At 49.2% G+C, this 121,857-nt stretch overlaps 4 protein-coding genes across 15 annotated transcripts; 1 reads left to right on the top strand and 3 right to left on the bottom strand.

Moving 5' to 3' along the window:
- The first annotated feature begins 8,601 nt into the window (after window positions 1-8,601).
- TUBB4B (tubulin beta 4B class IVb) lies at window positions 8,602-10,786 on the top strand. Its single transcript, XM_076355163.1, has 4 exons — window positions 8,602-8,711; window positions 8,803-8,911; window positions 8,989-9,099; window positions 9,574-10,786. The coding sequence occupies exons 1-4, from the start codon at window positions 8,655-8,657 to the stop codon at window positions 10,632-10,634; spliced, it is 1,338 nt and encodes a 445-aa protein (XP_076211278.1). The 5' UTR covers window positions 8,602-8,654; the 3' UTR covers window positions 10,635-10,786.
- On the bottom strand, window positions 10,774-25,811 carry CIMIP2A (ciliary microtubule inner protein 2A). Its single transcript, XM_076355162.1, has 7 exons — window positions 25,756-25,811; window positions 21,989-22,182; window positions 18,061-18,374; window positions 17,002-17,119; window positions 15,727-15,821; window positions 13,477-13,594; window positions 10,774-10,862 (listed from the first exon to the last, which is right to left on the bottom strand). The coding sequence occupies exons 1-7, from the start codon at window positions 25,809-25,811 to the stop codon at window positions 10,774-10,776; spliced, it is 984 nt and encodes a 327-aa protein (XP_076211277.1).
- Window positions 25,812-27,469: 1,658 nt separating this feature from the next.
- LOC143168591 (discoidin domain-containing receptor 2-like) lies at window positions 27,470-91,243 on the bottom strand. 8 transcript variants are annotated; one of them, XM_076355168.1, is made up of 18 exons: window positions 91,181-91,220; window positions 90,482-90,559; window positions 62,132-62,269; window positions 57,664-57,766; window positions 55,167-55,395; window positions 50,435-50,582; window positions 50,117-50,222; window positions 47,201-47,387; window positions 43,768-44,014; window positions 42,629-42,721; window positions 41,945-42,102; window positions 41,509-41,704; window positions 40,035-40,279; window positions 37,303-37,424; window positions 36,723-36,920; window positions 33,166-33,400; window positions 31,236-31,385; window positions 27,470-29,991 (listed from the first exon to the last, which is right to left on the bottom strand). In XM_076355168.1, exons 3-18 carry the CDS (start codon window positions 62,193-62,195, stop codon window positions 29,851-29,853), a joined length of 2,622 nt encoding a protein of 873 aa, XP_076211283.1. In that variant the 5' UTR covers window positions 62,196-62,269; window positions 90,482-90,559; window positions 91,181-91,220; the 3' UTR covers window positions 27,470-29,850. The 8 variants fall into 8 exon arrangements, with proteins under 8 accessions (XP_076211283.1, XP_076211281.1, XP_076211279.1 ...); XM_076355166.1 differs by having other exon boundaries at window positions 90,489-90,559; XM_076355169.1 differs by lacking the exon at window positions 90,482-90,559 and adding an exon at window positions 30,343-30,380 and having other exon boundaries at window positions 29,864-29,991; window positions 91,181-91,243.
- Window positions 91,244-110,063: 18,820 nt separating this feature from the next.
- Window positions 110,064-117,066, bottom strand: TOR4A (torsin family 4 member A). Of its 5 annotated transcripts, none has more exons than XM_076355552.1 (3): window positions 116,941-117,066; window positions 115,828-116,005; window positions 110,064-112,930 (listed from the first exon to the last, which is right to left on the bottom strand). In XM_076355552.1, exon 3 carries the CDS (start codon window positions 112,889-112,891, stop codon window positions 111,323-111,325), a length of 1,569 nt encoding a protein of 522 aa, XP_076211667.1. In that variant the 5' UTR covers window positions 112,892-112,930; window positions 115,828-116,005; window positions 116,941-117,066; the 3' UTR covers window positions 110,064-111,322. The 5 variants fall into 5 exon arrangements, with proteins under 5 accessions (XP_076211667.1, XP_076211668.1, XP_076211665.1 ...); XM_076355553.1 differs by having other exon boundaries at window positions 110,064-112,926; XM_076355550.1 differs by lacking the exon at window positions 115,828-116,005.
- Between the last annotated feature and the right edge of the window lie 4,791 nt (window positions 117,067-121,857).

Here is a 121,857-nt window from a genome sequence, read left to right as displayed (position 1 = left end):
ATTCCTCCCGCATCTGGAAATACAATCATTAAACAGAGCTCTGGCTCTGTGACCTGTCAGCACATAGGAGAACTGGGGGATTCCTGCCTGAGATTTGCAACCTGCCCAAGAAGAATCCTACCACTGTCAGTAATGGAAATAAGCCAGTAAGATGCCAGGAACCCCCAGGACTCCAGGTGTTCTGGCCTGCTCAGTTGTTACACCTTCTTGATTTTGAATACTAGATCACAGGGTCCAAGAGAAAAGGACACTGGCTGGAACGTCCCCAAGCTCTTGTTTAGAAGCTTTGGGACTTCCATGCAGATAATAAGTGAGCAATTAGGCAAGAAGCCCAGCATGTCCTCCTGACACTTTCCTTTTGCCTCGCACATGCCACTGAGCTGTACTGAGTGACGGCATGTACAGATGGCCTAATTTGCCCCATTAAATCGATGACACTTGAGCCACCATTTGACATTGAGCCACTGCTCTGTGATGCGAAGACAACCCACAACCTCTTGATTTAGAGCAGATCCTAAACTCTTGAGCTAAAAGCTGCTGTTCTCATCAAAGGCACAGTGAGACATTTCGATGGCTGAAGTTCCCCTCTGGTCCACACACTGCAGGCGGCAGCTCCGCTCCCTCCTTTCCCATCACTCCTTCCAAATACTGCCACTGCTGTCTTCTCCTGCAGGCAGGTCGTGGGGGCAGGCAGGGGCATAGAATCATAGAATCATTGAGGTTGGAAAAGACCTCTAAGATCATCGAGTCCAACCATCGACCCAACACCACCACCCACTAAACCATGTCCCTAAGTGCCTCATCTACTCGTCTTTTAAATACCTCCAGGGATGGGGACTCCACCACTTCCCTGGGCAGCCTGGTCCAATGTTTAACCACTCTTTCAGTAAAGAAATTTTTCGTTACGTCCAATCTAAACCTCCCCTGGCGCAACTTGAGGCCATTTCCTCTCGTCCTATCACTTGTTACTTGGGAGAAGAGACCGACACCCCCCTCGCTACAACCTCCTTTCAGGTAGTTGTAGAGAGCGATAAGCAGGCATATTCGTTCTCATATAATGACTGTGCTGCCCTTCCCAAGCTGCAGCCCCCAGCAGCTAGGGTTACCAGGAAGACTGGGCTTGGAATGGGCAGCATTGACAGCGTGTCTCTTTCTATCTGGCAGAAAAAAACCCCACTTATAGATGTATTTACTAGACGATGAGCTAGATTGGTATTTTAAAAGCCCTGAAGTGTGTTTTTAGTCATAAAAAAGGCAAAAAATAACAAAATTTGGAACCTATGAGAAGAATGGAAACTAATAGAAGTAACACATTCCTTTCTCCCAGCTCTCTAAGAAGCAGCTCCTTCATGTCAGCACTATGTAAGTTTGCAGAATTAATCCCCAGATTACCTGGACAGCAGAAATCTACTTAAAAGGAGATTCTAGATTAACTCGCTTACTTTGAAACGAAGATGCTTGCAGCCCTTTGGTTACAATGCGATTGTGGAAATGATTAACAATGAGGATTTTCTAACTGTCCATAAATTCTTTATGTTTGTGCATAGCTCCCTCGCTTCTAACTCAGGCTGAACCATGGGACAGCTCTTCTGGCAGATAATGTCGACTCACATGTAATTGCAGTTCTGCTGCTGTCAGCAAGTATCAGTAAGAAGGAAATCAAAAGTATCAGATATAAAAATTGACACCAGAAAGCACTTCCTCTATTTTAGCTCCAGAAACACAATAGGTTAGCTGACCTGCTACTGGCTAGAGTGGCCTAAATTGCATTTCAGCATGTTTGTAGGAGTATATTAGCTCCTGTCTTTCTTCCAGTTTATACCATTTCCAAAGCATCATGGATTTCCAACCAGTACATGCCAGCTGGGTTGTACCAATGAATTCCCATGAATTGAGAGAAATAACAGTTTATTGCCTGCAGTCCAGTTCTGCAGTACAAAGTTCACCACCACAGGACCAGAGTTGTATCTTTCTTCCCGTTCTGATGCACCCAGGCTCCCTGCAGTTGTAGGAGAGAGACCTAAGCTGAGTCCTAACCTCCCTCTCTCAGTACCTGGCTGTACCTGAGGCAGCGCTGTAGATAAGTGCTGCTTTTTGAGATACAGGTATTTCACAGGACGCTTGTGGATTAAGTAGTTCACCGGGATGTCACAGAGCTGGACTTTCTACCAGGTGCTGTCACAGACTTCCTAGCTTATCTTGGCAAGTCGTGAGAAGGTCATGCATGCTTCAAGGACTTTGCAAAACTGGTCATAACGGCTGAGCTCCAGCTTCCCGTTAGTAATGCAGTGATTGTAACTCCTCCTCTCCTTGAGATACTGCCCTGCCTGTGAAGATACCCAGTTCAGTGGTTAAGGGAAGGTCTCCAGAACAGCAAGTGGAGAAACAACGTACAGCACCAGGCACTGCAGTACTTGCACTCACTTCAGTTCTTCGGGGCTGTTATAATAAACAATAGTGAAATAACTCGAAATCCACGACCACTGCTGGAGCAAATCCAGCAGAACATGAGAGGAATGCCTTTTAGGATAGCTGGGTTTAGAGATCGATCAATACATTTTTATTTTGTTCTTATACCATGCCTATGAGCATGTATCTGAATATCTTCCAGAGAAGTAGGAAGCCATATGATGTTTATATCCTACCTCATGGACTGTCACTCCTACTTCAAGAGCTAATTCAGAACACGCTGAAGTAGATGGAAATGCTATCAGAAGAACAAGCCTGAAAGAATATTGGGATCAGTAAAACCCCAATTTTTGCCACAGCTCTCTTAATATAAAAGTCCTTTCATAATTCCATCAAACCCAGGCAAGTCAAAGTGTTTTGATGTTTTGCAAGTGCAAACATCACTGTGTACTCGTAGAGACCAGGCAGAAGAGGTGTCTTTGACCTGGTCTCCACCATACCCTTGATATGAGATATTCAGAGCCTTCTTGCAGTAGGGTGCTTTTAGATCCCCTGTTCAAGTCAGATAAACACGGAACGTAAGCTGTTGCTCCCCTGAGTGTGTAATGACAGGGATTAGTCACAAGAGGGAGGCTGGCAGAACAGCACCTTAAGCCTTAGGAAATCTCCAACACAACTAGTAGCAGATCCCACCACCAATCAAATAAATTAGCAAGCAGGCTTGTCTGGAAACTTGTCAAGGAGACTCCTGATGTTGACAAAGATGAAAGACACACTACAGTATGGAAGCTCTGTATGTGTGGGATGTGAAAGCAGCGCTGATCGGTGATTTAAGAAGCCGTGGCATTAGTGGAAGAAGGCCTCTATGCAGGGAGATGGGCACTAGCATGGAGTATGGATGAAGGCTTTTTTGGAAACAAGAGGGAGAACGAATAATCCCTAATAGGAAGAGGACTGCACTGGGAATGAAGAAGAGGAGGTTTGAGAGAGACAGAGGAATGATAAAAATCAACTTTTGTGTGAAGGAAAGCTTATTTTAGTTCACAGCAGGGGGTGTCACCATATGCACACCTCATGATCGAATTAGTCACCGCTTCTTGGTGGAAATTCTACAGAGAAACAGATCTCCCGGGTGAAAGAAGGCGATACCTATAGGGCTTATCGCTGGACAATGTTCAGCAGTGGAGCTGTGGAACCGAATGAGGGAGACTTTACGGGAACAGTGTTCAAAGTTCACTGTTTTTAAACATGAAGGAGATGTAAACTGCCAATGCTGAACCTTACATCCAGTAAAAGCTGGTTTAGCATTACCTTCTGTTTCATGGTAATCACTGACAATGTTTAAGACTCTCTTGAGTGCAAGCTTTGAAGTGACAGGCTCACGGCCGCCTTCTGAACTGAGGAGCTCAGTGGAAACTATCAAACCAAATGGAAGGAGCTCTTCTTCCACACAGCTTGTGGTTACACTGCGGGACTCATCATGACAGGAGGTTGTTTATGCCAAAAGTTTACATGGCTGCAAAAGGTGATTAGATAAATTCATAATCCATTACTTGCTTGTGGCTAAAGAATTGCCTGAACCACCTGCCACATCCGTATATGTTTGCCCTGTTCTTCTTTGGCAACTGCTGCTGATCATTAGAGACAAGATACTGTGGCCTGGATGGACCTGTGGCTGGATCCCATTCAGCTGTTCCTATTGCTCTCAAGCAGGAACCCCACAACTGCATATCCCACTCGCCAGTCTCTGGAAGCAGCCCCTCACCTTCAATAACTTCAATCTCTCAGGAGCAATAATTTCTAGAAAACAAAGTATTGTTTATCCTTAGAAGTAACAATCAGAAAGGCTAGAATGACAAAGGTCTGCACATACCCATGTCATACTTCAGTGTTACCATAAACCTGGAACGACCCCAACACCGAAAGCTTTTCAGTTCTGGAGGCAGGCTTCCACCCACATTCGTTCTGCAGTATCCCTTTCTTGAACTCAGGGCTTCAGAATTTTACCTATATAAACAGAATTAGTTCTGTGATTTCTGTTTGGGCTCCTGCCAGCCCCAACATCATCCCAGGCCCAGGTACTAGGCTCAGTTTAGACTAGGATGCTCTTTCAGAGACACAGACCTGCTATCTTGCTGGTTAAGCATCGAGAGAAGAATTACAGCTGTCGTCTGCCTGCCTGCCAAGGGAAGGGATCGTCTCTATATACTCCATAGCACACAAAGAACCCTGGTTCAGAAAAAGGGGAATGCAATACTCAAAAGTTAAAGAAAGTATCTCCCCCACTCTGCTCAAACCAATTGTATTCACAGCAAAATCTGGTTCCATGCCAAAAGCAGTACAGATAGTTAAAAAAACCACCCAAAACCAATTGAAAAAAAAAGTTAAAAAATAACTAATATATAGTTCAACAAAACAGAAATGCAATTTCCAACTTAATTTTAACTTCACTACCATGTCTTTCTTTGGACTACACCCAGGGCCTTCAGCCTCGTAATAATGGCCCCTAATGTTTTCTAGTATCCCTGTTACAGCCATTAATTGATACAGCAAATTTGCAGATGGGAAATTTAGAAGCACCTAAATGAGGTGAAACCTCCTTGCTTGTCACTTGCAGCAGGGTTTGAGGAGGGCTTGCAAAGAAATCAAATACCAGATAAAACAGATGTCTTCAATGAAAACATGATGCAGGAGCCACATACCTCCCCACCTTGGTCGAGCTGTTCTCTTCTCTGCTATCCCAATTGCTTTCCAACTGCCCCGGCTCCCCTGCCCTGGGAATCCGCAGCAGCATCTCTGTGCAGGCTGTCCACTAAACCAACGACAATTAAAAACACACGTAAGCATTTTGCTCAGGCAGGACCATGGAATGTGCAATTTTTTTCTCCCAGAATTTGCCCAATCGTCAGTGTTTTGTACAGATTGTTTGCCTTTGAAGGAATGCTTCGTGTGAGACAAGGTTCTGGCAGAAACCTGCCTCATTATTTGCCAGCTCACCTTCTGGTACGCGCTAATTAGGTTGCTGGGCTGCCACAGCATTAGAAGTTGCAGGGCTAAGATGGTCGGCAGCTCTAGCAGCTCTCCACAGAGATTCCTTGCAGCTTGGCTGTGTTCTTCCTCACAGAAAGCTTAGAAATACTGGCATTTTACTTTAATTTAAAAAATGCAAAAATATTTAAAATATAATTGTCATTTCCTGTGGATCTGCATATAGCGAAGAACAGAAGTTCTGGCTGACTGGGATAGATTAGCAAAAATAAATGTTGCATGAATAATTTGAAATGCCTCCTAACCCATCGATCTTCAGGTAGCTGAATCTCCCAGGGAAACCTCTGGAGGCTCAATCACAGGAGCAAAGCTTTAGCTACCCCATAGGGTACTACCCCCTGCTCTGCTGGGTGCGATCCTGCGTTTTGGAGATAGACATCAGAAGTCTTAACTGAGCAGAGTATTTCCACTTTTTTTCTGCCACTGGGAACGCTGGGGGTGGCAACCATTTCTCACTCTACACCTTACAGAACAGCTTCCCAAACATTAAAGGCAGTGCAGGCTGAAGCACAAGCTGTGAGAAGCACCGGCTACAATGGCTCATGATTTCTAACAAAGTAAAGAAATAGATCTTTGTCACGGATGCGCAGTCCTTCGCTTTCTGGCCCTGGCTGAAAAAAAAAACCCTGTATCTGCATTAAATACAGCAGCGCTTGTACCAGCAAACCTCCTACTAGCCCTGCAGTGGCTCCCCCTGCTCCATTTTAGGGATAGTTTTCTAGGGCTTCACAAGCGCAGAAGCTTGCTAATGCTGTTCTGAGTACGCCTCGATGAGAATTTATGCTGAATGTACTTTCCTAGACAGCAGAACACAGGCAAGGCATTCTACATTCTCTCTTGTTAATCAGAAAGAAGACAGTATTCATTTTTTTACGTTACTCTGAAGAGATGGCATCACATCCTGGAAGAAAAGCTGTCTTTACTGATTATTACAGCCTTGTATGAAATCTTGACCAAGGCTGATCTGAATTCATCCCGGCTGCCTTTGATACGTAAATGATCCTGAGATTTTGGATTTGGTCACCTCAAACACCTTTACAGAGAACAGAAAGATGTTGTCAGAGAGCTATTCAGAGCTGGAGTGGGCCGAGCCATCCCTTTCCACTGACTCTGGTGTGAACGCAGGCCAGAGTTAGCTATTCAAATCAATGTCTATAATTAGGTGGGATAAATCCGGACCCTAATGCCTCTGCATTACTCAGCTATCTCAAAGTAAACTGCATAAACCTCCTGCATCCTGGCTTCGAATGTGGAGGATGAGCCGTATGTGTGTCTTCCTAGTCGTGTCTGGGCACCTCTGGGGCTGATAAAGGTCTTTCCCAGGGCCTCCTGGAGCGGGATCCTCTCAGGTCACTCCTGATGCTCTGGGGGTCTTCCCAGGGTCTCTGGGGCTGCTCCGAGTGCTCCTGGGCTCCTTCCAGCATCTCTGGGGGAATATGTTGTTTATGTGCCAGAAATATCAATCACCATAACCTTTGTATTAAGCCAACTACCAGAGGCTATTCAATATCCAGCAAAAGTCTTCACAGTGCTACTCTTCTCCTGCCCGCCTCCTCACCTGACCCAGTCACAGAAGCAACTGGATTATTGTTATCCAAGCATAGATCATGGTATGTATACAAGCCATAATGTACCTCTGTCTCATATGAATGCCTGAATGACAAGAGTGCTGGCCCAATGTGCCCTGTTTGCGTAGAAAGAATTGAGGTCATCTGCTTCTTTTGCCTCAGTCCACCCCCACATCAAGGCAGCAGTTTGAGACTAGCTGGGTTTGGAGAACTCAATTACAAGCCTCTTTCAAGTTTTAGCTACAGTATGAAACAAGAAGAGATGCTAGGACTTGTAGACCTTGCTGGCATCCTAATGAATATGTATAATCATAAAAAGGCTCTGCTAAAACAATCAACGTACACACAGTGGAAGCTGTGACCAATAGATGAACTGTCTGTGCAAGAATGTGCTAACAAAGTTGTATGGTAGAAGGTGAAGAGTACGGCAGAGTTAGAGACAGAGAAAAGGTACTTGAGAGAGACATGTACCTAGTCTAGGATGCTTGGCTGCCTCACGACAGGGCTGCAACATGAACATCCAGCCCAGGACAGAGGCATCACCTAGTACAGTGCTGCTCTGCTCACCCTAGGAAAGAGTCGGTGAGCCAGCCGCCCACCTCGAGGCCCGTGAGAGGATGCCACCTCACACAGGCTCCCTCCCAGGCGGACACCGCCTCACGCGAGGGCTTCCCGCAAAAGAGCTGCCGCTAAACGGCTCTCCCCGGCCGCCAGCCCCCCAGAGCCCCCGCAGGCTCCCCGCGGCCCGAAGCAGAGGGCGGGCCGCCCCCCGCCGCTCGCTGCTGCCGCAGGCCGTGCCCTGGCCTAACCCCTTCCGCCGCGGAGCGCGGTTGCCATAACAACGGCCGCCCGGCCCCGCTGCCTCAGGCGGCTGCGCGCCAGAAAGTGCTAGAAAGGCGCCGCAGCCCGCGCCTGCGCAGACGGGCTCCCTGCCCCCACGGCGCCGCTGCAGCGCCCCGGGGCCAACGGAGGGCGGGGGAAGGGGGTGGCGGCGGGGCCGGACGAGGGAGGCCCTCCCGGGGGAGCGGAGGCGAGAGGCCGGGGTTGCCCGGGACCGGCGGGGGGAACGGCCGGGCTAGGTTTCCCCGGAAACCGCCCTCCCCCTCTCCCGCAGTAAGGAGGAGCTGCCGCCTACGCTGCGCAAAGTGCGCACACGGCTTCGGGAATAGGCGGCTGCGCGAGCCACCGCCCAGGGCCTGCTGCGGAGTCATTGCGACGGTTACTAGGACACTTTGTTTTCATCCAATCAAATGACGTTAGCTCATCCCTGAGGCCGACAGCCAATCATGCTCGACATCAATCATTCAATTAAGCCAATCGGGAGTGTCCTGAGCGAGTAGGGCGGGCATTCGTGGACCCCGGTTGCCTAAGAGTAAAAATCAACAGACAGACGGGCGGAGCAAGTAGGAGCCACTGATTTGAATGACAGCTTTCCGACCAACCAGATTTCCTCGTTTGTAGAGCCTCGTTATGAGTAGCCAGTAGCTGCTGTGAATGGCCGCCTGGGCGGGGAAAAGAAGGCTGCGCGCGCATTCCGCTGCTATATAAAGCTTGGCGGTTGCCTCACGCAGTCAGAGTCGGTTGGGGGAAGAGTGGCGTTGGCTGAGAGCGAGCTGTGCCGCCGCCATCATGAGGGAGATCGTGCACCTGCAGGCCGGGCAATGCGGAAACCAGATCGGGGCCAAGGTGCGGGCAGGGGGCGGCGGGGGCGGAGATGGGAGGGGTGGGGGCCCGGCCGCCCCGGCCCGGCCGCCCCTGACGCGATTCTCTCCGGCAGTTCTGGGAGGTGATCAGCGACGAACATGGCATCGACCCAACCGGGACCTACCACGGAGACAGCGACCTGCAGCTGGAGCGCATTAACGTCTACTACAACGAGGCCACAGGTAGGGCCCGGCGCCCCGCCCGCCCCCTCCCCGGGCCGCCCCCGGCGCCGCAGTCACGGCTTCTCCCTGTTTTGCAGGTGGCAAGTACGTGCCCCGCGCCGTGCTGGTGGACCTGGAGCCCGGCACCATGGACTCGGTGCGCTCCGGGCCCTTCGGCCAGATATTCAGGCCAGACAACTTCGTGTTCGGTGAGTGCGCTGGGAGCGGGGGAGGGACCTGTCGTGTAACCGGCTCGGGGTGGGGTGGGCAGGGCAGGGACGCTGCACTGCGGGCTTCACCGCCGCACATGCTCCTGAGGCGAGCGTGGCCCCGGGAGGGGGGTTAATCCTGGCGCTTCATGACGGGCATGAAATACCGGGGATCTGCATGATGGCAGCTGCTGGGAGAGCGGGTCTGAGAAGGCTCAAGAGGTCGTTGCTCTTCCGAGTCTCATTACCTCCTCCATAACATCAGGAGAAATTAAATGGCTGCCGTATCATTGATAGGGAATGTTTTCTGTGTATCTGCCAAGCCAGTTCAGAGGTGCTTGTGTGAAACCACAGCTCTACGCTCGATAAAATGAAAGCTTTTGTTGGGGTTTCTCTGTAGGTTGATGCTCCTAAGCTTTGCTTGCAAGCAGTAAGCAGTGACCGTAATTTAATACGAAAATGGCTCTCTTCCAGGTCAGAGCGGAGCAGGAAACAACTGGGCAAAGGGCCATTATACGGAAGGTGCTGAATTAGTTGATTCCGTGTTAGATGTTGTAAGAAAGGAGGCAGAAAGCTGTGATTGTCTCCAGGGCTTTCAGCTTACTCACTCTCTCGGTGGTGGTACAGGCTCTGGCATGGGTACCCTCCTCATCAGCAAAATTCGTGAAGAGTACCCAGACCGAATTATGAATACTTTCAGTGTTGTACCCTCCCCTAAAGTATCAGATACTGTAGTAGAGCCCTACAATGCCACACTCTCGGTGCACCAGCTTGTGGAGAACACAGATGAAACATACTGTATTGATAATGAAGCCCTCTACGACATATGCTTCAGAACACTGAAGTTAACTACTCCAACATACGGTGATCTGAACCATTTAGTGTCGGCAACCATGAGTGGTGTTACCACCTGCCTGCGATTCCCAGGCCAGCTTAATGCTGACCTGCGGAAGCTGGCAGTGAACATGGTTCCCTTCCCCCGTTTGCACTTTTTCATGCCTGGTTTTGCCCCGCTCACGAGCCGTGGGAGCCAGCAGTATCGTGCTTTAACTGTGCCAGAGCTAACGCAGCAGATGTTTGATGCAAAGAATATGATGGCTGCGTGTGACCCACGTCACGGGCGCTATCTGACCGTAGCTGCTGTTTTTAGAGGCCGTATGTCAATGAAAGAGGTTGATGAGCAAATGCTGAACGTTCAGAACAAAAATAGCAGCTATTTTGTTGAATGGATTCCTAATAACGTTAAGACGGCGGTCTGTGACATTCCACCTCGTGGCCTGAAAATGTCTGCCACCTTCATTGGTAACAGCACAGCCATCCAGGAGCTGTTCAAACGCATTTCTGAGCAGTTCACTGCTATGTTCCGCCGAAAGGCTTTCCTGCACTGGTACACTGGCGAGGGCATGGACGAGATGGAGTTCACAGAGGCTGAGAGCAACATGAACGACCTGGTGTCTGAGTATCAGCAGTACCAGGATGCTACAGCTGAGGAGGAGGGGGAGTTTGAGGAGGAGGCTGAGGAAGAGGCAGAGTAAAAGCTATGCAGATGAACACCTGTAAATTTTGTTTAAAGCTGTATGAACTCTTTCATTCAAAATGTCTCTGTCTGTGTTGTGTTCCTCTTCCTGTCTCAAAGTCACTTCAAATGCTGTACAGGCACCATTAAAGCATTTTTCACAGTGCACAAGCTCGTCTCCTTTGTTCCTTTTGGTAAGCTTTTCGGGTGCTGTTTCCAAAAGTAAGCGCGTAGGTGTGTCGGAGGTCTGGAAAAGAAAAATAATGGACTTGGCATGAGCCCTGCCACCTTCCCTGCGGCAACCACGCTTCTCTCCCTGCCTTCTAACAAGGTGATCGCCTGTTGCTTGTGCCACTGGATGTGGGGGCAGCCCTACTTGCTCCTGGTGGTGTGGGAATTGAAGAAATTCTCTGGTATTCCTTTATAATCAAGCGTGCTGGCGGAGGGGGATACGCTTCACACGGAGGATGGAATTCAGCTCCAAGCTGCGTCTAAATTTAGGTACCTGCATGTGGACTCCTGTTACAGGCTTCGCTCTCGGCGGGAGCTGAGCAGCTCTCCTGACCGTAACGGAAGCGTAGGTTCAAATGTAGGTGTCCGTAAGCTACCGCTTACCCCGGCTGCCTGGACAAGAAAATGGTGCCGGCAAGCTGCCTCTGATGGGTACAGGTGGGTGTTTCTGGCAGAAGAGCTGGCCTCACCCTGGCTGATCCACTGCAGCTACTCAGCAGGTAGCCGTGGCCTGTCACAAGAGCGTTGGGGACAGCTGTGACAAGCTGTGTCGCGCCTGCTGCTGAGGACAAATGACACTGAGGAGCTCCCATGTGTGCAGCCTTGCTGGAGTCACTTTTTTTTAAAATCAGTATGTAGAGGTTTTAAAACCAAATCAATCGGGTGTTACTGCAGCCGCTGTTTTTGAAGCGAGCTGATGAACACCTGATACCAAATTACAGTTGTCTCATGAAAACCCTCTATTAGCAAAGCAAATTTTTACGGTGGAAACAGTTAATATGTTCAGTGTTACCTAAAGTGACAAACACATCACCCTGAAAAGCTGGACAGGACGCAGCAGGCTGCTTTCCTGCTGAAGAGATTCTGTTCGGTGTTCTTAACGGTAACTGATTTTGTGTTAAGTTCTAAGTTAACTCTCCTTCTGGAGTTGAACTGCTTGGAGTAGTTAAAATTGCAGTGACTGTGGTGGCTCTTGGGGCAGTGGAAATCAGTCTGTCTATGGGAACAGGTGGCTGGTTTCAAACCGACACAGGAGAATACTTCTGTAGGTGAAAAGATGGCAACAGATTTTTAAAGCGTGGAGTAATGCTTTAAGCAGTTGATTTTTGTCCTTGATTTTAGGGTGGGTTTTTTTCTTCCTCTTCATTACGCTGAAGCTGGTGTGTTCCCTGGCCTGCCAGTTACCGAGGGCAGGACAGTGTTGTCCCCCCAGCACCCTTTCGGGCAGAGCTACCTTAGTCGCCCTCCCCTGAAGAGCTCCGGCTGCTCTCCCCCTGCTTTCTGCAGGCTGGTGGAGAGAGAACAAAACACACGGGTAAGTATTAACACCGGAGTCCAGCTCACCCTTAGGCTCCTAACAGCTTTTCTCCAGGGGGCTTTAGCTCGCAGGCTACAGCTCTGTGGAGTGTGACCACAGCCCTCCCCGGGCCATCCAGCACAGAGGAAACGGGCACCCGGAACAGTCAGGGCTTTGCCCTGAGACACCCCAGAGCTGCTGCGCCAAGGAAGGGGACGGGTGAGTGTTGATGCACCGGGGACGGCAACTGCTGCGCTTGCCATCCGCCCCGGAGCAGGAGTGTGGTGACAGAGGCCAAAACGGACATACTTCTCTTCATCTTTGATCAGAAGGCCTGTCCAGCCTCACCCTTCTCCATCGGTGGGTAAGATGCTTCCATCCTTTCCCTTAGAGCGTCCCTCAAGCTCCTGATGACTGGCCGTGTGTTAAACTTCGCTTTTTCCGCATGGCTTTCCCATGCCCTGATACAAGTCTTGCTACAGCCACATTCACTGCCTCAACATTCTCCTCTCTGGGCTCAACCTTGATATCAGCTACAGTCCAACCCTGCCAGGATAGTTGTTTTCCCACTCTTGCTTTCATTCTACCACATTTTGTGTCTTCTACCATTTTCCTCCTCTGCACTGTATTAAGTACAAGCTACGAGTTTGGTTCTTTCTAGCTTGTCTCCGTGCTTTCCCATCCCACGTTACTGAGCTGTGGGCTCTTGACTTTGCTGTGGCCAAAGATAGCAATATTAGTTGCTGATTTGTTGAAATTTTAGCCTGCTTACCTTAATGCTTTCAGGTGCATGGGCAGACCTGCCCCTTAACGTACACAAAAGTACTTTCTTCAGACCTCTCCTTTCAGGCAACACCAATAACTGACAAGGCTCAGGCAGGCAGTACGGGGTAGCCACCACCTGTCTTGATGGCTAATACCATTTCACTGCTTTTTTTGGTGCTTTCTCACCCTCTTTGTATCGTCTACCTTTTGCTTTTTATCAGACTTTAAGCTTTTTAGAACAGAACCGCGTTCCTGACGAAGAAATTGTAACACACCCGCGTAACAGGTGGGGTGTTACTGAGCCGCCTCTGCTTCAGCAGGGGGTTGGTGGCTGGAAACCAGAGGAACGTTCTGCACAAGTCCAGGCTGGCAGCGAGGATGATGGGCTCTCCTGCAGAGCGGCAGGGCACGGCACAGCTCCAGCACCTTGGCACAGACTGGGAAAAAAATCTACTACCCGGGTGGAACATTTCAATATTGTTCACTACTACGACACTACAGCTAATAACAGCGCTACTTAATGGCAGTATTAATGACTTTTTCATTTTCACTCAGCTGATAAACTTACCTGGTACGAAGCCCATGTAGGAAGGTATCAGTCCAGCACTGGTGTAAATTCTGTTGTTAGGCCAGTATGTTTGGGGAAATCTCTTGCCAAAGCTGCAAGCCGGGTTTCTCTGCAAAAACTGGAAAACAAACAAAAAAAACCACCCCAACAACACAGTACAGTTCATTTTAAACCATATAGTTGTTACCCAAGCCGTGTGCTTTGACTCCATATTAGAGAAAATATTTAAGCCAATGTACAGCAATGTACATCTTCCCCTTTTTCCGCTTCCTAAGTTTTTCTCCTGGCAGGTGTTGGCAGCAGCCCTCGACAGCGCTGCCTCTGCTTGCTCGGACCCCCGGGTGCACAGAGCAGCTCCTGGCCTAGGCGTAGTCATCCGGATCTCCACAGACTGGGCTGCATTCATCACCTTTGGGCATCATCCGCAAGTCCCAAACACCTTGTGCTCACGCTCCAGTATCTGCTGGAGTTGGGTGTATGTGCCTCGTCTGCTCCTGTGCTATGACTCTGCACATCTGTGTTTTGGTTTGACCCCTTCAACTGGTTTTGTTTTTCCATGAGTCCCACCGACTGTGATTAGCCAGTAATTCCCAAGCTAGGAGGAACAGGAAGGCTTAGGGAGTCTTAACTGAGGGGAGAATGTAAATCATCTCCTGGATTTGTCCCTGCCCTCCGAGGTCAGACCCAGATAAGGGGCTGTGCTGGAGGATGGATATTGCAGCTCTGCACGTCTCTGCAGCAGCAAAACCCCTAAAGGTGTCACTAACGCTGTGCCGCCCTCCTCAGCGTGCACCCTGCTCGGTGGTGAAGGGACCTGGTTCACTGAGCCGAGCAAACCGTGGGGCCGTCGAACCATTTTGTGACTGATGATGGAGCGACTGCTGCAATTCCTCAAGTGCAGCACTGAAGCGAGAGGATTGCATTATTTTGCCTGATGCGGACAGTAAGCAATGATCCATGGCACATCCCAGTATGTAACCTAGGGCAACAGAGATTTAGGGCAGAAGATTAGTGGCTTGAAGTCAGAAGCCATCTTAGATAGAAATGCGGTATGATTTTTTTTTTTTTTTTAAGCGTGCTTGTATTCCTTCAGTGCCTGATGTGCTGCAGCTAACCTCTGCGAGCCTGGATTCTGCTGAATCCTGCAACGGGGAAACACCTCCCTCGCTGATTTACTACATGGCAGACGTTTCTTAAGAAACCAGGGGCAGAAAAGCTTTGCAAACAGCATGTTTAGTTTTTATAATGCCTGGGTTTTGTTCTGTTTGCTTCATTTCAACTCCTGTTGACAGCAGAAGGAAAGGATAAGGAAGCCAGCATACAGAAATACATTTCAGCCAAAGCATGAGGCTGCCGTGAGCACTGTCAGCCCTGCTGCTCTCCCCGCTGAGTCATTTCTTCCCAGCAGAGTTTCTCTGAGCTGGGGATCCTCAATCTTGGGACTTTTTTCTACATCAGACCCATACGCTCTGGGTCGAAGGCACTGCAGCAAATCCCGGTGACCAGAAAAGGCTGGAAATGTTGTAACCTGCTTTTAATGAGCTGTGTCACTGAGCTGATCAGCCCTCACCGGCGCTGGACCAGCAAGAAGGCTGCATCCCAGGGATCTCACTCCGTCCTGGTAGCAGGAAGAAATGTGTAGCTTTGAATGCAAACTATTAACTGCTGTGGGAGGGATCTCATTTTCCTGTACAGGAGGATTACATGGCATTATATGGGAGATCTTACAGCAAGGGGACAAAACAGTTTTTCAGTAGGGATATTTCTGCACCCTTCCCAAAAGGAGGAGAAAGAAGATCTAGATCCCTTTAAGACAAATTATGTTAGTAAAGGAAAAAGCCTTACAACCAATTAAAAGGGAGAAATATCCATCCAAGCAGCCCAGGAAGCCATCCAGCACTGCCATCCAGGTAGAGAAGATACATTGCGTAAGGGAAGCGCAGATAGATAGTTGCATCCTGTGTTTCTGCACTCAGAGCAACATTTTTAATAGCCATCCTTGACCTAACCCTCAATAGATTTGCTTAATCCTTTTATGAACTCATTTATCCTCCCTTAATGTCCCAAGGAAACAAGTTACAGAATTTAATTGCTCATGATTTTTTCAACATTACCTAATGGCATTTTGTTTTGCTTGTACTTATAACCCCGGTTCTAATACTGCTACTGTAAATGAAACCACTTTTGGTGTTGCAGATGAATCAACACCAACATTATACTGTTGAAATAAGATTTGTGCGTATAATCTACCTGATGTCGGTCAAATTCGTTCATTGCTTCCTTCACACCCTGGATGTAGTTCACGCCATTAACCCAGGTGAGGCAGGGGATGAATCCAGCGTACCCTTCGGATGAAGACAAGAGAGAACATTTTTGGCTTGAGAATATACATATCGTATAAGGATCAACCAGTCTCGAAGTGGAAGAGGCTGGGATAAATATAAAACCTTGGCAGAGTATGGGAAGGAAAAATTCATCTATTTAAATTGTAAAATTAACGCTTATGTGTGAAGTATCTTTTCTGAAAGAGTCTTTTTTATGATTCCCAAGGAAAACTCAATGGGCTGAACTGATCTTTGTTGGTATCCATGAGGTATGGAAGAAACATTTCATTTTCTAATAGTCTTTTCTTTACACCAACAGCTCTGTCACGTTCTCTCCCAGTTTAATACACATTCAGAGGCTAACAACCGGGTGTCCAACCTTTCTTCCTCATTTGCCCTGCCCATCCAACAAATTTTCACCAATTATAAGACAGAAACTATATAAAGTCTAAAACTACATAAAGCATAGAGAGGTACAACCTAAAAGCAGCCAGAACTCCCTCTTTCCAAAGGAATGCTTTGGAGAGAGAGAAAGCCTAAAACATCGATGCTCTTTCACTTCAGCTGAAACCTGTTGACACGCAATCCCTGCATTTGCTGTGGTCCACTGCAGAGCGAAGTATCCTCCCGCTGGTGTCATACCATTCAGTGAGGAGTTCAGTGCATCGGCCTTCGTAATTCTCCTGCTTGCAGAGGAACGCTCTTCCAGAGCAAGTGGAGAAGTTACAGAGCATAACTCCTTGTAAGAGAGAGTTTTATACATTTATGATGGTGCAATACACCACTGTGTGTTGATTTGATGATTCAGAAAAGTGACTTATTTCTAGGGGAGAAATAACTACCTCAACGGTAACAGATAACTCATCAAGCTGCTGGAGTTGGTGCAGAGCCCATGACCCATCTCTCCTTGCTTTCTAGAGCACTTTCTAGCCTGGCCCTGCAGCTGGGGGGAACTGAGGTAGCTCCTGCATCCCTTCCACCTGCCCGTGGGCACGCGTCCCTCAGTGTGAGATCCACGGCAGTGACAGCATCCCAAAGGAACACCCTTGCATGGAGAGGAGCCAGGGCATTTTCCTTCCCAAAGTGTTCAAATGAGCTGGAGCGACTGGCCAGTACCTCTGAGGTTTCCCGATGGGGGAGAAGGGTGACACGATTTCTTCTGAGGTGGACTTGTGTTGCACATAACCTCCCTCTCTCTTACCTGGAATGACTTTCTGTTGGATCGCGTTTGGTATGTCCAGTTTTGGTAAACGATTATCTTGCTCCACATCCACTGTTTCAGCCACTCCTGGCAGTGTCACTCCTTCAATTTTTACAGGCTCAAAATAAAAGCAGAAATAAAATAAACACCAGTAAAACCTGCTTCTTCCTTTGCTTAAGTCACTGCCAGAACCTGTGAATGGCAACTGCCATTTCCATTTCTTCCCAGTTTTACACTAAGAGCTACTCCAAGAATTTCTGGTAAAGTCAAGTTACTAGACAAGCTCTCTGTACGCAGAGGTTTTGCAAAATCCCCAGGGAGAACAAGGGGAGCTTTGGGCACTGAGCTCCTCTGTAAATCTGTTTCTCAGAGCAAGGAGCAGGAATGCCCCTTCTTGGGATTTATATCCAAGCCAGCTTTTGACTCGATACGTCAAATCTCTAATCTCTGCCTTCAGAGGATTTGCAGAGCCCTGGCTGGCTGTGACGTGACAAATGCTGTCTCTGGCTCCGGAAGAAATATTTGCTCTATAGGCAAATCCTGGTGCTTGTGTTTAAACGAGGGATAATGATGGTGGGAAATTCAGGTGGGAGCAGTTAAGGGGTCAGAAAGCTGGCAGTAAGCAAAGGTGCCAGGAGCGCTCTCTTTTCGGGAGGAGGAGGAGGAGGAGGACGAGGACGAGGACGAGGAGGAGGCGGGCAGCAGCAGGCCTCCCAGTTCACCCAAAGGAAACAAGCCTGGCTGCACAGCACAGCGTAACGCAAGATGTAAGGACTGGGATTTGAAGCTAAAACTCAACCAAATGAGAAGCTAAGCCTTTTTGATTAGGAACAATTTCCTGAAGACGTGGTGGATTTGCTACTGCTAGAAACGTTCGTGTATTTGATATTTCTCTACATGACATGCTAAACTTTCCATCCTTGCCATCCACACCCATATGAAATTCCCTCTTCACACCCCTGGACCAAGGAGATCCCTTCCATGCCCACCAGTCCCCAAACCCCATCCCTCTGCAGCAGCATCCCTTACCACACGTCTTTTCCACCCAAGACCGCTTACTGGTTTGCTTCCTGCCAAGGTACCGCCGAGCCAGCCGGGTCCGCACCTCCTTCCCTGTCCACAGGCCGGGGTTAGCTCGGGCAATCGCCACTCTCGCCCCTCAGACGCGGAACAGCATGAAATCCTCTGTGGGTACCCCTGAGGCAGTCGCGTCCTCGGGACGTACTCGCCGGGGAGGTGCTGGGGCAGGGGGTCCACGTGCATCATCATCAGCTCTTCCTCTGCCGGCTCTGGCCCCGGTGGGGGAGGTTTTGGCCCAAGGACTGGTTCAGGAAAGCTTGTTGCAGCCCCAGCTTTCTCATAGGGAAAGTACCCTGCGGGACAGACGCTGAGTTAAGGGAAAGGAGTGGCCGAACAAGGATGAGGGATTCCCATCGCACTGGACCTCGGCCCCCAAATGCCCCTCCAGAGCGAAGGAAAGGAGCCTGGAGGTCAAAAGCATCCCACGGGCTGCGAGTGCATCGTGCGAGTGCCATCAGCCCCATCCAATAAACCGGCCTGCACAGAAAAACTGCACAAATATAAGTTCAATAACTTAAAGTTTATTCTAAGTGATGCCTAAACTGTAAAATATCATCAGCCAAGATATAAAGATTAAGGGGGAAAAGAAAAACCCATATCCTTTTCTCCACGTGGCTGCATCAGCACACCCGAAACACAGACACACCACCCCCCCCGGTGTCCAACAAGGAATTCTTGCACTGGCTTCATTGCTGCTCATCGAGGAAAGGGTCTGCTGCGACACTGGCTGAGAGAAAATATATCTTACAGCCAGTATATCCTAAATATCTCCGCTGTGAATTAGGGATGGAGCCCTGCAGCTTGAGACTCCGCAGGGACAGCCAAGCTTGGCAACTTTGTCTGACTTTCCCTTAAAAATATCCCGTGACGTGGCTCCCCAGGCTGCCCCGGCCCCGTACGACACCTCCAGCCCGGGTGCTTCCTCATGCTCTGTGCCAGGAGTGAAGCCAATTTCTCCCTCCTCGGTGGTTATGGAGGACGATCGCTCTTACGTCCCGCAACAACGTTTTCCTTATTGGAAAACTGGTACTATGTCAGTCTTGTCTTTTTTAAACAAACCAAATTCCTTTCATTTTTGTTCTCATAGGTCATTTTTTTTTTTCAGCCCTCTGGTCATTACTGCCTTCCCCTGACCTCCTCATGTTTGGTGGACATCTGTATCGCAGTGCAAAGCCCCACGGACGAGATGCCACCTTCCAGCAAAGGCTTCATCTGCAGAGAGTCCTGAGGAATAACTACCTATCCCGGCTCAAAGAGCGCAGAGCAAAATTTACCCCTTTCTGCAAGAGTATAAGACTTCTGATGGGCATTTAGGTTTGTAATCTGCTTATAATTGTATTATAAATTATATATACCGTATTTAACTTTGTAAAGTATATATATTCTATATAACTGTATTATCAAGTGTTCTCCAGGCTAGCAACAAAATTAAGACAAATCCTTGATGAAAGTGATTTTTCAATCCAGTGTGCAAATTTTAAAGTATTAATGAAAATATTGCATCTACTCTTTCTTTTTATCCCACAAACCAAAGGAAAAGGAAAAATGAAATTGTTTTGTACTTGAGAAATCCATATTAGCTCTTTTTTACGACCCTGGGTTTTCCAAACTTATTGATTCAGAAAGGTTGCACAGTAAGGCACTAAATTAAAAGCCAGGAGAGCACTGTGCATTTGATTTGAGTAAATATCCATATGTTTTCAGCCCAGGTTCCTGGGGAGCGTGTGCCTGCACGCTTGGCCTGTGCCAACAAGGTCAACGCAGCCACCCCTGGAGATCCAGCATAACCCTGGTTGATATCCCCAACCAACCGAGCCTGACCTCACTTCCAGCAAGAAAACAACATGGGATTCAACTGATAAAACCCAGCAATATACTTGGTGCCCATCACCAAGGCTTTATCAAAAATAGACCTTGAGAAAAAGTCTTCAGACTGAGTTTGCTAAAGGCAACCACACAGATCCAACACTGCCACGAGCTCTTTGATCTCCATCATGGAAAATACCCAGGAGGAGGCCCGGCAGTACTAATAAAGTTTGCAGTGAAGGGTTTTAGGGATTGCTCACCGACAGCTCGACAGCAGGAGCTGTTAATGAAGAGTTACCAGCACAGCAAGGTGCTCCCTGTGGCCGTGTTCTTCAGCATTTAACCAACAAGCAGCCAACGTTGGCAGGTGACGTAAAGGTTGGTGAGGAGAGAACAAGAATGAGGACAGGATAATGAGAGAGAGCAACTAGGTCAACTGGTTGGTTGGGTCCATCCAAACTACAGTTTAGTCCAAGGAAATGCAAATTTAAATGTCCAGGAATGAAGTCTGTAAATACCACCTGCGTCGTGGAGACCTGGATCCCGGAAAACATGGCTAGGAAGAACAGAAATGCCAAAAGTTTGCAAGAAGCTACGCAGCACGAATTCCCAGAGAGAAATTAGAAAGCATCGCTTTGGCGTGGCCATCTCCAGGGAAACGAAGACCCAGATCCGGCCCAGGCATGTTACCCCTGCGTTCAGCTGGGAGAGGACTCACTCCCATTGAACAGGGCACCCACAACAGCTACGGCTTAGACACGTGATACGGTTCATGACAAATATGTCTCCAAAGGATGGCACATCCCTGAGAGGGGCTGATAGGGATCACGGTGCGGCTGCTGCTGCTGTGGCCTGATTTGGGTCTGCTCAACAAGGACCAGGCAGTTTGCCCAGAAGGGCTGGGACTTGGTGGGAGATTCCTGCAAATTCCCAGCGCTGGGAATCTACATGAGCATGTCTCAGTGTCTGATGGAGGAGACGGGGCCCGTTAGCAGAAGTGAGGAAGGTGGGAAGGGAAGGGCACACAAGCCCTTCTGCTGAGCTGAGGTAGGAGCAGCGAGATGCAAAATGAACCACAAGCTGCGAGTAAGAGCTCTGAGCAGAACGAGCGCTGCACCGGGCGGGTCAGCCGGGAAAGGGGCGGAGGTGGCAGAGCCGACCTTCCCCAGAGAGATGGATTTTTAGCCTGTGGAATTGTGCTGGGTTTGACCGAGATGGAGTTACTTTTCTTCACAGTAGCTGGTATGGGGCTGTATTTTGGGTTTGTGCTGACAACAGTGTTGATAATGCAATGTTTTTGCTGAGCAGTGCTGACACAGAGTCAAGGCCTTTTCTGCTCCTCACCCCACCCCACCAGCGAGCAGGCTGGGGGGGCACAAGAAGTTGGGAGGGGACAGCTGACCCCAACTGACCCAAGGGGTATTCCACACCATACGACGTCATGCTCGGCAATAAAACTGGGGATGGAGGTTGGCGGGGGGGCCGCTGCTCAGTGACTGGCTGGGCATCGGTCGGTTGGTGGTGAGCAACTTTTCATTTGCATCGCTTGTTTTTTCTTGGGTTTTATTTATTTTTTTGTTATTTTCCTTTTCATTACAATTTTTTATTATTTTATTTCAATTATTAAACTGTCTTTGTCTCAACCCACGAGTTTTTTCACTCTTACTCTCCCCATTCTCTCCCCCCATCCCGCTGGAGGGGAGTGAGCGAGCAGCTGGGTGGTGCTTAGTTGCCAGCTGGGGTTAAACCACAACAGGAATATAGAAGAATTAGGGAGTGAGTTCATAATATGCCATAAAATCATTTATCTTCATCTAACTGAAGACAACCTGGGAACTAAAATTCTTCTCTCCACTCCACCAGATGCCAGTGGGAGAAGCCCCATGCTCTTCAGCTGAGGCCGAGTGCTCCAATTCCACACTGGTGCTGCTCTCCGGGTGTCCGTGCTCCTACACCAGAGCTACGATTGCTCCATGGAAAATATCCCATTTCACCCCAGGAGCCTATCGAGGATGGGCACAGACCCCGCTGCTCGTGATTGACCCCGTGCTTGTTAGCAGAGCCTGTTCTGGTGAGGGGATGAGACCTGGGGTCTGCTCACCTGGACGGCCAGGGAGATAACCCTGGACACCGTGCTTCGTCCCGCTGAAGTCCTCAACGAACCTCTCCTTGTGCAGCGGTGCCAGCAAGGGACGAGGGCTCTTCCGAACACCAGGATCCGTCAGCAGGCGGTAAGTGGTTTTGCCAAAGGTTTCTCCAAACTGATAGTTGTACTGAGGGACGAAGCCCTCGTAGCTGAGGAGGAAACCAAAAAAGAGCAGTCACTGAGATGGCATTGGAAGGCGGCCACTGGTAGGATAACCTGCTTCAGAGCTTTTGTACACTGGAAAGGCCAAGGCCAGGAGCACACGCAGCTTGGAGTACATCAGCCCAGGGAAGGTGATTGTACAGGGACGTGCCTGTGAGCGTGAATGAGTTTACGCCGCTGGAGCAGCAGCGCGAGGGGAGCACCGAGATGTGTGTGGTTACGCATGAAGCCAGATGGGTCTCTGTGTGTTTGCACACGTGTGTTTTTACATGTCAGCATGAAAACTGGCTCATAGATTTACGGGTGTGTATAGGCACAGGCTTGTGCTTTGGTTCACGGAGGAATATGGGACGAGGTCAGGGAGCATGGCCGAAGCAGCACCTGCGGATGGGAAAACTTACAGCGGGAGCACAGTGTGGGCTGCAGTCACTTTGACAGTGCTGATGTCGACAGCCCCCAGTTAAACATGCCTCAGTTTTACATTTTGCAAACCCTCTCTGTTCTAAAACACAGTGAGTTACTGGGAATTTCCCAGTGTCCCTCGTTCAATATTGAAACTCAAAAAAACAGAAAAATTGCTTGTACCCTCCAAACCTCGCTGCTCCGTGCCCTTGTAGCAAGGAGCGGGACTGGGCTCATAAACCCACCCAGGCACCACGTTGCACGGCAGAGGCACGGGCGGGCAGGCAGCTGCTCAGCCCTGGTAACAAACATCACTATTTTTTTGGGACCTTTGTGGGGGGTGTGTAGCAACACGCTGCTTCTCCGCTCCCTGTGGCCTGTGATAGGCAGTTTGACTTTTTGGTGGCTCAGGGTAGGGCAGGTGCTGGAGCTCTGGCTCCCCTCCCAAGTCCACCAGCACAGATCAGAAACTTTAGCTATTCCCAGTATCAAATTTCCTAATGACGATGTTATTCCACCACTGAAGAAGAAAGGTAGAGCTGCCAGTTACAATGTACAGACAGAAATATTCAATCAATGATCCCACTGCGTATCTGGGGATAAAGCTGGATGATGCATGAGGATCATAAGATGAGTAAGTACTTTCCCTTCCAAATACTTCAAACAACAGCAAGCAGAGCCGTGCATTTACTCTTGGCAAGTTTTCCCACTTTGCATGCAGGATCTCTCACCAGCAGCTGCTGGAGAAGCTTGGTGACTCGTTCCCATTGATTTTCAATGAGTCTTGCAACACAGGGAAGCTACGCCAGAACGATAAAGCTGAGCAAGAGCACAAATGAGAGCGCCTGAATAATTACAGGATGGCCAGAGGGATTTTGATCATGAACAACATAATGGTAGGGCTGAGAAAGGATTCCATTCATAAGCAATTAAAAGCGAGGTAATCCAAGGAGCTCGGGCGAGTCAGTCTGGGTTTATGGCAAAGGGATCTGCTGCAGAGTGAATTATAAGTGCTGTTGATAAAAGCCGTGGCGCTTGGGGAAGAGACCAGTCACAGCAGGGCTGTTTGACCTTCTCCTGCTTGGTATTTTGATTAAGAAACCAGAGAGATCCCCCATTTCTGTAGTTCACACTGAGCCACTGCAGCCACTGATCTCAGCCCTCATTGGCGAGCAGTGAGTAACCTGCTTTCCCAAGGCTGAGCCCCATTTCACTCTTCTCTTACTCAGCCATATCTCTTCGATCGCCACTCCCCAGACTGCATCACCTAAACCTGCTCAGCCTTCCTGATCGCCAGGGAAAAGCCTTGGCCCTGGGCCCATCCTCACTCAGCTCCATGCCCTTCCCAGCTCCACCAAGCTGGGATGGGGCAAGCAGGGCTGTGCCTGGGATTCATGGATTGACCCCTTCTCTGTGAGCCAAGTCCTTCCCAAACCACCCCCCACATTGGGTTTGGCTTCCCAATGCTCTTGAGCACTGCAGTGGCATTTTCAAAGCCCTGGCCATGACCATTGCCTGACCCGAGTGACAGCAACCAGCTTTGATGCCCTCATTCTGTTTGCGGGTTCACCAGCATGGCCGGGTACAGCACATGGGACAGCTGGCGAGACGCTGCGACATGGCATCTTCCTCCTCCTCCTGCCGGCACCCCAGCTCAGGGTGCACCATCTGCTGGCAGCAGAGCCTGGGCTCCGGTGCTGCCCTTCAGGGCAGCTCCTCCTTGCGCTCAGCCACCCAAACCAGATGCAAAGCAGCACCCTCACCACCCCTGGGGGCTTCCTCTGGGGCTTGGGGTGACGCTATGAGCCTGCGCAGCAGTAGCAGAATTTGGTTCCTCCTCCTGCCTTCAGTGGCCAAGGCACCAGCCTGGAGAGGAGCAGCCCTGGCTGCTGTGTCTGTATTAGGGCTCAAAGCTGCTTCTGGGGGGGCTGTCTGCAAGCAGGAGCGAGCAAGGGAAGGTTTTGAGGCTTTTGGAGGTGCAAGCCCAGCCGCAGCTCCCTCCTTGCTGCTACTCGTCTTTCCCAAGCTGCTGTCAGCGCACAGCTTTGACAGGGTGACAACATGCACGGGGTAACACATCACATCGTTCAGACAACTGCAGCAATGCAGAAACGTGTTAAAAACCCCCAACCCCAGAGCTTATGTAAGTTTGGAAGATCGGGAGATCAGTAATGGAGAAATCCTGCACGCTGCTCTAATGGGAAGGACTGGTGTGATCGTCACCGCAGGAGCATCGTTAAGGAAGGAAACGCGCTCCACCCTTTGTCTGCAGCTTGGGATCTGCCTGCCTCCTGCCCGCACCTCTGCTGCACCCGTGGCCGTGCTGGACGCGGCTGGTTTTCTCTGCGCTGAGGTTTGCAGCCTGGGCTGTCACCAGCCCCTCCGCCCTGACGCCCTTCGGAGTTACCCTCGGGCTGGACTAATCCGAGTGATTTTGTACCAACAGAAGCTTGTTTTCCCTCGGTGGCCATCCAGCCCTTCCCAGCCCATTTATGCACATCAGGGACCGCATCTCCCAGCACGGGTCACCAGGGGACCCCGCGCACAACTTCTCCACTTCACCGCGAAGCCTATCCACTTATTTCTGCTGTTTGTGTCTTACCTTTTAACAAATAACTCATTACCTCTTTCCAAGCCTTTAGAGGAGGATGTTGCAAAAAGCTTTGAAAAAAAATCTAGCTATGTAGCAACTAGATCACCAGCATCCACAGAGTCACTGACTTCTTCAAAGAGCTTGGATCCGGCGGCAGGACTGCGCTCCAATTTGACAAGAGCGTATCACGTCTATGCAAATATTTATTCAAAGGATATCTTCAAACATCCTTGATGCAAAAGTTATGACAGTTTGGAAGCCAAACCCTGCACAGCAGCCCTGGTAACATTTGGCAGCTTAAAACAAATGAGAAAAAAGGGAAAAAAAAAAAGAACTATTTTGACTTTACCCTTAATGTGCTATGGAATGGTCTTTAATTATACCCTGTTACAAGGTGGTGCTTCTTATCCTGGAGCCCTGTCTCCTTCAGTGCACTGTGACACGGAATATTTAGTGGTGTCTTTAAAAAACCCAAAATATCATGGATCGTAAATACTACGTGATCCCAACCGTAGCTATTTGCATTGGAAATGAACAGACGTTTTGGATGAACTTCAGAACTTACCCGGGGATATAGTAGGGATCGGGAGGGAAGAGGCTATTTTCCTTCGGGGCTGCCATGGCAATGCGGCAGCTCTCGGGGCGGGCGTGGGAGGAAGGAGATGCAGCACGATGCCGTCGCCCGGGAAACCTCTGTGATGCTGTTGGGAGCGATGTCGGTACCTGACAGCACTTCCAGCTGCAGCACACAGCTTGTCAGGTTTTTCTGGACACGTCTGTTTCCCCCCCCACACCTGGAAATTTTGGATGAGCACAGAGGTTTTATAGCATTTGTCAGGTTTCCTGAAGGCTCGTAGCCCTTGGGACAGCAGCGCCAGATGTTCCCTGTAAGCAGCCCCAGCACAAATACATGTTCATGGTGCGGTTCACGTCCAACACGCACAACTCGGGAGATCCTGGCTGCGCGTGCCCCAGTCACTGCTACAGCACATGCACAGCCAGGCCAGCGCTGTCTGCACACACACGGCCACGCGCACACCTTTCTGTCGAGGAAACCCCAAGGCAGAGGTTGGGGGATTCACCACGCTGTGGTGGAAGGCTCAATCCTCCTCTCCCTGCTCCTCGTTGCCCTCCCGGTCTGGCTGTTTGAGGATGCAATCCTTCGCTGCCTTGCTTCACGCAGGATAAACGTGGTTCCCATTCCCAACATCGTATGGTCACGTTGTCTTGCGTGCAGTGGGTTTCACCCCCCTCCAGCTGAAGGCAGGCCCAGGACACAGGCCTCCTGTTTACTGAACAGCCACTGTGGCCAGTACGTCCTCAAGTCAAAGACCACTGCGCCTGTTAGCACCAGCATCGTTTCCACCAACTACAATACCAGCAGCAAGCCTGCTTCACTGCCAAAGTCCCTCTATGGCCTTGAAGAGCTCGGCCACGTGGCTGGCAGAATCATTTTAAGGTTTCAAAGCTACTAACCAGAAATCACAGAGTATTTGAGGGTTGTTCTAATGTATTTAGGTGCCTATACTCCACCCAAAATTGTATCGGAGGAGATAAAAACGCAGCTTTGACTCTTGTGCTTGGTGCCCTAAATGCTTTGGGAGATCTGGAATTTCCAGCCTTTATAAATATATTTGAGTTTGCCCAAATACCTGAGCTCTAACCAGGGGCAGACCTCTCCAGCAACGCCAGGTCTGCAGGGTGGATGGGTCTGACAGGTGTACGATGGCTCTTCAAGAGGTGCGCAGTGGAAGACCAAGAGGTAACAGGCACAAGATGCGACAAGGGGAAGGCCCACTGGACGGAAGGAGAAAATTCTCCCCCGCGGGAGAGGCACAGCCCTGGCACATGGTGGCATCTCCATTCTTGCAGATCTTCAAAGCTCAGCTGGGGAACGCCCAGGGCACCCCAATGCAGCTTTGAAGTTAGCTCAGCTTTTAGCAGACAATTGGATTAGAGACCTACAAAAGGTCCCTCCCAGCCTAGATCTTCCTCCGAGTTTAATGTGAACATGAAAAAAAAATTGCTTACTGAAATGCAGCACTGTATTCATAGCACCAAACAACGATCCCAGGCTGTTCCAGGTCCCATCACCCTCCTCAGCTCCTGAGGAGGCTCAGGCCAGCATCTTCAGAAACTCCCTTCAAAGCTCCCTCCTTTAAATGGCCAGCGGCTGCTCCTTCCAAACCTGGGGGTCACAGACTTAACGAGCTACTGAATAATCAGACCAAAATATCAGTCCTCAGTGCAGACACCTGGGTAAAAAAGTAGAAATTCACTTTTGTCAAGGTTATCGTTAGAATTTATTGATATGAGAGAAACTTCGTATGTCAACATGTCAACGGAGGAACAGCACGTCCTGACGTAACAGAATTACAAAGCCCATCCGGGTGACGTTACAGCACTCTGGTATCTCCAAACTCTGAAGTACAGGAGATCATGCACACGGCTGTGTATTACCTAGGTACATTTTCTGGGGCAGGATAGAAATACTCCAGAAATACAATCGATGCGTGGTTTGCCAGCCACCAGTGCCCGACAGGCTGCAGCAGGGACCACGCTGGCTTTGACTCCAATCGCCCAGCTCCAGACAGACAGTGCACACGTGTAACGGCAGCTCACCCTGGGCCCCTCTAGTCAAAGGAGAAAAAAAAAAAAGATACCTATTTGGGGGTGAGATTCACCTGAGCCCGTGTAGCCCTCGCAGGGAGATGAGATGACTTGTACCCTCCGACTCCTTTACCGCGTCAAGGGGGCTCAGAGGACCAGCTTGGATGGAGACGCCTACACGCAGCCAGGGGAACCCCACGCCAGGTCTGCAGCAGGACAACCTGGGCATGGTTCTATCAACTGAGCTGCAACTGGGAAACTTCACGACGGAGTTTGCTCTGCCTGGGGAGCAGACACGGCCATGCCACGCTCCATCCTGGCATCTGCCAATTCAGAAGCAGGTTTTTTCTTTCAAGGTAACAGTCATAATTATCCTCATATTACAACAGTTTTGACATTCTCTCTCTCAGCAGTGCCCTCTTACAGAGCTCGTAGCACAGACAGCCATTCACACCACGCTTCTGGCCAAGATAAAAATTATCTTTATAATCTTTACTGGAAATATATGCTATGCTGGATGCTGTCTAAAAAAAAGCCAAGTGCTGAGCTTTCATCTTCTCCCAGCTTATGAAATATTTGGTTTGGTCCTAAGTATCTTGCTAAAAAATTAGAGAGGGAACAGCAGAGTATTCCCCAGGCACCTGGTAAATCCACAATGGATTTATTGTAGAAACAAGCTGAATTCTCTAACTCACTCCAAATGGATTTCAGAGCCCTCTAAAACCCTCCAGAGAATGAGCCGTTTGTGACACGACAAACAAAAAACAACCCCAAGTTCAATGAGTAAATTGTCTTACATTGTGCAGGGAGCATCCAAAATAAAACGCAAATCCAGACCAAGGGGATATGTCTGTCCCACCTCCCGATGCCAGATTTGATCACGGCAATAAAGGAGCCTGGGCCAAAGTGCATCTGCCTGGCCGATAGCACTAACCCTGCTGCAGACCTGAAGAGGAACCGTTGATGCTAGAAATACGTATCTGAATGCGTGTGCGCACGCATGTGCCGGGGACGACCCGTACTCTGCTGCTTTTCCTCTCGCATAAGCTACGACAAGTGACATAGCGGGTTCTGCTCTCAGCCATTCGGTTTCACCAAATCTAAGTTCCCTCTGCACATGTAACAGCATTGACTTAGAGATCTCATATTAATGGGTACTTATACAGGATTAATTGCACATCAGTCCATTGTGGCTACAAGTTCATTAGGCTAATAAATCTACATAGTGACAGTAGTACAGTATCAGCTACTTTTCAATACAAACTCCCTACCCTAGCCTTAATTTGTAGGTCAAAAGAAGATCTTCTACCGTAGTGACCTTCCCATGACCTTTAACATTCATTTTCAAAATTTCTTTTCTAGAAAAAAAAAAATCCAGTGTGGGGAAAACGCACATATATAACAAAAGCAGTGCTTAACAACCACAGGAAAAAAGAACATGATCTTGGACTCTTGTATCAGCATCCTCCGTAGACCCTGGTAGCATTACTTCCAAAGGGTTGCTAAATCCAGCTCCGTCAGTTCTCAAGTCTGTTAAACCATTCCCTAGCTCTAGACATTTCTAGTCTCTCACTATACATATTGTCTGTAGCAAGAGCATACAGAAACACTTGTTAATGTGCACAAGACTTCCATTTGACTTAATGGAATAGTCTTAGAAGACTGAAGTCTTTACTTCTAGAAATCTGTTCTTGAGTGGTAGCGCTCTCACCGACTGGTAGCTTTCTATTCCACCCAGGAGAGAGCTCCAAGTCCCTCAAAGTTTTACTCATTCGTTTTGCCCAAAGGTGTATGGGTATCTAATAAAACCCCTCTCACAGTATTCCCAGGAAATGATTCAGAAGAGGAGATGATTTTTCAACGAAATGAGATCCTCTGGTCCTGTGTGTCAGACCATGGCCAATAGAATGAGCAGCTGCCATGGACATCTCAACTTAAATACAGAACAGTCAAGGGAGGAGAGCAAGGTGGCCTGACCATCTTCCCGTGAGGTACAGGCAAAGAAGACACCAAAGTCACTCCGTTCTCAACAGTTTGTCTCTTTCTGGAGTCAAATGTTTGATTCCATTTGTTCTAGCAGGAAGTGGTGAATCATGTCAAAAGTCGGACGATCTTTTATATCCCTGCTCCAACATTTCAGCATCAGGTCAAACACAGGGTTAGGACACAGAGGAGTCTGGGAGAGATAGATCTGAAAGGAAGAAAAACACAGCTATTTCAGTGGGGTTTTTTCCATAAAAGAATTGAACCTCTACTAAATTAAAACCAAAAGGACAGTTTCATTCCAGGTTTATAAGACAGCCACCATGCAATGTTTGAAATCCATTAAGCATGAATCTGGCAGTGAAGTCTGGATGGAGCTTTGATGCCAACTCAAATGGCACTGCAGACACTTTGCCAAATTCTTTGATGAGCTGGTCACAAAACAGTCCTTTGTCCCCCAGGAAACATGAATGCTTCAGAGAGATTCGTCTTCCAAGTGACAGCAACACACAAACCAAAACCAAATTTACCACAATAAAATCCAAATACTTTCACTCACCGTCGACAACCCATGAGGCTTTCTAAGCATCGTGACAGCTTGTTAGCAGAGACAGAAAAAACACCTTTTAGAGCTTATCTGAAGCACAGCTTGGCAGAATTATTTTTTCCCCCCTCTCATTTCAATACACATCTTCTAGGCTCTTCACTAAATGATTAGTATTTGGGAGACAGTGAATAAAATCTTCCATTATTCCATTCCCCTTAATCCTTTAACTTGTTTGGTGCTAAAGGTGAATTTTGGGAGAAGAGCAAACAGCTGGCACTCCACTTTTTGGGGCACAGTGATCCTGAGTACTGAGGTGCTGGATTGTCCTGCATCATCACTGGCATCTATTGAAGGTGGCAGCAGTGGAGTGCACAATCCTGCCTGGGAGTTAGTAAGAGAGGACAACGACACAGAAAAGCCCTTCAGCACCTGGAGATGGCCAAAGGCTTCTCAGCCTATGTGGAGATATTACAGGGAGTATCTAACCCCTGGGCACTAACAACTCCTCCTTCCCCACCTCAGTAAGTGCTCCCTCATCTTTCAGAGAAAACACTAGTGGGAGAGAGATCTGACAAAGGAAAAGAGCAAAAGGATTGTGTAGGAGAGCCCAGCAAAGCTAAGGAGGACAGTGCATCAAGGGCAGATTGAAATAGAAGTGGCTTATAAGGAAGAAGCACTGGACAGCGCCAGTAAAGAAGAGGTTCTTCCAGTGGGACTCCAAGAGAGGAAAGCCGGTGCAATGAGTCCAGAGGAAGGGGAAGAGAGGCAGGACACGCTTGAAGAGATGAGTAATAGAAGCAGAGACTTCTGCAGATGATGTAAGGCCAGCAGAAAGGCCCTGTGGAGATCCACTTGGATGTGACCAGGTCAAGGGAAGGAAGGAGAGGTCACGTTTGCTTTCTTACCTGCCTGCCCTGGCTCCGGAAGAACTCTCCTGTGTTCTCGATGACTTGCTCATCTGAGAGGAGGCTGTATGGTTGCTCCTTACACAGTATGAACATCTCCCAGAGGGTGACCCCAAATGCCCAGACATCACTGGCTGTGGTGAACTTGCCCTGTGAACAGAAAGGATGTTGTAAGCCCAGGTTGCTCACAGCACACATTCAGCAAAAACTGTTTCAGTCTACACTCCCTGCAGCTAAACACAAGGATGCAGAACTCATACCTGGGAAAATGCTCTCAAAAAGAGACAGCGGAGCAGGTGACCTGCTCTTGGCAACGCACAGAGAGACCAAGGTACGAGACTGTTGCTTTGTGGGGCAGGAGCAGCATGTCTGTGGGACCCAGGGACAGCTCTAAGAAGGGGCAAGCTTTCACTGGGGCAAACCTCTTGAAACAGCGAGCAAGTCTCAGAGAAAGCCAGAGGCTACTGTCCCTCCTGAGAAAGTCTGTATTTGTCTACAGCAGTACAAAAATGGACTGTGGCAGGGGGTGGATAGCTGCTGCCTACCTCCACCCAAAACGCAGTAGTGCAGCACAGAAAAGTCTTTGAACAGGAAGGAAAGCCCTTGGGGTGAAAGCAGAGCCGAAGCAGACTCCAGACTCTTAGAGAAAGGCCAAGATAATGTTGATCTTTGCGCATGTAATAAGTCGGTTACAGTCTGCTCCCTGTCCCTGTTTTCTGTCTTCGAAAAACGTGCCCAAACTGGCCGTGTTTGGAACAATGTGCTTCTGAAGAAGTAAAAAGCAGCTAAAAATTGCTCAGAAAATAACAGACAACAATTGGGAACTGGAGGGCCTGTTTAGGCAGAAAACATCCAAGACCCGGATTGCCCAGGCTTATCTGGCAAACCTAGCAGTCTGTCCATGTTTGGAAGATGTTCACACAAGGAAGATGGGAGTGACTTATGGTTTAGATGCAGCTGTGACCAGGAAAATGGGGTGAATTTAGAAAAGCTCAGGCCTATCAGCCTTTATAAGGAAAAGGAGGCTGAGGGGAGACCTTATCACGCTCTACAACTACCTGAAAGGAGGTTGTAGCGAGGTGGGGGTCGGTCTCTTCTCCCAAGTAACAAGCGATAGGACGAGAGGAAATGGCCTCAAGTTGCGCCAGGGGAGGTTTAGATTGGACGTGAGGAAAAACGTCTTTACTGAAAGAGTGGTTAAACATTGGAACAGGCTGCCCAGGGAAGTGGCTGAGTCCCCATCCCTGGAGGTATTTAAAAGACGTGTAGATGAGGTGCTTAGGGACATGGTTTAGTGGGCATGGGGGTGTTGGGTTGACGGTTGGACTCAATGATCTTAGAGGTCTTTTCCAACCTTAATGATTCTATGATTCTGTGATTCTATAGCAGAAGCAATTAATTTTTCTGGGTACTCGGAGGGGGCATTGTAAGAAAGTACAACAGGTGATCTCACCGACTAGTCTGAGAAAGAAATATGGGGCTGAATATTAAGTAACTGCCTCCAGACTGAATGTGTTTGGGCTGTTGAACAATCTCCTAAGGGGAGACAGCAGGACTCTTAAACAAAACCCCAACCTCAAAACCAGACTTGGCACTTGAAACTCATGAAGTTCTGTCCCTGTCCCTCTCAGCTTCACAGCTGGGGAAATAAGCACAAAAAGGCAATTTCTTCACGATTCCAGCAGGAATCCTGAATGCCACGCACAGAACATAAATTATACCCCAGATGATCTGTGCTGTATTTGCAAGGACACGCTCCGTCTCCAGGATCTGAGTTATGTCCAACGCAACCTAATGGACTTCTCACCCGGGGCCATCTGTAGCATACGTTTTGATGCTATAAGGACTGTTACACACACACGTGTTACTATTTCAGGGGCACAGTGAAAAATCAGAGGAAGGGAGAGAGAATGGTTTGTGCAGTCCCTACCAGGAGGATGCTTTCCCAGGCCATCCAACGTATGGGCAGTACAGCTCTTCCCTGGATACGGTAGTAATCCCCACTGTAAAGATTCCTGCTCATGCCAAAGTCCGCAATCTTGATGGTGTAGTTGTTCCCCACCAGGCAGTTGCGAGTTGCCAGATCTCTGTGCACAAAATTCAGAGATGCTAAATACTTCATTCCAGAGGCAATCTGGGTGGCCATGTACAGCAGGTTAGAGTAGCTGCATTAAAAGAAAACAAAAACGAAGAAAAATCAGTGAGTTCCCCACACTCGACTCTTCCTTGTGTTTGATGTAAGACAGTGACCTATCATTTTTGTTTTTGCCATAACAGTGAAACTAAACTGTCTAGTTTCAGGGCACTAACACCCCCACCTGCCAGGCTAAGCCAAGTTCCTGAGCTGACGAAGCAAGAACAGACAAGCTGTCCCTGAAATTCAGGGCCCTTAGAATTTGACATCCCTTAGATTTTTTTAATAGCAAGCATTAATCTCAAGACTTTCAAAGAGTTTATGCATCAAAGCACCAACTTCTTGCAGAGACACATGAAAAATTAAGCTGTACAATCTCAGAATCTCCTATCTAAAAAACTGCTTAGATTGATATTTCAAACACTGCTGCTATCGCATGCTTACATTAATATGTCACTTAACATTAAAGAGAGCTTACTTTTTTTAATGTTTAATATTACTGACAATATCAACAGATGCATTTTCCATCTAATATAATTTTAATTCCCCCATTAGCAAAATTAAGATAATAAAGTTGTATGATACACAGACAAAGTTTGGACCATCTGACTTTCAGCATTCTTCACACACTATTATTCTGTGATGCGCGGCTTGTTTCCCACTGTGTGTGCTCAAATGCTTCACGCAATCAAGCATTTGTCACAACAAATCTAATAAACTGTTCACAGTTATTATTTCTCTGATAAAGCTCAGAAAAAGAATGTCTTAGTCTCCTCCTCTTTGTGTTCTGGTGGCAATAAGAGAAGCACTACCATGTTATCTAAATTACAATAATGTAATGCATCTAATGATAAAAGATCCAACCTATCTGTTCTAATCAATAGCTAAGCTATCGCTACAGAGATTCTGAGGCAGCCCCTTGCCCCAGCAGAAGGGTCTGGGCACCACTTCCCTCCCAGCCTTTCAACATGGTGAACACCACAACTCAGCTAGGTGACACCTAGCCCGGTCCCACAGTCAGCTCAACGTTCCTCTTGATCTGAGTGGACCTGTTGTGCCCCCAGAGAAGGAACTGTGCCACCCACTTGTACCTTGTTAACCTTGTTGTTGGCTTTTCACATAGGAGCAGGCACAGCCTCCAGACCCAACCTTCTCCCTTCCCCCTGCTCAGCTCCAGTTGTCTCCCTGCCTGGGGCTGTTGCTCTTCCCATTCAAGAAGCCCCGTCTCCCCTGTCCCACCCGCGCCCTGGCAGGATCCCATCAGCAGCTACCAGTTGGCTCCCCGCCCCTCTGCTCAGCAAGCTCTGTAGGGCTTGATGCGTGTGGCTCTGCACACAGAGGGGCAGGTCAGGAGACACCTCTCAGCGGACTCATCTTCATGATTTGCTAGATAGCCAGAGGATCATAGAATACTTTGGGTTGGAAGGGACCTCTAAAGGTCATCTAGTCCAACCCCCCTGCCCTGGGCAGGGACATCTGCAAGTAGATCAGGTTGCTCAGAGCCCCGTCCAACCTGACCTTGAATGTTGCCAGGGATGAGGCATTCACCACCTCTCTGGGCAACCTGGGCCAGTGCTGCACCACCCTCAGCATAAAAAATTTCTTCCTTATATCTAGTCTAAATCTACCCCCCTTCAGTTTAAAGCCGTTCCCCCTTGTCCTGTCGCAACAGGCCCCGCTAAAAAGTTTGCCGCCATCTTTTTTATAAGCCCCCTTTAAGTACTGATAGGCTGCAAGAAGGTCTCCCCGAAGCCTTCTCTTCTCCAGGCTGAACAACCCCACCTCTCTCAGCCTTTCTTCACAGGAGAAGTGTTCCACCCCCCGATCATTTTTGTGGCCCTCCTCTGGACCCGCTCCAACAGGTCCATGTCTTTCTTGTGCTGAGAGCTCCAGAGCTGGAGGCAGTGCTCCAGGGGGGGTCTCACCAGAGCAGAGAAACAGCAGGGAGATGCACTTCAAATACCAAAGAGCCATAAGGACTTAAAAATGTGTGACCTCTCTGCAGGAAAGGGCTGGTCACCACATTTGGTGCACCAAGTATTGAGCTTGAGAGACGGGTGAGACGGTTGGACCTTGCCCTGTTAGTCAAACGCCCACAGGCACCAGCAGAGACAAGCTGCACTCCTTGGCAGGGGAATTCATTTCACTCTCAGTAAACAACTATATAGACAGATATCTGAGCTAGTCATACCAGCTTCCTTTAATGTGAAACTATACCTGGCTGGAAGGGACAAAAGGAGAGGCTGAAGGATCAGCTGGAGAGAAAGAAAAAGTAGATGTAGAGCCAAGTAATGGAAACCAAGGAAGAACGTGAGTGACAGTGCTGAAGTCAGATGAGAGGTGAGGAGATAAAGGAGAAAGGACAGTTTGAGGCTTTGGCCAGGAAAAAAAAGCCCCAAGTCTGAAGGTGAAAGCTGTTTCAGATGTGCAGAAAGGGCAGGAGACTGGAGAGAGCTGGAATATGTTCCTACTCGGATGCAAACCCTCTCCCATCCTACAGTTCCTGGTGTGTCATGACTGCAGGATGCCAGTTTAACACTCCCTGACAGGATGACTGACCACTGCCAGCTACTGGCAGAAACGCTGGTGTTGTCTCGACATTGTAAGAACCAGCCATCTCCTGTGCAGTCCATCAACAGAACTGGATCTGCCTAACTGCCTAGTTCTTGAACTATAAATAAATCTAATCGTTTGGGGAGGTACATGCCAAAGGCTAAGCAATGCAGCAACTGCTGATCGGTGCAGGTTTCTTTATCGAGCAGAATACGTTAGTCCTACACACAACTCTCCTCTGAGGAAAGGATTTCTGCAACAGTAGAGAAGCTTTTATGTCAGATTTAATCCTTCCATAGAGGAGAGAAGTGCCACCACTGACAGAAAATGGTTTCCTTTGCCAAATATTCTCCTTCTGTTGGCTGACAAAATCTTTCCTTAGTGAAGCTCCACACTCAACTCCCCTCATCTAATATTTTTTAGATATCCAGAGAACATATGAACCTTCTTAAAAGCCTAAGAGATGTTCTTGATTTTCATCCCAAAATTCTTGCTGTAATGCAACTGGCTTCCCATATTAATGAAATATTTGATGCAAGCCCACAGATGGTCACATCAGTAAACGGTACAACTAAAGATGGTCACCGTGACGAGAACAGCCCACAGTCAGGGACACTTCATGGAAACACAGACCTCCAGAGGCCTCAAGAACAACCTCCCATGCAAAGCAGGACTAGTGTCCACAGTATATGCTGTGGCAACAGTCAGGCTGGAGGAAGGTCACTGCCTAGAAGGCACAGCAGATGAAACTGGTAGCTCTGTATTGTTGATTCATCCCAAAGATGGGCAGCTCCTCTTACCTGACGCAGGGAATATTGTTTGAAATGGCAAATTTGCTGTAGATCTCCCTCTGCGACAGGAACTGATTGAGGTCTCCATTTTCCATGTACTCTGTTATCATGCACAGTGGGTCATCATGCACACACACCCCCAGAAGCCGGATGATATTTGGGTTCTTCAGCCGTGACATGATCTTGATCTCCTTCAGGAAATCATTTCTTGTAAAACAGAAAACACAGGTTCGAATCCTAAACTATTCCTTTGTCTAAGGAAAGCAGAAGTGGCATGTAAGAAAATCTCAGTTCAGAAACATTTACACTTCTGCACACAGTAAGTTTGAAAGCTGGTTCTGTGCTTGCGTTCAAACATTGACCCCCTTCCCCAGCAAACAGGATTAATACAGCATTTCAGTTTGACATTACATCTATTCCTATACCCTACTCCCTGCTTGTGTCCTGTTCCTTACATGAACACACAGAACATACACCAGAGACACATGACACTCTCTTACAGAAGTCACCAGGGTTAACCCATGTGAAACTGTTGCCTGGAGAGTATTTGCTTTCCTTCTCAGATGGTCAGCATTGCGGATGCGCTTACCTGGCTGTTTTGTTGACATCTGATCTCAGCATTTTTACTGCTACAAGAACTGGCTGGTGAGTGAATTCTGTAGGCGAGACTCCCAGGAATTCCAGCAGGCCATCTGCTTCACAAAGGTGCACCTGCGGGGCACAAGGGAGAGGCAACTATGAGAGAATGCACAGGCAGAAAACCAGAGGAAAACAACATCACATTGAGGTCACCAGGTTGGTCACCCCTGGCAGAATGACCAAGTGAATGATCTAATGAAGGTGACACTGTTCTGATCAGAAATAGCCCATAGGTTGACCCTAGATCCTGGACAAAACGTGTACATATGCTATATAGCCCCTGACGTCGGAACGCACATGGATTGCAGCCTGACGTGTCCCCAGCACACTGAATTCACTGCACGTGTGCAGATTGGTGCAGTAGACTACTGGGGCAGTCCAATTTGCCCAGCAAGTACTGGAGATGTTCAGGAAGGCCACTGTGCCTGGAGTTGTCTGCTTTGCTCTGCACGTGCATGCAAACAGCATGGCTGCAGCATGTTTGGCATGTACAACACATCACACCAGCCATGCAAGTCCAGAACTGTCCTGCAGCCTGGCTTGAGTCACTGCTCAAACTTAACGGAGGAGCATCCAGGAATTACAGACAGCTATCCGAAGTCCTCTATTCCCCCCCCCCCCCCCCCCCCCCCCCCAAAAAAAAGTGTGTGCGCCTGTGTGTGTCCATGTGTGTGTGATGTAAACACCTCACCTGTGAATATACCCAAAGATGAATACTCTGATGAGTACACAGAATTCCAAGTTTCTTCAGATAAATAAACGAATAAAGACATAAAATTACTGCCAGGGTCGTATAACAAGGGGTGACAAGACACTTGCTTAAGAAGTTATCAGAATGCATATTCAAATAGAGAACTGGGCAAGAGATGCTGGGGTGGGGAAAGTAGACAGACCTGAGTGTGTGGGATAGGAAAAAGGACTAGAGGATGTGTCAGTCAAAAGACTCACAGCAGTGAGGGGAATGTAATGGGAGCTTAATGAATTTTGTATGAAGAAAGCACCAAGAACTTGTGACGAGCATGGTGAGGAGAAAAAGGAGACAGCATAGAAAATGGGACAAACCTACACAACAGAAACAAGAGTACAAAGATGCTACTGCAGTTACAAGGAGAATCAAATCTGCTGTGGTGGAAGTACAGTCACGAGACTAGGAATTGGAAAGAGAGCCATGGTACTAAGGCGCATGTATTACAAGCACAAGTAATGTGTCACTGAGTCCAGGGAGTGGATGATTATGAGCAAGAAAAAAAGATTGAAAGGGAAGAAAGCTCTGAGTGGAGATGTGAAAAAAGCAGTGAGCCATGTTGCTAGAAGCAAGACTGCACATTAAGCCAGAGCAGTGGAGCAGAGCATGTGATGATGACCAGTTTGGTAAAGACTAAGGAGGTGAGGAGGAGAGATGGGAGAATGCGATGTGGCACGTTTGCAAAAGTAAGGGAAAGAGCCTATGATGTGAGGAAAGGAACAGGCTCTGAATCAATCTCTAAGGAAAATGGAGATGGAACAGCCTGGCTGCTGCTGTTTGACAACACAAATGAGGAGGAGAAGAAAGCTTTGACAGTTATTAGAAGGACAGGAACAAGAGGGAAGGAGAAACCAGAAACAAAGCAATGAGAAGAAAAAGCCTCTCTGTTTCACTTTTGGAGCACAGCCCAAGACAGGGCAGGATCCAGGCAACAGCAGAAAGGGCTACACTGACAGCCAGGTGAAGAGGCTGAGGATGTCAGCACCTTCCCAATACACAGAGTGATCCAGAAAAAAGTGAGGGGGACAGGGAAGGGGCTGGGGTAGAGAAGATGCGCTGTCAGGAGGGAGGAACTATAAAGATGGGCACGTCACTGAGGAGGAAGCGGTCAGTAAAGGGCTGTGCTTTGCCAAAATGTAGTAGACAGGTAGAATTTAAAGGCTGCAAATGAGCAAAAGCTGGGAAGAAAAAAAAAAGAGACAGTGGGAGCAGGAGAGGGGAAGACCTGCTCAGTACGGAACTAGGGATAGTGTGGAAATGAAGCAGGGAGAGAAGAAAAGGCGAGGTGAAAACATTCATGGCTTGAAAGGAGCTCAAGGAGTAAAGAGAAAGCTTGGAAGATGACAGATGCATGTATCATGCTGCCTGAGGCTTCTGACACAAACTGGGGCTTGAGCAAGCAGCAATGCTAGAGAGTATGTGAGGGCATCACAGTGCTTGGGAAATGCCTGTCTTTGCTTGGGTCAGCGTGCAGAGCTCCACCAGAACCTCCACCTGTTAATGTGAAAGCTGTTTTTACAGCTAGGATCAATCTGTCTGGGCTGGAGTTTTCAAATTCACATGCCTAAAGGTGGGTGACAGCCATCAAATGTTTGAGACATCCACGGAAGATTGTGAAACAGTCTGAACTCACATCCCCAGGCCTTTTGTATAGGGTCATAAATGGGGATACAGACAGCGAACAAAAAAAAGTTTGCAAAGCTCATCTGTTGAGAAAGACTCAGGTGGTACCAAGCAGCAGCCTCACAGGTGCAGAACTGGGCTCTCTGAAGCCTACCATCAGCCTTCCCCAACAGCAAAGACATGTATTAAAGAAAGTACTGTTATCCATGTCCCTCAGCCCCCAAATCTGAAGCAGTGCCAGAGGCAGCTCAGAAGTTTCAATGTGCCAGGCATCTCCTTTCTGTTGGAGGAAGTATGGAAGAGGAGGGCTGTACCTCTCCAAACTGTCCTTCTCCCAGTTTCTCCTTGAGTCGTAGCTGCTGCCGTGGGAATTCACCCACTGAGATGTCTTTCTTGGTAAGTGAATCCACAGTGAGGGCTGGGACTGCATACATGTTGTTGCCGGTCACACCTTGCAGGTGGACGATATCTGTTTCGGCGTAGTGAGGAACATTGTTCTGAAAGCCTTGGTGAGGAGTGGACTTGGTCAGGTCGGGCTCAGCATAGTCCCCACTGCACACTAAGGGGAAACAAAGACAGGCGGAGTCAGACACACTCACTCCCTTAAAATGAGTATGGCCTGGCTTCCACTCCTCTCGATCCTGCAGACCTCTGGGAATTGAGCCTAGCTGCACGCCTACCACCTTGTACCAAGGTACACCCAGATGGAAGACTCTCCTTTGTTTTAATTAGGGCTTAAACCAGAGCAAGCCACGCTTCTGCAGACACCAGAATACCTGTGAGGTGCCAGTGAATTCGTGTTAAACAGCTGCCTCTCTATCCAGTTATGAGAGCTGAAGTTCTTGCCCAGACATGGAGGCATGAGACTGAAGCGATTTCCTGTTTCTGATTCATCCCAAATATGACCTGTTCTCCTTACCTGACACAGGGATGTTGTTTGCAACGTCAAACTTGCTTCTGCATTCGCTTCTGCAACAAGAACTGATCGGGTTCTCCATTTTCCATGTACTCTGTTAGCAGGCTATGCTAGCTCTTACAGCTTATTCACGTAAATATCATGGCATAACTATAATTAACTCCCTTTATGGTCAGTATTACACAGAACTTTTGTTCTGCTTCAAATTCACATCTGGACTCAATGCAAATCAGTCTCCCTGTGTAGTATAGTGCTGGATCTTAGCAACTTGTCGGTGCTTGAGGAATACAGCACTGCCCTACCATTCACTAATCAGCACTGCCATCACTGAGTACAAAACACTGTTGGAAACGTTCCCTTCTGCATGTGTCCAAAAGCTCCCCAGGGGCTGGAAGCCAGGGCACCACTGACAATTCTCTGCTGCATTTCCCTCTGCTTTTCTAAGGGAATTTCAAAGAGCCCTTGTTGCAGGAAAAGGTGCTAAAGGTCCTCTCCACCAGCCAGTCTGGACAGCCCAGGAGTGCTGCAGGTAGCGACTTCACTGCCAAGGGACTGACAAGACAAACGATGTGCGATTGCTGCGATTGCCAAAACCAGCTCCTAAAAGATGACCTGGCTAACATATAAACACAGTCTTCAAAGAGAACAATAAAAGGACATCACCCTCTAGTGGGGCTGGTGCTCCATCTGCCAAAGTTACATGCTAAAAAGTTTCAGAGTTCCAGAATATTGTCTTAGGTCCCTGGCTTAGTATTGTATTGCACAGGAGTCAGAGAAGATTACTTCAACACTGAGAAGTGGCACATCTTAAAATCTGAGAGAAATAATAAAAGAATAAACACATAACTTCTGGAGACTGATGATTACATTACCTGAATCCTCTGCACTTTGGGAGAGCTCTGGAAGCTTTTGGAGCAGCGTAGCTGGCTGGTGATACTCCAAATCCAGTGGGAAAGCACGTTCATAGGTGGGATTTGACTGGTGGATCTGGGTCTGGTTGTTGGCAATGGTGTAGCTGTAGAAGGAGAGGCGAACTGTGGCATCCTCTTCCAGGATTCGACGTGGGGCCTGCAAAGAGAGAAAAAAATGCTGAGGCAATGCTCGGTTGTTAGGCAATGTAGTGGCTGCAAATCACAGCAATTTCCAGTAACATCTTGGATAGGGCTGGCATCCTCCCCTGCTGTAAGAACAGAGTTTTAGCTACTCTATGGAGCTGGGGAAACCCTGTGCTTTCCACATAATTCTGAGCTCATTAGGGTTAATGCTTAGTATTGAACTTGTGTCTGCAAAATAGCCCCATTGTATTACCTTTTCCAACCTTTTCTGAACATACTGCTTCCAAAGAATAATGATTATAATCATCAGGAGCAGAAGAATGATAGCCACAAGGCAGCCCACGAGGATGGAGGTATTGGAGTCATCTGCTTTCTCTCCTATCCAGGTGCTGGTTACAGAAGATGTGGTTTCTGCAATCAGAGAAATGAAGAAGAATCTGGAGTTAACAAAGCACAGGTTGTTATCTGTGCTGGCTAGCTTCCTACATGTCCCTTCCTACAGTCTGGTACAGAAAAGATCTTAGGCAGCTTCCTGAACATTAACATTAGCTGTGTTCACATTTTGCTCTTATCAGAAATTCTCATTTTGGAGGCTCGCAGCTAAGAATTGCGCAGAGGACTTTTGCAATTAAAGACTGTTCTTAGCATTGGAACAGATTCCTGCGATGGATCCATGTTAGAGCAGACAGTTTTCAGAGTTTCACTGGCTGCACATATGCCTCCAGCCCACTTGCTTTGAGGCAGCCTTGGCCAGCTGAGGGAAGAAGAAATAGCTGAGGCTTAGAGGATTGTAAGATGCAGCTCTGTGCATGAGGGCAATAACCAGGCCATACCCAGACCTCCAGAAATGGAGGGAGAGTCCACATTAACTAGGATGTTACTGTGAACTCCCCCGACACCTGAGCCCTTGGCATGGCTAAGTGACAGAAGTCCTTACCCCAGGTCCCCTCAGTAACGTTGCACTCTGTTTCCAGGAGATCCGTCGTGCTTGTGGCTACCGTAACAAAATTAGGATTCACACTCTCCATGTCTGTGGAAGGGAAGGGAAGGGAAGGGAAGGTGTCAGTCCAACAACCTCCCTGCTCATGCCAGCGGTCAGTGCAATCCCAACCACCACTCCTGCCTTCCCAAGCAGGACTGGGCTGAGACCCACGCATCAGGTCACGAACAGCATGAGCAGAGATACCTGCTCACTCAGCATGTCCCACCACACCTACAGGAATGAGCCTCTGTGTTGAGCAGCATGTATGTCCTGACCACAGCAAACTGCCAGTGTGTGCAGGATGCTTCCCTGAGCTTGGCCAGACACAGGGGACTGGAGCAAGAGGTGGTTTGGGGTTTTTTTTTTTTCCTCCATTTTAGCATTATTATAAGACTCGCCATCCCAGGCTAGACCAAGAGTCCGCCTAGTCCTACATGTGACAGAGGATAGCCAGGAGGGACTGCTATCAGCCAGATAAGCAGCAAGCTGCAATAAGAGCGCTCCTTCCCCAGGAACATCCTCTCACTATAGCAGATTAAGACCTTCAAGTAGGAAGCTATAAGCCAGATCATTTCACTGTCAGTGCTGGTGGTTTTCTTCCAGATTCTTGTCCATTCCCTTCTGGAGCCTTTTAAAGCACCTCATGGCACTGACTTCTGCGTCGTAGTTAAGACTTGAGGAAAAAAAAGTCAGCCTCTTATTTTTCATAATCTGCTAACTTGATCATCATCTGTAGATATACTTAAATTATTCATAACAAAATATTCGGTAAAGAGAAGTAAAAATCAACCCCATAAGCAGCAGGCAGCTGTCTCAAAAAGAAGAAATGCTCTATAGTCCAATTTTTGGTTGCCCTGGTTGTGCTTCTGCACACGTGCATCAGTATCAGCCTGAAAAGAATCCACTGTAGTCTGGACCTTTCTGCCCCTGCATTGCCCTCCCAACCCTCTCAGTGCTTCTACTACCTCCTCCTTCCTATCACGTAGCCCCCCAGTGCCCTAACACTCGTGTTAACCCCACATGTCCTGCATCTCCACACCACCTCTTTTGCTCTCTGTGCTTCGCCAGATCTGCTTGACTGGAAGAATACTCACCTGACTGGAAGGAAATCTCGCTCATCATCATCCAGGTGTCAGCAAAGTAGAAGCGGCAAAGTATGGCTTTACCTACACGCTGATTGAGGGGGACAGTCACAAACCTAGCGCTAGGGTTTTTGTCATCTAAGACAGTTGCAACTCCAACAGGTTCAGACTCCCAGTCTGCAATCAGGCGTGGTTTGAACAGACACTCCACCTTCTGGAAGATCTTCACCCCCTTGGAAAACATGTTGTTACAATGCACCTAGGAAGAAGAGAACAGATCAATCAGACAGGAGGAAGATTTACTGAAACCTAAAATAAGCCTCAGGGATTTTCTATTCATGAAGATTTTCTATTTCTAATATCTCCCTGTATGAATACTCCTAACCCAGAATGAGTGACTTGTTCCAGTATAGCTTCATCCACTCACAGTGTGCAGTGAGAACATTTGTGCAAAAAGCTCTGAACTTTACATGCAAAAGCTACATTAACGGTCAAATTTTGGCAGGCTCTTCAAAAGGCCCATATAAAAATCAATCAAATGAAGCCTGTACTAATCTAAAGCCTCACAGATCAATTCTCCTTGAACATATATCCTGAGGGGAAAGATAAATCACACCTGGACTCTAGCCTTTTTTAGAAAGCCTTCAGCATCTGCAGTCTAAGCTAATTCCTTAAAAAAAAAAAAGGTACAAGCTCAAGATGATATTCCCCTGACATACAGCAGCTCTTCTGCTGGTTGCACCTTGAAGACAACTGAGGATCTAAGTTTTAAGAAAACCATCATGTAAGCCTGCATCCATCAACCTCTCCTGGTGGCTCATCATCAGGTTGTTCCTGCTGCAATGGCACCACTGGTTTAGCTAACGATGCTGGAATTTAAACTGCAATCACTATGCTGCCAAGCTAACATCTCACTAAAACAAAGGCATCCTCTCTCATCTCTGAGTTACGGCTCCACAAAGTCCACTTTCAGACTAAGCGATTCACAAACTGCTTTCAGGCTGACTTCACACCTCTGTATTTGGGAGGTTTTAATGTGCCTCCAGCACTTCCAAGGAAGCAGGCTTCGAAGAGTGACAAGGCTTGTAAGGATCCTTTACGCTGTTCCGCTGTCTTTCTTTAATGCAAATCTCACCCTGCGCCTTTTTTAACAAACAAACATGACAGTTTAAAGTTCTGCCATGCAGTCCTGAAGATCTGGACCACAGTATCTTGGCACTGTGGCCAGTGACCAGGAACCAGAAGGAATAAGATCACCCTTAAAGTCTTCAGTATCCCTCAGTCTACTCCATTTTCATAGCCATGGTGGTCCGACCTTCCCTAGCGACTCTAGAAATTATTTCCTAATGACTGTGGAGTATTAGCAACTGCGACAACAACAGTTTCCAAACCAAGTGCAGCTTTGAACCCTATTAATTGCTTGGCTTCTGCGAGGTCTTGCAGTGAATAGCAGCGAAGCATTAATGAGGACGACAGGCCTGATGAGCAGTAAAAAGACAAAAGAAGGGTATTTGCGTATAATTAGGAACAGATGAAGCTTAGACAACGTTATTCAATAAGGAGATATAGTCATCCATAACAAGGAAGGAAAGCCTGATGCTTGCAATATACAATTTGCGCCATATTTGGACAGGAGTTGGATATGTTTGCATCTTGGACTGATACAGAGACACTTTCTATTCCAAACACCACCTACTAATGTCTGATTTTATAATGTGCAAGCCTAAGTAATTTGCAATGCAGCTGCAATATTTGCTAACATTTATTTTTAATACTTTCTTGGATACTGGGGAAGCTCAGAAAACTGGAATAAAGCTAACAGGTATGAAGGTACAAAAAAAACATTTACAGATCACCTAGCCTGTACAAAATAAATGCAAAGCTGAAATAGACAACATTCAATAAAGAATGAAGAATAACTTATGCTAATCAATACAGCTTTATAATGAAATACTAAATGAAGTAACTATTTTTATGAGCTTATGTGTTTGGTTGATCAGGATGGCTGTGTTTACCTGACAGATTTTTATAAGGCATTTGATTTACTCATTATAACATCTGACTCCAATTAGCGTACCATGAACTAATGAACTATATTAATTTGATTAAAAATTTTCAACTAGTAAGTCTTACAAATTTTAAGGCACAAATCATTCTTCTGTAGGTGTTTTTCTAGCAGGAATGTATTCCTAGCTCAAGGTTATTTGCTACCTTTTTCAGTGATCTGAAAAAAACACAAGCAGAATCACTAGCAATAAAATAAATTAAATGGGGGGGGTGGGTGGGGTGGGTGTCAAAGTTTCCTCAACTGAGCTGAACAGGTTTTCGGGATTGACTCTTTTCAGGGTAGTAAACTCAGGAACAAAATGTAAGCAATGCTTTCTACACTGGACTTTTATCCTGGACACTAATAACTTTGAACTGACTTCTGGCATGATACCAACGTCTTAATGAACACTGGCTCCCTATCCATTGGCTAGGAGGGCTAATATGATCACAAGGTTCATAAACAAAGAAGAATTGTCCAAAAGCAGGAAATTGGTACCATTCTTTTATGCAGTTTGATGGAAAACCAGCATCCAGTTCCAGTTTCTATACCTCCAATTGCCAGTTTCTGTACCTCCAAAAGAATACTGGCAAAAAAAGAAAGGATTGGAAGATAGCTACAAAAATGACCCTGGATCTCACAGGGAAGGCATTGAGAAGTTCAGCCAACTTAGTTTACTGAAGCAAAGATTAAGAGAGTGGTTTAATCACAGTGCAGAAGCAGGAAAATTTCTGAGAAGGCAGGACTCTTATTTTTGCCAGCGAGAGCAGGCTAAGAGCCAATGGTTGCAAGTTAAAAATAGACAAAATAAAAACTGGGGTAAGTAACCACCAAAACAATTTACTTAAGGATGTGGTGGGTTCTCCTTCATTTGAAATCTCTACAAGAAAAGCCACCAATCCTTTTTAAAAGATTCTGCTGTTTACTACAGACTCAAAAAGTTCAGCTCATACTTTTCCTGTGTGTTTAAGTAATTTCCCACAGCACAAGCATAGATTGAGGCATCCAAAGAAATTTTGGTCAAAATGGAAGCACAACCACATTCCTTTACCTCAAGGGTCAGGTGGGCCTTAGACAGTAAGTAGCCTACGTCCTAAATCCATCTCAGTTGCCAACAGGGGCTGCCTAACCACTGCTTCAGGTGTGTCTGCTTTTTATTCCTTTAAGCCAAATACTGAAAGGAGTGTGTCTGAGCTCTGGAAAGACAAGTGCTGCCCTGCTTCACCTTTCTACATTGGCAAACTTGGGACATCTCCTGCTAAAATTCTGCCTCTGGTGGGCTCTGCTGTTGGGCACCTTATATCCTCCTGCTTTGGGAAGAGAACCCAAAGGGGTAACCTGGAAGCACCCAGACCCAAAGCCTGCCCCAGGCTGCTGGAGAGGGACAACGCTGACTACCTTCATGGAGGTGAAGTTCCGTGGTCGGTCAAACTGGAATTCCATTTCAACAGAGCCCGTGCTGAAGCTCTCGTTCTTCCAGCCAACATAGTCATAGCCTGGCCACACGCGGTACTGGTGGCTCTGCGTGAAATCATCCAGTCCTAGCACACCGTCCGTCAGCTGGCCCAGACCGCCATACAAGTGCCTAGCAAGAAAGAACCAACAGTTAGGCAGAATACCAGCCAGGAGAGCTCAAATGTGAAAGCACATGGGTCCTTCAACTGGTACCAGGAAAACATTAGTTTATTTACTCTTAACCCATCCTGGACAATAACTCATTCCCTGTTCTTACGCAACGTCACTTATTTTGTACAGGCTGGGCTTTTAAAACCTTTCCCTGCTTGGGAAAACGCAGAAGTTTTTGCATTGATACCAAACACTGACAGCAAAGCCAAGCTACAAGCAGAGTCTCTTGAGAACGAAAACTGAGACTACAGAAAATGACACTGTATGCTCTCCAAACAGAGAGCTTTAATTGCAGCATTTCACCATGGAGCTGCATGGGAGGAACACTGCTCCATCCTGCCCTGGGGAACCAGTGGGGAAGTTTTGCAGGCAGGCACAGAGAAGCAGGAAAGAGAGCAGTGACACCATGGGCAGTTGACCCAGCCACAGCCAGTTCTAACTGGGATTATTTCTGGCATTGCTCGTTGTGCAAGAGAGCGTTATCGGCTCTGTTTCCAAGGCTGATCAGACTCTTCGCCCAGGACCCTACCTCATTCTGCTTCCTATCCGAGAGGGCAGAGCCCACTATACAGTTTTCCAGCACTGTCCCAGAGTAGAAGATCCAGATGTGGTACACTCCTGACCCACCTGCCTTCTGGGAGCTGTCCCTGCCATGTCCCTTGTCCTATAGCAGGGAAAGTGCAAACAGTTCAGCTGCATTAGTGCCTGAACTTGCTCCCTGGACCTGTTTCATTCAGCTACCTCTAGGCAGTCTTTGTAACCCAGCCTGGGCTGCTGCTACACACACTGAAGGTCCCCAAGTCCATTCCAGGTGAGCCCTCCTGTCACTAGGATTTGCACAGGTATGCATGCCTTTGAACTCCAAAACAGGATTAGCAGCTGAAAAGGCAGACTCCTGCTTCCAGGCCAGTCAGGCACACGACCGAGATGTTAAGTAGTTTGAAAGACTTGGGTCTTGTGCCTGCATCTGTAGCTCCCTGACACTCCCCAGCAAACCCAGCTTCCTAAGTTAGTGCTGGACAGCTAAGTGCAACACCTACATCTTTCTGCACATTACCCCCCCCCCCAAGTTTTTTTTTTTTTTAAATATCCAATCCCTAGTATATCAGTGCAGCTTGAAAGCATCAGATATTAACACACAAAGACACTGTTGCCCGATATCTTGCAACATCCTACAAGCATGAAGAATGTACTTTCCAACCCCTTATTTTAACCTCCAGCATGATAAAACACAAATACATTTACAAAAGTCACCTCTAAGCATAAAAAAAAGATTATAGGCAACAGTAAAAATTTTCAGAAAGTTAATGACAACTGAAACAGGGCATATAATAAAAGCACCTTAAGTCAACGGATGACACCAGGTCACTAAAAAGACACTGTCAGATCACTTCTTGGCACATTCCTGCACAGGCAGGGATATGCTGCCTCACAAGGATACGCATGCCCAAGTTTGTCTGAGGTTTCAAGCCACTGAAACATTCAAATCTGTATTTATAGCAAAGAAGTGGTCACACTAAATGTCTGAAAGTTCACCCAGTTATTTAACATTTCAGATACAGACTCTTAATGAACTCTTCCTTCCACGAAAGTCAATTAGTCATTAAACCAGAGACACCTCAAAATGTCAGTAACGTGCCACCCTACCTAACTAATCTCAGTGATGTGAAAAATTAACAGACCTTGTAACGAGCTGTCAAAATCCAGTTACTTTAGGCTTTTTGACTCCAAATTGGAAAAGCATCATACCCAAGAAATCTTTACAGTGAGTAATCAGCCACCTTCCTCTCATACCACATTGGCGGTGGTGCCTCTGCTGACCTGGAGCTTCTCACAGGGAGTGATGCAGTTTTCCAAGTTGTTTCAAGTCCATCAGAGCTTTGTTTTCAAAAACAGTATCTCAAATCTGTCCAGAAGCTCACAGGTATCAAGTGCAAGCCTAGAGTTCAGGTGTTGCGCACTTTCTCAGATGCCCAGTTTACCCTGGAGACCTCCTGCAACAGTTTAAGATGCAGTCTGCTAGAGAATGCATTTCAGATATCAAACTCTAGAAGCAACAAAGGCAATGAAGAGGGGAAGGACCTTCATCTGCTCCAGGGACATTGGGACTGTGCAGGTAGGAGGTCCAGCCAGGTCTCCCACTCCAATCCGGGGCAACGGAAGAGTAGCAGCACCTTATGATCTGCAGTATCAACAACAGCTTAAGGCTGTACCTGAACCAACAAAGAAATCAGTGCAACGAATATGGTCACAATTAGAGACCACGAGCAATGAAGGCTTTAAGGCAATCAGACACATCAGGACTATGTCATCACATCATGTAAAGGTGGAAGCTATGAACAAAGACAACACTTAGCTGTATAAGGACACACTCTTCTCTTTAAAGAGAAGCAACAACAAACTTCCAATAACAAAAAAATTATTTCTTTCCTGCCAGCCTTTGTCAGCCGGAGGAAATGGATCTAATGCATCCTGAGCCCATGCCCTCCTTTAAAAGAGCAACTAACAACATGTCATCAAAGGGCCTGGAACAATGAAGCCACAATGCTCTGGAGAACTAGTAGGCTAGCTTGCAGCTCTGGAGGTTTCAAAGAAGTGTTTGGGATACAAGATACTAGTGACAGAGTAAGTAGGAAAGAAGAGATAATTTGCACAGTGACCGAGAGAGAACAGGACGACTTCTCCCACCTGCGCTCCTGGTAGCCATCATAGGTCGAGTCATTCAGATAAACGATGGGGAAGCCAGGAGCCGCTATTGTCCCTCCTTCAGGGATGCTATAGGATGCCAAACCATCTAAAAAAGAAGGCCATATACCTCAGAAATACAGCAGCAGCAGCCGCCTTCCATCATCTCTGTCCACATGATCCTTTTATTTATGATGTGGACCAACAGAAGCAGTTCCGTGGGTCTGGGATTCCCTCTGCATACGTGAGGACACAGGTGAGTCCCAGTCAGCATTGTGTAAGGACTACTTCCCAGTGACAGGCATGGAAATTGCTACTTACCATACCAGACACAGCCATAGAGCTCCACCCTCATACAGACAGTCATTGGCATCTCCGTCACAGGAATCACACGGATAAAACGTGCAATGATGGGAGGCCGAAGATCTTTCAAGACCACATCATAAGTATCAATGTTGCCTTGGATCACCTGTAGAAGAGAGCTCCTTATCAGTAACTTCTCCCTATTGTGCAGTTAATATGAACAGTGGTGTACTTGTACCCTATCATTTGAGACTGGGGAGCTTTCCCATGCAGTATCTGCAGAGGATTAGCTGCTGCTGCTCCCCTCCTCCTACCTGGTACATGGCTTACAGGGTGAAGGGTGCTGCCATTTCACCTCCTGTCCCCTGCAGACCCACAGCAGGCAGTACTCTGAGGGAGAGGAGAAAGGCAAGTGGGAGATGAATGTACATGTGGACTATACATTGCAGAGAGCTCCAGTTACTAGTATGTAACCTCTCTTCAAGTGAGTCTCCATGTACACTTTAACAGCAGGTAACTGAGCACTTGCCCTCATCACTGGTTAGCTGGTGGAGGGTCCCGATATCCTTTTTCTATGAGCCAACAAAATTCCAGAGGTGCTGCAGTCTTTGGGGGATGAAGGTGCAAGCAGCTGCACGGCAGATGTCTTGAACTGAAGTGTTCAGCACTGTCACAGTCACCCCATCCTGCTGAACTGCAGTCTGATATGGCAAGGACTTTCACCCTCCCCTTCCCCTCAGTTTCAATACGGTCCTAGGAACAGTCTGCTATTTATTTTGACAGTCAGTGTGTGGAAACAGCTGAAGCTGTCAATCCCCCAGCAGCGGACAAAAGCACCTAAGAGATTTTTTTGAAAGGATATGGACCTATAGAAACAGAGTAAGAACGCTTTTGATGTCAAAACTCTGAATTATAAGTGTGAGGGCTCCTGTTCAAAGATGTTATGGGTGAGAAGGACGAAGCGGAGACTAAGGTTACTCAAAAGACCACATGGATTGCAATTGTTGATGTACAGGCAATTTGAAAGACAAAGGAGGCCAATGAGGGAGCAGAAAGGTGGCTTCCTCTTCATGGCAGCAGGGAAGATCTCCAGAGAGTGAATGTGGCTGGAGAGTCCATCAAGAAGTGAAAGACCTTACTGTACCACAAAAGGAAGCCACTCAGAAGACTGCATCTCCCTGAAGAAGAGCCAGTCACATCTGGTGGTCTTCTGGACTGCACCAGGATAGCTGTGAAACAGTTTCCTGCACCTGGTTGGACAGCTCTACAAAGGTGCACAGTCCCAGGAGCTGACCAAAGAAAACAGAAGGAAAGCCAAAAAGTAAGCTCGCTTCCTCATCCTCTTCAGCTTCTCAACAGGCTTTTAACTTGCAGCCTCTTAAGATCCTGCTTCCTAGGAGAAACACCCATGGCTTCTTCCAATGAAGTAGGGACACATAAATAATCCTTGACTTCAAGAACCAAGTGATAGTGATTAACCCTTTCAGCTGTCAGATAGCCTAAGAGGAGACTTGGAAGCCATCTAAGCCAGCTCCACAAGACCTTGCTGATAGAAGATAAAACCCAAGCGGAGACAACATATGGCAGAATACCCCACATCTTCATACAGGAGTTGAACAGATCCTCTGGAGTTGACCATTTGTTGGGGAATCTTGGGGGTGGCAGATACGTCAACCCAAAAAGTCCTACATGGACAGAGGGCTGGACAGAGTAAGAGGAAAAAACCTTCAGCCATCCCCCTCAGAAAAAGGTACCTTTGCACCAGCTCTGTATTGGAAGAACTGACATTTTTGTCTGTCCTGTATGGACATCTTCTGAGAAGCAAAAGAGAAGATGCACTTTGCATAGCACCTCCACAAGGTGGGGTTGCTGCTATTGAGCACACTCGGTTTCTCAGGGCCAAATAAACAAAGCGATCAGATGTGTGTGGAACAAACCCAGCACCAGTTTCCAGTCCCGGCCACTACTGATGCCAATCAATGTGCCCAACAACATCAGGAATCATAGAATCATTGAGGTTGGAAAAGACCTCTAAGATCATCGAGTCCAACCATTGACCCAACACCACCATGCCCACTAAACCATGTCCCTAAGTGCCTCATCTACACGTCTTTTAAATACCTCCAGGGATGGGGACTCCACCACTTCCCTGGGCAGCCTGTTCCAATGTTTAACCACTCTTTCAGTAAAGAAATTTTTCCTTACATCCAATCTAAACCTCCCCTGGTGCAACTTGAGGCCATTTCCTCTCGTCCTATCGCTTGTTACTTCGGAGAAGAGACCGACCCCCACCTCGCTACAACCTCCTTTCAGGTGGTTGTAGAGAGCGATGAGGTCTCCCCTCAGCCTCCTTTTCTCCAGGCTAAACAACCCCAGTTCCCTCAGCCGCTCCTCATAAGACTTGTTCTCCAGACCCTTCACCAGCCTCGTTGCCCTTCTCTGGACACGCTCCAGCACCTCAACGTCCTTCTTGTAGTGAGGGGCCCAAAACTGAACACAGTATTCGAGGTGCGGCCTCACCAGTGCCGAGTACAGGGGCACGATCACTTCCCTACTCCTGCTGGCCACACTATTGCTGATACAGGCCAGGATGCCATTGGCCCTCTTGGCCGCCTGGGCACACTGCCGGCTCATGTTCAGCCGGCTGTCGACCAACACCCCCAGGTCCTTTTCCGACAGGCAGCTTTCCAGCCACTCTTCCCCAAGCCTGTAGCGCTGCATGGGGTTGTTGTGGCCGAAGTGCAGGACCCGGCACTTGGCCTTGTTGAACCTCATACAGTTGGCCTGGGAAACAACAGTAGATGGCTGATCCCAGAAGTTGAGGGGAGACCAGGACTCAACAGCGCTGCGCCATGCAACATTAGTGCCAACGGAGAGCACCATCCTTAACTGGTGTCAGAGACAAGGGGACAGCAACCTGACCCTTTGCCTTTACTGAGCAAATTAGAGCTGGAGGTGACTTTCCTGCTGAGGAGCAGCATGTGCTACATATCTGATGACGTAACATCCTGTGAGATCTGAAACTTAACAGCACAGTGAAGGGGTTGGTTTTCAGTTTGGTTGGTTTTTTGGTTTTTGTGTTTTTTGTTTGTTTACTGAAACCATTCATGTGATCTCCTTGGACAGAGACATGCCAAGATGGGCTCATATAGTCACACTCTGAAATCTCAGTGACTGGGAATCTACCAACTGCAGGACTAGAAGAGGCCTTCCTAATGCATACAAATAAGTAGATTAGGATCTTGCATCTCCATCTGCACCTCTTTTCAAGGCTTGAATGATTTTACAGGACATTTTTACCAAATTATTTGACCAGACAGCGGCTTTTGAAATATGGATTCACTGGTGACACATTTTGAAAAATATGTTTTATGGAAGGTCATTTTACAGAGGAGCTGAAAGGGCAGGAATTGCACCCCATTGTGTACATCATGTCCAGAACAGCAGGAGCAGAGGAGCAGAAGCATCTTCTCTAAGGATACCAGGAGGGAAAACTTTTTGGCCTCATGTGATGGGGAACAGATACACACACTGACAGAATATACGTGGACTTCCACATATACAGAATAGAACAGAGGATGGCTCAAGTTGTGGCATCATACACAGCTGAATACACGCTCATTACCTTAGATCTTGCAAAAATTGACCCATACCAAATCGTGACACCTGACACTAACACAGTCCTGAGTGCCAGAGAACACTGTTCTGCACAGGACTGGAGTGGGAGACAAAAAGCATTTAGCTGCTTGTGGACATGTAACCAATTGAATTCTGATATAACTCGAGACGCAGACAGACTTCACCTAAGAAAGTACTGACAAAGAACAGTTAGCCCCATGGAGTTTGAACTTCCCCTCCCATCCTGCAAACACAGCATTTGTAGCACACACCAAAACGTGAGGGATGGGCAAAATAATGGTAAAGGCCAAATAGCAGATCAAAGGTCTGAGTGAGCAAATAGTTCATTAACAAGCTAGAAGCTATTACCTAACACTGCAATACAGACCCCACTGTGACTTCCAAAGCACCCCCAGTGCTACAAAACATCACCACACCCAGTACCTTTTCTAGTCTGGCTTAGGTCTTCAGACTCCACAAGCCAGCCTGAGGCAGGGTGATCAGGTCAGACGAGCTGCAGATGAGAGAAGGGGATTCCTTCCCAGGTGAAGTTTAATAAAGGCTTATGAACATGACCAGAGCACAGCCAGTGCCGAGCTGTGTGCTCAAGTCTGGAGATAGCAGGAGACAACTGTGGTGAGTGGGGAAGCCTCTTTGAGTGTGTGCGCTCAGCACATTTCCTACCCTCTAAACTCCTTCCTCCTCATTGCTCTCTACATTAAACACCGCTATCCAGACATCCAGAAACTCATCTCCATTCCCTGCCACCCCCTCCCTTTTTTTTTTTTTTAATCACAAAGCAGGCATCTGCTTTGCAGCTTCCAATTTAGAAGCAAGTGTCTGGCTGGTAGAGGGACATTCACATGATGTTTTGAACATGGACAGAAAGGTAGTGAAGAGCCACAGTTTTTGGTCACAGCAATAGCTGGGATTTGGGGGATCAGGTCAGGGGAATAACAGTCCAACATCATGGCAAACAGCACTAAGGCAGAGGACGCTGAATGCCTGACAGGAGAAGAGTCAGGATAAAGTACGATGCACTAGGCAGTACATAGAGGACATGCCTTCCACAGTGTAGTTCTCTGTGACCTGACTTCTGCATGCTCCACGATTCAGTTCCTACTACACTCACCTTCCTGCCCTGACGATCTTTCCAGGAGATCCAGCGCTCTCCATTGCGGCTATAGTCAATTCGGTAAGCACGGGCAAATTCTTTGCCTGTGGCACGGGCATGCCGTCCCTGAGTCCCAATCAAGGTGACGAAAAAGAGCTTGTGCAGGTCAATTTGAAGGAACTGTACATCTTCTGGTTGCAACAAGCCAGCCGGGCACCAAGCTCCATCCCCCTCTTCCCTTTGTAACCTGAGGGGAAAACCACACACATTAAAAAAATGTCACTTCCAAGGATCCAGCCTTCCCAGTAACTGAGGAAACACCTTGAAACTTTGAAAATTGGGAGAAAGAAACCAAATCAGCAAGTGAGACTTGACAGCTGGCTACCAAATACCTCTCCCCTTTGGGGTGATGGTCGATTGAGACTTATCAGAGTCCTGTAGCCGGTTTTGCCCTGTTCAGAACAACTCCCTCAGTTTCGGATATCTTTCATTAACTGTTAGAAGTAATTTCTTTCCCAGACACATACTTTCATGTTGATCAGAAACAACTATGCTACTCAGTAGGTAATTGCATACTGCATGCTTTTTAGCACCTTGCTGGTAAAGTGCATACTCACTTCTAAACCATACAGTAAGGCCTGGACCTCTGCTTGACCACCTCCTACAGCTCTAACAAGCACAAAGAGGAGCTATGTTAAAAATACATTTTAGAAAGAAAAGCTTTGCCCATCTACAAATTATTCTGGGTCATCTCAACACATCTTTCACCCTTCCTTCATTCAGCAGGGTTGCTTGTGTAGGACACTGCTAGGTGTATGATGTGAAGGTCTCTGCTTCAAAGTTGAACATTCTGGTACCAGCTGCAAAGATTAAGGCTTTAATCCTTGGAGATTGCATGCCGAGCAGAGTGCTGTAGCAATCAGCAGGTGGAGCCACTAAAGGAAATGCTGCCTTACCTAGGCTTCTGCAGGCTCAGCTGTCCAAGCCACAAGGTGGTGAGAGTTTTAAATGTGAAAAATTTATGCAGACGCAAAAAGACCATGTGGGCTTTTTAGCAACAGGGATTTCTTAGCAAACAGCAAGCTCCTGAAGTGCCCTTGTCTTTCGGACAGCTATCCCGTCTCTAACTGATGGGATCAGCGAGTGCCAACCCCTGTGCATCAAGGAAGGCAGTACCCAGAAGGAGACGCTGAAGGTCAAGGCACAGGCTAGAGAAGATTTTTGTCTCAGGTTGATCAGCTGTTTGTGCAAGACTTTCTTACAGTGAAGTGGCAAGTAAAAGAAATTATAAGAAAGGCAGGAAGGGTGACTGTGAAACAACAGGGACAGACATCTGCATAGGACAACTACGACCCCTAACAAAATGAAGTCAGCTAGAGGGTCCCTTCATGTCTTCACCCTGTGGACATCCAGCTGCCCTGGCAAAGAGATGATGGTAACAGATGGTAAGTGATGCCTGAAGTATTTGCAGAACTGGAAACAAGCCATACCCCGGAGAACAAAGTAAGTCTCCCAGCTTTCAGACCCACAGGCTTGTTCAAACTCCGTTAAAAACAAACACCACTTAGCATCTTTGCTCTACCACAGACTAAAAAAAAAATAATCAAGCACTAGGAGACTTCTACAATTTTGGACTGCCCAAATTCATCATAAAAATATAAGTATCATAGTTAATCTGAAATTCATATCTGACTTGCACCAAAACTGTAGGAATGTTTGGTATCATTATTATAAACAATTCTAAGGAAACTTACACTTCTAACTATTTTGCAAATCAGTTAGTAGCTTTAAGAGAAATGAAATAACAAAAAAAAAAATGAAAAGCCAAGCTTCTGAGAAAGACTGTAGTACTGCTTGCCATTGAAAGAAAATCCTTTAGCTGCTTTTTAACAATTCCTTAACTCTGCAGTTTCCAGGTTTTTGAATAAAAGTGGACACAGCCCATTTCCTCAATATGATGCTGTTGAAAAGTTCACCCTTGTAAATGATTTCCTATGATTTAGTTCAAAGTATCCTACAAGAATCTCAGGGGCACTGTCCCTAGCTAACTTGTAAGTCATGAATCCATTAGAGATTTATTCACAGAACTATAGGAAGACCAGGGTCGGAAGCAACCTCTGGAAGTCTCTAGCCCAATCTCCTGCTCACAGCAGGGCTAACTCCAAAACTATATCGTGTTGCTCAAGGACTTGTACAGCCACGTCCTGAAAATCTCCAAACACTGAGACATCACCACATCTCTGGGTACCTGTCTGAGAGCTCCACCACTTCATTCTCATGGGGAAGGATTTTTTTTTTTTTCTTAATATTGATTCAGAATTTCCTGTATTACAGCTTGTGACCATAACCACTGCCTCTTGCTCTTTCACTATGCACTAATTAGATATAATATGTAAGCAGTGAACAAGCTAAGCAAACTTAAGGTTGCTTTAGGGGTGTGGGAACTTCTTCCTCAATCACATGCTAGATATCTAGAAGAAAAAAAGGATTACTTTTTTGCCAGAGATTAACCTACCGTGCATACTGGGGTCCTGTGGAATCATACCACTGGCTGGAAGCAGTGATGTCTTCATCCCGTATTGTCCCTTCATGCATACCCAAAGGGTAACGGCATATAGCTGAAAACAGGAACAAAAACAAGTAAAAAAAAAAAATCAGTACCAATTCTTTCTAAATCACCAGGCAGGTTTAATTAAAAGGCTATCAATACCTGGGGAATAAACATGGTAATGATAAAATAGAGAATACAAATAAAGAGGATGAAATAATTACCATAAACTGAAATAAGTAATGAAATACACTCTGAGTTCGTATCATCCAGCAGAGTCCGGGCAAGACAAAAAACTTTACAAAGAAACATTTTAAGAACATGAAAGCCAAAATCATACTAGTGTTAATGGTTGCAGGGACCTATTTTACAATGAAAAATTATTTATCAATAATGATGTGACACAAAAAGGAAGAATTTGTTAAATATTTTTCTTCTTCTTCTGGAATAAACTGGATGCTTGACTTGCATTCAATTAAGAACAATTATTATTATTTTCACCAGTCCAGTAACAAGTGAGAAGTTAAACAGCTTCTATTACAGATGACTAGACCAGCTTATGGAAACATCTGCTCTGTCATGTCACCACAGGTTAGAGCTTACATTTGAGCCCAAGCCCCTGACCATCCACACTGCCCCATCCTGTTCCCTGCCTTGAGCCTCAAGTGGAGCAAGCATTTCTCTCCAGGCATGAGAAGACTCTCAAACTTGGTGCCTCCAGGGAGTACAGACACAACTGGCTCAAGCCATGGAGCTCTACAAGCTCAATACACCAAAGATAGTGCTGATGTAGCTTACAGATCCAAGCTGGCCAAGCTCTCTCCCCTGACACAAGCCTTTAAACACATGTTGGAATATTAGACATGTTTCAGAAAACTCAAAGTCTTAATGTATCCATTAAGGCTCAGTATTCAAAACAGGCAAGCAAGATATTTTTGTCAGACTGACATCAACAACAGATTAAAAAATAAGTTATAAGCGATTAAATCATGAAACAATTAAAAGACAAAAACATAGTCAATGGCAAGTCCCAGAAAAAAAGGAAATGGACTTTCCTATAGACTTTTGGTCTTTGTCCTCTGAGCTCACAGCAGCCCCATCACAACAGCCCCAGCTCCTCCCCTGTCCGCAGTGACACAGGCAAGTGCCAGCACATGCTCCAGTCACTCCAGAGCGGCATGCATGTCGGCTGGCATCCTCACTGCTACGCTGCCTGCTGCCATATCAGCAGTTCTGCCTGCCTTTCCCTCAGCAAGTGCACTGCCTCGGGCGTCTTCCTCATTTCTGTATCTCAGGACTGCTACCCTTGTACCAAACCTGGATAAAGCTGTTCACCAGGTTTGGAAGCTACAAGAAAAGACAGAGGCATGAAACCCACCTTGTTGTTACCACCATAGAGTATAAACAACCGCAGGCCAAATAACTACCTGACAGATTTCAAGGTGGAAATGTTTGCAAACAGAGGTTGTTTCAATAGGGTTTGGCTGCAGGCACAGTATCAATGAATGTGTGATGTTCTATATATTCCTAAATAATCTTGTAAAGGAGATGGGTGGTGAGGTGACAATGTTTGCTGATGATACCAGATTATTTAATATCGAAAAAAGCAAATTATGGGAATACATACAAAACAAACTAGAAAACACCATTACACCACTGTATGTATTCATGGTCAGATGCCAGTCAGATACGGAATAGAGCTCTTACTCCTCCATTCTCCCATCAAAAGACAGAGAAGGCGACACAGATGATACAAAAGGAAAGATCAGCAGCCTCATCATTACAAAAGAGATTACTGAATGAAGTACAACAAAGATCATTTATACCCTGAACAATTACTCACCGTCTCTCAAAATACCAGAACCAGGAGGCATCAAAAAATCAGGTGGCAGAGTTCAAAAACAACATATGCATCCTTAATCTATTAAACACTCTGAATGCCAAAGGTTCACATGGGTTCAAAAATCAGCTAGACAAACTCACAGCTACCACAGGCAAATACACAAGTGCTAGCTCAGAAAGCTCCTAAGCAGCAGACTGCAGTGAGCCGAGAGCAAACCTGGGGTAAAGCACTGCTGTGTGCTTGCCCATCTACGCGCTCTTCCAGAACCAGCAGGGATGGAACCCTGCTGGAGTCAGGACACCAAGCTGGATGGGCCTCTGGTCTCACCCAGAACATTCATTCATACGTCTGAGGTTTCTTAACAGTAAACAGATTCTTCTGTTTACAGAAGAATTCACTGGGAGGCAGCTGGTGTCTGGCTGGGATCAGGCATGATGATTGTGGTTGCTGAAAGCCAACCGAGGGCTCTAACCCTGCTCTGATACTGAACAGTAAGTTTAATAAACCAAACTAGCCTCGCCTGTCTTCACTCTTACCTGTCCCACCACAGACCAGTACAATCTGATCTATTGCTGGAAAGCTAGATGTTGCTGAACTATGGGTAAATATCTGAAGATTTTCTAAAAGGGTTGAGTCGTCATCTGAAAGCAGAAAGTGGTTTTGTGTTTCTGCAGCAGGAGTCCTGTCTGGTCACACCTTCTTTAAAAGGTCAAGTGCACACCCTACAGCAATGCCAGACAGAGCTAGCTAGTTGGGAAGGACTCCCAGGGACCGACTGCAATCCTGAACAAAACTCATTCACTCACAAACCCAGGGCTGGCAGATGGAAGCCAGAGTTGCCCTGGCATCAAGGGATGCACTCTGCAGGTGGCTGTGGCTCTCACCAAAACAAGCAGCATGAGGCTCTCACCAAAATGCACATCCTATCAAGCAAAGCCATCCTTGGGTTCTGATTAGGTGCCACCAGGACTCCTGCTCAGGTATTTTTTACTACGCACTCAGGGACACACTCACATGCCATGCAGACAGGACACATGGAGGCTCAGAAAAATGTCACATCCCACCTCTGTTAGCGAGGCCAAACAACTGATGCTGGGCAAAAGGACTGCATAGGATCCTTCCTACACAGGTCTGAAACCATCCACAAAGCAGCCCCTTTGGTTTAGAAGGCAATGCAGGAGGTGCTCCAGACCACTCCTGGAGCAGATCAGGAGGTCAAGATAATCAATAGAGCCTGCAGGTATCACAACCGAGGAGCATCAGCGGGGCTATGGGTGTGCTGGAGTCTGGGTGGGAACAACAGGGCATGGACCTTTGGGACAGAGAGGCAGCTGAGCAGCTGCAGGAGCTGAGAACGCAAAGCTGCTTGAGGAAGTCACAGGCAGAACTGAGAAGCGTGAGCAAAGCTACATGCTTATTTCTTGGTGGAAAAGATTACTGCAGGAGCATGGGACCACAGCCCTGTGGTCACAGCCCACCCCACCTCCCAGGATCCTGTGGTGGGGGAAGCTATTCCTGCACCTTGGGGTGTGCTAACTTCCGTACTTACCACCACCAAAAGGGATCTACATGTGACTGACCCTCTAGCTGCCGTCTTCCCTCTTCTTCCACTAGTTTTAACCATCAGAACCAGACTGCAACCCCAGTTCAAAGTTGGGCGGGGGCAGGGATACAGTGCAGGGCATGGCTGTGTAACAGGGAGCACAGGAGTGCCTGCTGAGCTCCCCCCCAGGCTTCACTTCATTTCTGGCTGGTTGCAGCACAACCTCAAACCTCTGCAGAGATCTACAGGCCAGAGCAGGGTCAGAGCCAGACACAAAGGGCTCCAACAAACAGAGCCAGACCCAGCAGAGCAAACAAAGGCCCTCAGGGTAGCACTGCTGCCTCACCACACCTTCAGCCAAGCCGAAAAAGGATTAGACTCATTTATTTCACAGGCTGTCTCCAGCTCAAACCACCTCATTACGGGGATTTTTGCAATATATTGCAGACCATTATCTTACTCATCTTCATCATGATTATAACTTGCCAAATGCCATAGGATAAGAGGTCATGCCCTCCACTGGGACTCATAGGCTCCTATCCCTATCTCCACCCTAGCTTGGTGCCAGGTAGGGTTTTCTACCTTTCTTTCCACATCTCTCTCTCCAGAACCTCTCTTGCTGGCTGGAGAGCTGTAGCTTATGCTTTGCCAACTGGTAATTTACTTTCCACAGTTAGCACAGTATCTATGAGCCAGTCTAGAGCCAAGTTTGTTCTGCAGGCCACATGGTCAAATTGATGAAGAGATAATCAGAGCTCAAAACAGGCCTCCTGAGAGCACGGACCCTCTGGGTGGACAGAGAAAGGAATATATCCATGTGCCTGAGCCCTCCTGGGACTGTCAGGAGAGGTGTTTCACTCCAGTACAGCTGTCAAGCAAGACTGGCCAACTCAGTCCAGAGGAGGACATTCAGGAACTACGTTAGTGATTATGTTTACATGCATTCGTTACGTTTATATGCATTCACCATGAGAGGGCAAAGAAAGGCTGAGAACGAACATATGAAAGGTGGGAGATTAGAGTCCTCTCCCAGCCTGACAGCTCCCTACCAGGGTTGACTTCGGTGCCAGATGGCTCAGGCAGTGAGACCAACAGTAGCATGCAGAAGATCATGGTAGCAATCGGAGGCGCTGCGCAGGGTCAGATGGGTGCGAGTCCTTCAAAGACAGCAGCTGCCATCTACATTTCTGAAAGACAAAGCAAAGAGAGAATATGAGAGTCCTCCAAAGACAGGACTTCTCTGTGCTGCAGACTTGCTATATTGTCATTGCCTCGTGATGAGTTGGGCAATCTTCCATGCCTTCCAGAGTGTCTTGACCTTAGCCCTACTCTGACCCATCACCTGATCAGAGGCTTAGTGAAGAACTAATGATTGCCTGACTACCTATACCATCTCTAAAGCTATTAATGTAATTCAGCTTTTAGGAGCTCAGCTGCCATGACTACTGTGCAGACATATTCTCTTAACTGCACTTAAACAAGTCCAATGCAAAGTAATCTCTCCCCATCAATTCTTCACTTTCCTTATTATATTAACAAGGACTGAAGCTGCATCTACAATGAACCTGGATAGTCTATCCAGGTTCCCCAAGCAGGACTTACCCACCCAATGCACACCTCTATCTGTACCAGCTGTCTACTCCAAGTAGCCAAGTGGGCACTCTGGAACTTGTCACACAACCTTAAGATAAATGTCTAAAACACGGCGAAAATAATCTCTCCCTACATGTCCACATTGCTGCCAAAAGAGCATGTGCACTCACACATGCGAGCACACTTAATTTCCTGGTTGGAAACAAGGAAAATAGCAAAGGGCTTAAACGCTGGCAATTTCAGTGGAAAGCCATGATAACACCTAAAGGAACACAAGGTCATATCAGCAAAGTTATGTGAATTCTTTGTGTCCACATTCACTACAAAGAGCCTCGGGAGGTTCGCATCCTGGAAGATAGCTTTAGGAAGGCAGGTTAGAGGCTCTGTCTCATATTGAAATGTCAAGCGAAAAGAAAACAGAACAAATCAATAAATGAAAAGTTGCCAGGACCAGAGGGTGTTTGCTCAAGAATCCTCAGAGTGGTAGTAAAAAGGCAAAACTGAATGTTAGGATTTGTTAGTAAAGGAAGAGAGGATAAAAAAGGGACCATCACTATGCCAGTGCATACACACATATAAGAATGACAGAGCATCAGATGCCATTAACTCAGATTTGTAACAAAAGGCTATTTTTTCCACCCAACATAATTAAACTGTACAAGTCACAGCCGTGAGTTGCCGTGGATACCAAAACAATTGGATATATTCACAACAGAAAGCTACACCACGGCTTCTTAAATCCGAAGGTAAAACCTTTGGCTCAGGAAATCCCCCAGCCGCAGATTGCTAGACACCCAGAAGCTAAATCAGGGTTAGAATCACTGAGGCTTGCCCTGTTTTTATTCTCTTTCCTAAGGATTTGCTACTGGCCATTGTCCCTGCTGGATTCCATCAGAAAAGATGGCTCTGAGCCTGAAAAACAACTAAGGGCCTTCTTGGGAAAAGAGCCAAATGCTCATGCAGGAGGGGGAAACTAATGATCGGTGGATGCTGCCTGGCAGTGCTGTGCCCAGCCATGCAACAACGCAAGCGAACGCAAAAAAGATTAAAAATTGCCAGGACCCCTCCGGCTTCAGCCACCTCTTGTGCTCCGTGTGAGCACCCTGGCCAAGGCTGGGAGGAGGGTGACCACAAGGTTCTGTGATTTTTGGGGCATCTTGGGTGGCGAGTGTGCAAAAGCAAAGCACTGGAGAGAAAAGGCAGCCCATATCTCAGCAGAAGGGTCTGGCAATCAGAAAAGAGGTTTTGACCAAGCACTCTCAAGCTATGTGTGCATCTAAGGTCATCCTTCCCCCCTGAAATGGAGGGGGGTGATCTCTGATGCAAACACACCAATTCCTACCATCCCATGACAGACTGCAAGTACCATGGAGCAGAGGCTTCTTGTAGCCATGCAGAGGGAGATTTTGTAAAGACATTTTTGCAGCAGAGTTTGAAGACAGACCTGGTGGATGTTAATCTATGCAGGTGATTTGCTAGGGTGCCCCAGTGGCTCCCAAAGCAGGACTTGCAAAGGGAACTGCAGAGTTCAGCACTAGAGGAGGCTGTCCTCCCACAGGAGGTGAGAAAGGAAAGGGTCATGAACATTAAGGCTTTAACTACGTTCCTGGAGGAAGTTATGGGAAACACAGCAGAGAGCTGTTTGGTGGTATGTGGGGTGCCCTGACCATGGCCTAGGTGTCTGCCCAGATCAGCTGCACTATGTGGGTGTAGCCTGAGCTAGAGAAGATCCTTCCGCTGGGTCCCCATGCTGGACCAGCCACTGAACAAAGCTGCAAGTTGCTGAGGAGACCCTGGCAAGAGAACAGCAGCTTGGAGATATCTCCCAGGTGACTTCTCAGCTGGAAGTTTAAAAGTTGCCAGCTGTATTGGAGCCCACAGGTGGCAGAGGATGAGCACACATATGTTCCATGCCCTCACCACCCCCTTCAGAGCCTAGAAACAGAGCCTGGCAAACAGGCATCTGTAAAGACACAGGCTAGCACCCGCCAAAACACCCTGGGATTTCCCTCTGTAACATGGCCAGGGTTAAGGGAAAGGGTGGCCAGAGAGCACTGAAATAGCAGTCGTACTAAGTGATTCGTACTAGGCTAGGTGAGGACCAGAGCCTGTGGAGGCAAAGAAGAAATGAGAGCAACTCCAGACATCACTGTAAGTGTTCAGATGCCTTGGCTTCCCTTTTGATCCAGAAGTCCAGCAAAGAAGGCAGATGCCCAGGCATCTACCTGCAGTGGAGCACAGGGACAAAGGAGCACCTTTGCCACCCTGCCATCAGCACAGAGCCCACAGCCCAGCTGGGATCAGCTACCACCCCAAGTGAAAGGTACTAAGCTTGAAATTTAGCATAAGGACTTCGGCTTTTGACAATAGAGTAGTTGTGCTAAGTTTCTCTCATCCTCTCAAAATGACGTGCAAGCAAGTCATGACAACAGCCGCCAATGTCACAGCAACATAATAATGTGCTGCGTAACACAAACAGCAACGTTATCTCATTTGACCAGGTACAGACCAAACACCATAATTTAAGTGCCTATTTGCTTTATGCAAAGCTCACACTATGTTCTAAATCGCACCTATTGTATTGCCACATAGCCAGTCACAACTGCTTGAATGCAGCAATCTGAATGTAAAAGATAACAGGAGGGAAGAAGGAACAGGGTGGAGGGTACACAAGGAAAGTCACATAGAAATGCCCAAGTACCATGTCAGCTCCAGCCACTGAGCCAGCAACCAGCGCTGGAGGAAAGGTGTGGGTTGGGGTGGCTCAGACAGTTATCTGTTACACCCTATCCTGCAGGCTGCAGGCAGTACCCTGTGAACTGGGGGCTTCCCAGGACTTGATGGGTACGTGGAGCTCAGCAGGTCACAAAAATAGCATGGCTTGGGGGAACCGCAAGCCAAAACTGGAAGATGTGGCCATAGAGGCCAGCCTGGCCCCCAGGAGAGAAGAGCCAGCTCTGAAGGTTTCCTTTAGAGCTCGCCTGTCTGCAGCTCTGTGCCTACGAAAGCTGGCTTTGAATCTGGCCCTTGCCTAAAGAGTGTCCAAGATGAGCAGGATGAATCCAACTGGGATGTGTCTATCTCCACTGATGACAAAGGGAACCTAAATGGCTGGCCTGAACTAGCCTCATCATTTCCAGGTGGCCACAGTTTGGCAAGACAAATTCTCACCTTTGTACATGGCAGTGATGAACTATTTCCAGCAGTTCAGCCCTATGCAGGGACCCCAGCAGCTGGGTTCAGGCTGTGCTGGGTTTGCTCTTCCCACCACACTTGGTTCCCAGTCCTGGACCACCGAAGTGGATGTTTGTGAGTCCCAGGAGAGGTGCTGCACACAGGGAGCAAACAGTGTCATTTCTCATCTTCTAGTGCTCCACAGCAGCAGTTGTTCTCTTGAGCAAGGACACCAAGAGTGTTTTTCACTCCTGTCTCGTCATTTAGAGGAGCCTCAGCTCCACTCAGGAGCTCATGCTGCCGGAAACCACTGTTTGAAGAACTACTGATGTTGATTTCTGCTGAGTCTAAATCTCAGCTAGTAGTTGATTGGACTCCCAAACTGCACACTTCCAAGTGCTAGAACACACTGGAATATACTAAAGACAAGCCTCTGTACAAACTGCTTGGAAATCATCTTCCTAATGATTTTTCTTCTGGGTAGACAACTTGATACTTTTCTTTGTAGCTCTTTCAGCTGCATTAGAGTCCCTTGCTGTACTCATGCCTTTCTTCCTGTCCTGCCCACACATACACAGAAAGCGCCAAAACTACAGCACAAGCTCAAAACCAGCAAAAACAGGATTAGCAACATCCTCACAGAGGCAAGAAAGTGTTAAACTCTGTTCTCAGGACTGAATGGATCAAGTTGCTAATTGCTAACAGCTGGCTGCAGGAGAATAAAATCCTGTTACAATCATTGTGAGAGTGGAAAAAAAAAATCTACTTGCTGAAAAACTCCTCACTAAGAAATGCAAAAGAGGACAGTTTTTCCCAATATACCCAGCAGATACCAGGTCTAAAAAGCCAATCCATCCCTCTGCAGGGAAACAGCTCGCTGTGACCCAGCACTGTCCCCAGCACAGCATGGGGCCTGCAAGCAAAAGCACTGGGCACAGTGGGCGCAGGAGGGAGCTATTCTTTAGTGATGTGCATGAAGAAGGTGGGACTTGGAGCTCCTCCAGGTACTGTTCTCCCTCCAGAGATCCATTACAGAGGTCTGGCATGTTTGCAAGCCTCTCTAGATCCCAACTGAAACAGGCATTTATTTTAACTGGTTCCTTCGCAGATCATTACGTTGGAGTGGGACCTTAGAGTTTACTGCAGGAATCCCATTATGGATGCCCAGCATTGCGGCAAGAAACTCCACAGTCATGATCAAGACCCATAGCTGTGTGTATGATGCACTCTGTATGTATTACAAGAGGATCCATCCTAAATCAAAGTATCCTCAGAAGAGGTTCAGGAACAGTCAAGACAACTGGATGGTATCTCCTAACATTCCTAAAGGAATTCAAGGAGGAAACAGCAAAGCTATTAATTGGGACCATATCTGAAGCCTGAAGAAACAGAGGCTGGAAAGTGTGATTTCCATTTTTCTGGCTCCAGAATGATGGTGGAACATTTCTTTTTGCCTAAGAATTAATCTGAGATACCCCAAACCCAGCAGTTTTCCTCTGGAGCACACACTTACAGCCCATGCAGCCCCGGTTTGGACCAAACAGAATTCGCTGATGAAAATGCTTAGCAGAAAGGATTCTGATCACTTCTTAAAATGGTTTGCTTAGTTTACAATTCAAATACTTCTTGCTGCTGGTATCAATTTTGGTTTTTTAAGAGGGCTTTTAAGCCCCAGCCATCTCCTCCCTATACATTCCTATTTACCATTAACAAAGATTCTGCCTTTGCAACTCCCCCCCACAAGAGTACGCGGGGGCAACAATCTTAAGGAAAGGCAGTATCTTCTAATGAAACCAACTGCTTTAAGATTGGAAAAAGCAGAGCAGGGCTGCTGGCCTGAGAAGATGGCCACCCACTCCAGCAGAGCCGCTGGAGGGTGAATGGATGGGACCAGTATCAGGACAGCCATGCCACATGTGCAGGTGCTCTCCGAGAAGGCGGCAACAAGTTTTCCCTTAGGTGAACTCGGAGCACGGTCTCTGTAGCCATCCCTAGATTCAGTCAACCAGGTAGCGTGGAGAGAGGTCTCTGCATGACACATGGGTGGCACCTGGACAAACCAAATGCAAACAGGGACACCAAAAATCAACATATTAGACAGTAACAGGGGAGTTGGGCAGGCCCAGCAAGATGCTGGCATGAAGCACGAGGCTACAACAGGAGTTCTTCAACATAGGCACCAACAGAGATGGCCAGAAAGAGCATAAACCCATGGCAATGTTACGAATGTGGTGAGGGATGTAGGGCAGGAACAGTGACACCACAAAGTGATGTCCAGAGCAGCAACATGTCTGGACAGATAAAAGCAACCAGATTTTAGGTGAAAGGGTTGGGTTAATCAAGATGCATGAGAGAGCTAAGACACAGCAATAGGAAAAATGAGACAGGAATAGGCTCCAGCGTGATCTTTGGGGTGGCATTAGGAGACCTGTCACCACAAGAGACACAAAAGAACACATGGGGCTAAGAAAGGGACCACAACATATGGGAGTGGCACACGGGGTGGGGACAGGGACAGCACAGAACTGGGTCTGAGGCAGTGGCAGAAGCACGGGAACATCGAGGTCTGGGTGTACTTTGTGGTCACCTTCTTGAAGGGTGGGTGATAGGACTGTCCTGAGGCTGAGGAGGGTTTGAACCTCGTTTTCCATGTTGTAGCCAAACATCTAAACAGATGTTATGAAAAAAGTGACACCTTACATTTGCTAGATTTTAGGAGAAAAACAGCATTCCAGTCACCCATGACGTAGCCATTTAACACTGGGAGAAGGTTCAGCCCATGGACCCAAGCATGAAGGAGTGCTTTACCTACAGCCCAGAGAGAGGTGCAGGTGTTTTTGCAATGGAGTTGGAGACCCACAAATCCTCCAGCATTTTCCCATTGCCTGCTGGCCAGTCCCACAGGAATGCGGTGTCCTCGGTTTGTGAAACTGCACAGAGCATTTTTGTCACAAAACCAGACTTGGGGATAAATGAACAAATGTAATTTAATCCATCAAAGTAACCAGGCCAAAATTAGAAACCATTAGAAAGGCAAAGCCAAAGATAAGGAAATGCAATTCATTGTACTAACAACAGGTACTTCTTAACTCAGCTAATCCAAAAACATAGCTACCCTTCCCCACCAACCCTAGGGCGAGGTTACTCTGTGCTTATCTCAGCTGAGGAAGCTGGAGGTACTTCCCATGACCCAAGCAGACCGGCCAGGCACGTCACAACTCTATAGGGGACATGAACGCACGCCGTCTCCCAGGAACCCTAAACCTAAACGCAGCAGCAGGGGCAGGGGGAGCCTCACTGCACTCCAGCAAGCCCTCCAAAATACAGGTCCCCTCAACTGAGGAGCGGCCTCCAGGCTCCAGTCCCACTATTTCTGCATGACAGATGATGCAGAGAGGGCAGAAGTGGCAGGAGAACAGAAGACGTGCACAAACGAAAAGCTACAATTAGCTCCTTTCTCCTTGCCCAAGCAGCAGTGATCGCTGTCCCTTACCAGAGCTTCCTTCCCATGCAGAACGGGCACCAGAGAGCACCTGGCACATTGACATTTCCACTCTATTCCTTACACTGGCATTCTCTCTCCAGCTTTTTTTTTTTTTGAGGAAGTCACTTTCTTTTTTAAACTATCCTTAAAACATATCAACTGCGAGTTAGCAATAGTCCCCTCAAGACCTACAATCTTCCACTGTGAGAGTCTCACGTAGCAACCATATATATGACATGTTAACCACACAGATGACAGATGGAGTATTAAGAGCACTCAATCTAAACCACCTTCCTCCCTCCCCGTTCTCAAGGGGCTCCACCATAACCTTTTACTTAACTGTACTCAAACTTGCATTCAGAAGGAGATCAGGTTACTGAGTCGCAGAATTATTCGGGCTGGAGGAGATCCTCAGGAGAGCATCTAATCCCACCTCCTGCTCAAAGCAGGGTTAGCACCAATTTCAGAGCAGCCTGCACAGGACTTTGTCCAGCTGGGTCTTAAAAATCTCTGAGGATGGAGGCTCCCCCACCTCTCTGGACAACTTCTTCCACTGCTTGACTGTCCACAGAGGGAAAACTTCACCCCTCCTTATGCCAAGGCAGAACCTCCTGTTATTTCAGTCGACAATCACTGTCAACCCTCCCTGCCACGCACCTTAGTAAAGAGCCTGTTTCTGCCTTCTTGATAATCTGTTCTTAGGTATCCCAAAGCCTTGTCTTGTCCCAACTAAACCACCCTGGCTCCAACCACCTCCTCAGTGAAGCCAAATTTCAGTACTAAGTTACTTAGTATTTTCTCCCAAGTCACCACTCGTGAGACAGAGGCTCCGTACAGGCAGTGGGACAGCTCTGGTCGGATTTTGCTATGACTCCCACCACCGTCTTCTTCCTGGGCAAACTAGGGAATAACTGAGTTTGTCCCATACTGACACCAGAGCATGGCTGGAGCACTACTCCATGGCCCTCTGTTTAGGGACTGCGTGGATCACATTCCCACTGCTAACTATTTTTGAGAGGTATCAGGTGGCACTTTATAAATCAACTTATTCAACATAGTACTGATCGGCAAAATGGAAACTGAGATATTGCCACCTTAGCACAGTGAGAGGACAGGGACCGGTTACATTAACAGCAAATAAAGACCAGATAACTACCAAAACTGCTCAGGAGGGTGTTTCTCAGCTCAGAGCCCACCAGCTACCAGCAGTGGTGAGGTACCCTAGTAGAGCATGAAGGATATGCCAGAGACCAGACCCTGCCCAGGGCAAGAGGGACCTGCCTTCATCACTCTGCCCAGGAGCTGCCCTGGGGACCCGACACACTCCTGCTCCCAAAGCAGAGCCTCTTCTGCCTCCTGGAAGCAGCAGCATTTGGTCAACAGCAGGGAACTTAGTCGGGATCCAGGTATATGATGTCAACGCAGTTACTTTTGGCAACCAGTACAGGAATCTCATTAAAAACCACAATCTGAAGACTTTTTGGACGTGATCTGCTTTCCATCAGAGCACATGGATCACTTTCTTTAATTTGAGGTCGATTTACTAATGCACCAGCTTCCCCAGATCTCGCTCTGGATGGAGGTTAGTCTCAACTGCCTGTTGGTTACCTGCTCCCACTATTTTAAAACATTGCCACAACATTTATGTTTTCCCAAACCTCTGGAACTCCTTCGGTCTTCCCAGATTTATTACACATCAGCAGCCAGGATTCAGAAAGCTGCTTTGCCAATTTGTTTTAAACAAACAGGTTCCAATCTTGCTCAAGTTTCAAAGACTTTAAAATGTTATCTTGCATTTAACACCCTCCCTCACGACCAGTGCAACGGAAGGTACTTTGATATCCTCATAAAGGAGAGTACATCATCCAGCTTCTCCCCAAACACAGGAAACGTTTTACTTCTCATTACTGTTACTAGCAATCAGTTGGGTTTTTTAACCTTTCCCAACAATATAAACACCATTGATGAAATTTATTTTGTTATACAGGTATTAAAATACTTCTCACTGCCCTGAGATACATTTGCCATGCTTTTTCAGTCATCTTTAGCTTTCCTAATGAATTGCCTACCTTCCAGAATACCTAGTTTACAGTAATAGAAACTTATCTACAACTTTTTTTTGCAAATTGTTCTTAGGGGATTCTTTTTAAAAGATAAAACATGATTACTGGGACAGACTCTTTGCAAAACCAGAAGGGAAACAAACAAAGTCATGTACAGCAGCATGTAGTACCCAGCACCAAGCTGAGAAGCTCCTGGTTTTTGCAAGGGTGGAAGCCAAACTCTAAGAGATGGTTCAGTGAAAATCAAACCAGAAACACTATTTTGGAACATCTACTAATTTAGCTGGCAATCTAGTTTCCATCAAACTACTGCAGAAATGCTGATACTACCAAAAGCTATGTTTTATGAGTTTTGTTAAATGTCTCTTCATATTCATAAAACGAGAATTCAGTGCACCTGTCAGTGAAACATGGACCTTGCCCTTAGCTCAAGGAGCACTACTGGTCTGCTGTAACCTTACCAAAAAGATGTTCGTAAGTGTGAAAAGCCATGCCATGCATCTACAAAAAGATACCAAACTGGAGGAGGCTTTTCCAATATCAGAAAGAAGCAAAAATTATCACTTATTGCATTCCACAGAACGAAATAACTCCAAGTACCAAAATGCAGCAAGTGGAAAGTGTTACTGCCCTCCCACAGCACACTGGCCTGAACCAGAGGGGACAAGGCAGGTTGTGTCCTCAGTGGGTATCATTTCTTCAGAGGCTGAGCAGAACATGCATCAGGGCACACAACTGAGAAAGCAGTATCTGGGTACACACAGCTGTTACATTCTGCTTGAGCAAACTTTGTTTTCTACACAAAGTGGTCTTAAAGTTTAATTTATGTAATGCCTGGCAAAGATGGGAGCAGTGAGTGGCAACACTTACGGATCAGCTGAAATTGCTGCATAAGCCTGGAGACTCCAGTGAGGACTTCCAGGCAGGTCTAACCATGTTCTGCTGGGTTTACTATTTACTAGTACAACTCTACAAGATAAAATTTAACTTCTCATATACAGAGATGAAATTTCAATTAACTAAATGTTCCAGCAAAATACCCAGCATGACTATAGACAGTTTAGAGGAGATCTTTGCTTACCACGATGTATTTCAAGAATCAAACCAAATGTTTTGCTTATAAACAAAGGAAAAGATAAGAACACTGAAAAAGCTCTAGCAGCATTTCACAGCTACGGAAAGCCAGAATGGCCGATTCTGATCAAATTTTCTCAAGACAGACCAGAAAACAGGAGCACACAGAGAAGTAATAAGATTTAGCAATTACACAGAAGGCAGGTAGCTGTAGGAAAATCCTGGGATTGTTTGAGGCAACGAGAAGAGAAACAGCATAGATGAGGGGAAAAAAAGAAATATGTAAAATAATGACGCCTAGACCAAAAAAAGGATCCCATTTACCTCTTTTCCATATTGAAAATGAACTGAAATTAAAAAACAACAAATTAAAACTGAGGAAATGAAATTGCACGGCATACCACGCGCATTAAGCCTCTGGGACATATTGCCACAGAGCAACGTGGGAGTAATTCAATAAAATATTGGAAGTGGATCTACATAATAAGAACATCTGCGATTCCATTAGCAGAGTAAAAGAAAGAGTACACTGGATATAAATTTTCATCCAGCCAGGCATAAGCAAACCAGTAATTAATGCGACCAGAAAGTTATCTCCTACTCAGGCAGGTTATTCTGCATTTGTCTGCATTCAAGCTCTTGGGTTTTCATGTGCAATGTGCCAAGCAGCTGCCTGAGATAAGATGGGTGCCTGAGTAGGTGGGCTGTGATCTAATCCAGTTTGGCAAGCTTTGCGTCTGTGTATAGAGATCACATTTCAGTTTTCCGCAGCTTATTGTGCAGCTTCTCAAAGAGAGAAACAACACTACCCACCTTTTTTGGTTTTTTAGCAGAGATTATCCTCTGTGACACAAAAAGGGCAGATGAAATTTCAGCCAAACCTATTAAATAAATACCTGCGGAGCAGTGAGCGACCCTGGAATGCTCCGGTGGAAACATGGCTATTTTGGAAAGTTCTCAGCACCTGAAAAAATGGGTTTACTGGGGAAATAATCAGATTTTATCTGGAAGGGCTGCCACTGGAGAGCCCCATGGTTAACCCTAACAACAAGGATTCTCAGGAGTAGCTTCCTGCATATTAATACTCCTGTGTTTTAGGCTAAATGTGAGTCTGAGAAAGTTTGACACAGTGACAAAAATTGCAGTAGGTGCATCAAGAGGGGAAAGGGAGGTCTGCATCTCCTCAGGAGAAGAGGTGAGCAAACGCAGGCAATGCGCAGGCACAAAATTCACACAGGGCAGGAGCTGCCGGGGCTTGGAGGCCAGGAGCGTGTCCCCCCCACTTTCCCACCATCCACAAGTGACTCGCTGCCAGCCCCAGTTTTTGCACATCTGACTCAGCCCCAGCCCTGAAACGTTTCAGGCAAGCGTGTCTGATTGAGAGCTCAAACACCATGGGCTTTCCCGAAAGCCCCAGAAACCACTTCTGTCTGGGAGAACGACACCATCCAGCTTCACATTTCTACCCAACAAAAGATCCCACGGGTCCCAGAGGGCCCCAGACATGCAACGCTGCGGGAATACCCATGATCTGTGAACCCTCCCGCAGCTGCGGGAGGAAAAACAGGGCGCAAAGAGCCACCATCTCCCTACCAGCCCAGAGAGGAAAGCCTTCACCTCCCAGCACTGCCACTTCTACAAACCCCCCTCCATTTCCAGCAAGTCTCCAAAGGCATTCGTGCTTTAGCCAATGACAGGAACGCGCAGAGGGGGAGAGCTGATCGCAAGCTGAGAGCCGAGTTAAGCTGGAAGGACCCTACCTGCCTTGCCCGCAGCCTGCTGAGCACAGGGAACAACTGCCATGTCTCTTTTGAACTCCATAGGTTGAGCCAGGCTGTAGTTTCGACATTCCTTGCAACTTTCCACCAGCACACATGATATGTTCAAACTTGAGTAACTCCTCCCTCCTCCCTCCCTCCACACACACAGACAGGCCCAGGAGATGGCCCTGCCTCTATCATCCCAGTTCCTATAGCAACTCCTGACCGAGCAGATGGAAACAGAGCTGTTTTCTAGGCAAATCTGCCTTCTTGGATTCCTCCGCTCTTCCCTGCTGTTGGCCCCTCCTTGCTCCAGTGCTCTCCCTAGGGGCTGCTCCGCTGGCACTTGGCCCAGACTTCGCCTGGATGAAGGCCAAGCTTTGAATTCATTTAGTAAAACCACAACATAAAGCAGCTCTCCTGCTCAGGAAGCAGGGCCCGTGTAGTCCCAGGAGCAAGCCAGGCCCCGGCACAGCACCACAGAGCCAGCTTGCACCTTCTTGTTTAACACGGCTGCCTGTGCTCGCGGGAAAAATCCCGTCAAGGGCATCACCACGCCATGCTCCTCGCGTTCATTCTTCACCAGCCTGTGTCATCCATGAGGGAAAGGTAAAAAGCAAAGACAGAACTAGTCATTTATTAAGCAATACCAGCCGACGGGATTATTGCAACTGAAGAGCAGTGCAGGGCACTTCTCAGTCGTTTGGACTTCCAAAGTCTTTCCTGGATGAGGGAGAGACCAGCAGTGACACCGGGGCTCAACGCATGTTTATCGCAACAGCTAGCCCCTGTTTGCCTTCCTTGGGTTGGGGTCCCACAGGAGTGAAGTTCACTACTGCAGCTGTCAGACAGCTGCGCGACATCACATTCATTTCCTTTTCACTTAAAAATATAGAAATAGAGGGAAAATACAAAACTCAATACCAGAATGTGGCACTTGGGGGGGGAGATAATTACCAAAGGTGACAGTGGGAACCTCACAGGCAGGTGATATTGCCAAGGCTCCATGGTGGCAGGACAAGCAGGACCGCAGCAGATGGAGCAACAGGAGCCACTGACGTGGCCACAGGGGCCAGCAGGCTGTGGGCACCCTGGGGAGACCACCCACACATGCCACTAAGGCACCACCGCAGGGCACTGCCACAGGGCTGCAAAACTGCTCTTTGGCTACAAAGCCCTTCCACCTCCAGCACCGGCTGCCGCCCCTGCTCACAGCCAGGCTCTGCTGCAAAGCTACTGCTGTGGCCGTTGGAGAGCCCTGGAGTGTGGCAGCCTGCGACGGGCTGGGGCCATACTCACCTGGGTGACAAGGCCACTGGGATTTGAGAGGAACGTCACCTGCAGTCACTGGTATAAGGACCCAGTTAGGGGCCCAGCAGCAGGGACCACGACAGCAGAGGGAGACTGAAGAGCAGAAGTACTTTGCTGACTTGCCCGTTGGGAAACGCAGGTGCTGGCCTGCCTCCTGCAAGGAAGCTGCTCGACAAGGGACAGGCTGCGATGTCCTGTTCAGACACCCTGACAGGGGAGCGACAGCAGTGCCGGGGAGGGAAGTGGATGCCGGTGTTGTACAGGAGTAACACTCAGGGACTCCACAGCAGGAGGCTGAGACGGCAGCAATTCAGCCCATTCTTCAGACTCCCATATGTCACACCAAGCCTCAAGCAGGAATCACAGCAAAGCGTCAACAGAAGCAGCAGGTATTTTGGGTATTCAAAAGAAAAAAAGGAAGCGGACATGAACCACACTGTGCCCACACTAAGCCCCAACTGGAAAATACAGCTGTGAGCTGTAAGACATGGTCATACGTGCAGTCAGATGCCACCTTGCTCCCATCTTCCTCCCTGCCTCCTTACCCCATCTCAGCCACACAATCCACCTCTGTACCGAGAACAGAAACTATTTACTTTTCTCCCCCCTTTGGGTAATTTTTCCATGTTTGAGTGTGTTAATCAGCTCAGAGGGATGGGACAATCCCTAAGGCTCATACACGGTTTGGGACAGAAACACATGACCAGCAGTAGGGTGGAGGTGGAAAGACAGGAGACCTCTCTCTGCTTGGGAAGCCCTACTCCAAGAGGGTGGTACTGATTCAGCTAACACACTTAGAAGGCACTCCCCTGCCAAAATAAGGATGCCTGCCCTGTCAACATAGTGATGCATGGGGACCAAGCTGGATCACAGGCCTCTAGGGTAAGCTGGGATCAAAAGGATTCCCTTTGGAGGACACAGGGCAGTTTGTGGCAGAAGGTACCGCTGGACACCCAGGAACAGGGAGTCCAGGAGGAACATCAATAAAAGCATCAAAGCAGATGCATGTCACAGAAGCAATAGTGACACAATGTCACAGAAGGGTCTAGGGAAAGCTTCCCATTCCCCCACGGCACAGGGAAGAGCAATGGCCCAACTTGCAAATGGATTTGAGGAACTCCTTTCCCTGGGGAAGGATGGTGCCGTGGAGGCACAAAGCACTGCTAGAAAACTGCTGATCTTGCAGTTAGACTCACTGTTGCCTTCAGCACTTCAACACAGAAATAGGCGCTCTGCTGGATGCCCTCTGAAATGTAACTTGATCCCACGGTATACATTCACTAATCAATCTAGGGATAAAGCAAAGCAGAAAACAGTCCTTTTTTCACTGGAATGAGCCCAAATATGCACAATAACAGATCCCACTCAGAGCTATTACAAACTAAAGTACTTCAGAGTTTTGCATCTCACATCGCAGAGGGAGCATACTTCTGCAATAGCATCATCGGTTCTCAAATTGTGTATTTGAGAGACTTCCTAATGACCTCATAGCAGCACATGTGACCAGTAAGTCATCTTCTCAAAGGACTAGAAATAACATCAACAGACCCTGTTTTGGTTTTGCACAGAACAGCTTTCTGCAGCGTGAGCAGGTTTCCAAACAGCAAGGGAGCAGAACCAGCTCAGGCCAGGGCTGGCATTTTTATAGTTTCTCCAACAGATTGTGTTTGGCTTCGGAAAAGATCAGACCAATTAGATGAAGACCCATTAGCAGATACTAAATTCCATACACAAATTTAGACACAAAAGTTTGATTATCCTGATGCAGGACAATTTGGCTGTTTTTAAGGCATCTATACAGTATTGTGAATCCCAGAAGTATTTCAAAAGCATTCTAAGAAAAGATAAGAGGTGGTATCACAAAATAGAAAATAATGCCTTGAAAGTGTTTCAATGGGCTTAAACACAGGGTTTTTTTTCTTCCAGTGCTTAAAAATAACCTGCTGCGCTGAGCAGCAAAGCAGAAACTTGAAATTCATGGGTGATGAACTGGTGAGCTGTTTGCACTGAAATCAGGAAGTTGCCTTTTGCTGTCCCAGAGCCTCTGCATGATCAGGTGGCACTGGGAGAAATAAATGAACAAACACCAATGAGCATGTCGATGCTAAGGTGAAGACAACTAGACAAACAGCTAAAGACAGACGGACGGCCTTGAACATCTGAGCAGATCCCTCCTCTGTCCTGAGCACAAAGTTCTTGCAGAAGAAAAGCTACATAATCACATTGTAGAAATGAATGTCAAGAGAGACATGTACCAGACCTGTGGCCAGAGAGCTGCCACAGTTACCAACAGTGATATAGGAATATATATCCAAGTAAGAATAAGGAAAACACTAATTAGAATACCACCTAAAAGCTTTTTCTGACAGGCCTCTCCTGTAGCAGCAGCACAACAGGCTGCTCCAGCGATATTGCCAGACCACCCATCCTTCTACGGCTACCTTCTACCATCCATGGCTCTGCTCCGTGGTCCTTATACTCCTCACCTTCCAGTCACCCACCTAGCCCAGCTATGGCAGGACCCCTATGTGCCTTTATCTGAGAAGGCCACAACAGGGCCTGGTGACCCCAGTAAGCACCAATGCCTCAGACAGGACCAGGACCTCACCTGAGCAGTCTCCAGCTAAGCAGGGACAAAGGAGTTGAAGAGCATGGGACAGGCCCACTAAGGGGGCTGGACCTGTACACGTTCAAGCTTTTTTATTCTTTCAGTGAGAGGCTGTGAAAGCCAGCTCCCACCTTCACCTTTCCAGGAACTTTTGATGCAATACAGAAGCCTGCTGTAAAAGTGCTTTGTTTACACCCTACAGCCCACTTCTCTCCTTACCATAGTGTGAGAGCACGCTCACTCCCAACCCTACCCCAGCTGAAACATCTGCTCAGCCTAGCTCTGCTAGTATTGTCCTTCCACTGCAAAGAAATCCACTTCCAGACGTAAACCGGGGAAAAGAGGGAAACAGGGCAGAGCTTGGCACGGCGGAGAGGGCAAGCTTGGGACACATATGTGACATCCTCTGAGAAATACTGACAAACCACCCTTACATACAAGGTGCTGACTAGAGCTGTACTGCAGGATAACAGAAGGCGGCTCAGAGATGACACGATAGCGTATGCGGTGACATATACGGACACCTGATGTGGGACAGGCCCTCCCCAAGCAGTATGAGACAACGGGGCGCGAGGGGAGCACTCACCCTCCACCACACACTCCCACCCCATGCCAAGGAAGCCTTTCCTGCTCTGAAGAGAGATAACAAGAGTCCTCAAGAGGGCAAACATCACAGCAGTATGGTGTCTCCTCTGCCCCTCAGTGACTTCCTGAATCACTAAAACAAGCACAACCTCTGGTCCAGCCATGGGATAGATACATTCCCCCAACAGATAAAGTTCTGCAGCTGAGCCAAGCTGCTTGTTTCTGGGCACACAGGCAGCTGCTCAGTGAAGCTCTGTCCTGCTGGGACACGGGAGCAGAGGAGGCCTCAGCACTGCTTTGCCACCACGGCTCCCTCACCCAGGGATGAGAATGGCTGGGGAGGTGGCAGTGGAGGAACAACGACTCCTCCGCAGCTCCCAAAATCTCACTCAGAGCTTTAATGCTACCAGGAAAGATCCAAACGGCAGCAGCCTCCCATTTGCCCTGTCTTTTAAACAACACTGTCCCCAGCTGCTACATTATGGGCTGCCTCAAAGATGGGGATGAGAGTAGAGAGAAGGAAAGTAGTACTTACACCCCCAGGTCAGAACAAGTGGAGCGAGATCAATTTAGCTTTAGTTATTGTAATGACAAAGCCCCAGCGAACACATCATCCAGACAAGTAAACTCTTGGCATAGAGCAGTGCTCAGCAAGGACACACTTGTAACACTCTCCCTGGCCATCTTTGCTGACGCAACTGTGAGAGAGGGGCAGAGAAAACCATTATCTGCAAACAAACATCCCTCCCTATCCCTGGACACTGGGACCAGCCCAAGCAGGACATCTCCAGCCCCTCTGCCTTGCTCTCATCTGCACGATGAGCCAAGTACCCTCTGGTGTTCTGCAACAGCGAGCGCTGCAGACAAGAATCACTGCCACTCCAAGGAAGGGCTCAACTCCCATAAGCTAGTAAGCCTCTGCTCTGGGTTTTTGACATCTAATCCCTAGGAGCAGTTGATATATTCAGCAGGCACAAGGCCTCTTTCAAAGCTGACCTTTCTTCTTGAAGCACTAGGTAGTATCTTACGTCCTGAGCACCGTCCATCACATGTTCCTCCCCCACTAATCAATCTAGGGATAAAGCAAAGCAGAAAACAGTCCTTTTTTCACTGGAACGAGCCTAAATATGCAGAATAACAGATCCCACTCAGAGCTATTACAAACTGCAGCAGGCCAGCTCTTTCTGCCCTCCATCCCTGTAACGAGTTTGAGGCAAGGAATGTGGCGTAAGGAGAGTTCTGACAAGCAGAGCTGCACAGGTCCCAGGACTGCTGGGGACAAAGCCCTGCTATCTCACCTGCGGTGGTACTTCCCCAAGTCTGTTCCTCTCTCCCAGAAGTTTCCCAGGTGAATCTGTGTTGGCATATTTCACCTCAAAAACTACAAGCTGTGGGGACCTGAGAAGACCGATGTCTGAGTATTAATTCCAAATCCAGCTCAGAGAAAAGCTACCTTCACTGGAGATTTTATTCCAGGGACATGGAGAATATGAGCAGAAAGCCAAAGCAAACCATAAGCACTGACTATAATCTTCAGCGAGGAGGAACAGCACATGGGAAGGGAGAGACTCGGCACCAGCCATTTGCTTCTCCCAGCAAGGGACACCAAACCAACTGAACCACTGAACGGGCAGAGCTCAGCTTGTGGCAGCAATGCCATTACAGCTCCTCCGTCTCCAACACACAAAGACAGACCCCTGCAAAAATAAGCAGTGCATGGAAGAACTGGTGGAAAGCAAGAGCTGTCAGCCAAAGTCAGGTTCCAGCTGACATCCCTGAAGTCCTGTATAGCTGTTGCTCCAGGACCCTCCGGCCATACGACCCCAAACCTGACCTCTGCACTTTCATCCAAAGCTAGCACGCAGAGAGCAGCTGACAATAGTAGTCACTGCATTTCTGCGATTCCTCAGCAAGGACTATCATCTTCAAATAACCAGAAGACTGCAGAAGCCCAGGCTCCCAGCCCTTTTCGCTGGCTCCGGAATGGAAACAAAGCAGGAGCGTGCTCTCAGGTACGCAGTTCAGACAGGCAGGATATTAAAGGGCCCCTCCGCACAGCGCGAGTGAGAACTCGTAACCCACCCAAGGACACTGCTGCTCGCTCCACACCACCAAACTCATCTGTCACAACGGTTGGTTTGCACTCTAACAGGAATACAACATCAACCTCCAGAGCAGAAGACAGTGCCAAACAAGATCATCGACCAGCCCACAGAGGCTCTCATTTTCAGTGCCAGTGAAGCATGCACATCATTTCTGAATCTCCCCGTTACATGAGGGGATGCAGAGTCCAAGGATGCAGCCAGATTTGAGTCTAGCAACAAGGTCTTGGCTAGGCAAGCTTCCACCTCCTCAGCAGCTCCTTGCATCTCAGCCATTTCCCTTCCAAGCAAGGCCTCCTGGCCTAAGTAAGTGTGAGGGTGTTGCAATCTGCAGTTTTGTCTGAAGAAATCCAGCCCAGCCCAGATGCAGCAGCAGGCCTCTGGTCTGGCCTGACTACATGCCATTCACGGACACCCGCTGCGTCCAGAAGCTTGTGACATTTCTGAAGGCAAGTTTACTTCTCAGATGTAGAGAGTTGTTCTGCTCCCACTAATACTCAGGACCACGATGGGCAACTTAGATGTGCACTCCAACAGGCACACTCATCTCATGACCTGGTATTTTTTCTGAAATAAATGCAGCAGACTGCAGAAAACCCTCTCCTCTCGTTGCGAGGGACTGAAGAGGGTAGATAAAAGGCAACTGCATGCCTTGTATATGTGTGGCCTCAGCCTGGGTGCACAGCTGGTCAGCACCGATCCCACACTCGGCCTCAGGGCAACGGATGCTCGCAGGGCTCATCCTGCGCCTCCTGACAAGCCTAGCTCATATCTGGGCAAACACCAACGGCTAATACTGAGGGGAAAATACCCATGTGCTCATTCCAACAACGGGACATGTCCTACAAGCGTTGCTTCACCTGTAATACCCTGTGCAAACACGAGAAAACCACCTAACAGGATCCCTGCCTTTTCCTGCAGAAACAGCACAAGGGTCCGCTCATATTTCCCATACTAGCACGGAAAAGACAGAAGGATTCAGATACATTACACATTACACTACTAGCCCTACTGGGACACTTCCTAACAGTTCACTTAAATGTTTTTAAACCTGCAGGATGAGGTAATTCAAGCCTAAATGCATAACCCACACTATAAGGTGGTTCACTAGGTACAACTCTCAAGCAAAAAGCAAACAAAAGCTGATCCAGCATGGTACACTGCTCCATCCCCGGATGTTTTCAAGACTTGGCCAGACAAAGCCATGGCTGAGTCAATCACATGCTGGAGACAGTCCCACTTCAAGCAGGAGGTCAGGCTGAAGACCTCCAGATGTCCTTTCCAACCAGTATTTCCATCACTCTGTGATAGCGAATGAGAACAGGCAGAATAATTATTGCCAACAGTTCTATGAAAGATTTGCATCAAGTTTCTCTGAAGAGATCTTTCTAGATTATATTAGAAGCTTGGTTAACAAAGATGTCAGCACTGACACAATCAGGGCTAATTCTGTACTGGCAGGGATACTGGAGTACCAGTATCAGTGCCTCGATGTATTGCACGGGTCTCAAACAGGGTCAGTACACTGCATCAGACTGTCCTTGCACAAATTAACACCCGACATAAGAGATTTCTTTTTGGCATTTAACTTCAGCTATGTATTCAAATACAAAAGCTTGCAATAATTCCAAGAATACAGGTTAAAAGCAAGACAGCCAGTAACTCTCAAGACGTTAGAAGCAACTAGAAAAGTCATTTCCCACTATAAGTCTTTACTCTAGGGAGGTCTCAGAAGCACTGCTGCTATTTGGTGTCCTTCCAGTGCTGGGATGAGGCCAAAAAATGCCGTAGCAGAGACTGAACCACATCTAATCACTGCTGAGTTCAGTCCTCGGGAAGAAGGCAGCATGTCTACACGAGATGCTCTGTCTGGAGGGTGATGGGGAAGCAGCAGCAGGTGCTGAGATGAGAGAGGGTCATTGGCCACCAGAGAAACTGCCATCAGTGCTGTTCCTCCCAGCTGTCTGCCCATGGTGCTGCCAGGATTGACCCATGGTGTCTGCACACGGCACTGGCCAGCAAAGCTCATTTTCTCAGGATAAAGCCCCACCCACGTTGTCCCAAAGCATGAGAGAAAATATAAGATTGCTGCTAGCTAAGTATGTAGATGGATGGCATCAAACTGATGGAAAGAGGAAGGACACTTTGGGAAGTTGGGTTATTTGAATAATATCTATCGCAATCCAGACAAATGCAAAACACATGCACTTAAAAACAAAGTCCATGAGATTAATTTACAGCATTGGGACCCTTGTCCAGGGAAACACAGCAAGGGAGCTCACTGCATGGCTAGCCCTGCTAGTCTGATTTGTTCTCTTTAGCAGCTGAATCACAGCACACATGGCCAACACCTCATCCCAAACAATAACATGGCGTTGGAGGCTCATGCTGCACATGTTCTCACAAGCACCCCCAGCTCAGCTTCACTATAAATGCAGAAATGAAAGATAAACATTCCTGGAAGATCACATTACCCAGCACAAAGACATGACAGCTTGTCAGGAACAGTAGAAACAGCCCTGAGCTTAATGAAAAGCACTTACCATAGGCTGACATTTTCATATTGGAGAATACTAGTACTCCAGCTATTTCTGCTACAGGTTTGGTTTTTTGGTTGTGTTTTTGGTTTGGTTTTTTTTTTTTTACTTTTTGACAGGCAGAAACAAACGAGCACAAGTGAAATAACATAGCAGTAATACAGACAGACAATGAAACCTGATGCTTGGCTAGTTTACCTCTCCATAAGAAGGCAACACGAATGACTGATACCACTACCAAATGATACATGCAACAAAACCATGCCCAGATTCTCATCCTTCAAGGAAAAAGAGCTGCAAACGCAGTGTGCTCTGCAGGCTCTCTCTGTATTTGCTCGTTCTTCAGCAGCTCTTTGTTATTGATGGGTGGGACTTTTTTTACACCTTAAATACTATTCCCAGAGAAACTGAACTCACTTCTCATTTTCACTGCATAAATTCATCTGGTTGGAAGAAAATACCCCACCCTATTCTTCTGGCCTCCAAATTGCAGCTAGCAGACTCAGGACATACAACAGTCCTGGGGAAGAAACACAACTGTTTCCTTCGTTTGTCTGTCCCTCCTCTTGTCCTCTCACGCTCTCCTCCATCCCCCACGGCACATATGAGCTGATCATCTCCCTACCACCTCTTGACAGGAGCTGACTTGTTTCAGGTTCATCAGGCACCGGAGCTCTGCACTGCAGAGCTCTGCAGGCAGATTTGGGCACAGTACCCAAGCATCAAGAAAGGAAAGTCAAATCAGGTCAGGAGAGCATCATCCATGCTGGGAGCCCTTCCAAGCAAACACCCAGAGAGCTGCTGCGCTAGGAGAGGACAGGCCCCAAATCCAAATTTTGGAACAACTCCACCCAGTTTAATTCCTTGCTCATGCATTCTACAAGCATTAGTTCTGAGTGGGCTGGTGTTTTAACAGCTCCGTACTTGAAGCTTCATGAACAAAACAAGGTTTAAGCAGCACTCTTCAGGGTACAGATCATCACCTCCCATGCATACACACTGCTCGACCGAGCCAGTGGCCCCCTGGGGCGATCATCTCATCATGTCTCCAGGTGGAGAGACAGCCTGTGAACAGACCCAGCAGGATCCCATCCAGGAGCAGCATGAAGAATGAAATGGTTGAGCTGCTACAAAAAATATACAACCTCACGGCAATCCATCAGAGCAACAAGTGTTTTACCAGCCCTTTGCATTAAAAGGAGGATCCTGGGATTATTAGCCAGTGAGTAAGGGCATGGAACCAAAGCAATTTATGTTCACAATATTTTACCTAGGGAATAAAATAATACAACATAGAAAGGAGATATTTCAACTTGCATTGTACTACACACTCACAAGGATGCCAAACGAAGTTTGACGAGCCTGCGTATAGGTGTTTTCCACTTCCATGTGCTTGACTTTCCACCTCTATAGAACACCTGTGTGAAGTTTGCATTAGAAAGAGCTTCTGATAAACTCCCATGGAACAGACATGCATAAGTGACAGGCAGCACAGTGACAGGAAAAAAAAATACCACCAAGTCTGTGCTCACCTGTAAGATTTACTTTCAACTATTTGTTTCACAAAGCTCACAGGAGTGACCCACAGAATGAGACTCCCCTACAGGGAGAACAACATTGATGTGGAGCGGTAGGAGGTTTTAATGCATCTTGCTTTACACATTCCTGTCTTCAAGTTGCATAAAATGTTGGCAGATTTCAGGTTTGGGATTTGAAATTTTCCCTGCCCAGTCTGACAATTTTTATTTTGGGAACAAGTGGTTCTTATTTCCATAATCAATATTAGTAAAATTCCCCCCACTCCTCAAATCTATTTTTGCATTAACTAATGCCGCCTTGATTTGGAAGAAGAAATCATTTTAGGCACAAGGAGGCCCTGGCATCAGTAAGGTGCCTTTCCACCTTGCCTGTGAGAACGGGTTGTACTTTAAAGCTACTGGCAACAAAATCTTTCAGCTTGCTCCCCTATGCTGGGAACACCACCCAACATCACCTTAGAAGAGCTTTCCTTAATTTTCAACATTCCTAAACGATGGCTGTGATTATTTTGGAAGAAGAGGCCTTTCTATTAAGGACACCTTAAGCCAGCTGCCATCGAGAGAAATGGTGAACAGCGTCTCTTTTGAGAGGGACCAGAGATTGGTGGGATCTTTCCTCTGCAGCAGAACATTAGCATTGTCTTCCCTGCTCAGTATGTTCTGATGCATTAACAGCAAAAATATCATCAATTCTACATAAATTCCTTTGCTGAAGCCAGCAGAAAAACGTCTGTGGAATTAAGGCAGATGAGAGCCTTCCCTCGCTTGGGCTTATCCCAACACCACACACACTAAAGAGAAAAACAGAGCTAAGGAAAGATGAAATACTTCCTTGCTATCTCCTGTTGCTGTCCAAGCAACAGGACCCAGCACTTGAGAGCATCCCTTGGTATCTTTATATTCAGAAAGCTCTTGGAGCACAAAGCCGCCCTGAAGACGGATGCTTTCGCAGTCTCTAGTGTTTTGTATGTGCCATGAGGACACTGGGCATGTGACTTGTGTGTTAAAACTTTCTGGCTCACCATTCTAAGTTCAGATTCTTTCCCTGCAAAACACACTGCATGATCTCATCTGCAAGCAATCAGCCTGAGAAATCAGCTTGTTAAAGGAAGCTTCTAGGAAAGGAGAGATGTCTCTGGAGAATTTGGGGGCCTATATAATTTTAACCAGTTTGTTAAACCCCAGCTGCTCTTCTCCCCATTGGGGTCACACAACCAAGAAACCATTTCTCCTCCCACACAATTCCAGACAGCAGGACAGTTTGCCAACACCTAACTGGAGCATCACGTTTTCATTCTCCACAGCCTGAAAGCACTCACGTTTTCATGCAAACTCATTTTAAGCAGGCGCTGGAAGAGTGCAAGAACAAACTCAGAGCTGCAAGTTGAGTAGCATCCGGAAAAGCAATCCATTAAACATGCAACGGTGGTGATCTGAATGCATAAGACAGAGTATTTTCTTCATTTCTGGATACGTATTTCAGCATTTCTCCACAATTATCACTTGGACCCTAGACACACACCCAAAGAGAGGAATAACCAGTACAGTGGGAGCTCTGAAGAGGATTGAGGGAACAAACAATAAGCTCCCTGGAAAGCCAGCTTTACCCTGAGATTGCTTAAAGTGATGTAACAGAATTTTACCTAAATTCCTGGTGGTGCTGCAGGAGCATCCAGAAGCCCTACACTCCTCCCCATGCTACATCCCCACAAGGCAGCATCTTTTCCTTCCCAGTGAAAGCCTTGGGGAAGCATGAGCAGTGCAAAGAGTGTAGGAAATGAAGTGCAGCATTTGATTCCCAGATTACACCATCAGTTTGTCTTTGCAGGGCCAGCTGCACCTTGTTCCTTTAGAAGGAGCACTGTGGTGAGTAGAACAAGCACCACGACCCTTGTGCCCACAAACTCAGTCACATCTGCAACCCCTGACCTTCCAGAAGGACCACCACTCTTGCACCCCAAAGGGGAGGCAGGGAAGATCAGATCACGATCCTGCCTTTCTTCACTTTCTTCCATGAAAGCTGTCACACCACGCATTAGCTGCTCTCAACAGCATCTCCCAGGCAACCCTTTCTTAGCTGCCCCTAGTTGGTCATTCAAGAACTTTGAAAGACTCTCCTTAAAATTATTTCATAGAAATCGCTGTTCAGTGTTCAACACAGCATGCAGGAGGGAGAAAAAAAAAAAAAAGAAAAAAGCTAGCCTGTCTCTAACAAAAGAGATCAGGAGGACTGAACCCTTGGCTCTTCCCGGCCATGGATAATTTCCAGGGATTATTCACCACTTCCAGCACCTATTTTCAGTTCAACTTGCAAAAGTAACTGTTATGAAACAAACAGAAGGAAGCAGAGATTAGAGTGGAAAGGCAACACATATTTATTACCGTGAGAGCAGAGGATCAAGTTAACCGCACTGGGTTCTCCCTCAATTTGTCTCTTTACTAAAGCTACTTATTATTTTTTAAAAAGATTACCTACACCTCAACCCATAGTTCTTGAAACCACTATGAGAATCACCGTGAGGGACTTTGCCCTGTAGAATGCAGGATAATAGAGTTATGGTGAAACTGTTATGGTCAACAGTGGCACCTTCTAGCTCCAAACGCAACTCTGAACCTCACAGCAATTTGAAATATTGCCCTAAAGAAGCTTTTTGCTCTCTGTGTCTTTAAGAAAAAGAAACACATAGCTCTGTTTGACTACAAACATTCAGGCTAAACAACTAGGAGAAAAAAAAGTCTCCTTCAAGCTTTTCGCTCCCTAGCCAAATTCCTAATTTTACAAGATTAAGAGCAGACACCCCCCCCAAACATGTCAGCTACTAAAATCAAGGTACAGGACAACTGCCCCCAAATCCCTGGGAAAACACATCTCAGAAAATTCAAAGTATAAAGGGGGGGCAATATTGAAGGGCTCAGCTGCTACCTCCTACAGTGCAGCTTCTCAACCAAATCATGAAGGGGAAGAAGAAAAAGGAGACTTTCCGGCTCAAGTTCCAACTCCTTTTTAAAAATCAGTTTATAACCACTAAAATAAACACAGTAAGAACAACCGTGCAGTAACTGGGAACCTGCAAAAACAGCTGCAGTTTAAGAGCAGCTCAGGCAATGTCTGGCAAACACCAGCAGATACAAACGACCCAAGGGGATGGCAGGACATTTGGGGAATGAAACAGTGAATTTCACCCACGGGCTCACAGAGAAACTGCCTAAAGCTGAACCAGCCAGGGCGTGCCGGGCAGAAGCAGCTATTCTGTCTGTGCTGTTTACCACTGCAGCGGGCATTTGCTCCCTGTTATATCTGCCTCCTTCCCGAATTATTCTCTCCTTCCAGATGCCCAGGCCTCTCCCATGCCCCTAACCGCGCTGTGCTGTCTCAGCCCAGCCGACAGCATCCCAGTGGGCCTGGCTTGCCACAGGGAGAGTTTCAGAACGCAGCTGCACTGTTTCCGGAGTGCATCATCCGGGTGGGCACGCTGCTCTCTGCACTGGGCTCCCATCAGCAGGGGCTCTAGGCTTTTACTCTGTTACCCAAAAGCCTTCTCATGAGACATTGCTGGTCCCTCCAGGGCACAGACCCCCACTGCAGCCAAACTCCCCAGGAAACAGCCACCTCGAAGGGAAGGGCAGGAAACCCAGAACAAGCAGAGCACTCCGATACCAGTCCTTGAACATTTCAACCATTTTGAAGTCTTTCTAGGACATCTTCAGGACAACAGCAACCACATCAGATGGTACAGAACTACAGCAGCAAGCAGCATCTCTAGAGAAAAATCACCCAGTCCTGCTGCCATTTCACCTTCAGACTCCAGCCGAGATAACTGCCCAGTATTTGGACAATCAGGAGACTTTCTGCCACTTTCTCCTCAACGACTATTTAGAACTGGAAGATCCAAACCTCCAATTGGTGTTATCCAAGGAGCTGCCTCAAGCCTCGGTAGACAGCCACATGCTTTGAACATCCTCCTTCACGCAAAGTTGACGGTTTTCAATTATACCCAGTTCTAGTTGTTCTTGGCTCTCCCTCCCTCACCACAGACCTATGCTCTCCATGACCAGGCTTGTCACTGTGCACAAAAACCAAATTCAGGAAAGACGCAACAAATAAAGTCTTCCTGGACAGTGAATTGAACGAAAAAGATGAAAGCTCCTGGGACAGGCAAGGAGCCAGCTGTGGGGGAGGAGGCAGGTCACCTGGACAATTCCCAGGGGAGGAAAAGGACAGAGAGCCTCAGGGTCTCACAGGGACAGCTCCTGAAAGTTTAAGATGCTGCAGCTTTCAAACTGTAGCCTATGACCATCAGAAGGTCACAGATCACTTGCTAGCAGCAAGAGAAAGCTCACACACCCTGACATCTACCCAGGAGACAAGCACACACCTGGGTAACAGATTTAAGTCTTCTTAAAATACAATTACTTTCCTCAATTATACACCAGAGGCCAGAACCCGCAGGCTGAGCAAGCCACGAGTGGTATGGCAGCTAATTCACAAAGAGCTTCTCTTGATTTCGACAGACCACATTACCCAGACAATCAGACTAAACGGACATCGGAGCCTTTCTAATTTTACGGTCCACAGAGAGAAGGCAGGAACTGCTGATGGAAGAGCAGCAAGGCCTCTGCCCACACACGCCACTACTACTGGCTCCACAACTAGAGAATTGCTGCTACATTTTTTTTAGAACAACTGGTTTTTTTTCCCCCAATGGAGTCAGTTGAAGAGAAAAGAAGAGCTTGGCATTTTAAACTGAACTGTTTCAAAATGTTGATTTATCTTTCAACATCAAAAGAAGCAAAACAAAATTTTAAGTCACTCCGTCATAACATTTTTCCCTTTCTGCCTCCAACAAAGCAAAGCATCCTGAACACCACTTTATCACCTTTTTCTTTTCTTTCCTCTTCCCCTTTGGCTTAAAAGATCCCACTAGAGAAGCTGACATGAAATAGTATTTTCTCTTTTCCCACTTCCCGCTTCCCCCCCCCCCCCCCAAATAAAGAACATTTAGAAGCCAGACCAGCCAAAGAAACAGCCAGCACACCCAGCACAGAAAGGAAGAAAGGGAAAAGCACCAGCAAACAAAAAACTGAAATACCGAGTACAACCAGAAAAAGCCAAAATAAAAGTTTAAGAGCAAAGTTTTCCCACAGAGGGAAAACTTCAGAAAAAAGTTCTGCTTAAGAAAAAAATGGAAAGCTCTTTCTTTCATAAAGGGAAAAAAAACCAAGCAAATGAAACCATCAGCCAGCACGAGTGTCTAACTCTCAAGCTTGCGAGGAAAAACCAGATCTCAGGACCTGAGCGTAACTAACACTGCCATTCCACGCCGCAGCAGCGCAGTTTACTCCCTCCTGCCTGCTTACTCCCACCTCACACAGCCCCAGCAGCTGCAGGTAGGTCCACAAAGAACCTGCCCGAAAGCTGATCCAGCTGCAGGAAAGAAAAAGAACAAGAAAAAGGCCACAGTCCCTCCTCTGGGTCGGTGCTTGGCCACAGGGACCACAGTGCCAGCAGACTAGAGGAGCCAGGCAGCGGGCAGGGATAACCCGTACGGAGAGGCAAAACCCAGCGTCACCTTCTACCTGCAGAGAAACCCCAGGCTTGAGCGGGAGCGGTGCTGGAGCCTGTTCCCGACGATGGCAGGCAAAAAGGCCTAACAAAGAAAGTAAACCCCGTAAGTACCGCCGGCAGCGTTAATTGAAAAGGTCTCTCGCTACTTGTTACTGCCTTGAAACACTGAACTGTCCAGAGCAGCATTTCAACAAGTTTACGGGCTCTTGCACACACGAGTGAGTAAACCCAAGTGCTGCAACTCGCAGCGGTAAGTGCAGCCAAGCACAAAACAGGGCTCCCCGGTTTTGTGGGGCCTCATCGACCCTTGTCCCGCCTTCGCCGAGCAGCCCTTGCCCACCGTGGGCTGCCCCGGGCCGCAGGAGCCGGCCCGGCCCCAGGAGCGAGCGACGCCTGGGCCCCAGGGACCCCGCTGAGCCCTCCTCGCTCGGGCGCTGGTCCCCAACCAGCGGGAGACCGAAAGCCCCGCGGGGTTTACCGAAAGGCGCCTGGGAGCGGCCCCGAGCTCCTCCCGCACCTGCGCCCGCCCACGGCGGCCGAGCACGGGGCGGAACCGCGGCGGCCCCGCCGACCCCAGCCCCGCCGCGCCGCCGGCCGGGCCCGCGGGCACCCGGCGGGGCGGGGCCGCCGCCCCGGGCAGCACCTCCCCCGGTGGCGGCGGCGGCGGAGGGCGGGGTGGGGCCGAGCGAGCCGCCGCGCTTACCTGAGAGACCGAGCGGCGGCAGCGGGCGCGGGCGGGCGCTGCATCACGGCCCCCTTCCGGCCGCCGGGCGGGCGAGGGCGGGGGCGGCCGCGGCCTCGCCGCTCTTAAAGCGACAGCTCTCCGGGACGGCGGGGGGCCGGGGATGGCGGGGCGCGGCGCGGCGCTGCCGGCCGCGCTGCGGGGAGGCCGCTGCTGCGGAGCCCGCTGGGCGGCGTCGTTATGGCAACGCGGCGCGGAGGGCGGGGGGCCGCGGCTCGCCCGGCGCTGGGGCCCGGCGCTGGGCCGGGGCCGCCCGCGGGAGCGGCGGCGCGGGCGGGGCGGCCTGTGGCCAGCGCCGTGTCCTCCGTGTGCTTCAGGGCCCTGCCGTGTCCCTTTGCCCCCCGTGTGCCTCAGGGCTGTGCCCCCCATGTCTCCTGTGTGCCTTCTTCAGGGCCCTGCCGTGTCCCCGTATCCCCTGTGTGCTCAGGCCTGAGTCATGTTCCAGTGTCCCCCTGGTACCTCCGGGCTGAGCCATGTCCTCCGTGTGCCACAGGGCCCCACCATGTTCCCAGGTGACCCCCACATGCCTCAGGGCTGGGCTGTGTCCCCATGTCCCCACGTCCCCTGGTGTACCTCATGGCCCTGCCTCGTTCCCAGGTTACCTCATGTACCTCAGGGCCCTGCCATGTCCCCCTGATCCCCCGTGTACCTCAGGCTGCCGCCATGTTCCTGGGCCACCACTGCGCACCACATGCTCCACAGTCACTGCTGCCTACCCCAGGTACCCGCCATGTCCCCTAGGGTCCCATCACCGCCATGGTGCCAGCAGGTCCCTCCATGTCTCCCCCAGCACCCTCCCAGAGCCAGTGCCCATGCCGTGTGGCCATGATGACACTCAGCGTTGTTGGGCCACTGGCTGGTGTGTGCTGATGGCAGCCTCTGAGGACGCACGGAGGCTCCGTTACAATGGCCTCTCCCACACGTGCCTCTTTTTAACAAACTTGACATTGTTTCAGCTACTTTTTACGATGATGTCAATGAAGATGGGTCCTTCCCTGGGGCTGTCCAGACACATGGCCACGAGCAAGCCGAAGCTCGGGAAAACTCTCCCGAGCAGGAGAAAGGAAAGGAAGGAAAACACTGGTTAACAGGGAGAGGGTGTGCTCAGAGGAGATTTTCAATACACCAGGTGAAAACATAACCAAAACATTAGACTAGCGATCAGCTGGACAGAGCTACACAGTCTCTGGATGTAAAGTAGATGGACTTTTTGAAGATACTATTTAAGAGGAAATACCGGTGAAGAACATTGCTTTGCTCCAGGAAGCAGAAATGCTGGGTGTTAGGGTAATCCTGTGGTCCTTATAATCAAACTTTCTGTCTCCCATAAAGAATTTTCACTCATTTTTTGCTGTGTGAGTGAACACAAACCAGTTTTCAATTTCATGGCTCTGAGCCCTGTTGAGTGGCTCTCTAATGCTGTGAGGCAAGGAGAGGTACAGACCCTGGTGTGTCTTCACTAGATTGCTCATTGATTTATTGATTTCTTATAATTTCCCCTGACTTTTGTCTTCTTTTGTCTAAGTCTTATTTACAGTAGTCATTTCAGGCTCTCCTTTTTCAGACATCCAGTTGTGCAATGGAGTAGTGCAGCACGTAATATCTAGGTGAGGCAGTGCAATGAAAAGCCATTTTATTATTTTCTCCATTACGCTCCTGAGACACCATCAGTCCAACTTAGAGTGAGCCAGAGGGTGAATAATGTGCCTAATGAAAGCAGCTGTGTTTATAATTCCCATGGCATGCCTCCGCAGGGAGCAGCGTTGGTACCCCTCGCGTTGCAGTGAAGGGAAGCAGAGAGTCTAAAAGCTGCCGCAGAGCTTTCTCTGCTAGTGAGGTTATGAACAGCCTTCTTATAGCTCCCTTGGGAAAAATACTGAGGAGCTCTGTGTCCGCTCTGGATGGGCATGGGGACAGGGGGTCAAGTGTTCATGTTGTAGGATCAGGGAAATATGGCAAGAGGTTCCCCTTTAGGAGCATCTTTGGAGTGCTGCATCTCAGTGCGCCTGGTCCCGTAGGACACATCTATAGTACTAAATTAAGCAGCTCCTGGGGACACTGCTGGGTACAGGAATGTGATTATGTGTAACGAGAAACTGCCAGAACAGTCCCTGGCCTGGGTTCGGGATAGTGCATCCGTCACGCTCCCCAGGGACCATTTCCAGGCAGGGAACATGGTGGGAATGTCCCAGGGGCTGCTCCCAGTACACATCTGGATGCTGTTTGCCAGGAGACTTTACCAGCAGCGATGTGTCCTGGAACAAAGGACTCTGTGCCCAGCAGCAGGCCTGGGGGACTCTAGGGCAGCAGGAAGGGTGGGCTGAGATGGCCCAAGGAGACTTGGGTAAGGAAAGAGGTTGGAGGGAGGGGTCGTAGAAGGAAAGAAGGGGCTGGGGCTGTAGCATGGATTTGGAAGGCTCTGGAGTGGGCAGAGCAGGGAACTGGGAGCTCTGGGAGAGGAAGGAGTGAGACACAGGCTCTGGCCCAGGGACTTCAGGTGAGGGTGGAGGCCTTTGGGGCAATAGAGCTGGGGTGCGAGGAGCTCCCCTCGCAGAAAAGGCAGCTACTAGCAGGAGCCACAAGCCCTGTGTGGGGCTGGAAATGTAAGCACAGGACTGGGTCTTGGCATGTCCCAGCTACAGAGCCTGTCTGGATACGCTGCTCTGCCGACTGCGGTGTTAGTGCAGATATATTATCCCTCCGGGGCACCAAAGCTCCCAAAGCCGTCCTGCCAGGCTGCCTCGTCCCCTGTGAGCTCAGCTGGAGCTGGTGCACGTACCTCTAAACTGCCCTGGTGATGCACAGGCCTGGGAGTAGCTACAACAGGGCTGGGCGAGGGTCGGCTGCGTGACAGTGCTCACAGCACCATGCTGTGGAGCAAGGATGTGCGGTCCTGGCAGTGTCCCTCACTCCTGCCCTCGGCCAGAGCTGGTCCTGTCCATGTTACATCCTGCCAAAAGCAAGTGTTGCAGCAAACAGGAACGTAACAGATAGGAGTAGGGGCTGACCACGACGTGAAATGCTAGACTTCATGCAACAGACTGATTGTAACGGTCCTTTTTGTATTTAGCTCATTCAAGCTACCAGGTCTGAAATGAATTTTCAGTGGTTGCATTGGTTTAGGCTGTCAATGTTGGGCTTGGATGTTGGTTGATGGCGGCCTCTGTTACATCTGCATTACCATATACCTCAGCTCGCTGTCCCACGCTGTATGGAACAATAAAACTTCTCACCTGTAAGACTTGGTGATTTTTTTTTTTATATTGAAGGCATCTCTGTATACATTTTGCTGGATTATGCCCCAGCATGCTAGTTTGTGTTGATAGATTCTGTTTTCCCACCACATCAGCTCTCTGCAAGGTACTGACAGCAACCTCAGCAATTTCTTGTATATGCGCCATTGTGGTTTCATATTTGGGTGTCTGAAACACTGCAGGCCGCTGCCTTCTGGGTCCTGCTCAGATTCTGTCTCTGCTGCCCTCTCGTGATGCCTTTGCTGTATGCTGGGCTTTGGGGAAGTCCTTGCTCACCAAGTTTGCAATCAACTCTGAAAGATTTCAACACCAACACCAACACCATTGTTGAAAGATCTTTTTATTTTCAACAATCTTTACAATTCCAGAATTTTACAAAACTCCACATGCAATTATTCCTTGTGATTGCATGTCTTCCCCTGCCTACACAAGGGATGTAGAGCCCCTCTGAAGGGCTCATCCTGGACCACCACCCACAGAAGTCATCTCACAGCTGCTCCTTACTCCAAACAGTTCCCTGGCTGCACATGGACAGATTGCTCTTTTTTTTTTTTTCAGTAGAAATTAAGTAGCTAAATTCTGTTAGCGATTCAGCTTTTTCAGCTACTTTTTTTTTGCAGGTCTCTTTGCAATTGCCGTGGGCTGCAGCTTGTCTGTTTTGGCCTGCAGTGCTGTGCTTGGCTTTTCCACACCTCTTCTGCAATCATTGCATGTGCGATCCGGCTTCCTTCCATCCCTGGGTCACATGCAGCTGCTTTAGGTCATTATGAAACATTTGAGTTCTGCTCTTATCGGGGCCTGAGGAACTAATTGCTGTTGCCATGAAAAGACCTGCTTTCTGAGACATGTTGGTCAGCGAACAGCTATGTGAGGCACACCAGCTGTCTGTCATCATGTGGCATGGAAAAGATCTGAATTAAGTCCCAGGCAAGTGTAAGAGGTTGGCCAAGGAGGTGGTGAAATCTCCATGCTTGGAGATTTTAAAAGTTGGGCTGGACACAGCCCTGAGCAACCCGGCAAAAGTTTGAAATTGTTCTGTAGGGTGGAAGGTCGGACTGGAGCCCTGAAGAGCAAAGCTGGGGGCTGCAAAGGCATAGCATGGCCTTTTGGAACTGACCTTCATGGTGGGGAGCCCTGATACATGAGATATGTGGGTCCAGAGCATGGGCATGTCTTGGAGAAGGTTTTCCAGGTGGCCTTTCCCCAGGCAGGCTCTTCCCGGGGTGCTGGGCTGGGGAAATCCCAGGCAGACTTACTCAGACTTTCCTCAGGATGCCTAAATTAGGGCAGCTGAATTCCAGCCTCAGGGGCTGGCTGATAAAACGGCCCAGGAAATTCAATAAGCTCAAAATATCATTTACTGAAAATCCTGGACTCTGCATTTCCAGCGAGGAGCCATGAGTGGCTCTTTGCAATAAGCCCCATGGCTGGACAAGGAGCAGAAGCAGCTCCTGAGCCAGATGTCTTTATTCCCAACTCATGCAGCCTGCTCATGTCTGGGAGGCAGCAGCCCAGCTCCGAGCTGCACCTTGCTATGTAGCCCCCAGACACCACCACATTCACTCTGTTCAAAAAAACCTACAAGCACACTGCCCTGGACCAGTGGCCAATCCCATATTTCATGCATAGAACCACAAAGTGCTGCTAAACTCCCAGCAACCCCCTGATAAACATAGAAATGGTAGAAGTGTTGGTTAGAAGTGACCACCGGTGATCTCTAGTTCAACCTCCCCCTTGACCAACCCTCTTTCCCAGCATGTCCCATGGTTTCCTTTAGGGGCCTCCCAGCTTTTTCCCAAGAAGATATCTTATCCCGGTCCTGTGGTTCATGTTGTGCCCCATCTCCCCGACCGGAGCCGTAGCGCCTGACCCAGGTCTGTGAACCTTCTCCCAGTGCTGGGCACCAGCGTGTCAGTGTCTGGGTCCTGCTGTGGCTCTGACCCCACTATTCTTGCTGGTTGGACAGTTTTATTTCCCCAGGACGGTCAGCATTTTTCAGCATGCAGCAGAGCGACAAACCTTAATTTTCAAATCTCAGATGAAACACATTGTGAAAGTCTGATCTTAGCAGTTTTATTCTTACAGTGTTACAGAGGAAGAAAAGTGCACAGGATCTTTGTACTCTCATTGCTTTGAGAGCTGAGCTACTTTCTTCTAATTTGTGAGAACTGACAGTAAATTACAACATGCAAATGGAGGCACTGAAAAAAGTTATGCAACAGTGACAGGTAGGTTAGCACAGTACAAACCCGACCCAGGAGTGTAAATCTAATTCCTGCAGCCTTTTGTTACAGCCCTCGGAAACGCCAATCTCTAATCACAGTCACAAACGGATCAGCAGTAAAAACTGCACAGCTCTTGCTGCAGCCCTGGGCTTTCTTTGATGCTTCTTCTGGCCACCACTGGCCCCGTGTCACCAGCCAGAGTCCTCATGTTCCCTCAGAGGGGCGCAGGAGCTCACAGGCCACCTCTGCTGCCGACAGTGCTCCAGCAGCTGATGTCCAAGAGCAGGAATAGGAAGACAGCTTTTCACACACAGTTTAGTGCTCTGCACGGGAGAAACTGGTCAAGCATTGCCTGCAGAAGGCGTGCAGATGTCTCCGTGCTTGTTGTGGCACATCTGCTGTGGTTTGCCTGAGAGGCTGGTGCCCATAAGCTGATGAGAAAATGATTGCTGGGGCCTCTGAAATAGCTCTGTCTTCTCTGGAGCCGTTCCCTGCAGCCGTCAGTGATGCTGGTGCACAGAGCGGCTGCTCTCTAAGGCTTTTTCCCCCAGCCAGTCTCTCTTGCTCAGGATCCTCAGTTAAGACCTGCATGAGGATGATGCCAGCAAAGAAGAGCAGCCACCGCTTGAGTAGGTCTTTCTCCTGACGTGGCAAATATTTTCTCACCTGGGCTGGGTACAGCACCTTCCTGGCTTTCCTGCTTCGCTTTGTTGGAAGGCCTGGAGGTCTCCAGACAGTTCGGACAGCAAACATCGGCCTGGACAGACTTTCTGAATTGTTTTTCAGCAGATCTGTGCTGGAGAAAATATTTTGTCCAGTGTAAGACAGCATGTCCTTAGCAGCCTGCCGGGGTAGCTCTGAAAGCTGGGAGAACTCTATGGAAATATCTTTTTGCTCAAAGATGGTTTTAATTCAAAAAGCAGACCGATGAAATAATATTAAGAAATATTACTAATAACAACAGCGCTTTTATTCATTCTCATTAAAGCAAAAAACGCAGAACCCCAGAGCTGAACTCTTGGAGTGATTTATGCATCTTTCTGGGAAGCTCTTCTTTGATTTCTCTCCCTACTCCTACCTGTGCTATAAATACTTGCTTTGATGAGTGAAGTTGTGATGGGAGGAGCTCAGCTGACTCACAAACCGCTCTGGAATGTCTCTACCCCCACCACCACGTATCTGCCCACGGGCACTCACTGCTAACAGGAGTGTAAGAGCATGATCCAAATTTTCTCCTGCCCAGTTCTGTTCTCCTTTATTATAGCTGTCTATCACAAGACTTTGCCTCAAGACATTTCAGTGCTTTTGAGAGTGTATCCTTCTTTATAGCAGATGATAGGTGAATTTTAATGAACAGAAACGGAGTCTAAGGACAGGCATGCTCTTACCTTCCTCCCCGCCTTCCCAACCCATCTGCCACTATCTCTGGCCTTGAGCTGGAGGGATGGAGGTGGGAGACCCTGGTTTCTGTTATGACCCTGTGCAAGCTCAGCACTATGCCCCAGAAAATGAGCAACCTCAGCACTTGCTCTGGCAAGCTCAATCTCAGATATGCCCAGAAAAGGAAAAAAACTGCTCACATTCAAATTCTTTGTGCCTTATGATGACTAAACAGAGCCTGAAAGGGCTGAGGGCCCACAAACCTCCTGGAGAGGTCTCCAACTCTCCCTGGGATCTTTGTCATGAAGTTAGAAGAATTAGCTGCAAACTTCATGTATGTTTGTCGGCGTGGGGCACCTCATACCTGCACCGAGCAGGTGGGAATGAGAGATGAATTCCTGCAAAATGTTTTTGGCAACCAGCTCTGGATCGTTAGTGTAAAATCAAATATAACTTGACCTCTCCAAAGTCTTCTCAGGCAGCCTTTAGCCACCACAAAGCAGCAGCAAAGGGCAAAAAAATCAAATTTTAAAACTATTCTTTGACATCTCCTCTTGCCCTTTGGGGTCCCTAACATTGCTTGCTTTCTGCTTCTTGGAAGAACAAAATGGTGTTGGCCTTAAGTCACAAAGCATCAGACTTCTATGCTTTGTGCATTGTAAATCACCATCATGTCACCGCTGCCCTGATGTAAACACTCCCAGGTTCAGGCTTATTCCACTGGAAACTAAGTCTTGAGCAGAAACAAAATGTAGCTACTAACAGAGTGACTACAATACATAAAGTCCCATTCCTAGGTCTGTGCCACCCAGCACCTCCAAGGTGATGGGTCACTAATTCTGTGTGGCAACACCGCTCGTGGCTTTTGCAATCGTCCCTAATCCCCATTTAAACCAAGTGCTGGAGGCAGTGGCTCACCTCGAGACACTTGCTGCTGAAAAACACCTTCCTCAGGGCAGTCTCTTATGCTGCCCAGATAAGTACTTAAACCTGAGACACAGATGGGGCAGAAAGACAGAGCTTTGGTGGTCTTCGGTCATCTATTTCACCCCCTACAAGGCAAAGTCCAGAGGGCTGGGAGACAAATTGCTTCCAAAAATCACCTAATCATTGTCAGCTCACGGCAAGGCAACTCTTAAGATATAGGGAACTGGCTCAAGCAGCCTCTTTAGTCACCATCTCTCATGGAAGCTGGTCAGAGTGGGGTAAAATGGCTTGTCTCTTAACTCTGATGGCTACAGCTGTGCTCAGTGGCAGAGTCCTAGCTGCACTCCCTGCTGGGCATCTGCCTCCCACAACCAGTGCAATATCATCAGGCAGCATCTAAATCATATAAGTGGCTTAGAAGAAGCACGCGATAGGGAAATAATTCATGTGGATTGCTGCTGCTTTGCCCTGTGGTGTCTGAGGCCTCAGACCCACCCTGGTCCCAACACACAAATGAGTCAGGCTGGGGATTAGTAAGGAATCCTCCCATTCCCAGGCCATGGGTTTCAGGCCAGCTCAGCTCAGGACAGAGGGGAAAGGGCCACAGGCAGCTGCCCAAACTGGATACCAAATACACCTCGATGTTGAGCGAACAGTGGATGTTAAAGGCCAAAAATCAAATATTCAATATTACATTCAGCTATCCCCTTTATTTCAGCCAGGGTCATATCCAAGGAGAGAGATCAATTTAGTTTCTTCCAGCTGTCCCATTATGAGCTGTGTTTACCTCGGTGCAGTTAGCGGGCAGCTCCCGATGGACAGCAACGCAGCCTGTCCAGAAGTTGACTCCAGCTCTGGCACCAACGGCATCACCTTGTGTTAATCACATAGAGGTTTCCTCAGTGAAGTTCCACATCTTGCACCTCTCATACACCTAATTCATCTCACTAGCATTGCCCACCACCCAGCTGTAGGAAGGCAAGTAATAACCCAAACTCAAAACGAGCCCCAGGAAGAGGGGGCTCTACCTGTACAGACAAATCCTGTTCTTATTGGCAATCATCATTACCCATTAGCTTATTGTCATGTGAGTATTACACAGGGATATATTTATAACTCCCAGGTAAGCTTGTCCAAGCAGGTCACTGGATCCTCCTCAAGTGAGAAGAACTGAGATGAATCAGCACTGCAAGAAGCAGAGCTTCTGCCCACCAGGTGCAAGGAGAAGAAAACCAATTTCTGTTGAACTGGATCCAAAGAATTGAATTCCATCAACACCCAGAGACTTCAGTGCGTTTCACCAATGGATCACCAAAGCCAAAAACTGAGCCTTGGATGCATCAGGAGCAGCATTCAGAGGTGGAGGTGCTGGATCTTTGGCATAAGGGTGCACCCTGAAAGGCCTTGGCATGGGTCATGGGAGTAACAGAACCAGCATAGAGTGGCTTTTGCAGCTGAAGATGACAGAGGCCATAGCACTGATGGAGCTGAGGGCACTGGGTCACGTTAGGCCAAAGTGTTCTGCAACATTCAGTAGTGTTCTGACCTTGAGCCATCCAAGAATCTCAGTGCTGTTTGTGCTAAAGAAGTCTGCAGGAAGGGGCAGAAACGCTTATTACATCATCTGAAATAGTTGGAGCAAACCCAAGGCACACAAGCCCTTTTTCACATTGGAGAGAGAAGCAACAACCTTGAAGCCAAGGACCAGCTCAAAGCAAAAGCTCAGAGCTGACTTTCCAAGGCCCCCCGCAGCACCCAGAGAGATGGCAGGACCTCGTCAAAGGCAAAGCAAGCCTGTGACTCAGAAACCTTGATCACACAGGGGGAATATATGAAGTCATCTCAGGAAGAACTGGGCTGTTTGCTATGATATATCAGAAACAGCATGCGATAGTAATGCCAAGTTGTGCCAGCTAACAGGGGTACATACCTCTTCGGTTGCAGCCTTGGAAAAACTACTGGGAAACTGAGAGCCATGTTGTGAAAATGTAGAAGTTGGGGAGGGCTGGGTGGGGACACAGCACCAGATTCCCTGATTTCAGAGAGTTGTGCCCGCAACTCCTTTTGTCAGGTGGCTCAGAGAGTTTAAGAGGAAACCATAAGTTCTGGGAATGTCTTTCTCCCGGATTTTGAAGATTTTTTTTTTTTTTTTTTTTACTTGGAAGAACAGGTGAAATACCACGCAGGTCTGGTTTGAGTGAGAGCATTTGGATAGTCAGCACATTATAGGAGCAGGAGAAGGGCAAAGGTACAGGTGAAAACAGATGTTTTGGCTGCAGTTAATGCTTTACCTTTTCTTTCACATATCACTTGCTGGCCACAAAAATGTACACACATCTCACGGGGGTCAGGTGCCAGGATCTGGTGAAGGATGGGCTCCTTCGGACTGGATCCTTTATTCCCCTCTGGGGAAGCTGGAACTGGTGCCAAAAGTTAACAAAAACAAAAGCCATGGGGATCTGGTGGGGTGCCCCAGGCTGGAGCAGCAAGGCTGGGAGCTGGGAAGAACATGGTGGTCCCTCCAGTCACATCCCCGGGGTAAAGCCCCAGCAGGGAGATACATCATCAGCAATAACAGCCAAATGCAGGGCACAATGCGCCCCCAAAGATGTCCTGTAGCTCGGGGCAGCAGAGTGATTGCTTCCATGGCTGTAGTAGCAGACTAAGCAGGGCTTGGCCCACAACTGCTGCTTAGCACGAGTTTGACGTGGAGGAACTCACTCTGTCCTAGACAGAAGATATCAGGTGAGGATGGCTGGGTATCATGGCAGGGTAGCTGGGGTGGGGTGCAGTGGTGGTGGCTTCCATCAGCAGCACGCTGACAGCTGAAGCTGTTGCATCAAGGAGTACAGGGCTGCAACGGGCTGGAACAACCTGGGGGCTGCACTGGCACCACATGGCCCCAGGGGTCCAACCCTGCCCAGGGAGCCCATAGCATGAGCCGTGGCTCAGGGAAGGTTTTCCAAGTGGCCTTTTCCCAGGCCCAGGTTCCTGGGCAGGCTCTTTTCAGGAGGCAGGGATGGGGAAATCCCAGGCAGACTTACTCAGACTTCCTCAAGGTGCCAAAATTAGGGCAGCTGAATCCCAGCCTGAGGGATCGGTTGATAAAACAGCACAGGAAGCACAGTGTCAGTAAACTCAAGATCTTCTGTGGATGCTATTCTGGACTGTGTGTATCCTGCAGGGAGCCGTGAGTGGCTCTTTGCAGTGATCCCCACAGCAGCAGGAGGAGCAGGAGCCAATGCCAAGTCCCACGTTGCAGAGCTCCACTCCTGCACAGTGACACAGGGAGCCACCGACCAGCTCTACATCTGTAACCAGAGAACATCAAACCATGCTGGGGAGATCTGCCCCTTCCGCAGGTGCTTCCTGAAGATAGCTACAAGCCCTTTCAGGTAGCTTTAGATGTAGACCCTAAAAATAGCGTCTAATAACTATTAATAAACTGAATCAATAAGGGAAAAGTGTCAAGGGGAAGTAAATGGGTTTCTAGATTATTTTAGTTATACAGTTAACTCTTCTGCATACTCTCGTTTCAATGCTGGCTGATTCCATTGTCCTTCTAACTCATCCCACCTAGGAAATCAATCCATTTGGGGAGTTACTTGCTGATCTCACCACACTTCCCCAGGCTGACAGTTTTCAGATGCAGGTGCCTGAAACTTTGCACCTAAATCCAGGTATTTTAGTAATTGAAACAAACCCATTACAGAGGAGTAACATTAAGTTGGTGTGATCTCTGTGAAGGCTAAGCACTGCAAGTAAGACCAGCTGTGTGCTGGGCAGGAGAAAGTTACAGCTGAACTCTTGACAGGCACCAAGGGGTGACAGAAGACAAGTGAAGCGGGAACTTGTGAGACCACTGAGGCAGAGTCCTGCAGCTCTGGCTAAACCATCCTCCTCTGTCCCCAGGTTCAGTGGCAGCAATTCTGCAGTGACTCTAATCAATACATTTTGGTGCTCCACTGCTGCAGCCACAGCAATTTTCCTAAAGTTTAACCTAAATCTCACTCTCTTGGAGCCAACTCCACACCCTGCCCAAGGAGGACCGGGCAAACCAAGCACCGCTGTCTCCCTTCTGCATATTTGAAACCTGTTATCATGCTTCACCTGAAACTTTCCCCAGGCTGCACAACCCCCCCCTCGCTCACTCTGCTCCTGGAGCTGACTTTTGCAGGCGAGATGGCTGGTGCGGTACAGCACTGAGGGCTCCCTCCCCAGGAGGGTGCCCAAATATGGCCACAGCACTCCAGCGAGGCACTGCAAGTGGCCCCGCATTACTTCATCCCTTGTATATGCAACACACCTGTTTATACATTTTAATGGGATATTTGCCTTTCTCACAACCCCGTGGTATTATTCCTTGTGCAGAGCATGAGCCCCACGATCCCCCCCAGGCTTGTTTTCTTTCCAGCCCTTCGCCCTCCCCATCCTGGAACATGCATTTGCTCACCCCCACCCTCCTCTGCAGGACCTTCTTTCAGACCTTTCCTCCAATTTATGCTTTTCATCCCAAGCCTGTTTTCTGCAATGCTTGCATGCCTCCCAGGGCATGCCTTCCCTACCCCCTCCAAATTCAATGGGCAGGCAAGCTCCCACCTCTGTCCTCCCCACCATCTGGGGAATATTGGATTTCCCCAGCTCTGGAAAACTCCTTCCAGTTCATCCCAGTAACTATTAACAGCTATTCTTTGAATATGCTGTCAGAGGAGGAAATTACACTCGATGGTCACACCTTAACCCAGAAAAGGTTGGAGTGCTTGTCCTCCCTCCACCTTTCAGAGGCTCACCCCATCTCCACATGGTCTGAAAAGCCATTACAGACAGTTCCCTCTGCACCCTGAGATGAATTGCATCATTCACAGCTATTGGGAAAGCTCCAACTTACCTGAGCTGTCCTTGCTCTTTTCTCCCCTACTGCAGCCCATGACCTTCCCCTGCTGTCACTGATGTTAAAATTCGCTTTCCTGGTTGCAGCTCATCTGTTTAGCAAAGACTACAGGACTTGGAAAAAAAGCAACAAAGCACTTAACCTTCCAGGGATCATCAGTAGCTTTTCCTTGCCCTGTGTGTAAGGGCATATTATTAGTGTAGTAGTATTAGATGGGCTTACTGTCACCCTTGTACCCCCTGTAACTGGTACCCCAATTTGCATCTACCTGCAAACACTGTTCAGGTGCCCCAGGCCAGCATCACACATCCTCTGCGGTTCTTGGTAGAGGCATCATGGCCAGAGGCACCAGCCAGCAAGGACAAGGTCCTGCTGGGTAGGCACACTGCAGTAGGAGCAGTCCCAGCCCCCAGGGCTCCCCCAACTCAGGGACCGGGCAAGCTCAGCAAGACTGGCACAATGCTGTGGTGTGTAACAGAGCAGCTCTGGTCCAGTACTGTGCCATCACTGCAGCATCTTTCCAGGGCAGAAAGAAATCCCTGGGAGGACTCAGTCTCGCAGCCAGGCTGACCACATCAGCCAGCACCCACCTCTGGAGGCGGCTTTAGACAGGCTCGCTTTGATTAATGGAGGCAGCTTGGATTAGCTCCTTTTTAGGAACATTTAAATACAAATCTCTTTTCCTGCAGGCAGCTGAAGTTAGCCAGAGCTCATGCAGAACGTGTGCGTGCACCCGCCTTCCTCTGGCGGGAGCTGGGCCATGTCCATAGAGAAACACAGGGCAAACCCTGTTCGTACTCCCACAGCCCTGGACCTCGCAGAGGAGGCGGCACACATACAGGAATGCCCCGAGGACCCCAGTCACAGTGCTCCTGCCTGGAGTGCTCCAAGCCCACAAGCTTGGTGAAAGCAGTTCATTATCACTGTCTGTATAAAAGAAAAACCTCTCAACTCACATGTACAAGCAATTTGAGGGTCAGTTGGTCTCCAGCTTTCAGTCTTTTCTCACGAATCACTAAGGATCCTCCTGCAACTGGAAAATGGGAGACCCTGGCTGGGACGTTGTCCCTGATGACACTCCTACAGGCATCCAGGGCTACAGGCACCGAGCAGAGCAGCAACACCGCCCCAATCCCAAAGGCTGACTGCAAAATGAGAGAGCCCTGCAGCTGAGAAAAGACTTGGGCAACACCCATGGGTGCCAGGAGAGACACCAGCAAAGGCATCGTGCATGTCAGTGCTGATCCCAGCAGGGAGAAGTTTGCTATTTCCTTATCTCAACAGCCCGCACTTTGTCCAGGCATCAGGGTTCCTGCACATGGCATCTGACCTGAGCACCCACAGGCACGACCCCCCAGTGCCACCCACTGCCAGTTGATGTGGTAGGGACAAGCACGTGCCCGGAGGCCCCCAAGGCTCAGCTGGAGGGAGCAGCTTCTGTCCATGCGTGGGCACAAGACGCAGTGGTGGGTTATCTGTCAGGAACCATGTATGGCTCAGGGGGGGCATCCCCAACACCAGCATGGAAAAGAGATGGCATTGGGATGGAACACGGGCCAGGTAGTCAGGGGTGAGTCTGCAGCAGCATGCTGGAGTGCACACCCACCCCGGGGTACACCACAGGTGACACCTTTGCCAGCCAGGTTGCTGACATGCTGCATCACCCCAGGCTGCTCCCTTCCCCAGCCAGCCCCAGCAATTTGTCCTGCAACCCAAAGCAAAGCTGCTTTGGCAGAGAAGGGAGTGCAGGTGTTGGGAACCACATGTCCCCCAGCTCAGGGGGCTCTCCTGGTGACATGGGGGGGTTCTGCCAACACAGGTCATGCCCTGGACACAGCTGGCACCAAAGGGAGGAATGTCACCTTCCACTCTAGTTTTAGGCACCCATGGAGAGAAGACAATTGGTGCCTTGGCCACAAGGTCCCCTTCAGTGTTCCCCACCAGCTGCACACTTGGCCTGATGGCCTTTCCTGGCCCCCCACACCCAGGTGCCCACATATCAGGGAACAGCAAGAGCAGGGCTGCTCCCTCAGGGAGGAAGGGAGCAAGTGGGATCCCAGGTCCAGCAGGGTCCATCCCACAGTACCTGCATGGAAGACCGGGGCAGGTCTGAAACGGTGGCCAAGTCCAACCAAGAGTCCAGAGCAACCCAAAAGTCCAGATCCAGCAACACCATGGTGATGAGATGGGCGCAGTGTGAAGCCAGGAAGACAAGCCACAGATCAGGGCCAGGTCCAGCAATGGCCAGGCAGGTCCATGGTGATGGGGCAAGATGAAACATCAGGCTACATGCTGAGGTCTTGGATCAGCAGAGCCCATAGCCAGGCACAGGTAGAGCTGAGCTGGATACCAGCACTCCTCCAACACAACTCCCACAGCGACTGATGCCTCCAGCTGAGCTTAAATAGGGTTCCTGAGCATGCTTAGAAATTTCTTCCCATGCAGGGAAGGCTCCTGGGTGTGGGGAGCTGTCAGGTGAGGCTGATATGGGGAAGACTAATTAGTGCTTTCAGAGCTGGCGCTGGCATCTTCTGTATTGGGAGGTGCTCCTGGAGGTGGCACAGCTGCTCTGTCGAGGTCTGACAGCACCGCATGTGATGGGAACGCAGCTCATGCCCACAGGCCCTCTAACCTGAGCCCGGCCCCGGGAAAGCCTTCAGTACAGACCGGGCCAATGTGGTCACAATTTCCATCCTGTGCAAGACACACACTATTTCATATTTATTTTTACCCTCCTTTATCACTGCCATGCTCTCACGGGCAGTAACAGCAGTTGTTCCCACATCCTCACTATACACCTATTTGAAATCACTCTGCACTTTCCCCAGGGTAAACGCAAAAAGAGAATTTGGCCCAAACACCACTCTGGCTTTGGGATGCAGTTGCGGGGTGCAGAGTACCTGCTGGTCTCCCCATGAGGCCCTGCCAGCTCATGACGGGGAACGGTTAACCCAATGCTGCTTTAATTACTGAACCAGCCATGCTTTGCTCGAGGCCAAATGCAGTGCCATTCCCGCAGCAGGGTGGGAGCTGCTTTCCATAAATCACGGCTCCAAGCACAACAGGAAGGTGTGCCTGACTTAGGAAGAGCTCTTGCCAACAAAGGAAGCCTTCCCTGTGCCACCTACAGCCACCTTGATAGCAGATATATGTGGCAGCTCCCACACTTGAGGCAGCCCCCATTCACCTGGGGGATCCAGAGGAGCTGGATGAAGGCACAGGACAGACATGCAGCCACAGCAATTCTTTTTGTCCCTAGCAATATCTCCTACAAAGTCATATTTCTAGATCTTTTGATTACAAAGAAGCTATTAAGAGTAAAGAAGGGCTGAAGAGATCCCTTATAGATGGATGAGGCTATGGACAACACAGCACAGTACCCTCTGCAGTCTCCCTACTCCATCGGGTGTTATACCCACTCCTGAGTGCACGGTGCATTAGGAAGCAAGAGCTGGCAACAGGAGGGTGACCCGTCCCAGCGGCTTGGACCCGTGGGACCAGCCATCCTGGCGTCCTGTGACACCCATGGCCCAGCGCTACTGGAAGAAAACGAGCCCTTCACCAGGCGAAGGGAGCCGACAGTGCGGGGGAGACGTGCGGGATGCGTTCAGAGTGAGGGAGTCCAGGCTGTCTACCTGCCCTTCAATTCACAGCTCAGCTGTGCAGGGGAAGAGCAGGACCAGCAGTCTGAGTGCCCCAGCCCAGAGGGATCTCTCCATCCTTCAGCTTCAAACCCATCCTTCCAGCTCAACCAGCATTTTCCCCTGGAAAGGCAATTGGATAAAGAAATCCACGTCTGGCTAAGGAGGACAAAGTCTGTGGTGAAAGCACGTTACCACACACCTGGCATGTCAGCCATACCCATCGAGCAAAAGCTCTCCAGGATAGCCTTGGGTCCCATGCCAGGATCGTCTGAGCCTCCAAGAGACAGAGTGGGACCAAGGACAAGACACTGTGCTCTTTGTGCTTTGCTCCCCAAATTCCAGCCTCAGATGTGCTGCAGGAGGAGCTGTTTACTTCTCAAGCTGGGCTCATCACCCTGGCCCTTCAGTGGGTGTGCCACAGTGTGGACTTGGCTAGGTATGTGTAGGAGCAGCTATGGTGATGAGCAACGCCTCAGAGAGGTTCTCCTGGCTCTGAGGCAGCATGAGAGTGCTCCTGTGCTGAGCAGAGGTGGAGAACCTCAGTGGTCCTGGCACAGCCATTATGGGAGACTATGAGGTTTAAGTCTCCTTAGCTGTTCCTTTCCCTTAGACCAGCTTCCTTTGCACACAACATTGAGAAATGAGCCATCGGGCTCCTGCTGCTCAGCACTGGGGATCGCCCATGTGCCAGCTCCACTGCCCTGAAAGCGCCTGGCAGGGCTGGTGTCTTTACAGAGGGTCTCAGGGCAGCTTGGGGACCGGGGACAGTATGGACAGATGTCTAAGCTGGGATCCTGGGGGAGACTGGGGTTGGGGACAACCTGAAGAGCCATTTGAGCTGGTATCCAAGTCCTGGGGCAAGTTGGGACTGGGGACAACCTGGCCAGACATCCTTATCTTCTGGCAGGGAGAGTCTTCTCCATGGCCTGGAGGTTCCTGTGCTTTCTGATGAAGGCCTCCAGAGGTACAAGCTGCCATGTGGGCTGGGAGAGCGGGGAGGGCTGGCACATGTGCAGCACTGGCCAGATTGTCCTCTCCAGCACTGGCCGAGGGATGAGACGGTCTTCACGCAGCAGAAAGCTGAGCCCCGCTTTTTAGCACTGAGGGGATCTTTGTGGGAGCCAAAGACCTTGGCAGGTCTTCAAGGTGCACAGGGCGCCTGTGCACCCCATGCCTTTTGCAAAATAGTTGGGACAGCTTTGCTTTGGGATGGAGCTGATGTGCAGAAGTGGGGTGAGATGGAGGGGGACGCAAGAGAGTGCAAGATGTCCCCGATCTCCCTGAGCAGAGGCATGAGGGGCCCTACACTGGACCTAAGGTGCTGAGCTGCTCAGGGTGAGCCCAGAGCCATCCAGCATGCAGCTCATGGGGGATACGCAGGCATGGGCTGGTGCCTCAGCAAAACTCAGGCAGCTCGCTTGGTGCAGGGTTGGGACCCCTGGTTTAGGGCAGTTGAATCTTAGAGGGATGAAAACAAGCTCTGTAGATGACTCGAAGTCACCCTCCCCTCTCGCACAGGGTGATGGTTGGTGCAGAGGCACCCAGGGATCTCTGGCACAACTGGACACCCTGTGGGTGGACTGCAAGTGCAGACATCCAAAAACAAGTCTAAATCCCCTGCAAAACAACTCAGGCATCCCCTCAGTACCTACAGCCCCCTGCACAGCCCTTGGAAGCCTGAAAGCAGCACTGCCATCAGCGCTGCTGCCTGTCCTGATGCCATGACAAAAGCCATCTGCAATCCAATGCCCATGGGTGCCTGCTTCAGCAGTGTGGGTGACGCCTACCTCTCCTGACATACTCTTGGGCTTTGAGCTCCTCTCCCAGAAACAAGAGACCTTGGTAGAGGAAAACAGAAATAACCCCTGTCCCTCTCCCAGCTGGAAGAGGAGGGGAATCCTGGTCCCAGAGTTGTTTCTGTTTCTTATCCACAATAAAAACATATTAACTGTCCTGGTAGTAAAGTCTCACTAAGCTATGGAAACCAGCTCATACACGTTGCTTTTTGCGGACACTTGCATCTAGAAGGTGTCTTAGTTTCATTCAGAGCCCTTCCCCTAAGCCATGCAAGCAGCCCTTCCTGCTCTCTGCCCAGCTGCTCTCATGGGTTATTCTGCAGGAGAAAAAGGCTTCTCCACTAGATAATTTCAAGAGGAGAAACCATGGACAGGCTTTCCAGCCCAGCATCATCTCAGCCAAGGACACACTTCCCCATTCTCCAGTGTAGTCCCCGCTGTGCGGCTCTGGGGGATGGAGGAGCTGTGCGGCACACAGCTTTTGACACTGCTGCACTGTGTGGTTTTTGGATCTGGCTTACCATGAGCGTACCCTGAGGAGCTGCACACACACACACACACACACTGCATCAAGGTGGTCTGCAAAAAGCACACAGCAAAGCTGTAGCCCTTGCTACCAGTCCGAGTCACTGGGAAGCACAGACATGGCAGTGCAGCTGCATCAGTCCAGAAGAGAAATTTGGGAGGAAAACCACATTTCAGTTAAATAAAGGAAATGTACTTGGAATGATTTTATTCAGGATAGTTTGGATTTATTCCTGACAATAGCTCTGGAAGCAGGAGTTTGTGATGGAAGTCTTTGGAGACCAACTATTAGAAAGAGGTGAATCAAACAACCAGTGCAAACATCCACAGGATTATGTATATGATAATTCACAGCAAATTGTAGAAGGGGATTTAGGCACAAAACCAAAACCTGAAAAAGCAATGTCATAAATATCTTCTCGGTTTGCCTGCTCAAAACGAGGACAAGTGCTTTTCCTGAGGTGCTTCCAGGCAGCATGTTCTCCCCTGGGTCTCTATGGCAAGGAACCTCTTCTTGGCCTTGCAGGACTGGGAACAAGCCCAGGATTCCCACTGCACTCGGCCCAGGCAGCCCAAACTGTCTTTTCCAGTGTGTGTTGCTTAATATACGTCAGTTGCTATTTCGGGCTTTCTAGATAATGAGCATGGTGAAGTGTACCCAGAAGCAAAAAGAAGAAGAGCTTTCAGGACGAGTTGCCACCACCAGATCTGAAACAATCCGGCGGTTATTTCTGCACTGGCTGGCACAGCTGAGCAGTCTTCAAGGCGAGCCCAAACAGCCTTGCAGGGCAGAAATCTCACTGGAGGTGCCAAAGGTGAGCTCAGGTATGAGCTCAGAAGAGCAAGAACTCAGGAACGGGTCCAAAAAGCAGTCTCTGGAGCACGCAGTCACAAAGGAGCTGGAGAAAGCAGAGCTCTGACTGCCCACGCTTTTTGGGGAACGAGGAGCCACAAATTCTCTCAATTCTCCCAGGCATCCAGCACAGCTCTGTTCTGCTCTGCACAACACCAGCCAGGACCAAGAAAAGCAAAGAGCTGAAGACTGTGAGCCTGGAGAAGGAGTGAGACACGGCTACGTGTACTGCAGAGATGGTAACCCAGTTATTATTTCCTCCTCCTGTTTATATCCCACAGTGTCTGTTCTCATCTCACAACTCCTTAATGACAAAGTATCCCAAGTGAGTACGTGAGGAACAAAGCACCACGCAATTAATGGGAGGTTGCTCGGGCTTCATTGCCTGTGCCTTATTCACAGAACATTAGGAACAAGTGAAGCATCTGGAGGAGAACTGAGACCATGTTGCAGAGGATCCCGGGCTGCCGTCCCTCTGCTTCGACCAGGACAGAGTCAGTGCAGGCCTGAGAAAGGACACCTTGACCACAGCCTGCTGTAACATACTCCTCCATAAGCCCAGAATTTTCCAAATCCTGAGAGCAGGACTTGGTATCTGCAGTAAATCACTACAGCAGGTTGACTTGGGCCACAACCTGCTTGCAGCCCATCCTGGAGTACTGCTTGTCTCCTGTAGTGTAGTAACTGAGCTGACTCGCTAAATTTTCAATACGCTTCTGGTCGGGATACAGCCCTTCCCTCCTCATCTCCTCTATGAAGCAGTTTATGACATGAGTCTTCTCCAGAAGAACAAATGGGATAATGTCCACAGATTTCCAGAGAGGGTGGGCATCAATCAGTACAGGCCGGACGACGCTCAGTAGTTCTTCAACTCCCCTTTGCTGATGCAGAAGCTCAGCGGATGCATTCTGGATAACAAACTTTGTTATTTCACCACCTCCTATGTTGCTTATTAAAATGTAGATGGCGTTGAGGAACTCGTTGGTTTGATTGGGTTCAAAGAATCGGCTGAGAGTATCCAGCAGGACTGGAGACATGAGTTCAACCTCATCCAGAATAAACAATGGTATCTTCTCTTCTATTTCGGCTCTTGTAACCATGTCAGAAATCTTCTTAGACAAATCTATTTCGCAAGTAAGAGGGGCCACCCCGTTGGGGCAGTGATGCATAACAAAGTACTGAAGCACAAAGTCATTGTCCATGACGGAACGAAAATGTTTGGCCAGCAGCCAGCCAACATGACTCTTCCCAACTCCTGTCGGGCCATTTAAAGAGATTACTAGAGGCTTGTTGTGTATGTGGGTAGCCAGATAGTCTTTCAGTAATTCCATAATACTTTCCACAGCTACCTTCTGCCCAAATACTTCCCGGTGCATTGTTTTCTCCAAACCATCTAGGTCATATTTTTGGAGGTTGTCATCCAGGTTCTCTATTGCATTGAGAATCTGGAAGAAGATAATGACAATGAGCAAGAGGAGGCAGCGTTTTGCCTTGCTCTTCTCCTCTGTTGGAAGGTATCTTTTTGTTTTATCTGGATACAGGACTATCCTAGATTTCCTTTGATTCTTTTTCCGCCTGCATTTTTTCATAGCATACTGCTCCACAGATGTGTCAAAGGTGAAGTACTGGGAAGTTTTGAAGCTGGTCTGATTAAAGAAGGACATGGAAGAGCCATACAGGTTAGTTCGGTTCAGGGAAAGCTGCCTTTGAAGCAGCCTCGTATGGACAAGCTGTGAGGACTTTTCTCGAGGGAGCTCTAAATGCAGATGGCTTTTCTTTTGCACCAAGTATCGTCGTCGCAGGCGGATGATTGCCCGCAAGGGAGAATAAACAGAAGACATTTTCTTTGAAGCAGCAGGGATTTCAGTACCCGGTACTTCTTCCCCATCACTCTCATAACAAGATGCCTCTCCTTTTGCATCACTCTCGGCACAGGGCATTTCCCCTTCCCCATCGCTGTCAGTGCCAGGCATCTCTCCTTCCACAGTGCTCTCAGCACAAGGTGCCTCTTCTTTTGTGTTGGTCTCAGCACGGGGCATCTCTCCTTCTGCATCGTTCTCAGCACAGGACATGTCTCCTTCAGTATCACTCTCCGCACAGGGCATCTCTCCTCCCAGATCCTCCGTGGCAGAGGACACTTCTCCATCCACCTCAGCACAGGGCAGCTCTCCATCCATCTCGTCTGGTTCTTACAGCCCATTCACATCATCTTCTTTCTTACAAAAAAAAGGACAATGTAAAATTAATTAATCTTTGCAAGATGAGGAAGTGACCGATAACAGCCAAATTAGACAGATATCCCACTTTCTAACAGGCAGAACGGTTACCTGTAGTAATCAGCAATGGCAAGGTGGCAGAGAGAGACTTTCAGACCTAAGCTAACTTTCTGGAAGACACTCTGGACACACAAAACTACAGATGAAATTCAGTGTAAATAAATGCAAATGAATGCATATCACAAAACCAACCCTACCTTCACATGCGGAAGGAAAGCTTGGAGCTGGCTGGAGCCAAAGCCAGGAGCTCCGGTATGTGCTGCCATGAGCAAGAGGCAGGACGCTGGGCAGACAGACCCATGCTCTGAACCAGAGCTGCCCAGTCCTATTTCCTTACATCTGTTAAATGTAAGCAAGACACAAAGCCACACCTCCGCACCAGCATATGCACACGCACACGTACACACCCCGTAGGAAACAGTCACTCGTACACCCGCAGAGGCCTTTCAGGGTGTGGAAGTGTGCACAGAGTAACTTGCTGTGGAAACGCTCGTGCCATGCAGGTTGTGGTGGCACGGCAGCTCCCTGGGGGGGGATTTTTGCCGGCTGTGCCAACGGGTATGCCAGGCAGTGCCAGTCACTGCTGGCAGGGAGAGGAGGTGAGGACAGCGTCCGGCCAGCGCTCAGCCCTCGGCCCGCAGCTCCCCAGGCTGCCCCCGGACGGGGAGGGCTCAGACGGGTTGCAGAGAACTGACGTGGTTGTGAGTAAGCCTGCCAGCAGCACATGGCTGTTGGGAAAGGAGCGGGGCTGCCCCACAGCACCCCAACACTCCTACCCCCACGGTCCTTCCCTGCCCCGTGTGCCCACACCTCGCACCCCTGGACACACGTCGGCCACTGTGTCTTTCCCACATGAGACCCCGGAGCCATGCAGGAGAGCGCGGGGACATGAGCATCCCTGAGAAGAACCGTCTGCGTGGAGAACGCGTGGGCAAACCTCAGTCGGCAAACAAGGAGGAAGAGGAGAGGCCGTGCTCCGGCAGCAGGATGCAATGACAAGAGGCACAGACCTGGCGGGGAAACCCCCAAGAGAAAACGGCTCTCCAGACCTGGATAAGGCCACGCAGCAGGACCCCACGCATGACCACCTCCATGTGCTGCAGCGCCGGGGACAGTTCCGTCCCTGCCCGGCATGAAGCTGGTGGTGGCAGAAGCTGTGTCACGGTGGGAGGGCATTTCCCCACCACCTCCAGACCGCAGCAGCACTGACGCAAGGGGACAGTTTGCCGCGGTGACATTGCCAGTCCCGAGAGCAGGAAGCCAGCACGGGCAGGGCGAGGAAAGCCACTTTCATTGGCCGCCCGGAAAAATCAACCCTAGGTTTTGCCAAAAGCATTGCGTCTCCAGGGAGGAGGAGGAGGTCCCCGAAGGGTTTGTTATTAACTCGCTTCGGCTCAGCAGGAAGTTACCAACCTGCAAAATGTCACGCGCTGGTGAAGGTTTTACTTCCCCCACCACGGACCTGATGCAGGCAGCCATCCACTGGCACGCAGCGAGCAAAAGGGTGGCCGGGGAAGTTGCGTGGGGAGTCACAGGCACTGGGAAATGCTCCTGGCCGCATCCTCACTTTGCCCTGCGCCCTTCCCGGCTCCTCTGAAATGCCGGGGCATGCCGAGTGAAGCCTTCGCCCCCGCACCAGGGACAAGTTAATTTCTGGACCATGTGCCGGCAGCCGGCTGGTCGTGGGAACCGAGTCGGGGCAAGCAGCTCCCCCAGCACTAATCACTGGATGAGCTATTGCCATGCAGAAATTAGCTCCAAGTGCTAATTGCTGACAGTGTGCAGGATTTGGCCGTGCCCAGAGCAAAACCAGCCGGACAAGATTCCTTCAAGCAGGCGCAGAAGCAGCAGCGGGCAGGAGGGCTGGGGGCCACCCCCACCTGGGATGCCACTGCCAGGAATGCCACTGGGAACCCCGGGCTGTCCCCACGCCACCCTGGGGGTCACACCCTTGCTTCTCTCCATCTTGCACGTTTTGCCTTGCTCACACAGTGCCTGGAGGTCCCCAAAGCCGTTGAGGAGCAGCCCTCGTGGCACAGACCAGCATGGGCCATGGTCCCCATGGAGAGGGGACACTGCAGAGCTCGGCCTGGGGCCAGGACCACCCTCCGGGCCGTAACACACATCAACACAAACATGCAGTGAAGCTTTCTCAGCCCCAAACCCATGCAGGTGTAGAGGGGATTGATTAAATGCCGGGGGCAGCTGTGGGAGTTTACGGGAAAAAGTTTAGGGAGCAGAAGGGTGCTGGCAGGGAAACATGAGACATCCCAAACACTTCCCCGCGGATGCTGCCGACATGCAACAGGGTGCCACCCCGCCCTGCCCCTGCCCGTAGCCTCGGCTGAAGCATGAAGCGGTTCGGCTCCTCACAGCCCAGAGTTGAGTCTCCTACCAGCGCCATGTCCACATGGGGAGCCTCAGGCCCCTGCGAGGTCGATGGAAACAGGCAAGGACCGAGCGCTCGTTAGCCAGGAGATGCTCCAGACCCTCTTTCCCAAAAGCTGAAAGCCCAAACAGCACATCCATCCCACTGGCACGGGATGCCCAACCCTCTGGATGAGCTGAGTGAGGCAGGGTGGAGGGACCAAATCCCATCCTCAGCAAGAAATCTGTCCAGTCACGCATATAATAATCCTATTAATACTATGACTCAGTTCCTAATACCTGCTGGTATTTACATAGGACTTGAATTTTATAATAGCAGCCCCTGCTTGCTCAACATCAGATCGGGGCCGGGGCAGGCGGCTGTGCCAGCCCGGCGGTGCTGCCAGCCTGCAGAGATGCGCTTTCAGCAATTTAATTAGATGTTTGGTGAAAACAATAGGAAAAAGAACCTGGCAATTAGGTCCGCAGCATCACAAGTGCTCGTGTAAACACCGTTAGTCACTGTTCTGCGCCGAGTCCGGCTGCACCGCGGGAAGACTTGCACTTAGCTCTTGGAAATGCTCCTGAGAAACCTCCAGCTTTCCTCCTTTAGCTCTTCCCCTCTAACATTTGCATTCGTGTGTCACCCTGCTCCTGCCAAAACAAGATTTCTACAACAAAGGAGCCTGCGTGGGCAGCTGGAGGCAGCCGGGCCCGGAGGGGAGCGGGACGGGGGCAGCCTCCAGGCAGATGGCGTTCGTGGGTAGAAATTGCCCGGTTTGCAGGAGACGTCAGCCCGACGCCAGCTGAAGAAATGTGCCCCCAGTTAAAGTGCCGACCGCTGAAACTCGAGGACAGCATCGGAGAGGAGGGAGCTCTACCCCAAGCTTGGAATCTTTGGGTTAGCAAAGCTGCTGGGAAAAGGGAACAGCTGGAAAATCCCAAAGGCTGATCCCCCCTGGCTAAAAGCCAACCCCTCCGTCCAAAACTGAGCGTTTCCAGAGGGAAAAGCAGAGCAAAATGGCCCCTTGCAGTGGGGACCGTGGATCGAAGGGCATCAGCGGCCCAGAGCAGAAATCCTGGATCGCAGCAGAGGCCAGCATGGCCCTGGCGCAGGGCATGGCCCCAGCACCCCGAGTTGCAGCTCCCCGGGGGCACCACTTGAAAACAAGCTGAGAAACACGGTTTGCTTCGCAGCTTGAGCTTGGGGCGCGCGGGCATTCGCCCTCCCCAAAAACACAGTGCAGTGGTGACAGCCAGGGTGATGCAAAACCCACCTGCGCCGTCCCAAAAGCCTGCTTGCCACCAAAACCCGCCGGCCCCGCTCCCAGCCCAAATTTTCTGCTGAACTCCAAAGACCAAGACCTATGGAAAGGGCAGCAAGCGGAGGGGAAGAGCCTGGAGCACCCAAAACCGGCAGGGATAGGAGGGTCCCTGCAAAACCAGGGCGGTTTTTGGTGGAATGGGGCCATTGGGGATGAGCAGGAGGCAGTGGTGGGGATGGAGCGGCTGAGGGGTGCCCCAGTGACCCCCCGTGGGGTGGGGAGTGGGACAGGGGAGCCGAACCAAGCGCAGTTACCCACAGCGTCTCCCTCAGAGCCGGCCGCCGGCGCTCCCCTTCGGCCACCGAGCCCAGCCTCTGGCCTTGGATGGGCTGGCTGCTCCTCTGTCCCCCTCTCTCTCATCTGTATAAAAACCCGACCGCGGAGAGGAAATGGCGAGGAGGAGTGGCCCGTGGCGGCACTTCCTTTTCCCCGCGCTGCGGGACGGCCGCCGCCGGCCGGTTTTCTCTCCCCCTCTTGCTCAAAGCCCTCCTCGGCAGCTGCCGTCACAGCGGCATCGTGCAAAGAAACACGAATCCCAGGCGGCTGCGGCGGGACGGGGACGGGGCAGCGAGGTGAGCTCATCGCCCGCACAACCTCAAAAGCCCCGAGTTCGGGCAAAACATCCCCACCCTCTGGGGTGTAATTAGACTGGAGCCTGTCACCAGTAAAGGTCAAAGCAGTGATGCTGCGAAGAGAGGTTATTGGGGCTGTCCCAGCGCCGGTGCAGCTCCGGGATGAGGTTCCTTGCCAGCAGGGAAAACAGGGAGAGCAGAAAATAGAGTGAATCTGGGAAAAAATAGTGAGTCTGGAAAAAAATAGCGAGTCCAGAGTAGTTGGTTTGTCTGTCCCTGGGCAGGGTCCTGCACCGCAGCAGCTCCTGCTCCGCTGCCCCTGGCTGCCCCGACCCCACTGAGGCTTTTGGCCCCTTCGCAGTCCCCGGCCCCGCGGCAGAGGGACGTGGGGACGTGCGGACGGCTGGGCCAGACTGCACGGCCGCTGTAGGACTGACCTCTGGAAGACACGGTGTGGGCACCCCGAGCCCTCGCTGCCCAAAAACCCCCTGGGAAAAAACGCTTCTTCCATCAGCTGCAATAAGAGAAAGAAGGAAGCAGCAGGGTTTTTCTGTACCCGGCAGTGCCAAGGCTCATCACAGCTGCTCCTCCTCACCTCCACCTGCAGCTCAACTTTCCTTTAGCCCTACCCAACCCGCCCCGGCACCCCCCCGCCTCACACCTGCGCTTGCACAACCCGGCCGAGGCTTTTCCCTGAAAAACAAGCCCATTTGGCAAAGCCAGAGCAGCCCAAAGGGACCTCTTGCTGACCAAGCTCCTATTTTTGGATAAAACCCCAGCTGGAACCCACTCCCTGCGAAAGCGGCTGCCCAGGACCAAAAAGGGGGGGGGACGGGACACAACAGTTTGGGGTGTTTTGGAGCATCACAGCGCAGATCCCACCCTGACTGTGATGCACATGAAGGTCCCCGCATCTTCATGGGGAAGAGATGCTCTGAGCAGGGTCCCCCCAGCCCGGACCCGCAAAGTCTCTTTGACCCCGTGCCGGGCAGACAGATGTGCCTCTGCTGTGGCCAGGGGCGGGAGGGGCAGCGATTTGCCTAACAAATCCTTGCAAATGTGGGGATTTCTGTGTCATGAAGGCACAGGAGCTCAGCCGGAGGACAGCCACCGGCACGGAGCGGCTGGGAGCTGCTCTCAGTGTCGGGAAGCCCGGCAGGGCTGACCCCGAGCCAGATGTCCCCTCCGGAGGAGCTTGGGCAGGTGTTTCAGGAACAGCTGTGAAAAGAGATGTTTTTCTGGCTAATTCAGGTTTTTGCTAAGGGAAGAGCTTTCCCCCATGCAGGATGGTTGAACACCATTTAAAAAGTAAAAGCAATGTCCCCCAAAAACCCTAAAAGAAGCAATTAGAGGAACAAGCAGCTCCCAGCCACCACCTGAAGGCTGTTAGCAAACCTCAACAGCCCAGAAAAATATGTATTGCTGTAATTGGGAAGGAGCATGAGCTGTCCCCAGCGCCCCGGGGCGGGCAGGAAGCTTCCGAAATGCAACAAGAAACAAGGGAGGGTGGAAGCAGGGCTCGAAGCGTGTTTCTAAACCCCTCCCAAGCTGCGGGGACAGAGGGAGATGCTGGGGACCACGGCCAGAGCAGGGGGTGATGAGCTCCCGGCTATGGTAGGGACGTGGGACTGACCTGCGTGGGACCCCCACAGTGCTGGAGGAGCTCGATGGTGCGTGGGGACAGGGACCTGAGCGGGGCAGCATGGCCACCGCCAGCCTGTGCCTGACCCGGGGGGGGGCCAAGCACGGCCATAGGGTGCCCGTGTGGGTGACGGGGTGATGCGCGCAGGGTGATGCAGGGCTGGCACTTGCAGCTGGGGACACCGTCAGGGTGTCACCGCCAACCGGCCTCCGAAATCATCGGCTCAGTCTGGGGCGGCTGCCAAAAAAGCCAGGGGGGTGCCTGGGGGGAGCAGGAGGACGGGGCAGGGGCATCCCTGGCACCAAGAGGTGTCCCATGTGGGGATGACCCTCCAGCGTGGCCCATCGGGCGGGTGGGGACATGGGGGACAGGACCATGGAAAACAGCCCCTGCTCATGTTCCTGGCTGAAATACCACCTTGTGCTGCTGCTGCCACCCCTGCCACGGCCCCGGTGTGGGGGCTGCGTCCCCCCCGCGGGGCTTTGGGGACCAAGCACCCCAAAGAGGGGAGAGCAGGCTGCCATGCTGTTGGGTGCCATGGGGAGGGGACATCCTGGGGAGGGGGGGCACATGCAGACACTGGGGCAATGCAGTTGGGGGCGGCTGTATGTGGGGGGCAATGCAATGGGGTGGGGGCTGCATGGGGGGGCAGCGCAATGGGGGGCTGTGTGCAGGGGGGGGCAGTGCATTGGGGGGCCCCCACATTCAATGGGGAGGGCTGTGTACATGGGGGGGCTGTGCAGTGGGGGGACACGTGTGGGCATGGGGGCAGTGCAACGGGGGAGCTGTGGGGGGGAGGCACTGCATTAGGGGGGACCACGTGTGAGCAGGGGGCAGTGGGGGGGCCACGCGTGTGCAGGGGGGGCAGAGCAGCTGGGGGGGGCCATGCCTGCGCATTGGGGCACTGCACTGGGGGGGGCTGTACACATGCAATGGGGCAGCGCAAGGGGGTGGGGGCTGTATGCGTGCAGGGGGGGTCTAGTGCGGGGGCAGGATGGGTGTGCATTGGGGCCAGCCCTCTCTCCCCCCAACCCCAGTCCCCTCCCCCCCTCAACTTGGGGCCACAAGCCCTGTCCCCTGTGTCCCTGCCAGTGCCAAGGCCGGGCCCCCCTGGCCAGGCCCCACGTGGGGAGGAAACGGCCGCCGGGACGGGACGGGTGAGGAGCGGACGTGGGTGCCACGGCCCTTCCTGCAGAGCCACGAATGCAAATCCTGCGCAAACACGGCCTCTCCCGCAGCTCTGCCCCACCGTGGGGCACCCCGGGGGAAAAGGGGCAAGAAAGCCCCGGGGACGGGGAGATGGCGACCTCCGAGCCGAGATTTTGGTACCAGTCACCGACCGGTGCCCACTGGTTTGGGTACCCGCAGGTGATGGGCAGCTCCCGGTTTTGGTACCCACCAGAAAGCGTCACCGGAGGTCAGGACAGCCGCACGGCCCCCTGCTGCTGGGCACCGCCTTATGCAACAATTTTAGATTTTTCCTCTATTTTTTCACACGTCGCCTTTTTAGCTGAAACACCTCCAGGGCTGATCAGCAGCAGCTGCAACCCAGACACGTGCAAACGCTCCTGGCCCCTTCCACTCCCCCGGGAGGACAGAATAAGGCAAGTGAACCCCTGGGGCCAAAAGGTCACTCTGGGGGGGCTGCAGGAGCTGAGAGCCCAGAACGGGTCCAGGGTGAACCCCGGCAGCGCTGGGACGGGGGGTCCCCTGCCCGCAGCGCCAGCCTCCCCTGGAAAAACTCTGCAAAAAAGGAGGAAATCTGTCAGAAAAGAAGCTAAAGAAGGCTGAAAAGGTCACAGGCTTGGAGCCGCCAGGAAAATGGATGTAGAGTCAGGAATACACCCCACGGATGCGAAGCCTGGAGCAGGCAGGGAGCAGGCAGGGAGCAGGCAGGCGGCTGTGAAATGGAAAGTGAGAGCCTGCAAGTGGAGAAGGGGAAACGGCGCCAGGGTGGGGATACAGAAACTCCCGAGCAGCCCCACGGGCCCCAACCTCGGAGCCGGCCCCTCCTGCGTCCCCAAAAAGGGAAGAATAAAAGTATATAATAAAATAATCCAATCCATGGTGAGCAGCAGCTTCCTTGGCGTGGGGCTGCCCAAGTAGGCGGCGGGGCCGCAGCCCCTGGCAGGCATCGTGCACAGGATCCGGCCCCACAGGGTCATGTCCAGACACAGAGGTCCTTCTTCTGAGCTTCAAGCTGTCCTTTTTGCAGCGGTACCGACCGTCCCTGACTCCACAGCCACGTTAGCGATGGCTTGGGCTGTTGGGTGGGTGTTTTTTTCCTTTTATATCACCCACCTTGTGTTGATCTGCCCCAGATTTCTGCTGCTGCTCCAGCCCCTCGCTTCCATGGGGTCCCTCCGCACCGTCAGCCCTCCTGCATCCTAAATCTGGCGCATCAGCAAGAAGCACGAACAGCAGTGACCTCAGTGTAAAACCAGCAGCAGATCAGCGACTCCCCGGGCAGGATACGGCCCCGGGGCCATTGAGCCGGACCCTGCGCTCTTCCCACTCTCACTCTTAGCAAAAATTTCCAACCTTCGTAAGCAGCCCTGCTTTAACACGTCCTAAATAACCCAAACAGTTTATCCGTGGGCCAGGGAACGTCCCTTGTAGGGATGCCGCATCCTGCTTGGGTTATCGTGGCCCTTCTAAACAGTTTATAAATAGACCAAGGTGAATGAGGACAATCGCTCTTTTTGAAGGAAAGCGAGGGTTTTTATCTAATTTCTTTTTTTAAAGCCATTCAAGGAGCACCCGTCCAGATGACCGCTCCTAAAACCCAATTTAAATCTGCTGCTTCTTTCTCCTCCAGCTGAGCTCCATCCCCACCTCACTAAAACAATAAAAAAAGGAAAAAACAAAGAAAAATGGGTTTGGCAGCTTCACCTGCTCACATGCCGGCCTCGGTGGTGGCGCGGGGCCACCGGGAAGGTCGCGGTCACGCCGCAAGGCACC

Source organism: Aptenodytes patagonicus, chromosome 18, assembly GCF_965638725.1.
Source record: "Aptenodytes patagonicus chromosome 18, bAptPat1.pri.cur, whole genome shotgun sequence".
Taxonomy (NCBI): Eukaryota; Metazoa; Chordata; class Aves; order Sphenisciformes; family Spheniscidae; genus Aptenodytes; species Aptenodytes patagonicus.
This window is presented reverse-complemented; position numbering and strand designations above follow the sequence as displayed.

Bases quoted from the DNA above. Each gene is read 5' to 3' on its own strand.
- TOR4A (XM_076355552.1), bottom strand. From the start codon at position 112,891: ATGGATGGAGAGCTGCCCTGTGCTGAGGTGGATGGAGAAGTGTCCTCT.
- TUBB4B (XM_076355163.1), top strand. From the start codon at position 8,655: ATGAGGGAGATCGTGCACCTGCAGGCCGGGCAATGCGGAAACCAGATC. The intron at 8,912-8,988 runs GTAGGGCCCGGC...CCTGTTTTGCAG, and splicing joins CTACTACAACGAGGCCACAG to GTGGCAAGTACGTGCCCCGC. The intron at 9,100-9,573 runs GTGAGTGCGCTG...GCTCTCTTCCAG, and splicing joins GCCAGACAACTTCGTGTTCG to GTCAGAGCGGAGCAGGAAAC.
- CIMIP2A (XM_076355162.1), bottom strand. From the start codon at position 25,811: ATGGCAGCCCCGAAGGAAAATAGCCTCTTCCCTCCCGATCCCTACTAT. The intron at 17,120-18,060 runs GTAAGCGGTCTT...TTTTATTTTGAG, and splicing joins CCTTGGCAGGAAGCAAACCA to CCTGTAAAAATTGAAGGAGT. The intron at 15,822-17,001 runs GTAAGAGAGAGG...CTTCATCCGAAG, and splicing joins CCAACAGAAAGTCATTCCAG to GGTACGCTGGATTCATCCCC.
- LOC143168591 (XM_076355164.1), bottom strand. From the start codon at position 62,195: ATGATCTTCTGCATGCTACTGTTGGTCTCACTGCCTGAGCCATCTGGC. The intron at 50,223-50,434 runs GTAAGTAGCAAT...CTTCTTTTTTAG, and splicing joins CTATGGCTGTGTCTGGTATG to ATGGTTTGGCATCCTATAGC. The intron at 42,722-43,767 runs GTGAGTATTCTT...TCCCTTCCACAG, and splicing joins CGAGATTTCCTTCCAGTCAG to ACATGGAGAGTGTGAATCCT.